The sequence below is a fragment of the Artibeus jamaicensis genome, unplaced genomic scaffold (genome assembly GCF_021234435.1).
Source record: "Artibeus jamaicensis isolate MK-2021 breed Jamaican fruit bat unplaced genomic scaffold, CSHL_Jam_final contig_391, whole genome shotgun sequence".
NCBI lineage: Eukaryota > Metazoa > Chordata > Mammalia > Chiroptera > Phyllostomidae > Artibeus > Artibeus jamaicensis.
In genome coordinates, this window is record NW_026521814.1 from 11148777 (window position 1) to 11292955 (window position 144179).

A 144179-nucleotide genomic window follows, 5' to 3' on the forward strand; every position below is an offset into this window, starting at 1 on the left:
TTTTACAATTTTATTTTGGAACTTGCCTTTTATTTTCCTGGATTCATTTAGGTTTCTGTTAGTGAAGCAGAGAAGAGAGAAAGGGAACCATTTCAAATCCTATCTTTTCTATTTTCACTCATACCCAGGGTCCCCACCCGCGTCCCTGGGGGGCCCAGCCCCGGCCCAAACATTTTGGACTCTGGAGGTGTGGAGCAGGACTCCTGCTCCGTTCGGAGGAAGCAGCACCACGGGCTCGAATCGCACTGCATTTCCTTTAGAAGGACTGGAGGCTTCAAGCTGGCATGGCTTTCTTTCAGGTTCTCTCTTCTGAGTCTGTTTTGTTTGACTATCGTCCTTTCTGACACTTTGAAAAGAAGGGCTAAACAGATAAAAGATAATGTCATTACTCCCGCATTTTTCCACGTGGCTGATAACAAGAAATACCCCTTCTCCTCAGCACGTGCCTAACAATGTGATTAATATGAAAAAAAATTGTGCCCAAACCCCTCTCTTTTCCAGTTCCCTTCTCTTTTTTCCTTTCCTTCCTTCCTTTTTTCTTTCTTTCTTCTTTTTTTTTTTTTTTAATACTGCCCTTTTCAAAACAAGGGGCAACGCAACACAGCTCCCGTGCCCCGGCGACCCGGTGGTGCCGCGTCACTATGGCAATCGCTGCCCAGGGCAGGAATGCAGAGCAGCCGTAATTGTGCAACGCCTTATTGCTGGTGCATGTCAATCAGAACCTATGAATTGAGAAAAATTTGCTCTGTTCATTCTGTTAAATGATGTATCCAATTAAACCTGTTAGAATTCATGATCTTCAGTCAAGGTTAAATGAAAGTAGTTACTCCTGTCAGCTAGGTGATTAAATGCTGCCTACATCAGGCACATTTATGTGCAAAATTAAAATTTTGGTATAAAGCATGAATCTTTATGCATGCCAGTTAATTATCTTGCGGTTCCTCCACTTATTAAATGCCCACTGCATTTCTTCTTAATCATCAGCTTCCTTTCAAAACTTATTTCATACTTCACATTACCCCAGATTTCAGTGTTTAAATGAAATGCCTTACCAATGAAAACTTCCTCTTTTTGAGGGCTTGACTCTACTCTGCTACTGAAAATAATCATTATTAAAATTCTCTCATGATGTACAAGTATTTCCACCAGCCAGGTTGACTCACGCCACGGCCTGCTGCAAGGGATCCCTGCCAGGCTCCACGGGGGCCGCGTGCTCGCCTGGGGGGGCGCAGCTTCCGGCGCCTCCCCGACCACCGCGGGCGGCACCGGCGCGCACGGCCTCCGCGACGGCACGGTGCTATTTCTTTTCCCTCTCTGATCCGTTCTAAGTGGATACAAAACGAGGACCAGTGTAACAATGAAAAGATGTACTACTATACAAAATTTACCGCTAGTTTTAAGTACTACTATTTTGATACTACTATTTTTAAGTACCTTAAACATTAGCTTGGGGGGGGAGGAGGAAACACTGAAAAGTAAAACAAAGAGCTAACAACTGCAGGTCTCAGGCATACGCAAATGTTGCCTCTTCTGTTAGGCTTTAAAATGGGTGAAAAATACAAGTGACTTGATTGCATAGTCCCCGTGGTTCCCATTATGGACGTGGTAGTACGCCCCCAAAACACTCCATCAAATACTCCTCTCGGGTGCACTGCACACTATAGAATCTATTTTTGGACCTTTGTTTATTTATTTTTACTAAGAAAAACTCAATGACAGTTGCCTAGGGTTAAAAATTTAACAGCAGCCCTGGCTGGTGTTGCTCAGTGGATTGAGTACCAGCCGGTGAACCAAAGAGTCAGGGGTTTGATAACCAGTCAGGGTACGTACGTGGGTTGTGGGCCAGGTCGCCAGTAGGGGGCGCATGAGAAGCAACCACACCTTGATGTGTTTCGCTCTCCTTTCCCCTCTCAAAGTAAATAAATAAACTCTTTTAAAAAATTAACAACAAACATTCCCTTACTGATGTTTATTTCTATACCACATTTATTTCTCTCCTTATCAGGCAGATGATACCCTAATATACTTTGAAACTTAAATATAAATTCCTACTATTTCATTGATTCACCAGAAAAAACACCAACAGGACCAGCGTCATTGCAACCAGTTTCCATTTTATTTTATTCCTGTGTCATGTTTTCTCATTTTGCAACCTCTTGTGACCACAAAGCATTCAAGAACCTCAAGGAAGTTAGTTACCTTTAAAGATGAAAGGTGTAAGTTCTCAATTTAGTCATTGCAATATTTAAATAAAATCACTTCCCATACTAGAAAGATATGAAATATTCTTTTTAAATGAACTTGAAAGGGACTGATTTCCATGAGAATGAAAATAGATTTATTAACAAATGAAACGGAAGGAATGTTTTTCACTGAATAATATTAATGAATTAACCAGTGGTTGGTGATGCTGAGCAACCACCCATGTGGGACTGAGTTAGGAACTCATTTTCACTGCAAATGTGCCCTCGGACACACCCCATGTCAATAACAGCATCTCGTTCTTTCCTGATTTTATAGCTCTTCATAATACATACCAATATTCAATGTCACTGAAAAAAACAAACAAACAAAAAAGAACTCTAATGTCAGTGGGCTAAAGAAATGGTGAAACTTGAATTTAAGTGACTATAGGTCCTTTCATTTGCTGCAAAGACCAGACTTGTACAGTGACGTGGTGGATGGGCCCAGATCTTGAGGGTGCAGAGCGAAGCCCTCTGTGTGGCAGAGGTGGTTCAAGGACCCTCCGTGCATTGTCACCTCAGGACCCTCTCGCGATCACAATGCTGGTCCCAGCCTTTAGGGAGGAGCATGTAGATGGCGACTTCCTATCCTGTGAATTCCCTGACTTTGGATCTTAACTGCATTGTCCTCACCTGCTCCTCAGTAGCTGCTGCTTGGACCTCTTCACCATCAAATCTACCCTTTGGGTCAGATGTTAGGCCTAGTCAGTGATAAGGCTGGATAGAGCAGTAGAGTTGGAGTCAGGTTTGAGCCAGGCAGGGGGTGCTGGAGGCATCACCTTATAAGGACTTTTAAAACATAATGGAAACGTAAGGAGATGGAGAAGATCGCATCGAGGGTACATTTCAGGGTACATTGCACAGGGAAGCAATCTGTTGCTATACGGGGGGGGGGGGGAAGTTTTGGAGGGATCCCTGTGCAAGGGGCATGTCTGAGGAACAGTGGATGGAAACCAAAATGCCACCTGAGGAGAGGATAATCAAGTAAATTCAGGCTTTGGTTTTATTCCGGGGAAGCTGTCCCCATGCCCTCTTATGTTCTTCACCTGTTCAGCGTTCACCGCTTTTTCCCCTCAAAATGAATGCTGAAAATTCTTTAAAGGACACTGAGTTAAAGTGGTCCCAGATGATTACCCATGGCACCCCAGGTCTCACTGCGGCTCGGAGGAGGCTGCCGGGTGGGCCTCTAGTAAGGAAGGCTGTAAGTGGAGCTCTCCCGCTTCTCTCTGGAGGACTAAGAGGCTGGCGAGCTCACGCTTAGCCCTGCCCGAGGAGAACAGAGCGCGGCCATGGAGCAATCAGCAGGTGAAGAGTGGAGTAAGCACATATCCATTTAAGTTAATTCTTGTAAACGGGCCTCTTTTTGTGTGACCAGGTGTGTGTTTTATGGGTTGGATGTCAGAAAAGCAGCATCTTTTCTGGGATCCTTTTCTTTCTTTCTTTTTTTCTTTTCTTTTCTTTCTTTCCTTCCTTTAAAAAAATCATTTAGAAACAGGAACAATTTTCTGTTCAAATGGTCGCTGCCCCTAAGTGGCTTAAAAACTCCCAGTGGGAAGGACAACAGTCCTCTCAGAGGCAGAGTGGCCTCTGTCTGTGAGAAATATTCACCTACGGGGATGCTTTTCTGGCTTGCTTTATCGCTAGCTTTGCAACTTGGAGATGTAACGTAGCTTGAAATCAACCGTGTGTTTAGCCCTGCTTTGTCAGCCCACCTAGCGACAAATTGGGCTGTTTTGTAGCCCCACTGCTTTCCCAGGTCACACAATACCATGGCAAGTAGAAGGACTGGGTCTGATTTAATCAAAGGCTTTTGGTCGTACAAAGCTCAGAGCCTCGTTCTGACAGGGACGCCTCTTCTTGGACAGGGAAAGAAGGGCTTTGGTGTGTGGCAGACACACACTGGTCAGACGCTACACGCAGAGAGAAAGACTCACCCAGATCTGTCTGGGCAGACCACCATCGCTGCAGAAGGCTCACATGGAGAAGGTGGGAAACCAGAGGGAGGACCACCGATTCCTTTCAGGGAGCCAGTGTCCAGAGGTTGTGGTGGGCTGCATGCAAGGTCTCGTGCGGCTGCCATCAGTCTAGTTAACGTCTAGGCAGGGGTGGATTAAACAAGAACAGGTGGCATCGCACCTCAGGGCTGGTTCACAGGTTGGCAGAGACGGGCTGACTCACCACTTTGCATCCTGTGTCAGAGGGGGACGATTTCAGTCATCCTCTGCTGGCGGAGAGATGTATGGTTGTTGCCTTGCTGGTCTCCTGCGCAGAGGTTGGAAGGTGATTCAGACAATAGGTGCCTCTCCTACTTAAAACAGAGATAAAAAATATTTTCTACTTTCCAGTGTCCCAGGGTCTAAATAGAAATGGTCCAAGTTTCCTTGGGAGGAAACTGGAGAAGGAAAAGCAAAGTCTACATAAAACAAAGCAGGCCTTGTTTAACCGACAGCTTGCGACTTTCTCGGGTGGTCTCTGAGTGATTTCAGGAGCCCCTGGTAACCTGTGAGGACATGCACGTGTGGGGGGCACACGGCTTTGTGGGCAGATAACACGTGTTTCATCTTCCTTCCTGCGTGCGAGCATTCTCAGTGCTCTCGAGTTCACTGCGTTCAGAGGCACCAGGCATGTGGAGACACAGAGAACGAGCTCCGTGTGAGTTTGGCGTGAAAGATTTTATATCATAGACGTATTCATTAAAACATCTCCTGTCATTTAAAATGTTGACAGTATGACAGTCGCTAGGCCCAAATCTGCATTAAAACAGAACAAATACAGAAGGTTGCTTGAGTTTCCTTTGGTATTTTTTAAAAGGACTTTCAGCCAATTTGGCCAGGCAATTGTCCCTCCCCGACAGTGTAAGAGAGCACCAATGTTTTAACCCACTTTGCACGGTTCTGTATGTTCGAATTCAATCAGCTTTTCCTTTGGAAAACTGTTTGGAAAATAAATAGAGAAAAGAAGAAAAGCTTAGAGAAATGGAAGAATATCAATACAGTAGCTAATAAACACCAGAAAGGACTGAGGATCATCTTTAGGGCTATTAAATAGGTGTTTATAGGAGATAGAAGGCATTCAACTAGTGAGGCAGATGTACGCGCTTCCCCATATAGTACCGAGACAAGAGTACCGTGGAATAGCATTTTCCCCTTTCCCACATCTCCTCACACCCAAGGTCATGGGTGGGCTGGATCAAAACCTTAGCTGTGAAGACCTAAGCCGCGGTGTGCGTGTGAAACAGGATCTCTGCTGGAGAACACTCGGTTTAGGAGAAGCAGCTCCTCTTACAGCCTCCACGTACCCAAAAGAAAGATTTTCCGATCTGTGTGGTGAGAGAAAAAAAAAGTTTGAGAATATCAAGAGAAGTTAGCGACTGTTCCTCGCTAAGGGGTTTCTGTACGGCGCCTTCTGCCAATTGTGTACGCGCACACGTGTGCCTGCGTGCGTGCGTGCTTGTGATAGACACCCCCCCCCCAAAAAAAAAAATTAGGGATCTGCAATTTCCTGCTCTCTGGTCCCCCAGGGGGCAGCACAGAGCCGCCCGTGGAATCACCGCAGACGGCTGTTACGCTTCTAGTCCTGTGAAATGTGTAGACTCCTAAGGCACTTGCAGGCCTTGAGAGGACACAACAGCAGTGAAATGGTTTCCTCCGAGCCCGCCCTCACCCCCCTGCAGCCTGGGCATGATGACAAGAGCTGGCTGACCTGGGGCTGCCCTATGGCTGGTACAGGGGAGGTAGCCGCAGATAAGGAATGCGTGCAGGAGAGCTGGAGGCCAGGGAGGAATGTTGCCACGCTGCTAAGTGCTGGCATGGAGACAAGAAGATAAGTGAGAACCACTCAGGGTACCTGTGTTTCTGAAGATGCCCAGGTGGACAGATGAAGGCCGAGGACGAGAGGCCTCCCCTAGATGCCATGATGCTACCTACTCCTGAGAACATAGATGACATGCATCCCCCCGGGAGAAAGAGAGATGCTAAATGGACCAAATTTACCTTGAATCAATTAGGCAAACTCTCACTTCATTATAAATTGGAAAACGTTCTCCATTAGAAGGCAGAATGAAGGCTTAATATTTTTTAAAAAGATTATTTATTGATTGATTTTTTTAGAGAGGTGACAGGAGGGAGAGAAACATCGATGTGAGAGAGAAACAGCCATTGTTTGCCTTTCACAGACGCCCAGACTGGGGACTGAACCGGCAACTCAGGCACGTGCCCTGACTGGTAATCAAATGGGCCACTGTGGAATGACGCCCCACCAACTGACCCACACCACTCAGGGCAAGGCTTAAATTTTTATTGCAATAGAAACTTCGTTCCATTATAGAAAAGTAGAGAATTAGTTTTTGAAAACTGAGTTGTGGGTTAAGAGCATACCTATTTCAATATCAAATAACTATATTCTGAGAAAAACACAAATGGCCAACTGAATTTTCAACTTTGATATTCGGAGTGGAGGAGACACAGCCAAATGCTTGAATTTCATCTGAAAATCTTTGAAATACATGATTACTCAGCCTTAAAACTGTAATTTGTATAAGACCGGAATTTATCTTTCATTGTTCTTTGAATCCTAAATGTAAAATATTCATTTAAAAAATATTTACTAAACACTTACTGTGCACAGGTATTTGTCCAGATATGAGGAGGATAAACTCATTTAAAGTGACTTTCCTGACCTCAAAGAGCTAAAAGTTCATTGTTTTACAAATAGTATATGGATATTATGCTCAAGACATTTGTGTAATTAGAGTACTATTAAAGCAAAATGATGACAAGTGATTGTTAAGTATAACAAAATTCAGAACCTTAGTTCAGAACCTTTGTGCTTATTTAACGCACTGTCACTGACTGGTGAGGTTCATGGGAAATTATGAAGACACGAGAAAGCACAGCAGGGCCGAGGGCACAAGCTCTGGAGTCAGGCAGTCGGGGCCCGGACCTCTGTGCCATCACTCAGTGGCTGTGTGGTTTTGAGCCAGTTACTTAACCTCTCTGGCTTTCCATTTCCTCAGCTGTAAATAGGAATAAAAATAGTATCTACCTCAAAACCTGTCAGTGGGAATTGTTATGAAGTGAAAATGAGTTACCATATATATAGCCCATTTTGTAGGGTCTAGTAGAGAGAATACTAGTTATTAGGTATGGATGTATGTATGCTTTTCTGCAATACATAGCAATGCAAGTATTTTTAAAACGCTCTTCCCCCCCTGAAATCTACAAACAATTCTATTCAGTAGATGCTGAGGTACAGAATATAAGAACATCTCCGTTTAAGTTTTAAAATTTAATTTAGTAAGTGAATTATATAAGTCTTATATATTAAAAAGTAAGATGGACCAAACGGCCCCTTTAATGTTGTTTTCGCACCGGCTAAATCCACTCTGAAGTCTCGTAGTGTGGAAACTGACACAAACATCCAGAAACATACGTGTCTAAAATACTTGAAAGATGAAGTGCCAGATTTGGTTAAATGTGTCTTTTTGAACTGGCTGTGTGATAAGAGGGAGGCAGTTGATAAAGGACAAGAGAAATGCTAAATATGCATTGTGACAAACAGTGAAAAATTAAGGATTGTAACTAACATTAATTACATTCTAGTAAGATGAATAGGCCACTCATCATTAATGAGAACATACACCTTTGTCTAAGTTTCACCTCCACCTGTGATGAATGTGATAACGGGGGTAAAATACATCACAGCAACATTTGAATTAACAGCGCACTAATAGATTGACATATGAGTGTGAATAAAGCATTTAATCATATAAACTATACCACACCTTAGAGCAATTTTATCAGTATTGCCTACATCACATCCAAGTAAGTGTAGAAAACATTAGAATCTTATTTTAGGGTCTTATTTTAAATGCTATATTTAGGATACCGTCCACATGTTATAATGCTTTAGAAATAAAGAGTTGACTTATTACATTCCAGTGAACATAACTAAAGGGAATAGAGATTCTTCAGTCTATCTCTGATGAGGTAAAAGGTATTCAAACAGTGTATGCATTTCTCAAGCTGCAGTGTTGTGTTTAATTTTTAACATTTGACTCCTAGTTCATGTGCTGTTGATGAAAATGTTATCAATTTCATACCAAATATGACATACACTGAGGTAAGGTCAGGTTTCTGTTTTGGGGAGAGTTCTAAGGAAAAGTCAAATATACCCTCTTGTTGATAGCTGATATCATTTCCATAGTGGTAGAAGAGGACCTCATAGATAAGGCAGTGCCATGTTATTTTGATAAATGTTGGATCCCTAATATCTTATGTAATATTATTTGAAGCCTTGCCCACTGTGTTAAGTGTTCTTGGAGAAGAGCAATTATGTATCACAACAGTGGGGATAACAAGCATATGTTTAGAATCTAAATCCATTCCTGTTAGAGAAAATGTATATGGGGTACAATATTTTCTAGCAATCCCAAAATTATGTACAAGCCACTCTAGCCTTTGAGCTTATTTAAAAGTTGGGAGTTAAAACATGTTGATTGTGCCCTGGCTGGTATAGCTCAGTGGATTGAGCACAGGCCTGTGAACCAGAGGATCGTGGTTCAATTCCCAGTCAGGGCACATGCCTGGGTTGCAGGCCAGTTCCCTGCAGGCCAGTTCCCAGCAGGGGATTCACTAGAGGCAACCATACATTGATGTTTCTCTCCCTCTCTCCTTCCCCTCTAAAGATAAATAAATAAAATCTTTAAAAAAATAAAAAAAGAGTTTATTAAAAAAAACATGTTGATTGTATAATAGCTAGAATCCTTTTGAAAGATACTCTAAATCATCAATTATTTATTCAGTCATTGAGTTCCTAATAGGTGCCAGGTGCCATGGTAATGCTCAGATGGGTCTGTGGACAATAAGGACAAGGTTCTGGCCCTCAGAGGCTAGTTGTGGGGAGACAGAAGTACCAGCAAGCATGGTGAGGACCTGAACTACTGATGTCAGCTGTGTGGATCCCAGCTCTGAGGTACCACTTGTGGCCTTGTAGGTGGGAATTGCTTGCGGCATAGAATAATCACTAATGAGGAGCTAGGAGAATCTCTTGGCAAAAAGTTCCAGTTAAAAAAATAAATAAGTCATGTGCTTGCTTTGGCAGAAAATATACTAAAATAAATAAGTCAGAGGGATGTAATGTAAAGCAAAGGGAATATAGTCAATAATAGTGCAATAATTCTGTGGTGACAGATGGTAACTAGACTTATTGTAGGGATCATTTCATAATGTATATAAATATTGAATCACTATAATGCACACCCGAACCTAATAAGATACTGTATGTTAATTATACCCTACTTTAAAAATATACATTACTTTAAAAAAATACACTGTAAAAAAAAGGAGATAATGTGAGTCTCTTATTAAGTTTATCTTCTTGTCAACTTCCACAGGTAAGAGGCTGAAAAAATAGACCAATATTAAAAGTGCTGTAGTTCTTGAAAATGTTTTGACCTATAGGAACACAACAGTGTAGCCAATGAAATAGAGCTTCATCCACCAGGGATTACAGGGGAGCCTCTCTGGATTGTGGAATGGATGGAGTGGAAAACCCGATATGATAATCGAGTGTATACAACTAATTACAATGAACATGTTGCAGTAACGGAGGAAACTATAAGATGCTATGGAGAGGGAAGAGGGAACAACAATAACAAAATACTGTCCTTAACATTTGTACATGTTTTCACAAAGGAGGTAATGTGAATTTCCTCTTGAAAAAAGAATGAATTTGAGAATTCTGGCCAAGATAGAGGCATAGGTAGACACGCTGTGCCTCCTCACACAACCAAAAGAAGGATAACAACAAATTTAAAAACAAAAAACAACAAGAACTGACAGAAAATCGAACTGTAAAGAAGACTTATAACCAAGGAGTTAAAAAAGAAACATTCATCCAGACCAGTAGGAGGGGCGGAGAGGGGCAGCTGGTGGACAAGGTGGTCCCACATTCAAGTCCAGATAATCTGAAAAGAACAACTGTGGAGTGAGGCAAACCATGCAACCCAGGGTTCCAATGTGGGAAAATAAAGCCTCAAAACCTCCGACTGTGAAAACCTGTGGGGATTGAGGCAGCAGGATAAACTCCCAGCCTCACAGGAGAGTTCGTTGGAGAGACCCACAGGGTCTTAGAACATACACAAGCCCACCTACCTGGGAATCAGCACCAGAAGAGGCCAATTTGATTGTGGGTAGCAGAGGAAGTGACTGAAAACCAGCAGAGAGCAGAGCAAGTGGCACTGTTCCCTCTCACACCCCTCCCCCATATACAGCATCACAACATAGCAAGGTGGGTTGCCCTGCCCTGGTAAACACCTAAGGCTTTACCCCTTTTATATAACAGGCATGCCAAGACAAAAAATATGGCCCAAATGAAAGAATAGATTAAAGCCCCAGAAAAAATACAACTAAGTGATAAAGAGATAGCCAACCTATCAGATGCACAGTTCAAAACACTGGTAATCAGGAAGATCACAGAATTGGTTGAGTATGGTCGCAAAATAGAGGAAAAAATGAAGGCTATGCTAAGTAAAATAAATGAAAATGTACAGGGAACCAACAGTGATGGGAAGGCAACCGGGACTCAAATCAATGGAGTGGACCAGAAGGAAGAAATAAATATTCAATCACAACCAAATGAAAAAACAAGAATTCAAAAAAACGAGGAGAGGCTAAGGAACCTCCAGGACAACTTTGAATGTTCCAACATCTGAATCCTAGGGATGTCAGAAGGAGAAGAGGAGGAGCAAGAAATTGAAAACTTATTTGAAGAGATAATGAAGGAAAACTTCCCCAATCTGGCAAAGGAAATAGACTTTCAGGAAGTCCAGGAAGCTCAGAGAGTTCCAAAGAAGTTGGACCCAGAGAGGAACACACCAAGGTACATCATAGTTGCATTACCCAAGATAAAAGATAAAGAGAAAATCTTAAAAGCAGCAAGAGAAAAGGAGACAGTTACCTACAAAGGAGTTCCCATAAGTCTATCAGCTGATTTCTCAAAAGATACTTTGTAGACAAGAAGGGGCTGGGAAGAATTTGAAGTCATGAATGGCAAAGACCCACATCCAAGATTACTCTATCTAGCAACGCTATCATTTAGAATGGAAAGGAGGATAAAGTGCTTCCTAGATAAGGCCAAATTAAAGGAGTTCATTATCACCCAACCCTTATTATAGGAAATGTTAAAGGGACTTATCTAAGAAAAAGAAGATCAAAAGTATGAATAATAAAATGACAACAAACTCATAGCTATTAACAACAGAACTTAAAACACACACACACACACACACACACACACACACACACACACACACACCCCAAACTAAGCAAACAACCAGAACACGAACAGAATCACGAGATGGAGATCACATGGAGGTTTATCAGTGGGGGGGGGGGTAGAGAGGGCTGGGAAATGGGACAGGGAGAGAGGGGGGAAATGTACAGAGTATAAGTAGTATAAATGGTAGGTAGAAAATGGATGGGGGAGGGTAAGAATAGTATAGGAAATGTAGGAGCCAAAGAACTTATATATACAACCCATGAGCATGAACTAAAGAGGGGGAATGAGGATGGGAGGAGGTGTGCAGGGTGGAGGGGAATAAAAGGGAGAAATGGAAGAACTTTAATAGCATAATCAATAAAACATTTTCAAAAAAAGAAAAATTGAATTTTTCAGATAGAGGGGAAGAAGAGAAAAATTTCTAGCCATGGAAGACAAGGCACAAGGCCAAGGCCTGGGTCATTTAGGGAAGGACACAGAGTAGATATGGCTGGAGTATAGGCTATATGAGGGTGGAGGTGACAAAGAAGACTGTCTGCAAAATTTGACCAGGGCTGTCCAACCCACGACCCAGGGGCCACATGTGGCCCAGGATGGGTATGAATGCAGCCCAACATAAAATCATTAATTTATTTAAAACCTCCTTTTTGCTCATCGGGTTTTGTTAGTATTTGTGTATGTAATGTGTGGCCCAAGACAACTTTTTTTTTTCTGGGGTGGCTCAGAGATGCCAAAAGTTTGATCATACATTTTTTGAGAGAGAGAATAATATTCATTTTCATACCTGCAGAAAGACATTTGAGGAGAAATAAAGCAGATTAATTTACTTGGTTATTGCATAGTGCCTTCTTTTTTTCAGTAATGATGGAACATTTTCAACAAATGGTTCAGATTTGGAGTAAATGTTAGGAAATCTATTAGCACATTTACTATTGCATAAATGTGTGCTCTCTCCAGGGGCATACACTGTGCTTGTGCATCCTAGGAGAGCCAACAAGTAGAGTCAGGCAAAGGAAAGCCTTGTGAAAGCTGTGGCGGTGCAAGCCCAGGTGGTCTTAGTCCTGCTGGGGCCACTTACAAAGCCTGAAGGTGGATGGCTGGTGGGGCAAACTTTCTGGAGGAGGAAGTACTTAAGCCAACCTAACAAAAATGAATAGACGTTACATAGGTGAAAGGAGAGAGTTAAAACAGTAAGTCCCTTGAAGTCCTAATCATCTTTCTACTCTCCACCCCACCAAACCCAGCACCATGCTTATGGTGGGCAATGGTAACCTACTAGTTGCAGTTACTTTGTAGCATTAAACCTGCTCTAAAACTTAGTGATAATAAAACAGTCATTTTATTATTCTCATGGATTTGGTGGATCAAAAATATGATACAGAGGGAATGGCTTCATTATATTCCAAATACCTGTGGCTTCTCTGATATATGAGAAGAAGGCTGGGGGTGACCCAATGGCCAGGGTTGCAATTATCTGCATGTGTCTTCACACACATGGCTGGTGGGTGCTGATGGCTATGAATGAGGCTTTCACTGGACTGTCAGCCAGAACATCTACATATTGACTAGTTGCTGGAATCACCAGGAGGTGTCCACTCACATGTTTGTTGATTGGTACTGGCTTTAGACAGAGCCTCGGTTGGGCTGTCAGCCAGGATACCTACCCATGGTCTTTCTGCCTGGTCCCTCCATGTGAGCTAATTTGGGTTTCTTCACAAATGGCAGCTGGGATGCCAGAGAAAATCCCCCAAGATAACAAGGCAGAAGTGCTTGCATTTTAATGACCCAGCTTCTGAAGTCACAGAGCATCTGTTTACAGTCTCTGTTGTCCAGAATTCACAAAGCTTTGCTCAGGTTCTTGGAGAAGGGACACAGATGCTCCACTTAGTGGGAGAAGTGTCACAGCAGTATGGGAGATATTGCTGTGTCTACTTTTGGAAAACACAATCTACCACTCAGCAAGTATCTTTTGAATGAATGAATAACTTTAAAAAAAATTAAGTGTTTGGAACTAATGCAGATAATGAAAGACTAACTTAGGTTTTTAAAAGATGAGGTTTCTGAGACCACAGTTATCACTTTTTAAAAAGTTGCCTCACTGTGACTAAAACATATCCACCATGTTAACTACTTAGACCAGCACTTCCCAGAGTCTGCCATAATGGAACAATTTCATGGAGGAAAGTATCATAATCAAATAAAATATATGAAATTCTATTATCAGTTACTGTGTAACAATATTAATGGCTTAAAGCGGCACCCATTTCACTCCTCATGATTCTGTGGGTCAGAAATTTGGGCAGGGCTCAGCAGGGATGGCTCATCTCTGCTCTACGTGCTGCCAGCTGTGGGGCTGGGATCCCAGATTGCCTCCCACTCATGTTTTTTCAATTTTTATCATAGTTTATCTTATCTTTTTTAAATTTAAACTACATTTACAGCCTTATTTAAAATCAGTGCTCCAAAGAGTACAGAAATGGCATTTATTTAAATCTTACTTCAGAGAATTGAAGCATTTGTCAGAGCATCAGAAGCAACACATCACAAGTGCCAGAGTTAGCTGTGTAATGCCAGGCAAAGCTGAAACAGTCATCTGGATTCTGGTTCTTGCTGCATTCTGCATGAACCGTGTACTCAGCACTCTGGGGAGTGTGCATGTGCTGGTCATGCACTTGCACACCTGTGTGTGTGTGTGTGTGTGCACATACGTGCCCCAGTCCATACTTGTGAGGCTTTGTTAGAATGATATTCCCCCAGTCCTGATGTTCTCTTCCTGTTTTCATCCCCCAACTCAGGGGATGAAAAACCTCATATTTCTGTGCCCCTTTACCTCTTCTCTCCCTGGAGAGGTGGGATGACTTATTTGATCAGTAAATTTGGGAAGAATAAGTGGGCCTGCTAGTATGACAACCCTTTCTTACTTTTGGGAGCTACCCGTCCTCTGAGCACATGAGTTCTGCTGGCTGTAAGCCCATGTTCACAGATACCCTTTTCAGTGCTTCTTATGGCCAGGGGTATAAGACTACTAAATCCAGGGTTCAACTTTAACAATTCCATTTTCCTACAAGGCCCAATGCCATGTCCTCCAATAGATTTCCACTTGCCCCTAGATACTATTTTGAACTTCATTTTTAAAAGATTTTATTTATTTATTTTTAGACTGAGAGGAAGGGAGAGAGAAAGAGAGGGAAACATCAACGTGTGGTTGCCTCTCATGTGTCCCCCCACTGGGGGGTCCCTGACTGGGAATTGAACCAATGACCCTTTGATTCATAGGCTGGCACTCAATCGACTAAGCCACACCACCCAGGGCCATTTTGGTTCTTTTGTTTCACTTCTCAAATTGTTTGACCTGGGCTGGGAAGGAGGTTAGTAGTTATTGAGGGGACCACCATATAGATTGAGTGGGGTGTCTAGGCTCAAAGTCTCTGATTTTGGGCAAGTTACCTAACTTTTCTGGGCCTCTGTTTCCTCATCTGTAAAATTAAAATAATAGTAGTATCTACTTTTAGGTTATTTTGAGTATTAAATGAAAAAGCATATATAATACTATAAAGCCGTCAATAAAATTAGCTATTATGTATTCATTTATTCATTCACTCCACAAATTTTATTGTATGTAAATTTCTCTGGCTGTTGTGGATAAGAAGACAGGGTGGGTGCTTTGTGTCACTTAGAGCTTAGTAGGGAAAACAGGCAATGACCAAATTAATAAACACATACACAAGATAATTTTAGAGAATGATAGATGTTGGGAAGTAAATACATCAGGGGTTGGGGATGGTTGTGAAGAAGGGGTGCTTTAGCTCGGTGATCAGAAAGGACCTTCTGTGGTTCGCATGGCAAGTGGCCGTATAGCAGGTTGTGTAGGGGCAAAGGATAATGGCAGAGGCCGTCATGAGTGCAAAGGCCCTGAAACAAGACTGGACTGTTATACAAAGACCATGAAACAAGATTGGGCTTAGTCAAAACAAGTACAACCATAAGCCCATATTTGCAAATAGACACTCTTTTGCCTTCCTCATGGAATTAAATACTCTGACTAGTTTCAAAATAGCCATTGTGGTTTTGTGCATAAAAATTTTGAGTTAATCTTTGGATTGTTCGGATGGTGTTCTTTGCCAGGCATAAGAATGATTTTAGGGGTATGGACCATAATCCCTTATCCAGATAAACAAGGCATTGGAGGTCATTATCTATGTAGAAAAAGGAAGAGTGGGGGTTTAATGAAACTTTCAGAGCTCTTGCAAAGGCCATGAATGGTAACCTAGTATGACAGGGTGTGACTTGGGGGATCCGACCTTGACAATGTGGTGCCATATTCACTTGGGTCAGTGCTCAAGTCTACAAAGAATTAAAGTTCAGGCTCTACAAGGAAAGGGGGCCTGAGCCCACCTCCCCACATGTACTTGGAGTTGGATAACTAAAGGCTTTCTCAGGTTTCATCAGTCCTGCTGGGTGTTCACAGCAGATTTATTACTAATGGGTCTGCCTCTTTCTTTGATTCTAGCTAGTGGGTTGTTGGAGACACAAACTCCCTTGCTGTGGTAACACCCCCCACTCCTCCTAGTAGGAGTGAGACCATTGTTTTGCCTATTTATCAATCACACTGGCAGCTACTTCTTCAAAGAACATTTTAAGAGCATATGGAGAAGTGAAAATCTACTAACTGAACAATCCCAGTTCTTTAACAAGAGGTCTGATGAAAGACATCTGCTTCAAAATATCCAAATAAGAAAAATGACACGTAACCAGAGGGTGTGTACTGACAAGGCCACGGGTCTGGGTATTAGCACCTTGGTTCCAGCTTTGCCACCTGTGAGCTGAACAAGTAAAGGAGAAAAACAAACTTTTGTTGAACATCTACTATATGACAGATTTTGTGCTAGTCACTTTATATAAACACTTACATTAAATCTTTACAACACCTTATAAAGTTAATGAATTCCCTCCTTTTTTCAGATGATGAAATTGAGGCTCAATGAAATCAAGTGTTCACACAGTTGGTAACGGGAGCCCTGACTGAAGCCTAGGGCTGCCTGGCATTCACGACTGGGCTCTTCCTGGGATAACATGATACTCTGAGATATGTGTATGTGCTACAGATTTCAGAATTCAACCCTTTTTCCCTACACTCTGACCCCATCCTAGTTAAAGCCACATCCTGTTTTACCTGGGTTATGTAAAATAGTAATTATTGGGTTATTTACTGCAACAGATTGCTTCCAACTGTTCATGCTGTTCGCGTCCGAGCTGTCTGCAATCCAGTCTCGACACCACAGCAGAATGATCCTATTAAAAACAAATCAGATCCTGTCAGTCCTCTGTTCAGAACTTTTCAGTGGCTCCCATCTTGCTCAAAGTGAAAGCCAGAGTTCTTACTATAACACACAATAACCTGCATGGTCTGGCCACTGTCCCCTCTGCCCTGGTCCCCCTTCCTGTGACCACCCTGACCCTGTCTCCTCCCGCTCCCACCCTTTAACTCTTTTCTGGCCACAATTGTTTCCTTGTTGTTCCTTGATCACTCCAGATACTCTCCCATTTCAAAGTCTGAGACCTTCCATAGCTAACATACCCAGAATTTCAATCCCCTCAATTCAACACTTTATATCCCATGTTCTTAATTTATTTTTCTCCTTATTTCTTATCATTATGAAACATGCTATGTATTTAGCTTATTTTTTGTTTTTTCCTCTATAGTGGAACATGGGAGATAAGATGATGACTTAGATCATGGTGGGAGCAGTGAGGATGATAAGAAGTGACTGGATTCAAGATAAACTTTGGAAGTCATGCCACAGGACTTGCAATGGGATGACTGTGGGATTGAGAGAAAGAGAGAAATCCAAGATGATGAAATCACTAAGAGAGAAATATTCTGGAGCAAACAGGTGCCCAGAGTTTTGGTTTAGAAATTTATATAGGAATAGATGAAGCAGGGGAAAAAATAATTGTTTTAAGAGCCAAGTCCAAGAGAAGGAGAACAATATGGGATCCAGGACACAAGTTTACCAAGGCTTGTGACTACAGAAAGAGGTGAGCTTATGGAATGAAAGTGGGAAGCTGAAATGGTTTGCATCTGATTGTGTCTATATTTCTCCATAAAATGTATGTCAAGGTTTTCAGCTAAGAGTTGGGTGGGGAGGTGATGTTGGAGATTTGAGGACTGAAAAGAAAGTACATAATAGTCATCTTGGGAGTAGGCCCAGGAATGTAACAGGAAAGTTTGGTTGTGATGGCACTGAGTGTTCACCGAATGGTATTGGTCATTAATTTGGAATGGATTCTGACATCAGCGTTGTGTGATTTTCACCAGCAACTTTCCACTGCTTGGGTACTGGGGGATAGTGAGCAGTTGAGTGTAAGAAGACTTGGGGTTTCACCAGGAGAGTACAGTGAAGATGAGGCAAGGTAGTGAAGAATGTTTTAGTTAAAGGTACTTTGTTAGTTCGGGATGGTTAAAATGAGATGGGCCATGAAGCCTAGAGTGGGTAGTGAAAGCAGAGAGGACTTGAGGACTTGGAGGACAGAGAACATGAGGCTGGGCCAGTGGATTGGCAGTCTCAAAGAAGCATGCTGGAAGGACAGACATGATGATCAGGGAGTACTTTTTGACAGAGTTTTCAGAGGTATTTATATCTTATTATATGTCAGGCACTGTCTTGGCACAGGGAATGTCATCAAGAATGAAACAATAACCCATGACACTTATAATCTATTACTAAAAAAAACCTTACAATAAGCAAGCAGACAATTTACACAATGTGCCAGATGGATAAAGGCTATGGATAAAAATAAAGCAGGGAAGGAGAATAGGTTGTACTAAAGGGGGTCATTGCAGTGTAAAGTGGGTTGGTTATGGGAGGCTCCATTATGAAGGTGACGATTGAGCAGAAGATGAGAGGAAGGAAAGGAACCGACCGACCTGCAGGTATCTCAGGGGAGTGCTGTCCGGGCAGGATGATAGCAGATGGGAGAACTCTGAAGTGGTAACCTGCCTGGTGATTAAGAGGAGCAGAAAGGAGGTCAAGAGCTAGTTAGGGTGAAGTTGCCTAGGGGAGAGTTGTGGGAGAAGAGGTCAGAGTGATAATGCTGGTGGGAATCAGACCACATGGAACCTTGTGCCAGATTATGAAGGGTTTGTAGGTCATTGCAAAGAGCTGGGTTTTATCTTGAGTAAGATGGAAGCCACTGGAGGCTTTAGAGCAGAGATGAGACATATCTTTAAAGGGATTACCATGACTGGTGTGTTGTGAGAGGACCAAATGGAAACAAGGACAGAGGGAGGGGACAAGGCCAGAAGAAAGGAGAATAGCTGTAATAATCCAGGTGAAAGATAATAGTGGCTTGGACCTGGGTGGTAGCACTGCAGATGGTGGAGTGGTCCACAGCTGGATATATTATAAAGTAGACAAAACACCTTTGCCTGTGGACTAGATATGGAATAGTGAACAGAGACCAGGAAAACTCTAAGAATTTTGTTCTAAGCAACTGAAAGATTGGAATGAATATTTACTTGGGTAGAGGAAACTGAGGGAGAATTAAATTTGGTTGAAGGTCAAATTTTGGTTTTGACCATGTCTGGGATGAGATTCCTCTTAGACTTGTGAGCAGATTTGTAGAATAAGAATTTGGGTATATAAGACTAGAATTCAGAAATTTAATTTATCCTGAAGATAAAAATTTGGAAGTCATCCTATGCCAAGAGACTATATGAGACCTTCAGGGATTGTATGTGGATAGAGAAGAGGAGGCTGAATTAGCCAAGGGGCATTCCAATGTTTAGAGGTCAAGGAGTTGAGAAGCAACCAGCAAAGATGATTAAGAAGTGTCCAGGAATATAGAAGGGATATAAAGAGAGTGTGATGCCTAGAAGCCAATGGTTGTAGTTTTGGCAATGACAAGGTCTAGGGTATGGCCATGTGACTAGGTGACTTAGGTGAAGTGGAGAAAAAGATCACTGCAGCTAAGAAGGGCAAGGAGCTGGGTATCCAGATGCTGGATTACTCAACAGTTGATGATAGGAATTTTGGTGGAGACAGAGGCAGTGATCCACATGTTGACATTACCTGTGACTCCACTGACCAGGTGGCCGGCCAGGAGATGGCTTAATGAAATGATTAAGAGGTGGTAAACGATGATTTGCTTGAAAAAAAAGCTGGGATTTTTGAGTGAGGAAGGACAGACATCCAAGAAGTTGAGAAGGAGGGACAGATGAATATTTAACTCTCCCTTGGCTTTGAGGTGCTTGGGGAATAGGAGAGACACAGTCTTCAGTTGAGAGGGCTGCTGGAAGTAGCATCCTCAGGGGACAGCCTGGCTGCCCTTAGAAGGAAGAGACATTTAGAAGGAGGCAAGTATGCTGATGACAGTTTCTAAGGGCACACTGGAAGGGTCTGGGAGGATAGGAGGGTTGAGATTTGGGGTTAGATTAGGTAATACCTGTGTGGTGAGGGATGATCTGCTGGTGACCAAGGTTAGGATGCCTATCGTGGAGGAGAGTGGCAGGGGTGATGGCGCATGTGAAGCATTTGGGATTGATGCAGAGTAGCACAGGGTAAGATATCCAGCCTGAGGCTGGTCACAAGCAGATGGGTAGGGTGGTGGAGAGTACGAGTCTCTCTACAATAGCTAATTATGATAACGCCGTACTCATCGCAGTGGAGGGAAATTTATCAGCGACTAGGCCGAAAACTGAGGGTAGTTTACCTGCAACCAGGCCAAATAATGATGAATTACTTTTCATCCCAACCCACTGGTTATTTTAATAAGTGTTGACAAACAAATGCTAACCTTTTATTGATGAAAAGAAGATATATTGGAGAAGTCTGGATGGGGAAGAGGCTAGTCTTCTATGGAGTTCCGGGAATGGCCAGATCATTCTTTTATCTGGGGATGCAAGAGCTGGCGGAGAGTGGGGTGAACAAATCAAGGCCCAGGGAATCACAGCCATAAACCCAACCTGGGAATGCCTTGAGGGCTCTAAATTCACCTTTTATGGAATGTGTTGATCTAAAGGTAGCAAGTGATGTTCCTGTGTCCTTTATTTATGATTAATTTTTAAGAATATTAAAATCACTGTGATTCATACTAAAACCTAGATACACAAGTATCCACATACAAAACCATGCCAAAATGGGTCCAACTAACCAACTACATAGCCCTTATTTTAAAGGTGTGAAGAGAAATCCAAAGATCTTACTGGCTTATATGGAGCCCCCAATAGAGATAGCAGACTGGTATAAATATGGCCTTTACGACCTCAAATTCACTCTTTTGTATCATACAAGAAAATAGAAAGCAGTACAGTGTAGGAGTTACAGTTCTGAACGATGAGCTCTCTGTGTAGATTTGAATACTGATAGAGTGAGTGACGTTGGGCAAATTATCTAATCTTTATGACTAGTCTATCTAATGTGGTATTAGCAACAGCAAAAGAATGTTGCTTTGAGGATGGACTAAGATGATGCATTATCTCGGGGGCAGCCACTAAGATTAATTGTAAGGAACATTTTATAATTACTTTCTTGGATCTTCAAATAGAGCAAATGACTTAATAACCTGGAGTGCGTCAATTTAAGAAATGAGTGTTTTTCCCACTGACTATGGATCTCTTGGGGACAAGTATCATCTTTGTATCCCCACTGCTAGGACAGAGCTTGGCACACAATAGGTACTCAGTAAATGTTTCTTGTAGTGGAGTCTTTCTTCTTAAGCATAGATACAATTTTCCACATTCACTTTCCGATAAGTTCCCAAACGAGTTAGGGAGGGACCCTATGGCAAATGAAGCATACCTTTCACAAATTCCATTCATACAAGGAAATAATCTTAGACATATATATTCAATGAATTAGTATTTAATCTAACATCTGAGCCCAAATGCAAGCGAGTGCTTCAATGTGAACGAAACATTTCATTGTGCTGACATCTGTGTTGTTGAGAACATAAGTACATATGATGTGGCTCCTATAGGAAGAGCAAAGTTAAATGGTAAGGTTTTGGCTGCCCTAATAAGATGGGGAATGGGGAGTTGGGGCGGGGAGGTGCTCATTACTTGAACGGTAATAGCATTTCTATTCAGCATCACGGGGCATTTATTTCAGCTCAGTTTTTACTCTGGAAGTTCTTCTAGACAAAATGCAGAACACACGCATTCAGAGAGAATTCTTGGAAAGAGGAAAAGTCTAATCCCATAGCAATGGGAAAAGAAGTCCTTTCTAGAGCAGTAACTGACAGCGATGCCTGGCAAGACCACGCTATGGCTGAATGTTTCTATCTTCCGAAAACATGTATGTTGAAAACGAATCTCTGATGCAATAGTATCTGGAGGTGGGCCTTTTGGGAGGTGACTAGGTCATGAGAGTGGAACCCTCATGAATGAGATTATTGCCATTATAAAAGAGGTCCAGAGAGCTCCCTCACCCCTTCTGCCATATGGGAACATAGTGAAAAAAAAAAAAACAGCCATCTATGAATTAGGAAGCGGGCCTTCAACATGCATCAGATCTGCTGGTGACTTAATCTTGGACTTCCCCAGCCTCTAGAACTATGAGAAATAAATGTCTGTTGGTTATAAGCCACCCAGTCTGTAGTCTTCTATTATAGCATCCCTAAAGGACTAACAGAAAGTATTAGAGCACATCTTATGCTTAAGTACAGTTGATTAATAGACTTTCCCTTACCTGGACTTGAAGCTGTTGCAGTCAGAGACTGAGAATTTCCTTCAAATCTTAATAAGGGCCATGGGGCGGAAATCTTGAAGGCTGAGAGCAGCACAGGACGCATAGAGCACTTCAAGGGATGCTGATTCGATAGAGGCCTCAGCACAGGACCAGACAAGAATACTGCACAGATGCTGGGAACCTTCTTTTGTCCCTGGCAATGAGGAACTGGGAACAATGATCAGAATCCCACCATTGAACCTGCTGTGTACATTTGAGCTCATAAATTAATTATTTATAATTTTAATTTAAATGTTATATCAGTCATTCCCCAAAGAGTCCTATTCTTTTATTTTTTTCCTTAGAACTTACAGTTAAAGAACTTCATGACAACAAAGAGGAGAACACCCTTATGCTTAGGAGATGGACGATGAGATATAGAGGTGAAATGTCAGAATCTTTGGGGGTCACTTTCAAGTCATACACACACAGAGAAAGCAAATATGATCACTGTCTTTTGAACTATAACTCTCTTCTTCAGTGTTTTTTATTGGTTTAAAAACTTCATACCAAAAAGTTGGGGGAAAACTGCACTTGATATTAGTATAGATATCTGGACTCAGTATACCTCACTTGCCAACTCTCATGAAGATTTGGTTGCCCACAGTGAATGAGCCAAATTGGCAACAACCCTTAGAGAACATCACCCCACAAAGGCTCACTCCTGTTGGATCTATTCATCATTCATTCAACAAGTATTTGTTGAGTGTCTCCTATATACGGGACACAATTCTAATTCCTGGCAAGATGGCAGGGGGAAGATATGGTTCTTTTCTCCTATGCACATATGTGAACTACTTTTTAACAAAAATACCTTTCATAGAAAATAAATTTTTTGAAATGCATAGATTTATTTTTAAGAATGTCTGCCTTTCTTAAAAAAAAAAGCAGTTTCTTTAAATGTCCTTATTAAGTCTATATATTCCAAGAAAGATGACTTGAGTTTCTCTGGAAGAGCATTTGTAAAACATGCTTTACTTCTCCCTATGGCTTTCTGCTTCTTACAATTTAGAGTTTTTCCCCAGGGAGACAGAAAGACCAAACATTCTGGTCCCATAGGTATCAGAGGCAGAAAAATAGAAAAGAGTCTTTAGTTTAGTCTAGTTTAAATGAGAAGGTGCACAGAGGTTAGGCTTGGTCATTACTTTAACCAGAATAATGGGATAACCTGAGAGTAAGTAACAACCTATTTACACTGCCTATCAAACTTAGAAAAAAACGACCCCATGCAGTCCATGCCGAGGGTTTCCAGCACACTCATGGCATCCCAGGCAGGCTCTTCTGGGCTAAATCATCTTCGGATGCTGGGGCTGTTTAGTCCTTTACAACCGAAGAGCAGACACCCAGAAAGCTCTACCCCTGCCTGTTTTTAGCCTGGGGTAATGTCACCATCAAAGACAAACAATGCTCTTTCAAAAGACGTCTTTAGTTTGTCAGATTTTGCATCCCAAAGAACCTTTTAAAGGTGCCTCCTACCCTCCACACTGCCATTTACATACTGTTCTTGTAGTGGTGCGGAAGGACGTCTGCATCTGACCATGAGCTGGAGAGTTTCTGATAGAAGAAGGTAGGAAACAATGATTGCTATGGTGGGTTCATATATTTTGTTTGCAAAATAACGGGTTTTAGGTTAAATTGAGGCAGGTGTGCAAATGTTCTGGTGAAGTCCCCCGCCACCTCCCTCCCCAACATCAAACCATAAAGAGTCTGATGACGGTTGTCACCAGCATCAGTAATTGTAACAAGGGCCTGGAATAACAATCACATGAAAGACAAGCATTTTGATAGCATTAATCAGAGCCGGCTTCCTCCTGCAGATCATGCCAAAGCTCTTGGATGGCTGCCTGTTCCCATTGTTTTCTGTCTGGTGTTTTGGATGCAGATCCTCTTTCGCTTCTCCAATGCGGCTGTAATGAAATTGGGGAATTAACTCAGAACAGAGTTGTTCTAGTTTGGATGTGAAGGTGAACATAAATGGAGAAAGTTCAAATTATTAAGAAGAACAAACAGCCCTTGTTACTAAACATTAGCTGGCAAATGCAATAGCCACGGACAATGGGCAGCGATCACGGATGATTTCCCTTACTGGCCAAAACGACACATGGTCACAGGCTGCAAGGCCTGTGTACAATGTCTGCAGGAAGAGCTTTAGGCTTTTTCATTTCCAGCAGCCAAGCCAACGTATTCATGCACAAGACTTTGAATAATACTCTGCCATCACTAATAAGAAGAGGCTAGGGGAAACCTATGTGCTTGGATTTCTTTAATGATTATGCTGAACGGAACAGGTTTATGCAACATTTTTAGAGATGCTGAAGGTCTGAGCCAGTCTTGTTGCTTCGCTTTATTGCTGGAGAGGCCTCTTTTGGAAGTGCAGTCAGTGCAGGCCCATTTATTTGTTTTAGGCCCCACTCAGACGAGTTACGGCCAAGGGCGTGGATAGGAAATTTGAACACTTTGAGACTGGAATTTCATAAAATCTTAAGTTGCTTTAAATATGGCTTCCATTCCCGGAAGTGTTGCTTCCTCTGCGGCCATGTGAAGGGGATAGTGAGGAGCGTCAGGAATCCAAGAAGCAAGAACAAAGCCTTTACCCCACCCTCGCCATCAAGTGCATTACATATAAAAGGTGTATTATCATATACCTTTCCACGGGAGTGAAGCCACTGACGGGAAAAGCCCATATACCTTAAGCACATGCATGCACATTTATTTACCCACACAAAGCCAAAATAAAGGGTTGAAAAATGAGAGATTCAACCAACTGGCTGATTTGTCTAAATGCTGTCAAACAACCATTTTGATTAATATTTTTTTCACTGAATTGACTGATATTTTTTAGGGACTAGAATGGATTGCAACATGGTGTTGACATCTCATATATGGAATTGCTACTGTTCCTTGGAAAATTAATTGGTCAGTTTCTGCCATAATGGATAACAACCTATGCTAGAGATATCTCAACATAAACAAATTATTATCCTTTATTGCATAAGCTGACTAATTAATTTTCCAGTCCTAGAAACTATTAGTAAGTAGTGGTAAATAAAAATGGGTTTGAATTTCAACTGTTTGAGTTTCTTATGCTTTTTATTTCATAATGAGGGACCCATTTTCTCTGAGAGCTAATAAATAATTGCCTGTAAGACAGAGTATAAATTGGACCCTTCCTCATGACTTGGCTTGCTGTTCTTTTCTGCAGACATGCAAGCCAGTCTTTAGATATCTCTCTCTCTCTCTCACACACACACACACACACACACACAGGATAGACTTTGGAAAAGATAATTAAGTTATTATTAAAAAATGCTGCCCTCAAATTATATTTACCTGGATTTGAAAAAGACAAAAAAAGTATAGAGAAAAACTAAAGATGAGGAAGAAATGGTTAATGGGGTTCATAATCCATAATGATTATAATATGAGATCTTGTCTTTCTAAGAAATGGTAGGCTAAAATAATTAACTTGGCTCATATATTAATATTAATGTTTTCTCTTAGTGGCCCCCTCACCTCAGGGTCCCCGCGGCTCATCCTGTCAGGGTCTCTCCTATTGTCCTATTTGGGCAATCAGGACCTCGATGTCTTTGTTTCCCTGATGAGGTTCTGTTTTCTGAATGGCACGTTTAGACTTCAAATCTTCCACCTGAATTATTACAAGAGAGATTTGGTAATTAAGTTCTAACAAGATTTAAATGATATTAAAAACAGTCAGTTAAAAGGAAACATAGCCTTGGGCTTTGTTGTAAATTTGTATAATTATTTTTAGCCCTCTAGAGGATGCATAATTATGTTTCTGTATTTATAAAAATACTGCCTCTGAGGCACCAAAATGAATTTTACAGTATGCTGATTTGCATATTAATGTTACTCTTTGTATGTCAAAATTTCTTTGGCTGGAAAAAGATTTTCTAGGAAATTTTCAAAGTAACCATGAAGAGAATAAAGTCTTTTGATCTTTAAGTCTGGCAAAACCACTGCCCAAGGAGAATGTTTGATAGTCCAAGAAAAGAAAAGAACAACTTAAGAAAGAAGACACATAACACTAAATCTCAAGTTTAATTTGACCTTCACTTGGAAAGGGGTACTGAGGCATAGCCAGGAATAATAATACCCAATAACATTTATTGAATACATACTATTTGCCAAGTGAGATCTAGTCACTTTGCACACTACATGCGGCAATCTTATGAGGGATCTTCATTTAATTTCCACATTTCCAAAAGATGGGGAAACTGAGGTACAGAGAGATTAAGTTATGACTCACAGACACACAGCTGGCATTTTCACCTGGGTGGTTTGGTGCTAGGGCTTTAACCATTTCATGGTATTGTCTTCTGGACAGAAGCATAAGAAAGCATACGGACCTCTCTATGTTGTCACGGAGAAACCACTTTGCTCCTTGTGTGAAACACACACAAGGCTGTCTTTGCCTCCTGTGCACTGGGTCAACATGTAGTGTCGGAAACACCACACAGCTCAGCTGTGTGCTCACTTTTCCTGCATGCATTTTCTGTTCTGTTTTCCAAACAAGTTCTCTCTCTCTCTGCACCAGAGTTTAGGTTCCTCCAGAGCAGGAACTGTGCTCATTGTTTCCTTCTCTGCTTTTTTCTTGCACTTTGGACTTATAGAGTGACTACTCATTAAAATGAAATCAGGGAGTGAGTCTGTCTTAGTCTGTTTGGGCTGCTAGAGTAAACATACCATTGATTAGCTGGCTTAAGCAACAAACATTTCTTTCTCACAGTTCTGGAGCTGGGGAGTCCAAGACCGGCCGACTCTGTGTCTGGTGAGAGCTCTCCCACTGGTTCATAAATGGCCATGTTCTTCATGTGACCTCACGAGGCAGAAGGGGTGAGGCAGCGTTCTGGGGTCTCTTCTATAAGGGCACTAACTCTATTCCTTGAGGGCGCAACCCTCGTGACCTATTCACCTCTCAAATTTCCCACCTCCCTGTGTCACCGCATTGCAGATTAGATTTCAGCATGAGTTGTGGGAAGGACACAGACGTTTAGTCTGTGGAAAGTCTGAGGAAACACCTGAGGTCTTTCTTCTATGACAGATCAGTGTCTTTTTAAATTGTGGTAATATGTACATAACATACTTTACCATTTTGGTTGTATTTAAGTGCGCTTGTCAGGATCTTTCAGTACATTCACATTGCTGTATCACCACCAACCATCTCTGGGACTTTTCCACGCTCCCAACTGAACTCCATACCCCTGAAATCACTCCCCACTCCCCCCTACTCCAGCTCTCGGCAACTATTATTCTATTTTCTGTCTCTATGAGCCTGACTACTCTTGGTACCTCACATAAGTGAAAGCTTAGTTTTAAATTAAAGGCAATTTTTTACTTGAGACCAAATCTGCAGTATTTTCCTGCAGGAGACCTATGCTACTGTTCTTTTATATTGTGCTCAGAGGGTGAACAGGAAGTGGCCGGAGGGAGGAATGCTCCGAAGGGTCTGGGAGGTGTGGGTAGGGCACGGCCTACTTGGCAGGGAGAAGGCCCCTTAGGTCTGGGGTAGGTCTGGGTTACAGGGCAGACTGCATAGCACATGGGAGCAGTGGTGAGCCCTGTGGCACTTCTGGAGATTCTTCTTGGGAACGATTATTAGTGGTTCGGGGCTCCATGACTTGAGTATCCTCTAGAATTGACATGCCTGGAGAGAGGTATGTTTTAGCATTGGGTACAGAAAAGGGCCAGGTTCACCGAACATGGACCTTGGGCCATGGTTTATACATGGAATAAGGTGACTCTGACTGACATTTTATCAAACAATTAAAAAATTATTTGAAGACAAAAATATAGAAAGGAACTGGGATAAACGTGATGATTCTCACAGGCACTAGGCTGTAGAGTGTTTTCTAGAATCCATTAACCTAGATTTTGGGAAAGATATATAAGTTGAGTAGGGCCAAGAAGAAAAATGTTAGCCCCAGCTAGTGTAGCTTAGTGGATTGAGCGTGGGCCTGTGAAGCAAAGGGTGGCCAGTTCAGTTCCCAGTCAGGTCCCCAGCTGGGGGCATGTGAGGGGCAACCACACATTGATGTTTCTATCCCTCTCTTTCTCTTTCCCTTCCCCTACCTCTAAAAAATAAATAAATAAAATCTTTTTATAAAAGAGAAAAATGTTATCTATAGTACTTTCTATCTTCTTATAGAATCATTTGCTTTTTAATTGGAGGTTATTAACATTTTATAGATGCAAGAAAATGTGTTTTATAATGAGAAAATCATAAGCAGTAGAGTATTTTGGGCAGGCGTTCCTCCTATAACTATACTCAGCCATCTACTTCCAAGGTTGTGCTAGGCCGTAGGAAGGCCTTTGCTTAAACCCCAAATTTGTCACATATTCATTATCTCTATGACCTTAGGAAAGTTACTTGATCACTCTGAGTCTCAGTAATGTGCTCTATAAAAAACAGGATTGATAACATTTACTTCAGGGTAGTGAGAATTATATGAATGTGTCAAGTAATGTCTAAAATTGCTACTTCATAGATGTTGCATCTCTTTCTCATTGTCCTAGAGCCCATGTAAAGCTTCGTTGTGAAGAGCTGTGCCTATTGTAAACTGATTTCTTTTTTTAAAAAAAATTTATTTATTTTTTTTGAATTGATTATGCTGTTACAGTTGTTCTATTCCCCCCTTCATTCCCCTCCACCCTGCCCCCCCAACCCCACCATTACCCCCCTTTAGTTTATGTCCATGTGTCTCAAGTCCTTTAGGTTCTATATTTCCCATACTATTCTTGCCCCCCCCATCTATTTTCTATCTACTGTCTATGTTACTTGTTTTCTGTACCTTCTCCCCCCTTGTCCTCCTCCCACTCCCCTGTTGCTAACCCTCCTTGAGATCTTCATTTCTATGTTTCCACTCCTGATCTAGCTGTCCTTTTAGTTTGCTTTCGTTTTAGGTGTGGTTGTTAATAACTGTGAGTTTGTTGTCCTTTCACTGTTCATGTTTCTTTAACTTCTTTTTCTTAGATAAGTCCCTTTAACATTTCATATAATAAGGGCTTGGTGATGATGAACTCCTTGAATTTGATCTTATCTGAGAAGCACCTTATCTGTCCTTCCATTCTAAATGAAAGTTTTGCTGGGTAGAGCAATCTTGGTTGTAGGTCTTTAGATTTCATGACTTGGAATATTTCTTTCCAGCCCCTTCTTGCCTGTAAGGTCTCTTTTGAGAAATCTGCTGACAGCCTGATGGGGACTCCTTTGTAGGTGATTGTCCCCTTACCTCTTGCTGCTTCCAGGATTCTTTCCTTCATTTTAATTTTGGCTAATGTTATTATGATATGCCTTGGTGTGTTTCTTCTTGAGTCCAACTTTTTTGGTACTCTCTGGGCTTCTTGGATTTCTTGGAAGTCTATTTCCTTTGCCAGATTGGGGAAATTTTCTTTTATTATTTGTTCAAATAGTTTTTCCACTGGTGGTTGTGTCTTTCCCCCTTCTGGTACCCCTATAATTCGGATGTTGGAGCGTTTATAGATGTCCTGGAGGTTCCTAAGCTTCTCCTCATTTTTCTGAATTCTTATTTCTTCAATCCTTTCTGTTTGATGATTTTTTTCTCTTCCTTCTGGTCCACTCCATTGATTTGAGTCCCAGTTTTTTTTTTCATCTCTATGGTTTTCCTGTGGAATTCCATTCATTTCCCTTAATTTAGCCTTCATATGTTTCTCTAATTTGTGGCTATAGTCCACCAGATCTGTGAGGAAGCTGATGACCAGTGTTTTAAACTGTGTGTCTGAGAGATTTGCTATTTCTTCGTCACTTAGATTTATCTCTGGGGCTTTGAGGTCTCCCTGCGACATTTTTGGTCTGTTCTGGCCCTTTATGTGGGAGGAGCGGCGCCTTGGATTCCCAGGTCGCTGGGTTGTGACGCTGTATGTGGGGGCGTGGTCAGAGCGGGGAAATGGCGCCGCCACCGGTCCAAGCGCTCACTCCCCTCACCCGTGTGCAACCAGGCAACCACAGTCAACTCGCTGCCACCGCCTCCCCACTGACTCCTCCGTAGTCCCTCACCCGGTGGGCCGCTCGGTCGCTCACTAGGTCCAATCCTGGGTTTGGAACCTGTGCGACTGGATTCGCGCGTCTGGATTCCGCGCCCAGGTCGATCGAGCCCTCCTTTGTAACTCCTCACCCGACGCCGGGTTCGCCCCTTACCGGTCGGGCCAAAGAATTTGTCGTTAGCGGACTTCCGAAAAGTTCAGTTTTCCGTGTTCTGGTTGTGTTTTCTGATGCTAATATTTAATTGTCCCTAAACTTGGTTGTGTGAGGAGGCACGGCACATCCACCTTAAACCTCCATCTTGGCGGAAGTCCTGTAAACTGATTTCTTAACCTGGTTCCAACTGCGTTTTCACCACACAACATCTTATTTGGACAGGAGAAAATAGAAGTCTCAGATTAGACAGAATGGCTTGGTTTTGGTTTAATTATACTTCCCCCAAGTGTGGATTCCTGAGGATGTACTGCTAGTGTGGCCAACCATCCAGTGTGCCCAACACGGGGAGTTTTCTAGACAAGAGAATGAAGTACTGAAGCTGAGAAAGTTTCAGGCAAACTGGAATTAATTGATCACCTGGCCTATAAATCTATATCAAAGATTTATAAATACCCCTGAACTCTGTGCTTCTTTTCTTATTGGGGAGGTAAAAAGTGATTAGCATGTACATATAAACAAAGGAGACCTTATTCCAACTAGCCAGCCAGGGAGAATGGACCTGCTGAGTGCACATTTTGACTCCACTGAGATGCATGAAATTTTATCTTGGGCAAGAAAATTTTGTTTTAACTATGGAAATCATCATCATCATTATCATCATTATTTTTTGTTACTATAGAGAGTAGCAAAGAATGAAGGATTTCCAAACTGAACTTTACTGTAGCACTTGGCTAGCTTTTCTCTGTATGTAAAATGAACATTTGGTTGTTAAATGAGCAAGATTCTAATCATTAGGGAAATCAAAACTACAGTGAGACACCACCTCACACCAGTTAGGATGGCTACTATAGAAAATAAGTTTTGGTGAGGATGCGGAGAAATTGAAACCCTTGTGCACTGTGTGGGACTGTAAAATGGCACAGCCACCACAGAAAACAGAAAGGCAGTTCCTCAAAGAATTAAAGGTAGGATGACCATCTGATACAGCAATTCCACCTCTGAGCATATACTGAAAAGTACTAAAGGCAGAGTCTTGCGCACCCACACTCACAGCGGCATTGTTCACATTAGCTAAGACGTGGAAGCAACCCAAGTGTCCTTCGACAGAACAGTGGGCAAGCAAAATGTGGTCTGTGTACACATATGCAGTGGAATATTATTCAGCCTTGGACAGGAAGGGCATTCTGACATATGCCATAGCATGGATGAGCCTTGAGGACGTTACAGGAGAGATAAGTCAGCCACAAAAGAGACAAACACTGCATAATTCTACTTATATTAGATACCTGGAGTAGTTTAAATCATAGAGACTAAAAGTAGAATGGTGATTTCCAGGGCTACAGAAGGGGAAATGGAAAGTTATCTTTTAATGGGCATAGAACTTCAGTTTTACAAGACGAAAAGAGTTACGGAGATGGATGGTATATAAATGTATTTAATACCACTGGACTGTACACTTAAAAATGGTTAAGATGGTAAAGTTTATGTATTTTGCTACAATAAAAAAAGGAGAAAATTATATAGGATTGTTATATTACCCAAAAGATTCCATTGCCTGTGCTGACTCCTCTTACTCTAGACAGTCACTTCTCTTTGTTCACGGAGGTTTCTCATTTTGCAGATGGAGAGATTTGGGTACAAAAGGGTCCCTTCTGTGCCACTGGAGTCACAGCCAGGAAAATGGTTTCACTAGTTTGATGGCTTCTTAAAGATGCCGGAGCAACTGAGGAATTGCTTATAAACACTTGGCCTCTCTATAAATGAGAAAACTATCTGAGAGTCAAGGGTTTAGAGTTTTTTATAGCTCATTTTTAAATCTTTCCATTTTCTGGGTCAGCTCCCTCTTCAGTCAGACTGGTACTGGTAAGGCTGAATAAATGGGAGAGCATGGATGAGGGCCAGCTATGCTTTCCTAAGAACCTCACATCAGTGATTCAGGTAACTTTATTGTGTTTTTGTGCACCAAGGCAATGCTGATGCTAATGCAAGTGTTCGCTTGATGAACATAAAGGGAACTGGAAGCCAGCAATTTCAGCAAATTCTCAGCAGTCAATATTTAAACAATTCCTCTTTAAACATACCCAAGTGGGGGCTCCAGTGTTGGTCCAGTGGCTTATAGCATTTGCTGACTTGAAAGATTTATGTAAAGACAATTTAGATCATCAGCAATACGTATTAAGATACACAAAATGCTTTTGAGGATGGCTTTGATTTTTCAGAAAATACATTATGAAGAAATTGACGTCCCAGGTTTGATCAATAACAGGAATACATGTGAAGCCTTCTGCACTTTCTTATTAAAACTGCTGAACTGGTCTGGGAAACCAATCTGTTTCAAACCACTCAGTGTTAGAAAAGAATTTCCCAGCCCCAAGTAGGTCTCTGTCAAGCTGGCATGATGGTCCATGTGCTCCAGGACTATCTCTATCCTGGACAGTGCCATTTTGCATTAATAGACTGTGGGTGTCCTAGGCTTGAGTGATGCATTGCTCTGATGTGTCAGAACAACAGCTGGCTCAGTTTCTCTATGCTGGGAGCCCAGCAACAGCTGACTGCTATGATGGATTACGTGCATGGTGCAGCCTATCGCCGTAATACATCAAGACAAAGCACTGATATGAAGGTGAATTAGTCAAAAGACAGAGTTCCTGCAAGCTCCAAACCCAAGAAAAGGATTTCTGTTTAATTATAGAAATAAAAGACAACGTAACCAGCAGGAGGCTTAAGGGTTGTCAAATGCGGGGCTGTTCCTACAATAGAATTCACACGAAGTGAGCAGCATTACCAGATGAGGTTTGGTGGCTGCTCTGATATCTCAGGGTGTGATTCACATCCGCCCTCAGTACCTACCCCCCCAGAGCAGCTGGACCACAGTTGGGACAAATTTTTCCATGTGCCTTTTTTGGTAGAGATTTTCAAAATCCAGCCCTACTCTACTTTAAACAAGCAGATTCCCTCTGTCCTGAGTCCAAGTATTCTTTCCATCCCTCTCTTTCCTTGGACCTGTTTGCTTCAAGACCACACAGAACAGAGTAAAATTATAAAATGATAAGGTCTGTGCCACTCTGCCTCACAAGAGGTGGTTCAGCCTGTTGACATTCATTCATTCAATTATTCATTCAAGAAGTATTGATTGAACATTGAACTTAAGATGTGTCAACTGCATGTAATTAAAGAAGAACTTCAGTGGTTAAAAAGTAGGGGCCTTTATTAGCTCACATGAGATGCCCAGAAGAGGCAGTTTCTGGGGTGGAATGATGCAGTGACTCAGTGACACCATCAAAGATCCAGCTTCTTGTCATCTTTACATTCTGCCATCTGGGTTCTGTCTTTAGGCCATTGCCTTCGTGGTTGCAAGATGGATGCTGTAGTTGCAGCCATCGCATGTAGACGCAATCACTGATCCGAGGAAGAAACAGAAGGGGCGTTCTCCCACATTCTTAAGAGCGAGGAAAGCTTTTTTCAGAAGCCAACATCCAATTTCCCTTCAAGTCTCACTGGCCAGAACTGTATCCTTTCCATGTCCAAACCATCACTGGTAGGGAGAATGAGACCACCATGAAAGGCAGGCTACAGTCTGTTCCCCCTGAAGGACATGGCTGCTTAGCAGAGGGTAAATAAAATTGAGGTTTGGGAATGAGGGGGTGGTCATTTGCTATTTGGAGGGCAATTTATGGTATTAGCTACAGGCTCCTTGCCCTAAAGAGCAGGTGAAACCTGCCTTAAGATTCTTAAGAGCCTCCAGAGGGCAGCTTGTGGTAGACAGAGTGATGCACCACCCAGATCCTCTTTCAGGAATAAAACCCCTTTTCTGGACAGCCCCAACTGTCAGCTCTCTGCAGAAGAAAACTACCTTGTTCAAGGCCATGCTCTTTCCAGGGTCAGCCTGCATGCAGTGACTGATTGACACAGGGTAGGAAGGCCTGGCTCCCTGGTTCTACTTGGGACAGTTCTAAAGTGTCATCCCAGCTTCAGGGCTCCTGGTGACTAAGGACTTGCCAGCATCACAGCTTAATGTCTGCTGCCCAGTCCTGCTTGCTCCCATCCAAAGGTGGTGTGATTCCAAGATCTTGCTTGCTGATCTCCATGTCAGAGTCTGCTTTCTGGGAAATCTGTGGCACAGGGTTCTGACCTTACATCCCTGCAGACTCTGCAACATGGAGTGACCCAGAGCTGTAGCTGTTTGTTTTCCCTGCTAGACACTCAGTAATTGGAACATGTGAAGTAGGTAGCCAAGTCCTGGAACCACTGAAGATTCTAATCTAATAAGAAGACTCTCTCTAACCCCCAGTAATAACCATTTTTAATTTACTTTCACTTTATGAGGAGGTATAAAATCTGACAACTCATTTGAGCTTAGACATTGGTCAGAATTACAGCTGTGTTTCTCCTGTTATTATGAGCAGAAGTGGATCAACAAATAGATTATTGACAGTGTGGGATCATGAGAGTGCTCTTGTCCTTGCTGCTCAAAGCAGGGTCCCTGGACCTGCAGCACTGGTGTCACCAGGAGTTGGTTAGAAATTAACATCCAGGCCATGCCCAGGACCCCCTGAGTCAGAACCTGCGTTTGAATGGGTGAGGCACAGGCAACACTTTCCTTCTACAGCTAAGTCAACATGCTTCCCCCACTTGCCCTGAATTTTTGTTAGGGTGGTTATTACTCTTGGATTTGGATAATTTAAAAATATTACAAATGCTTTCAGAGGTTAACATATACATTTACAAACACTGTACATGGAGTTAGTTTGTGTTATTACAAGTTACATAAGCTCATGCAAAACATTTGTGAAAGCCCTATGTTTTGTCAGACTTTTCTTCATGGTCAGAAATGTCCAAAGCCACTTGACCTGATGAAGAAGGAAGGGGCTAGACAAGAGGCCAGAGGGCAGAAGGGTGACATGGGAGGTTCCAAAGTCAAACTGCACATTTCCCTCAAGGACAGCAAAGCATTTGATGCTTATCATTGGTTAAACCTGCAGGTGTGAACTCCTACCACAAGCACTTCTTGGCTGATGTGGGTGTCCAGCTTTCTGTTTGACCATCAACACATTTTGAAGGAAGCAGACCCTGAACCAAGGACTCACTGACTCATTTCAGGGAAGGCATTGAAGGGTTTCCAGCATGGAAAACAGGTAGAGTGACTTTAATTAAGCTTTGCAAGGGATAGTCCCACACAGAAGCAGAACGATCGTGGGGCTGCCACCTGCTATTGGGATGACATGCTGGCCTCTGGAATGGAGCCACCCTCCTGCCCCACAGGGATGATGCAGAGGAGTGCTAACGCAGCAGGTCCAAGGTAACGCCCTGGAATGCTTGCCAGATTCAAGTGCTGGAGGGCTCCAGGTGCCACTTCTAGGCACCTCAGCAGCGGTCAGTGAAAAAGTGGCCAATGATAGGTACAAGAAATCTCCTGCCAACTGAAGGTGCCGTAGGGCATGTGCCACTGTGAAGAGCCAATGCATTTCTGGGCTCCTCACTTTTTGGGGTCATTGAGTCTTGAGAGTCTTGATTCTTGGATGTTTTTGTTCTGTACCCTCCAATGAATGGTAACGCCAATGCTGAGAGTAAGTCACTTTGTCTTAATTTTCTCACCTATAAAATGGGGATAATGAATTTCAGCCTAAAAGGATCCCAAGAGGTAAAATATTAGAAAATGATTGAAAAATTATAAGGTCTTTTTTTTTTTTAGTAGTAGTAAGGAAGTTAGTAGGAGGGGCAGCAAGGAAAGAGAGTTATTGTTGGTAAGCTGGGGAAGTAGTAACTTTGATCTCTAACAGAGGGACCACAAGCGTTGTGGTATCTGAAGAATATTAGTGCTAAGTCAGGAGCCGAGGCTCCTTCTATCTTACTGTGCCACCATTCACAGCATGTTACCTTCACCAGCATGTCCAGGTGGCCTACTTTCACATCTAGCCAACGGGAAGAGGAAAGGAAGGACGTGCTTGCTCTTTTTAAGGGCACAGTCTATAAATTGCACTCACCAATTGCACTCACATCTCATTGGCCAGGACTAACTCACACGTCCATCTTTACCTGCAAGAGAGGATAAGAAATGTCATCTTTTTTCTCTAGGTGGTCATGAAACCATCAAAAATTAGAGGTTCTATTATGTTGAGAGAGAAAGGGAAGAGTGATATTGGGGGACGAAGAGCAGCTGCTGCCACACCCGGTACACTGCAAAATAATGAGACCATATGAGAAACCACCACAGAGAGAAGAAAAGCACCTCCTCCTCCACATTCCTCTCTTTCAATAGCCCCTAACTTAGAGCTATTGTCACCAAATCTGGGTGACAGGCCTCTCTTTCATTTTGAGTCCAAATAAATTCCTTGGCAGAATCCATTTCTTCCTGTATTTAGAGTGATAGAAAAGCCCTGCTCCTCAAACACAATGTTAACATCAAAGTAAGATTATTTCTAAATGCTAGAGTGAAAAAACCCTAGGAGACAGGACAAGACGCTCTTAGAAACAAATTGGTAGTCAATGAGGTCGGTTGAGAACTGGAAAGCAATGGCCACTCCTTCTTCTTCTAATTGCTCTCAGGAGGAGAAAAAATGGAAATGAGAAGGGTGAGGAAAGGAGCTGGGTGAGAACTGGGGGAGAAGAGAGGATAGTCAGTTGATTGTGTATCTGCTCTTTTCCCTGAGGATTCTCGGTGGTTGAGGGATTAACTCTGATGGTCATCTTGGCCTTTTTCTTTTATTGCCATTTAATCCCATACAATGCCTGTTTTAAATCTTTTTGTTTGACAGACCCCTTTGAGAATCTGAGGAAAACAATAGCTCTCTTCCCAGGGAGAAAATTACATATGGATAAAATTTAGATTCCATTTTTCTATCCTCAAGAACCTCAGGGCTCAGAGGCTGATTCCTAGACCAAGAGAATCGGCTTCACCTGAGGACTGAGAAAGGCAGGCTCTGGGGTCCCAAACCAAGTCTTATACATCAGAATCTGCATTTTAACAACATCCCCTGTGATTTACATGCACATTCAAGTTTGAGAAGCACTGCTCTGGAAGTCAGTGAAACCCAACTCTATCACGACTGGTTGGATGTGGCTACATCGGTTAGGCTATAGGTTCAGCTGCAAATTTAAAAAAAAAAACCCTACCAAAAGTTGCTTAAACAGAATAGGAGGCTTCTTTTTCTCATGCAACCTAAAATCTAGTAATAAGTCCATTCAGAGATGGTGTAGTTTGCCTCGCTCTCCATCTATATTTCCACTCAGCCATCTTTAGTATGTGGCTCTCGTCCTCATGGCCGTCAGATGGGCCCTAGACCTCCTTTACATTCTAAGCCAAGGGCAAAAGATGGCCATAATAGGAGCTATACACCAAATACTAAAGATTTTACAGATCTGTAAGATGTTCCTGTGTATTGTGCCATTGAGTCAATTCCAACTCCTGATGACCCTGCGAATGAGTGACATCCATCGTGTCCTGCCCTCAACAACCCCACTCAGCTCCTGTTCACTCACTCCATGGCTTCTTTAACGGAGCCAGTCGGTGTCGTACTTGCTCTTCCTCTTTTCCTGCTTCCTTCCATTTCCCAGCACCATCATCCTTTCCTGAGAACCCTGCCTTCTCATGACGCGCCTTAAGTAGGGCAGCTTCCACCGATGTTTCAGGCTTACTGTGCTATGGGACACATTTGCTCATTTTCCTGGTGGCCCAGGGTATCTGCAGGGCTCTCGTCCAATACCGTATTTCAGATAATATGATTTTTTTCTATCAGTCTTTTTCACTGCTCAGCTTTCACATCCGCACACAGTAATTGGGAATACAAGGGTTTTTCCATACTCCCTGCAAAAACGCTCTGATGCGGACTACATAGAATGCAAAGCTACAAGATTTTGATTCATCTTTTAGATATAGTTCAGCTTTTAGATAATTTATAGATGTGTTGGAAAAAGAGACAGCCAATATTTAGTCCCCATCAGTAACAGATTTAAAGAACCTATAACAAATATTTACCAAGATATCTTTTCAAATCTAAGTTGTCAGCACCAAGTTTGTGTAGCCCATATAAGTTTACAGTATCGATGCTTATTTCAGTGGTGTGTGGACAGCTGGATAACAGTTTTTGAGAACTATACTATTTTGCTTTTATAAAAACCACTTCTTGTATTGGCTTCATGTATTCATTCCCACAAGTCAGTATATGCTTGTCAGGATTATTAATACTCACATGAAGTTACACTCCTCACCACAGTTTTGGGAAGCAGCCCCTCTGACAACGAGGGCTGCCATCTTATATGCTGTTCAGACTTTCGGGCCTGATCAGTCCTGTTTCCAAGACGTCTGTGGTGTTATTGACATGTTAATTATTACAGCAAATGACAAAATGTGCAAAATGGTACCCCCCTTCTTAATGACATAAATAAGTGAAGCAATTAATTTTACACAATAAAAACAAGCAATACAATAACTTACAAATTTGGAGTTTCTTCATTATTACATCAAATTGCAAAATGGAAACATGTAATTTCAAAAGGCTCATAAGTAAAAATGGAAACACAGCTGATGCCGCGTCAGCTTGTGGGCTGCAAAATAACGTGGGGCTTGCACAGTGCGGAGCAGTCGACATCTTTTAGATACATCGGGCCACGTATGGTTCAGAAACTATAAATCTTCCTAGAACTGAGCCATCCCAATGATCCAAGCCATTTGCACATTGTAATAAAAAAACAAAACAACAATTTTCCCCACTTATTTTCCTTCATGTATTAGTTTGGAATTCCAGCGGCCACTTTGCTTAGGATCCTCATCTCCATTTACCTGAAGTTGCAGGAGCTGGAAGCCTATGATTGATCTTGTAACTTCAATATCTGCAGAAAGATAAGGAGGAAAGCAAATTTTCTGGGAGAGCTGACAGCAGTCTTTAAGATGAAATGTGTATACACCAAGCCTGACACCCTATATTGCCCCCCTATCTTTGAAACCGACAGTTACAGGGCTGACATTGGGTTCTGTGTGTTTGTTTTGGCGAGTGAGAAAGTAACACATATTTCTTTGACATCCTGTGCAATTTTGCAAGTATTCAGGGCACACTCCCTCCTTTGCATGGAGAATGTATTTGCACAGTTGTCAGAATGATGGACAGTGGAGCGAGTGACAAGATGGAGCGCTGATCTTTGCTTGTTATTGCATACAATAGCCTGGTAGGAATCGTGTGATGTGTTGGTGAGACAAACTGTGTCCCATTCTGGAACATATTAAGTTTGTCTCCAGGACACACATGACTTCGCTAGGGTGTGGAACCTCATTCATAATAGATGCTAATCTTTTCAGGGCTGACTGATTACAGCACTTCCTGCCCTTCACGGAATTAGAGCTGGGTTTTATCAAAGGACTCAAACTGCCTGCTAATTAGACTAATTCCCTTCATCATGAATTATTTATTTCCATTGGTAACCGATCACTGTGACATTAATGGGTTCTGCTCAACTTGGTTTCATACTAATACACGCTAGGAGTTAAATGTTTAAAAATTCCTGATACTTCACTCCAGGTCAAGTGTATCTTTGGCTAATATTTGACAAATTTGATGAAGCTCGATGGTTATGTTTTAGTTACAATAAAATGAGACAAAGTTTCAGATATGGCTTAGAATGTAAAACAAACCTATTTCTCTCTCTGCTCTGGTGTCTCTTGACTTAGGCAGAATAGGTCATCTTACTGTCTGTTGCTCATGCTGTCTGTGTTGTGTAGTATCTGTCAAGGTCAAACCATCATGTCAAAATGCTGGCGATCCTCTTTAGGATAATAGTATTTCAAAGTTGAGCTAGACAGAATGTCAGTTAGTAAAGCTGACATGATGCTTAATTCAGTTATTGACATCTGCTGATGAAAGCCGGAGGGCAGTGTCTTGTTTAGCCATTTGTAAAACACAGACTGCACTTTTGAAAAACAAAATTTACAGATCTAGCCCAATGGTGCACTATGCGTTAACCCTTGAAGTTGTACAGACGGGGTGCCTCAAAGTGCAGTCCGGGCTCTACCTGTGTCCTGGAAGTGTTCGTGAAAGTGCAGATTCCTGGGCCACACGCAAGGCCTGTTAGAGAATCTCTGAGAATGGGATCCCAGAGTTCGCCTTGCTACCAAGCACCACAAGGGATTCTTAAGCAGTGTGAAGATCTGTTATCCTGGAAAAACTTTATAAATCAATATTTTATCAGAAATATCGAATCATCTCATCCACTATAGAGGGAACACGGCCATTCAAGGTTGGTACTGGCTTCTGGAACTGGCTTCCACAGCAGCAGTCTCATCACCACGCACAAAATGAACATCAGCAGTTAGGTCTGTGAGTGAGGGAAGCAGACGCCACACCTTCACTTCAGGATACATGTGAAGAAGGTGTGAAAGGAAGGGCATCAGCAGCCCCCATTCGACAGGGCAGTGTGTGTTAGGTGGGCAGTCTTGCCACAGGGGGCACCCACAAAGGCACGTAATTGTGCCAGGTAGTGTGGCTATGAACTACTGAATTTTGGAAAGTGGTAAAAGAGAAAGTAAAAGGGCAGCCGTACAATGAGTGGCAACTGCAGATGAGGTGACATACACTGCACAAAGGCACTGTGCAGTCCCCAGTGCAGAGAGGCAGAACCACAAGTCAGCTCTGTTACAAGCATCTCCAGTTCCAAACCCAAGGATGGTTTTCACGGGTCCCGCATACCAAAGACACGTGGTCTCACATCCCATGTATCTGTGTGAGCAGAAAGCAATGTTTTCAACAATGTCAGGGTTACATATAAGAAATAATATATTATGCACATTCGTTAACCCCCGGTAAATTCTATCACACTTGTAATTTGAAGCATAAGTAATCTCTCCTTTCAGATTTTCTTTAACAAGTGGTACTATTGTATAACAGGAGCATTTTAATCCTCACATATGAGATCTATGCAACTGAGGAAGTGAGACGAAGTGGATTTGACCTTGAGCTGCACAGCGCACTGTTGTCGGGAGTGCAGTCACGCCATAAACAGGCATTTCTGACGTGCTTGCTAGGGTCTAGGGCCTTGTATTTGACGAAACTAGCCTTACGGAAACATGCATGGAGAGATTGTGGATTCACAAAGAGTTTACAGATATTTCCTGAATTATTTATGTGTGCAAGTGGCTCATTCTACCTAAAACCACAGGTGATATTTTTCTACTCAAGAAAAAAACTTCTTAAGTTTCCCAAAATATATTCTAAGGAAGACTAAGGTATAAAGATATTAATAAATACTCTTCAGGAAGAGTGCAGGATCAAATAAATGTGGGAAATGTAAACTTAACCACTTCTGAAAGTTTCTTCTGTTTCTTTCCAGATGGAGGAACCAGGACTAGATCTACTGTCCCAGCAAATCCCTGAAACGGCTCTTCTTTGATGTGGGACAGAGGCAGTGCAAGGCTGTGATTCCTGAAAGGTGAGAATCAAATACGATGGACCCCACCTGCACTCACTCTGGTTTCCACTTGGAGGCAATCTGCAGACTACAGCGCAGGGAAGGGAACCCCATGCAGAGCACATGGGCTTGCTGAATGGAGGAAAAGGAGGTCGGGGATGCTGTGGAGGTTGGAAGTTGCAGGTCATCGTTCCAAAGAAAAGGGCACTACGTAGAAAGAGAGCTACCTGAACCTTCACAGAGGACCCCTTGAGTCTTTGCTGATACGAGGTTATGCCATCGTGGTGTAAAATGCCACGAGGCAAGGGAAAATATAAGCAGGAACATGTAAATCCACAAAGGCAGGGATGTGTTTAACCTCCAAGCAGCCTGAGTGGAGCATCCTCATTTGTCACTGTCAGTGAAGGTCACAGGGGGCCATGCCTTAATAATATGGCCGAACATCCCCTGGGGTAAAACTACACTTGATATGTGATAGAAAAACTAAGGAAACTGGTCTAGAAAGGATCAAACTAAAAAGCAAGTAATTGCTTGCCAAAACAAAGCCTGGTGCTCTTTAAAAGAAAAAAATCCAGACATTCCACCACATAATATTCATAATGTCCATAATCCAACTTTCAAAATCACCAGACATGCCACAAAGCAGGAGATGTAAGCTATAACCAGAAGAAAAATCAGTCAATAGATAACAGGCTAGTTTGTCAAGTAGAATTCTCAAAAATGATGTTAAAACGGCTATTATACAGATGTTCAAGCAGTTAAGAAAAGTATGGATATAATGAGAAGAAAAATAAAAGGTAAAAAGAACCAAATGAAACTTCTAGAAATTTAAAAATATAATGTATGAGCAGAAAATTTTAGTGGAATTAACAGAAGATTAGGCACTGAAGGAAAAGAAATCAGTGAACTTGAAGACACAGGAAGAGAATCTATACAAAATGAAATATAGAGAGAAAAATCACCAAAAAGCAAACAACAGAGCAGCAGTGACTTATAGGATAATACGAAGCAGTTTACCATACATGTCATTAGAGTCCTAAAAGAAGAGAGAAAAGAAGGGAATAACTATTTATTTGAATAAGTAATTCCTTAAAACTCTAATTTGTTTAAAATTACGCACTCTTAGGTAAAAGAAGCTCCCACACTGGCTCTCTGTTTGTCTCAAGAAAGCCTGGAAGTTTTGTGGATAAACTTTATGTGCAGTGGTGTTCAAATGAACCCCTGGCTGCCTAAGACTTCCCTCACTTCTTATTGCAAGGAATTCTCATAAGCATCAAGTTCCCATGGGCTTTCTTTCCACCAGCAGAGGGATAGAGCACAGGCATGAAATAAACACTCCTTTTGGGGACATCAGGACCCAGTGAATCAGGACAAACTACTGGAAGCCAGACCATGGGCACAGGAGATGTCTCAAGTCATTTGCTGTTCTTCTAGTGCTTTTTACTAACTTTCATGGAATTCAGTTTTGTTTTGTTTTGTTTTGTTTTGTTTTTCAGAGAACTCAGGACGTCTTGTGAAAGCAGTTGCTATATTTCAGCCCTTCTGCATACACAGGAATAGAAGGAAAGTAAGAGGAGTTTGGGGAATCCTGGGGGAAAAAGACATGGATTAGTGTAGTAGGGCAAGGACAGCTGAAAGTTAAATAATTTGGGATGCAGCCGTGGCATGGAAGTAAGAGTAGCTTCAGAAGTAGCCAGACCAACTCTGCCTCTTACTTTCTGTGAGATACTTGGCAATTTTCTTATATTTCTGAGCATTGATTTCCTTATTTATAAACCAGGGATAAAAATATAAACTTGTGCGCATATCATACACACAATGGACACTGCATATACACATGTTATAATTTCCTCTTGTTTACTTAATGAAATAATATATGTACAATGCCTAGGACACAGTAAGCGCACAATAAACAGGGCTGGCATCATTGTTTCCAAAGCCATAGGAACAGTTTAAAATAATGAATCCCTTATCTGTGAGCATAGAGTGCCTACTATAGAAGGTTGGGGTAGGGGGCTCTTTAAAAGCTTCCAGTTAGGGTAGAGGTAAGGAGGAAAATAACTTATATTACAGAGCTCTCTTTAAGAAAAACTGCAAGATACTTCATTGTTTTCACAGGCAAGCTAATTACACCTGAATCTTCTCTGAGTGGCATAAGAAACTTCTTTTAAGTGTTCTTTTTGTTCAGTGGTTCTAACAGAAAGCCCATTTTCTTTTAAAAGCAGTTGTTCCTCTACTCCTATGCAATGGTGTCCCCTGAAGATAAACGCATCATTTAGAACTCTCTATACATTCTGTTGCCTGAACATGTTTTCTAAATATAGTAGCCAGATGATTACTTAATTTAGCTGGAAATGGCAGATTGTTGACAAAGAATCCCTGCTGAGTTCCAATGCCTTGAAATGCAGCTTTTTTAAAAAAGCAAATCATATCTGAAGACATGACTAACAATGCCATTTGCTTCATATAGTGACATAATATTTAGCTCTGTCACTGGAGTGTAATTGCCTTATTTTTACACTGTTAGTACTGTATTGATAAATACAGATTACCTGGAACCAGTCAGTCCTGCTGCAGGAGACAAAGCAATCGCAAAGAGTGAAGCTTTTAGTTTTCCAACACTCAGTTACTTAAATGATTATTATTTAGTTCACATATAGCACCCATTCATATAGCATCATTTCACTGACCCCCAACTTAATATGAGATAAAGAAGCAGAAGCAATTGGTTTCATACAACCAGAGATGTGAAGGGACATGTGTTGGGAACCACCTTGCCTGATTTCAGGATCTGTAACCCCCTTGGCTAAGGCTAAGTGAGTGACCTTCAGACCATAAGCCACTAAAGAGACAAAGCTTATCTCCCTGGAAGGGGCGCAGCCTCTGTCCCCGTTTACTTCACTCTGCCTGACCCCCAGTGCTTGATTTGTTAGCCAATGATGGGTAAGATTCCTCAAGGGAGGGTTGACCTAAGACAGACACAATCACGGGGCCCCCAGAGAAGGACTTGGGGACTACAGAAAAGGGGTGATGGACTCTCACCCCTCGGCTTTGACATAGCCTGAGTCCTCATTCTATCTGCAAGAAGTCTCCTAATCTCCTGGTTGCCTTACTTCCCCTACCTGACTTAAGCCTGAAACAGTGCTGGTGGTTGGTACGGCCCAGTGCTGGAAAGGGGGGTTCCCTAGGGCAATCAGGCCTAAGAAAAAATATGTAAAATCCTGCAAAACCTGCCTTGTTTAGAATGTTCTCAATTAAATGATAAAGGTCCAAGCAGGAAGTTTGTTCTCCAAATTTTTATGGCCCTTTATCTATCTGACCCTGACTCAAAATAGGCCCTCAGAGTTCTTTGTATGTTATCTATTGTTTGATCCTTATTGCCTGATAATGATTAATGAACTTTACCTGTATTCCCCTGCAAAATAAACCCAATAAAAGCCCATCGAGGAAGGGGCTCTTGGCCATTCTCCTTTGAGAGATCAGCCACCTTTTCTTCCCAAGCAGATCATGTCTTGGTAGACTTATTCTCATCCACGGTGGAGGGGGCACTCTGCGGGCAAAGGTCCCTCACAGACATGCAAATATAACTCTTGTTGCTCTTTTGCTACATGGTCATAGTGTGTGGAGGGAGTTGTAGGCATTAGAATTCTTGTGCCCCTGCCTTCTCTTATCTCCAGGAAAAGTACGTGCTGCCGTTTATCTCCTTCCTCTTGGATTAGCCATTGTTTTTGACAAGTTTGTGCACCTCATGCCTCAAGACTATGGGAATATAGTAGAGAGGAGAGAGCCCAACTTCAACTGTTCAAACAAAAAGGGAATTTATTGGCTACTTGGACTGACTGATTAGTCCAGGTGCCCAAACAATCAAATCCATCTGTGTTTCTCTCCACCTCTCAGGTGTGCTCTCCTTGTAGGTGGTTCTTCCCCATGGAAACAAGATGCCCATGGGTAGCAACCTTACAGCTTGAGGTCCTGACATTTAAATAGACATTGTAAATGGCCTGATTGGACCATGTCAGATAATCATACAACTATGTGTCCTGACCAGAGAGCATTTGATTTGCCTCTTAGAACTATATTTGCTAAAAAGTGCTGTGAGGTTATACCACCAGCTATGTTGACATGTTTTCCAAAATTTGTTCCTGGAGGCTCTCTGTAGCACAGTGTCCCTTCCATAAATTACTGTTAGAGAAAATGTTCTCAGGAAAACTGTTCTTTCCTGTGCAACTAGTTTTACTTGTTTCTTTCTTTAAAAAAAAAATCTGTTGGACTTTGTGAATCTGTTAGAGGCACGTTTCCTTCTTTGCTTTGGCTAATTTAAGAAGTCAGGGGCAAATTTGTGGTCTATAGATAGCAACTGCGTAGATACTATGAGACCATTTTATATGCTTTATATTTATTTTATTTTCTCATCTTTACTTTTATATTGCTTGATTTTTGTCTAATTGTTTAATCCTACTATTCCTATGTATTTTTTAAGCCACCTCATTTTTGGAGGTAAGGTATAAATAGGTAAATTTATTATTGAACCCTGTAGCCAACACCCATTTAAAAGATTTAAAAATATCTCATATTGCAGACGGCCCTGTAGAAATATTTTCTTGGATCCTTCCATGGTTCTTCTTACAGAAGCCTTAGTGGTAAGGCTAAGGAACTCTGTATCATGAATTGTTCTATTCAGCTGATCCATAAATACTCACTCAATGTCTCTAGGAAGCAGAAGAGCAAATGCAAGGAGATGAGTGGTAATGTAAAAAGTTGTCCTACTTCTGGCCAAACCCTCGTGTGATCAAGACTTTTCTTTGGCAGTAATCAGAATTCATTGTTAGGCCCAGTGGTCCTAGAGAAGCTAAGGTTCCTGGGTTGACCCCCTGCCCCTTTAGATGGTTGGGGCATTGTTCAGTAGATACCAAGGGATCTTGGAGATTGCATATTTACCTAAAGCTAAAATCCCAACCAAAAATCTTGTGCATAGGTTCCTGGAAGTGTTTTAAGGTCCCCAGTAATTAGGGCCATTTAGAGGTGGCCCCAACACTTCAGTCTTACTACTGGAGACAAAATCAAGGGTTTTGCATGAAAAGTTGCTAAACATCAATGGGATGACACTACTTTTGTGTTGGTCACTTTAATAGTTAGCTTTTAGTTGTATATAAGAGAAACCTAACTCAAATTGTCTTGAATAATCAAAAAGAATTTATTGGCAGAAAGACCCAGAGGTATGGAGAGCTTTATGCAAGCGAGAAGCTCAAGATGTCACCAGTGTCATCCAGCCAATTTTCTTCTCTCTGCTCTGCCTTGCACCGCATTGGCTTCTTTTCCAGGTTGGTTCTCCTCATTGCTGCAGAATGCTTGGCAGCAACAACTGGAGTTAGATGGCTTTTAATTCTTATCTATTGGAGAAAGCATCAGCTTTCTCTTTCCTATCAGAGCTTCCTTCCGTTTAGGCCAAGTTGTGTCAATCATAGGAGAAAAGTAATTAAAGCCAATCAGTCTCAGCTGGAGAAGGGTCAGGGACACCCAAATCATATAAGTAGGAATTTGGGAGTTGCATACCTGTCTCAGTATGAGGAAGGAAAAAAAGGAAGAAGTGAATGCTTGGAGAGTGGGGGGTAGTGAGGAAAAGCAAAGCTCACTAGCATTATTAAAGTGTTTTTTTTTTAATTTTACTTATTTATGTTTAGAGGGGAAGGAGAGAGGGAGAGAAATATCAATGTATGGTTGCCTCTCGTGTGTCCCCTGCTGGGAACTGGCCTGCAACCCAGGCATGTGCCCTGACTGGGAATTGAATCGCAGTTGTTTGGTTTGCAGGCCCACACTCAATCCACTGAGCTATACCAGCCAGGGTTCATTGCTAAAGTCTTAGAGTAACACTTTAGTTTGTTCAAGGATCCACAATGACCCCTCTAGTGCCTGCCTACAGAAAGTTGCAGTGCCTCCTACTGGAACAATTAACTGCATCATTGCTATTTTGAGCTTCCTGTATGACATTATGTCAGAAGAAAACCAATAGTTTAGGGGAGGTCTAAACAGATATATTAAGGGGAAAGGAAAACAGATCTGTCTCATTCATACAAAGTATATTCATCTTCTCAGTGAACAGCCACACTTAGTCTAGAGTATCTCTGGTAACCAGGTGGGAACCCAGCTAAGACTGAGAAGTGGAGGAGAGCTGTCACCTAGTGTTGAGTTCAGACCAGTGGAAGAAATGCATGAAAGACCCTAAAAACAGCAATGAACATGCTGCCTGGCAGGGCCTACCGAAGAGCTTTGGTTCGGGTGATAAAATTCAAGGACGCTCCACCAGCTTATGACTCAGTAGGTTCGAGACAGCTTCTTAGACTTGGCTTTAAGCTGCAGGTACCCTACAGGCTGGAAGTGTCTGTTGATGCAAACAATACAGCAAATTGTAAGAGAGTCTGTAAAATAAACCCTGTCTCCCTCCATCTCCACCTGATCACAAAGATCCTGACTGACCTCCACTTTGTCCCAGGTACACAGCCTGGCTTTTTAATCTAAGGATTAAGAAATCCTGAGATTTTGCAAAATCATTTTTACCGAATCTCTCTTTTTAGGGTCTTTCTTGTTTATTAAAGGCTTTGCAAATTACATCTCAGCCTCTTTCTTTGACTAATAGTTTGCATGAATAATAAAATCTTCCAGGAGTAAACAAGCTTGTATTTTTGCCAGTTATAAACTTTATTGCTATTATAAGATCGATATTTTGCAATCAGAACTCTTGACAGATCTTACTGATGGCAGGGGGGGCTGCCAACAAAGTACCACAACCTTTTCTCCTTCCTGGTGTGATTTTCTTTTTATACAAATATTAGTGTGATTTTAGATATGTGATAATCACTCTTCATCATATCTCAGGACTTAGGCAAGCAGTGGTGCATATATGATATGCTAACCAGTACCTATACTCACAGATGAAAGGTCCTCCCAACACAGACCACAGACTTGGCTGAAATACGGCCATCTCAGCAGGATAAAGGATTTGATTCAAAGAAGCTTAGAACCAGGTAACCTCTGGCTATTCCGACACTTGGCCTTTCTTTCTGACCCTCAGCATCATCTAGATTAGAAACTCCCAGTACTACCAATATCTGTTTCCTAATTTGCCTTAGGCTGACTCTCTTGTAAATCTTTGATCTGTTTTCTAGTGCAGGCGTTCTCGAATAGGTCTGAGCATCAGAATTACCTGGTTTGTTTTTGGTGGTTTAAAAATAACTAATTTTAAAACATGTAAATTAAAATTTCAAACAATACAGAATAAAATGAAAAGATAGGTTTCCTTTCTTACCTGGCCTTATCTCCTACTCATTTTTTAATAAAGATTTTAATTTATTTATCTTTAGAGGGGAAGGGAATAAGAGAGAAGAAACATCAATGTGTGGTTGCCTTTCATGCGACCCCTGCTGGGAACTGGCCCGCAGGGAACCAGCCTGCAACCCAGGCATGTGCCCTGACTGGGAAGCGAACCTCGATTGTTTGGTTTGCAGGCCCGTGCTCAATCCACTGAACTCCAGGGCTCCTACTCATTTTTTAAATCATTCCTGTTTTATATTGTTTTTCTCGTGATGACCTCCACAATATTCAATATTCAGTGACATGCTTATACATTTTATTCATGGCGTTCTTCAGAATATTTAACAATTTACAGGGCATATCCACTAACCCATCAGAACTCCTACCTGTCCGTGAGGCTGGAACCCTTCCCGGGAAGCCCCTGCTACACCAATCATTAACTTTTATTTGCAGGATTATGAGGAGACATGAAAGGATATATTAATGTCCTGTGGCTGCCATAACAAATTACATGAACTCGATGGCTTAACACAACAGAAATGTATTGTTTCACAGTTCTGGAGGCCCGAAGTCCGAGGCCGTGGCATCTGCAAGGCCTCACCCCTCCAAAAGCTCTAGAGGAGGACCCTCCTTTGCCCTTTTTACCTTTTGGGGGTTGCAGGCCCTTCTAGGCTTGTGGCTGCATAACTCCACTCTCTGCTGCTGTCTTTATGTGGCCCCCTCTGTGTCTGACACTTGTCACTGGATTTAGGCCCCCTCTGCATAATCCAGGATGATATCATCTCAAGATCCTACATTTAATTATATCTGCAAATACCACTTCCCCCATAAGGGCACAGGTTCTGGGGGTTAGCACGCAGCTGATCTTTTAGGGCCACTATTCAACCCACTCTAGGGGGAAGAGAAGGTTGTGAGTATGGCTGTTTAACAGTAAACACTGAAACATTTTAATATTTCAACACATTTGTCTATATTGTCTAAACATAAATCTTGCCATTATTTCTCGATTTATTCATTTTAAATGGTATCTATTGATCTGTGACAGATTTTCAGGCCCATACAGATCTACTGAATCACCTGCATTTGAAATTCTCCCCGATGAAGCCATCTCATTGACCACGGGAACTACAGTTTTACAGTTGTGATTCTCAAGTCTGGGGCAGAAGGACCATAATCTCCCAAACTTCTCCTTCAGCACCCCGGGGACTCTTGGGCTGGTGCATGGTGGCTCCTGGTGACATGCATTAGTTCTCTGCAGACGACCCCATTGTTGGAGTTGGGGGCTTGAAGGTGCTGAGAGGCCAAAATGGTTCCAGTGAGAAACAGATGCATGTTCCAGGTCCCCTCCCAGACTCCCGTCTGTCCTCACCTCTCTCCCACTTCCCGTCCATTGTTCCATTCTGAGTGCTGGCCCTGCTAACTTCAGGTCCACATCAGACACAGGGACAACAGACTTAAGTAACTGCTTAACATGCTCCAGGGATCCAGCCAGGTCTAATCCCTAAAAGAATCCCGATACCACTCATAGTGGTTCTACTTCTCTGATCAATCCTACTAAAAAAACATTCGGATGTTCTTTTATTATTCTGTTCTTTTAAGGAAATTCATTTTGAAGAGTTAACTTCCCTGCCAAATCTAAACTAAAACCAGAGGTATGTGAATTAAATAGGCATTGTTATCTTATCTTGCAAGGACTGCTTGTCACATACCATGATCACCTTGGTGTCATCATAACCTCTCCAGTCTCTTGGCTCTTCCTGTCCATCCCGATGTCTAGACCCTGAACCACTTTTCACTCTCTGTTCTTTCTGGCTTTCACTCCTCTCCCCATTCAGGCCAGTGCCCAGCTCTAGGCATGGCCAGCTGTCAGCAACCTGTGCTCCCACTTCCTTCACAAACTTCTTGACGGGGCAGCTAGCACCAACTGTCTCAGCTTTCTCTTTTCTGACATCCTTTTGGCCCACAATCATCTCTGCACTGTGGAATGTCACAGAGATTTCCTAAGCCTAAAGCCCTAGGTCTCTGCTTCACAGCTAATCCTCCCTGACTTATTCATAGAACGTACCAGGGTTGCCCTGCCTCTACTAAAAACTGCTTGTTTTCCTTCTTTTTGTGGTGCTGTCACCTTCTCTCATGTCTGGAACTGTTCCTGCTCTGAATCATTCACAGGTTTTCTTGTCACTGCAGGCTCTCAGGACACCGTCCCAAGGGCGGGAGCCTTGTGGCGTGGTTATCTGGGGGCTCCCCTGCTGGTTTGCTTACAACTTAAAACAGGTTCTTGCCTTACTTTGTAATCTCTCATAGTTCTTAAATAATATTTTTATTGGATTTTTTTAATCTTTAAAAATGTCTATTAATTTATTATTTTCAGCTTCCCACCTCCCCATTTTCTCCACCTCCAAAATACATTTCTGGTTTGACTGTAAGCCATTGGGGGGCGCAGCATATACTGTACATTACTGTACAGCAATTTGCTTTACAATTAGATTTTTGGGAACATAGCTATTCTTTTTATGGCAGTACGGAAGGCAAACTTAATATGAATTAGTTTAAAACTGATACTAATGCCTAGTTGTTCTGCATTAGACTCTATTCTTTATTTTCTCAACCAACTGCCTGTCAACTCTGTCTATGCTGGAAATCTTAGTCATTCTTCTAGATTTAGCTCCAACAAAGTCCCACCGTGTCATGGACTCTTTCCTAAATGCCTTGTAGTTAAACATCCTCTCTAGTCTACTTCAAAATGTATGCAGGTATTCAATTTTTTCTTTTTGATAACACTATCATATTATAACTTTTCACACTTATCTTCTAATACTTGGCAAGTTGCTTGAGGTCAAAAGTTCATTGCCATCACCCCCTTTTGCAGGACCCCCTAACTTTCTATAGCTAGCTCTATACTTTGCATGTCTTAGGTCTCTGATAAGTGTTTTGAAATTTAAATCAAGTGGGCAGGTTTTGAAAGATACGCTTGAGATTGAACCATAATGTGAGGTGTGGAGCAACTAATTCTAGACACAATCCCAAAGCTACCTGCGGAAGGTGTGGTGAACAAGACCATTTTGGGGTGGAATCTATGACATCTCTTCTCCCCCTTGAGGCTCAAATCTCAAGAACGAATCTCATGAGGATCTATAGGAATGAGCAAACAGGAGGAAATCCCTAAGAATTTCAGCGTGAGATCTAAATTGAGTGTCTAGATGAAATTTTGGCTATTTGTTGATATCTCAGTGTTTCTAGAGCCTAGAGGGGACAGAAAATCTGGTGACAAATTTTCAAAAAGACATTTAGATTCTGTTTATAACCCTAGATTATTACCTTGGAAGTTATCATTCACCCTTTCTTTTTCAGCCAGGTCATCACTGAGTTTGGGACATAAACATAATTAGAGAAAGAAAGAATTTATTAACAGCTCTTCAAGGACTTTTGCTCCCGTTCTGATAAAAAGATTTTCCTTCTTATTTGAAACAGAGAAGATCATCCATCTTTCCTTAAAGTATAAACATTTTTTAAAGACCCTCAGGCTGAAGGTCAGTTGGGAGTAGCAGATAGAGACAGCAAGGCAGCCCAGATAAGAGTTTCCAAAGCTGTCCATCACTTGAATAAAAGCCGAGCAGCAGGTATTGATCCTAATCTAGAAGGTGGGTTGAAAGGAGGAGGTAATACCACAACATCACGGTTGCTCAGAAATATGAGAGGGGAGACTGTGATGAAGTGGCAGAGACACAGGCAACAGCAACCATCATGGACCAGGTAGAAACGATGATCCATGCTTGCGAGACAAGCTAGGCATGACCTGGAGAGCTCTGTGGGTGCCTTTGTATTGCCCAGATAAGGGAACTAAACATGGAACCCAGTAGGCTTGGATTTCCGGACAAAGGAGACAAGACTGATCTTTAACCAGGGTGAGTCAGATAAGAGGATTACTCTCTAGGGCTGAGAAAGTGATGGCATGAACTGCAGCCTCCTCCTAAGGTGCAGGTGCTTGTTCTCCAGGCCATTCCCCTCTCGTCCCTCCTCCCCCAGCACCTTTTTGCTCCTGAATCTTTTCTCCTACTTGCTCACTGGATCTTAGAGTTTTCACCAGCTCCACTATACTTCTCAGTTTACATACTTGGCTTGTTTTCATGGTTTCCTGGACTCCCCAAACCTGTGCACTAACTAAATTTCAGTATACAAACTCACATATGGAAAAAAAAAAAGCAAGTTTCTTGATTTTTCTATAACTGAATTTCTGTTTTACATTACTATTCTACTAAACTGACAGAACTGCAATCTCAGAAATTCATTTCCAGTCTAGGGGGTTCTCCTACCTAGGAGAAACATCTCTGCAAAACAATCGGACAGCCTAACCTCACCAGGCAGCACCTGGCCCTGAGGGCTGCCGCAAAACTTCCCCGCTAAGGGCCAACTATCCTGGATGTTCCCAGTGCTTCCACTCCCTCCAACTTCGCCCCTCAACACAGACAGGGCAAATCACTTCTGGTCCCATGCTGTCTGGGGTAGGAGATGGGCAGGGTGACCACTCTCCTTCAATACTTAAATGCAGTGACTAAAACTTTGATCTTTCTGTGTTTTCTTCAGTACATAGATTATTGAAGTATAACAACCAAGAAGAATCTCCTAGAATTGCCTCTTCAGCCCTGTCAGTGGCACTAAGCCCCGGACAAGGCTCAGATAAAGGGATGTGCCAAAGGGGAAGGGAAATGCATGGGCGGTGTGAGTGGGACGTGCAGAAATGCATTGGTTAAGGGTTCCAAAATGATATCCTGTAGCCTACAATGCTGGGACCCACCCCATGGGTCTTTTTGTCTCCTGTCATATTGTGGTTCACATATTTTATTGTTATTAGGGACAAGTTGCCTTCTTTTGTCTTCTTTTTCTTTACCCTCCCTGAGAAAAGCCACCCACTGTCCATCCCTCCAATCAAAAGCTGCTCTTCCTCCAGAAACACTTCAATTATTGTAGTAATCTTTATAGTGACCATAATCTTTGGTCACTATACTAAAGATTACTACACTATTTACTACACAGTATAAAGTTACTACACTATTGTAGTAATCTTTATAGTGACCATATATTTACATATCTTATAGCAATAGATGTTGATATCTACAGATAAAAATCTAGCAAATAAATCTCACGTCTTTTTAAAAAAATTTATTTAGTTATTTTTTCAAAGAGAGGGTAAGGGAAGGAGAAAGAGAGGGAGAGAAACATCAAAGTGTGGATGCCCCTGCCACACCCCCAATTGGGGACCTGGCCCACAACCCAGACATATACCCTAGCTGGCAATCGAACTAGTGACACTTGGGTTCCCAGGCCCATGCTCAATCCACTGAGCTACACCAGCCAGGGCTAAATCTCACATTTTATGTATCATTTCTACCAGACACTATGATGTTTCACATAAGGTATTACTCTGAAAACTCGGAGCTTGCCTACTTTAAGTCACACATTTTTTAACAAAGTGAACTATTTTTAGATTTTTATTCTTACAAAGCATTTTTGTTGTGGCAAAATATACATAGCATAATATTTGCCATTTTAACCATTTTCAGTATACGATTCAGTGGCATTCAGTACATTCACATTGTCGTACAGCCATCACCTCTTCCCGTCTCCAGAACTTTTCATCACTCTGAGCTGAAATTGTGTACCCAGTTATTACTCAATGACTCCCCATTTCCCCCTCCCTCAGCCCCTGGTAACCACTACTGTACTTTCTGTCCCTATGGATTTAATTATTCTATGTACCTTGTAAAGTGGAATCATAGAATACTTTTCCTGTTGTGTCTGCCTTATTCCACTTAGTATGTTTTCAAGGTTCATCCATGTTGTAGCATTTTTTCACAATTTTATTTCTCTTTAAGGCCGTATAATATTCCATTATACCCATGTACCAAAAATTTTGCTTATCCATTCATCTGCCTGTGGATATTTGGGTTTTTTCCTTCTTTTGACTATTGTGAATGATGCTACTATGAACATGGTGTACATCTGTTTGAGTCCATGATTTCAATTATTTTCAGTGTACACCTGGAAGTGGAATTGCTGGATTATATAATAATTTTATGTTTAATTTTTTAGAAACTGCCACACTATTTTCCATAGTGGCTGTACCATTTTGCATTCTAACCAGTAATGTGAAGGGTTCCAATTTCTCCATGTCCTTGCAAATACTTATTTCCTATTAAAAAAAATAACAACCATTCTAATGGATATAAAAATGGTATCTCCTTGTGGTTTTGATTTGCATTTCTCTAATGATTAGTCATGTTAAGCATATTTTTATATGCTTATTGTCCATTTGTATATCTTCTTTGGAGGAATGTTTATTCAAGTCCTTTGCTCATTTATGAATTAGGTTGTTTATTTTGTTGTTGTTGAGTTGTAGAAGTTTATTATACACTCTGGATATGAATCTCCTATCAGATCTATGGTTTGCCAATATTAACTCCCATTCCATGAGTTGTCTTTTTCCTTTCCTACTAGTATCCTTTGATATGAAAAAGTTTTTAATTTTGATAAAGACCAGTTTATCTACTTCACCAACCTTTTTTTTATTTTTATTTTTTTAATTGATTATGCTGTTACAGTTGTTCTATTCCCCCCTTCATTCCCCTCTACCCTACCCCCCATCCCCACCATTACCCCCCTTTAGTTTATGACCATGTGTCTCAAGTCCTTTAGATTCTATATTTCCCATGCTATTCTTGCCCCCCCATCTATTTTCTATCTACTGTCTATGCTACTTATTTTCTGTACCTTCTCCCCCCTTCTCCTCCTCCCACTCCCCTGTTGCTAACCCTCCTTGAGATCTTCATTTCTATGTTTCCACTCCTGATCTAGCTGTCCTTTTAGTTTCTTTCGTTTTAGGTGTGGTTGTTAATAACTGTGAGTTTGTTGTCCTTTCACTGTTCATGTTTCTTTAACTTCTTTTTCTTAGATAAGTCCCTTTAACATTTCATATAATAAGGGCTTGGTGATGATGAACTCCTTGAATTTGATCTTATCTGAGAAGCACTTTATCTGTCCTTCCATTCTAAATGAAAGTTTTGCTGGATAGAGCAATCTTGGTTGTAGGTCTTTGGATTTCATGACTTGGAATACCTCTTTCCAGCCCCTTCTTGCCTGTAAGGTCTCTTTTGAGAAATCCGCTGACAGTCTGATGGGGACTCCTTTGTAGGTGACTGTCCCCTTAGCTCTTGCTGCTTCTAGGATTCTCTCCTTCATTTTAATCTTGGCTAATGTAATTCTGATGTGCCTTGGTGTGTTCCTTCTTGGGTCCAACTTCTTTGGTACTCTTTGAGCTTCCTGGATTTCCTGGAAGTCTATTTCCTTTGCCAGATTGGGGAAATTCTCCTTTATTATTTGTTCCAATAAGTTTTCCACTGGTGGCTGTGCCTTTCCCCCTTCTGGTACCCCTATAATTCGGATATTGGAGCGTTTAAAGATGTCCTGGAGGTTCCTAAGACTCTCCTCATTTCTTTGAATTCTTGCTTCCTGACTCTTTTCTGTTTGGCTATTATTTGCTTTCTTCTGGTCCACTCCATTGATTTGAGTCCCAGTTTCCTTTTCATCGCTATTGGTGTCTCGTGCAATTCCATTCATTTCAATTAGTTTCGCCTTCATATGTTTCTCTAATTTGTGGCTATAATCAACCAGTTCTGTGAGGATCCTGATGACCAGTGTTTTAAACTGTGCATCTGAGAGTTTTGCTATTTCTTCATCGCTTAGGTCTATGGGCTCAGGGATTTTGAGAACTTGCGACATTTTTGGTCTGTTCTGGCCCTTTAAGTGTGAGAAGCAGCCCCTTGGACTCCCAGGTCGCTGGGTTGTGATGCTGTATGTGGGGGCGTGGTCAGAGCGGGGAAATGGCGGTGCCCTCTACTGCCGCTTGCCGCGGGGGATGCTGGGCCCCGGTTGAACCGCCCACTCCCTCGCCGGTCTGCTCGCGCACAAATGCGCGACCACAGTCAACACGCAGCCCTGCTGTCCCGCTGTCTCCCCCGCGGTCGCTGGCCTGGTTGCTCGCTCGGTCGCTCACTAGGTCCAACCCTGCACCTGGATTCCGTGCCCCTGGATTCCGCAAGCCTGAGTCCGTCTGACCAAGTTTTCCTGTGCAACCCCGCTCCACCAGCCGCTGGTTTCGCCCTTTACCGGTCAGGCTGAAGAATTTGTTGTTAACGGAGTTCCAAAAAGTTCAATTTTCCGTGTTCTGGCTGTGTTTTGTGTTGCTAATATTTAGTTGTCCCTAAACTTGGTTGTGTGGGAAGGCACGGCACATCCACCTATGCCTCCATCTTGTACTTCACCAACCTTTTGATGAAGACCATAGGTTGTTGCCTATGCTTTTGGGGTTATACCCAAGAAATTGTCACCAAATCAAATTTCATAAGATTTTCTCCTATGTTTTATTCTAAGAGTTTTGTAGTTTTTGATCCTATGTTTAGGTCCTTGATCTATTTTGAGTTAATTTTTATACATGCTATAAGGCAAGGTTCCAAATTCACTCTTTTCCATATTAATACTCAGTGTTTCCAGCACCATTTGTTGACGTACATTTTGAGATATTTACAATGAATATTACACAACATTTTACTTTCTTAGACAACATATGGAGGACAGAAAATGTTTTCTGAGGGATCTTTGTCACCATTAAGATGATTAATTCTCCTCCTGTGCTGCACTACAGCAACTCTCTCAGGGGCCCCTCGTGCTGGTGACCGCTCACTGAGGGGCGTTATTTGTTTCTTTCTAGGACCTCATTGTTTTCAGTGTTCCCCTTTGTCACCAAACTGTTCACTGTCGAGAACTTAGCTGTCAAGTCTCCCTCACAGCAGTGTGCCTTCCTCATTCATTTCTATAGACTAACAAACCTAATAGCCAACCTTAACAAGAATTGTACATAAACCTAAAGTCAGTATTCTCTGAGGAAGGACCCAGTGTAAGAATAGAGTAAAGGAAATGATCTCCAGTTAAAGGAGATCATTCAGTTAAAGGACTCTATGAGAGCTATTGACTTTGCTAAGAGATCACTGTCATTCTTGTTGAGGCCGTCATCTGTGTCTGATGTGTACATAATTAAGCATTACACACTGATATGCTAGTAAATATTTAAAACCAGCAGAAGGGAGAAGTCTTCTTTTATAGTGGCAGCTGATTTCCATGGTGTAAATACTCCCAGAGTGGTCAATTTCAAGCTCCAGCGTGACGTCACTGAACGTAGAGTTGGGAAGTGATGTGCAGTAGTGCATCATTATATAGTAATAGGGATACAATAGTCACAAATAACTTCAAAAGCATGGATAAAAGCAAAATTAGCTAAATAATTAGGAAGTGATACATTTTGAGTATTTATTACCTTTTTTATCATTGTTTTTCATCGTAAGTTTATAGTCTGATTTTTAATAAAAGTTGTATTTAGCAACTGGCTCACAAAATTCCTGAAAATTTAACAATTGGCTCTTGTGAGTTGGGACAAGCCGGATCCATCCTTTGGCATTACTCAACTACTTTACACCGAGGGTAATAATGTCTTAAAATTTTTTATCCCCAAGAATTTGCACAGACTGAAAATGTTAATGGAGATTTTAAAGGTTCAGATTAATTAATAAATGACTTGCACAACCAGCTGGAAAAAGGAATATTTGGGTGGTATGCTGCAGAATATTAGATAGCTAACATTTTCTGAGTTCTTATTTTGTGCCAGGCACTACGATAGGTTCTTTATTGTCATTATCTTGTTGAATCCTGATAAGAACTCCTGGGTAAGTGCCATTATTATCTCCATTCTATAGATGAGGAAATTGAGGTTTAGGGAGGTTCATGTGCTCAACAAGACATATTAGGTTCTGAACCCATCTGTGTGTGACATCATGCATTTAAGAATTATTTATTGAAATTCCACCATTTACTAGATGATGAGTGGTAAGGGGGACTGAGAGGAGAATAGCATGGCTGGGCAGAGAGTGAAGGGGACCATGACACAAGATGAAGCTAGAGATGCCTGAATGGCTACACCACAAAAAACCTTTTTAGCCACATTAAAGAGTTTGGTCTTCATTCAGGAGCACTTAAAGCCACCGAAAGATTTTAGTTGTGAGGTGTGAAATATGTCCAACTCTGTCTTTTGAAGGAAACTTCTCTTTGGGGAAGTGTACATAGGAGAGCAGAGGAAAGGCCATGGTGGTGATGCTGGCCCGAGATGATGAGAGGAAGGGTGTGCTGATTTCTTGCTTCTGCAGCTGGATGCACAGTGGTGCCATCCACCCTGTTGGAAAGCAGTGCCAGAGAAGCACGCTGAATTTTGATCAATGTTGCGGTTTCCATAAGATTTTAAAAAAGAGAAGTGAGAATTTGGGGACCTAAGCCATGCCATCAGTCTTGTTGTTGCAATAATTATGTCGTGAGTTGGATCAGATGAATTCAGAGATCTTTGGACCGTGGCATTTCATGATGTTATGCTACCTGACAGTTGAGGTAGACACAAAAGAGTCACCACATCTTTCTGCTTGTGTCTCTTTGTGCTATTTTTTTTCTTTTCCTGGACTTTGAGACTTATCTCCTGTGGTATTGTTCAGTTTTATTTTAGTTTTTGTTAAGCCTCACCAGAAGACATTTTTCCATTGCTTTTAGAGAGAGCAGAAGGGAGAAAAATATCCGTGTGAGAGAGAAGCACCAATTGGTTGCCTCTTGTACATGCCCAAGCTGGGGGTTAGTGGCTGCCCAGGGATCTTATCATCAAACTGGGGATCTCATGAGCCTGGATGACATCAAACCCACAACCATGCACCTTGATCAAAACTGAATCTGCAACCCTGTGGTTACAGGATAGCACTCCATCCAACTGAGCCACCCAGCCAGGGTGCATATGCTGACCATTCCAGATGAGCTGGCAAAAGTAAATCTTGACTGGCTTTCCAGCCTGTTGTAGCTTCTTCAGTAATGTGCTTGGGCTACACAGTGTGAGGATATCTTAGATTCCACAGAAAGGAAAAAAATATATAAAAACAAACATTTATTGAGGACCAGCTATAGGTCTGACACTGTGCTAGGATCCAGGATACAATGATAAATGAAACACTCTTGGCCTTAGGAGCCTCACGGTAATTGGGAGAGATGTAAACATGCAATTTCATTGTAATGAGGGTTCAGAGAGGTGAGGAAGCCCGTGTAAATGGCCAATCCTGCCATCCAGAAGGGCCCCTGGGTCAACTGTGTTACTTATCAAAGAATTTCAGATCAAGAGGAACGCAAGCAATGAAACCCAGAAACACAGAATGGCAGGAGCTGTATAAGGAACTCTAAGTATTTGGTCTAATTCAAGTATGAGACTGAGCATGAGAAAGACAAGGCTGAGGAAGCAGAGAGGGTCATGTAGAGCCAGGTACACCGTGACAAGGAGCTCAGTCTTGACCCCGTGGACCAATCCGTAATGTTGCATGTACAGCTGGATGCAGGCCCACTTAACATTGCTGTGGCAAAATGGGGTGGAGGAAAGGTGATGGTAAAAAAATATGGCATTTTTCTTTTGTTCCTCTTTTTTAAATTAACTTTTTCTTTTTTAAAAAATACATATAAATAGTTTTTTGAAATCTTACAACAAAAACTCTCACCACTTGCTCAGACTGTCCCTACTTCTGGCCTTATTTCCCAGAAACAAATATGTTCAACAATTTTAACTATTTCCTCCAGAATTTACTGCCATATTTCTAAATAATGTGCTTATACTGCAATGTATTTATTTATTTTCATGATGAGAGTGTAGCACTCTTGAGCCAGACTGCCTGTTTTAGAATCCTGACTTCGAATAAACTGACTTTGTGTGATCTTGGGCCAAGCACTTAACCTCTCTGTGTCTCAGTTTTCCATTTCATATCACAAGGGTAACTGTGTCAGAGGAATTAATCCTCAGAAAAGAACCTGACACGTGAAAATTTGCAAAGTAAATTAGTGACAGAAACTGTTCTTTTTTGACTTCCTGGAATGGTGGCTGGGGATCTAGACCTACGGCAGCACTGCCCACACCCCTCCTGTGTGCTGTTGCCCATGCACAGGTGCATCACGACTTTTGGTTAGATGAAGTCCCCATTTCTATTATTACGACTATATGCAGGTCATCACTGCTGAACCAAATATATACTACATTCATATTTCCTCTCTTTGTTTTAATTTTTTTGTTTTTAATAGAGTTAGTAGTTTCCTAATGCCCCTACAATTCTGATTTCTGCTCCAAGATGGACCAGTGTTCTGTAATGTGGGGCACATCACTTGTCCTGGGGCTTCTCCAGTATCAGGCCCCAGTCTCCTGATTCACACAAGCCTCTTTCTAGGCCTCTTTCATTTTACTAGGGCACATAGGTCAGAAACTTTCTAAAATAAAAGGAATAATAGATTAATCATTTCCGTCTCTACGCTTGAAAATGGTCTCTATGATATCTTTTATGGACCAAATATATGTGTCTTCCCACCAAATTCATAAGTTGAAGTCCCATCTCCCAATGAAGCTATATTTGCAGTAAAAAAGTAATTAATGTTGAACTTCCAGGCAAGATGGAGGTGCAGGTAAACACACTTTGCCTCTGTGCACAACTGCAAAAATTACAACTAGACTTCAAAACAAGTATCACCAGATTCACCAGAAAATTGAGCTGTGTGGAAGTCTAGCAACTAAGAGTTTAAAGAAGCCACAGTCATACAGACAAGTAAGAGGGGTGGAGACATGAAGACGCTCAGAGAAGCAGAGTGGCACGGAGAGGCAGTGGAACAGGTGGCCCCACATTCACATGTGGTAGATAAAAATTGGAAGGGTATCTCGGGAACTAGTGATCCCAGCCTCAGACCAGATCACACAGTGCAGGGTTCCAGTGCCAAAAAGGCAAGTCCCCATAACTTCTAGCTGTAAAAAACCAGTGTGGGTAGGGGCAGCAGAAGAAACTGTGGGATTCTCAAGAAACTCCTTTTAAAGGGCCCTCAGTGGACTTAGGACTCATTCAGACTCAGCCCCTTTGGGATTCAGCACCAGGGCAATGACTGGAAGGATACCAGTGGCCTACAGGGAAAAAGTGAAGTGCAAATGCCAGAAGACAGCTTCCTCCTGGGCAATGTCCAGAGGCCACATAGTGGCATTGTCCTCTCTTTGAGCCCTCCCACACACAGAGCCACAAAGTGCTGAAATGGGTTGCCTTGCCCAGGGTGAATACCTAAGGCTCCACTCTGTCCAACTTACAGGTGCCTTGTCTACAATAGGCCATGCTGCTAAGACGGAGTCAAAGCAGCCCTACCTCATCTACAGAAACAAACACAAACACAGGGTGGCTGCCAAATTGAAGAGACAAAGAAAGATGGCCCAAATGAAAGAACAGAAAAAACTCCAGGGAAAGGACTAAATGAAATGGAGATATGCAAACTATAAGATGCAGACTTCAAAACACTGGTTATCAGGATGTTCAAAGAAATCATTGGGTATGGCAATCACACAAAAAAGACCCAGGCAGAAATGAAGGTTGCATTAAGTGAAATTAAGAAAAATCTACAGAGAAGCAACAGTGGATGGGATGGAGCTGAGAATCATATCAATGATTTGGAACATAAGGAGGAAAAAAGCATTCAATTAGACAGCAAGAAGAAAAAAGAATTTTAAAAAATGAGGATAAAATAAGGCGCTTCTGGGACATCTCCAAATGTACCACTATCTGAATCACAGGGATGCCAGAAGAAGAAGAGGAAGAGCAAGAAATTGAAAACTTACTTGAAAATATAATGAAAGAAAACTTCCCTAACTAAAATGCCAAAGGTTAGTGATAAAGAATCTTAAAAGTAGCAAGAGAAAAGCAGAGAGTTACCTATAAAGGGGTTCCCAAAGGAGTGTCAGCTGATTCCTCAAAAGATGTTTTGCAGGCTAGAAGGGAATGGCAAGAAGTATTCAAAGTCATGAAAAGCAAGGACCTACATCCAAGATTACTCTCTCCAGCAAAGCTATCGTTTACAATGGAGGGGCAAATAAAGTGCTTCCCAGACAAGGTCAAACTAAAAGAGTTCATTATCACCAAGCCATTATTATATGAAATGCTAAAGGGACTTCCGCCAAGTTGGAGGCATAGGTGGATGTGCCGTGCCTTCTCACACAACCAAGTTTAGAGACAACTAAATATTAGCAACAGAAAACACAGCCAGAACACGGAAAATTGAACTTTTGGGAAGTCTGTTAACAACAAATTCTTCAGCCTGACCGGTAAGGGGCAAAACCAGCGGCTGGTGAGGCAGGGTTGCACAGGAAAACTCGGTCAGACAGACTCAGGCGCGCGGAATCCAGACGCGTGGAATCCAGGCGCAGGGTTGGACCTAGTGAGCGACCCAGCGAGCAACCAGGCAAGCGACCGCGGGGGAGACAGCGGGGCAGCAGGGCTGCGTGTTGACTGTGGTCACGCATTTGTGCGCAGGTGGACAGGCGAGGGAGTGGGCAGTTGGACCAGGGCCCGGCGGGTCCCCGCAGCTAGTGGCAGTGGAGGGCACCGCCATTTCCCTGCTCTGACCCCACCTCCACATATAGCGTCATAACCCAGCGACTCTGAGTGGCCCGGCCCAGGTGAACCACCTAAGGCGCTGCTCCTCATTCAGCTGTGAGAAACAGCAGAGGGTGCCGCCATTTCCCCGCTCTGACCACGCCCCCACATACAGCATCACAACCCAGCGACCTGGGAGTCCAAGGCCCCGCTTCTCACACTTAAAGGGTGCGAACAGACCAAAAATGGCTCAAGAAGATCTCAAAGCCCCAGAGCCTATAGATCTAAGCGATGAAGAAATAGCAAAACTCTCAGACGCACAGTTTAAAACACTGGTGATCAGGATCCTCACAGAACTGGTTGATTATAGCCACAAATTAGACAAATATATGAAGGCGAAAATTGAAATGAATGGAATTGCACAGGACACCAATAGCAATGAAAAGGAAACTGGGACTCAAATCAATGGAGTGGACCAGAAGAAAGCAAATAATGGCCAAACAGAAAAGAGTCAAGAAGCAAGAATTCAAAGAAATGAGGAGAGTCTTAGGAACCTCCAGGACATCTTTAAATGCTCCAACATCTGAATTATAGGGGTACCAGAAGGGGGAAAGGCACAGCCACCAGTGGAAAACTTATTGGAACAAATAATAAAGGAGAATTTCCCCAATCTGGCAAAGGAAATAGACTTCCAGGAAATCCAGGAAGCTCAGAGAGTACCAAAGAAGTTGGACCCAAGAAAGAACACTCCAAGGCACATCATAATTACATTAGCCAAGATTAAAATGAAGGAGAGAATCCTAGAAGCAGCAAGAGCTAAGGGGACAGTCACTTACAAAGGAGTCCCCATCAGACTGTCAGCAGATTTCTCAAAAGAGACCTTACAGGCAAGAAGGGGCTGGAAAGAGGTATTCCAAGTCATGAAATCCAAAGACCTACAACCAAGATTGCTCTATCCAGCAAAACTTTCATTTAGAATGGAAGGACAGATAAAGTGCTTCTCAGATAAGATCAAATTCAAGGAGTTCATCATCACCAAGCCCTTATTATATGAAATGTTAAAGGGACTTATCTAAGAAAAAGAAGTTAAAGAAACATGAACAGTGAAAGGACAGCAAACTCACAGTTACTAACAACCACACCTAAAAGGAAAGAAACTAAAAGGACAGCTAGATCAGGAGTGGAAACATAGAAATGAAGATCTCAAGGAGGGTTAGCAACAGGGGAGTGGGAGGAGGAGAAGGGGGGAGAAGGTACAGAAAATAAGTAGCATAGACAGTAGATAGAAAATAGATGGGGGGGCAAGAATAGCATGGGAAATATAGAATCTAAAGGACTTGAGACACATGGTCATAAACTAAAGGGGGGGTAATGGTGGGGATGGGGGGTAGGGTGGAGGGGAATGAAAGGGGGAATAGAACAACTGTAACAGCATAATCAATAAAAAAATTTTAAAAACCAACAATAACAACAACAATAACAATAACTGGTGAAGTTTCTTTTTCTTTTTGTATCCTCTTCTGTCCTGTTAATACTTTTTTACTCCTTTATTTCTATTTTAGGAAAGTTTGGGGAGGAGGAGGAGATAAATACATGTTATAATTCTGCAATATTTAACTTGAAACCTCTACTTTTTTCCATTTTAAGATATGGAATCTATATAAACAAAAAAGATGATAACCTATATAATAATTATTAATTATTAGAATGGAATAATTTCTTATTCATATGAATCAGTTATCTAAAAACAAACCAAAAAGAGAAATACAGGATTCTCCCCTTCAATCCTCCAATTATACCACTATAAAAGATGTTCTATTAATCAGACATTGTTATTATAATATATTTATAGATAGTGTCAACACGGAATAGATTCTAAGAAACAAATCCACCTTTAAACTTTGCTTTAAATTTTCTAAAGACGAGCTTTTTGGTATCTGATGTGGCAAATTCCCATGATCACTTTAGGCTATTGGGAGTTTATCTGAGACAAGTCATTTTGATCAGTGTGATGAATTCTAATCATACACATTTTCTCTGTTTGATACACTAGGTGCTTTCCACCTAGTGCCAGGGTTGAGCCGCACTTCTGTTGGCATGTGCAGTGAGATGCTCCTCTGGGGACTCTAGAAAGTGGTGAAGGAGCTGGGGTTGCTGTAAAAAGTGCATGGTTCCTATGATGCAATTCTGGATAAAAGCAAGAAATTAGCCATCACCCACACCAAAGGAGCCCGGCGACTCAGAGTGCACAGGGCCATCGGCCATCATTCTGATTGAAGTGGCGAGAAGAAGGTAAAAGAGCTCCTACTTGGTAGCTGAGTACCGGGAAAGTGAAATAGAGAGGAAAAAGCTTTCAGCGCCTCAAGAGCAGTTAACAAACTCTGAAAGGGAAGGAGAAGTGGGCAAAACTGCACTGCCTGAAAGTTTTACTGGGAGAAAAGAGCAAAGAGCTTTATACTCAGGATAAAAAATGGTGCTCTTGGTTTTTAGAAAAGAAAATAATGTGAGTAATAATGATGATGTAAAGACAATAAGGTAAGAACCAATTTCTATTAAAATTCACAAATTTTTCTAGAAAGCTGTATACAGCATTCAGTATTTTAATGAAATAGAGTTGGTATTGAAAAGGAACTATAGTTGTAAATATAGCCACCATGGTGGGGGGAAGCCCATTGTAACATTTCATAAGAAAAAATTGTGATCTTGAGGAGAAACACTAGGTATTTTCAGTGAGGAAGAAGTGGACAAGCTAACACTGTCTAACCGAGACTTGAGTAAGGCAATTCCAGAGCAAACTGCTGATCGGGTTTGATTGACAAAATTTGCCAAGAGCAAATTGAGCAAAAAGGCAGAAGGAGGAAAACATTTTCCTCCTCCAATCAACAGATAAATCCTCCAGGAATGAATCCTTATAATAACAGTGCCCTTGGTAAATTATTTTCATTAGTAAGGGGGAAAAGCTATCTGTTGATTTTTTTTAAAGGGCAATACTTAGTTATCAGGGGGCTCGAAAATTCATCTGTTTACTCCAGAGATATTGTGAATAAGAAGAGTAAGTTAGAGAATGAGGAAATTCTGTGAAACCAACTGGTTTAGTGATATTTTTATTATGTGGTTCGTATGAGAAAAATGTATCATTATAGTTTTAAGCCTACAGTAAAAACCATTTATTCTCCATTCTAATAACCCTCCCCATACCCTCAATTAATCAATACTTCTCTATTTCTGGAAAGCAATGCTAATTGAGGTTTGTTAAAAAGATCTTGAGGTACAGTAAGTTCTCAAAGTGAACCCCCAAAAGGGGTGAGTTGGGTTCTGTACAGTCTCAGAATTAGGAAGATGTTATGGCTGGCAGTCTTCACATCCCTGTTCCTGGAAAACAGTGCTGTTAGTTGAAACAATGTAAGTCAATTCTGACTTGACTTATAAACAGTGGTGTAACACGACCGTTCAAATATCCTGTGTTCCGGCTTTCCAAAAATGACTTCCAACACCATATTTAGTGAACTATAAATGATATGTGTAGACATGGAGAAGTTTTCTAAAGTATGTTCAGTGGCTCGATTAACAAGATTACAAGGTACCCAGTCACCTCATCACATCTCAGAGCATAGAACTCACTACTAAATGTGTACCTTCATGATTCCTGCTTATTTTTCTGGTAGCGTACCAGAAGACGAAAGAAGAGCCCCTTCAGGGCAACTAAAATGGAAGAGCTTCTTCAGGAGGGTCGTACTTTCCTTTAAAGGGACTTAGTGGAAGATAGGAGACCTTTTGGTGCCCTTTCAATAAGACAAATAAAGGTGTTTATTGTCCTTTCATTTTTCAGGATCTTTTCCCTTTCTTCTCTTCTTCCCTCCTCTCTTTCTTTCTGTCTTATTTTCTTTCTTTCTTTCTTTCTTTTTTTTTTAAGAATTGCCCTCAATGAGCGTGTTCCATTTATCTAATATTAAGTAAGAAATCACTCCAAAACGTAGTGACTTTAACAATAGAAAGGCAGTTGAGGTAACTGAGGTGGAACACTGGACATGGCTCATAATAAACTGATTCCCGTGTGCAAGTCTATTCACCTCTCTGAGGATTCGCCTCTCCAAAGCAGGGTCCTCGGAAGCCTCCCTAGGCTCTAAAGTGGTTTTGATGCTATAGCTGCCTCCATACTCCAAGCTTTTTGGTGATCAAATCGTTGAGCCCACTGATTTTTCAAAACAAGTCTCCTTCCTCCTTGAGTGCTACCGGGCAGTGAGAGACATGCCTCCCTCTTATGACCCAGTCCTAGGGGGTGGCTGATATTTTATCCTTTGATCTGCTACCACATGTGTACAAATTCCAAATGCCTCGAAAAATGGTCACGTGCAGAACTGTAACAGGACGCAGCCAAGCGGGGGCCCCAGAAAAGGATTTGAGATGGGGTTCAGAGCTCAGGGTGCCCAGGAAATATTAAGATATCCTCCCCCCTCCCCCCCAGGGGGAAGGAACAAATGGAGCCAGGGCCATTGAGAGCTGTTTTGCATAGCAACAGTTTTGCAGTTAACCTCTGGAATGATTATTTAACATATCTATAACCTTTAACTGGTTTCATAGATATGTTAAATAACTGTGGCCAAGTTTTGAGTGAGGGAGAAGGAACTGGCTTCTACCTAGGATGTAACTAGGGGGCAGGACCCTGAGTTACAGCACCTGCGTGAGAGCTTGGAATTGATTGGCTCCACGCCATGGGGCCATACCTGCCCAGACTAATGATGGCGGCCCAGTAAAGCTGGGAGGGTATGAGAGTCCTGGCAGGTGTAACTGATTGTAGGAGGAGTCAGAAATGGGGCCGCAAAGGAGGATGGGTGTGGAGATTTAAACCGAGACAGCCACGGTAGGAGAGAGCCACGCAGTTTCAGCAGAATTAAGATCCCCTCTTGCCGAGGTGAAGAGGAGAGAGAAACATGCATTTTTGGCCAGAGTGCAGATCCCTGCAGCTAGGTGAAAGGAAGAGCCACGCGGTTTCAGCAGAGTAAGGATCCCCTCTTGGCGAGGTAAAAGGGAGAGCCACGCGGTTTCAGCAGAGTGAAAGAGTACCACTCAGCTTTGCCAGAATGGGGACCCCTGCAGCCAGGTGAAGAAGAAAGCTACATGTGCTTTTGGTCAGAGTGTTGACCCCTGCAGCTTTGGTCAAGAGGCCCACGCAGCTTTGGGGTGCCCCCTTTGGCCGAATGGCCTGGAAAGCAGGAGAGACTTTGACGGGAACTGGGTACAAACAACTCTTGCCAGTGGACCATGAGAGGGTACCACATAACTTTGGATTAACTAGAGAGAGATCCTGCCTACATGGTGATACAGCTGATGGTACCAGCGGCCTGAAACACAGACATGTGTTCCTTTCCTGATTTACGGTACCCGGAGTTGGGACAGTGGGAGAAGCAAGAGCTATGTGGGTGTAGGTGTATACCCTAAAAGACTTTGATATTTTAGTGAAGGCATTAAGCCTAAATAGCATCAAATAAACATTTCGTTTCCTTTTCACAAATCTCTGGCATTGAGAGATGTCTTTCCAATTGGCAGCGGACAGAAGAGCCCAGTAAATATTAGTATTCCATCCTTGGGAGGGGCCCCTGTTCTGTAGCAGTTGTTGGCACCCCTAGGTGGGCCAAATATTGCCCTCCCCCTTGGACCTCTGTTCGGTAACAGAACTGCAGAATCTCACAGACGAAAGGGGACAGAGAGACCCATGATGCTGACTTTGATCCTAAATTCATAGACTAAAAAGTTCTAAGTTCTATATCTTTTCTTCAGGTCAAGGATTGCAATCATACCTTGAGCACTTTTTTCCTACTTTTAGCAGCTTTATCAAGTAAATATTAAATAAAATGTGAGGGTATAAAAATTTAAACAAATCTTATTCCACTTCTAATAAAAATTGTCCTTGAAAAGAACCTCTTTAGGATGTTAAATACCTATTCAGAGGAGGTTTCACTTATTCAAAATGTAAGCATCTGTCTTTTGAATTGCTTTCAGAACTTTTAAACAAATTACTTTTTTTTAACTTGTTTGTTCACTGGTGTCTCCTTTTTCCCTCCTTGGGAGCATCACCCTGTTAGTCCTCTCAGCCCCTCCCTGCCACTCTGGTTCTGCCACAGAAACCTACGGCTTTGTTGTGTCGGCAAAGGTCTGAGCGACTCAGGAACAGACTACTTTGGGGAAGTACGGCGGTGTTGACTAAGAATGAGGGCAAGGGGAGCGTTTCATTAAGCAAATAAAACACATGGTCTTGGGAGGGTTTATTTCAAAATGTGGATTTCTACTTTAAATATTGTAAACACTGGTGCAACTGACTTCTAGAAATGGGGAACATTTAATAAAGTGTTCATTCAGCAACAGTTCTAGGTGTTAGGTATATGTTAGTGAATGACATGGGGGGGTGTCTCTGCTCTTACTGAGGGAAGAAAGACAATAAACAAACCAAAAGAACACACTGAATGGAGTTAACTCATAAGGAAAGAATGAAAACTAGGTGTTGTCATAGGGGGCAACTGAGTGGTAACTTTGGGTTGGGTACAAGGGAAGCCTCACTGAGGACGGGAATGTGAGCTGAGAAGTGGCCCAGGTGCACATCCAAGGGCAGACATCCCAGTGGTGGGAGCAGCTGGTGCAAGGACTCTCAGACAAGAACAGATAGAATGACAAAGTGAAAGGAGCACAATGGGAGGGAGCAGAGAAGGGCAGACAGGCCGAATCAGTAAGGCATGCAAGTTAAAGTAAGGAGTGTGCAGTGACAGCCTGACATGTTCTGGCTTAAAGGTAAAGTCACAGGAACTTGGAAGCAGCAAAGGTGTCCTTCAATAGGTGAATGGACAAACCATTCACCATATATCCATACAATGGAATATTATCCACAAATAAAAAGGAATGAGCCATGAAGTCACAAAAACACACAAAGGAGAAATGTAGATGCATATTACTATGTGGAAGAAGCCAAGCTGAAAGACATTCTAGAAAAGGCAAAACTATGAAGGCAGTAAAAAGATCGGTGGTTGCCAGGGGTCTGGGGAGCTGGGGATGAATAAATGAAGCACAGGGAATTTTAGAGCAGTAAAATTATTCTGTATGATGCTGTAATGGTGGATACATGTCATTATACATTTATCAAAACCCACAGACTTTACAAGTAACTCGTAATATAAACTATGGGCTTTAGTTAATAATGCGTCATTACTGGTTATCAATGATAACGTACGAATACAAGATGTTAATAATAGAGGAAGGGGAGGGATAGTGATGAGAATTCTTCCTCTGGGGATTTTCTGTACTTTCCACACAATTCTGTAAACCTAAAAATTCCTTTTAATAAAAGTCTTAATTAAAAAAACTTCAAGTCACTGGAGCTGATATTAAAAACTGGACTGTTGAGAGGGAAGAGTGGCTGCAGGGAGGTCTGTCTGAAGGCTACTCCTGTGTCCAGATGAAACCTGTGTGGCCTGGTCTTTGGGGTGAAAAGAGAAGAGGGAGGGGGTGGGGGGAATGGACAGATTTAGAGCACGTTTTGGAAATCAATTAACAAACTTACTGATGGCCTGGATATGATAGCAGAAGAAAGACAGAACTTGGAGTGTAGGCAAGTGGGTGAATGGTCGTACAGTTTACTGAGATGGGGAAAGGTGAGAAATGCTTACTAAACATGCCCATGCAGATGTGGAGTGGGTGGGTGCTTAGATAAACAAATTTGGAATTCTGGAGTGAGGTCAGGAATGAAGATAGAGATGAAAGAACCATCAGAATCTGGAAGGTGTGCAATTGCACAGGAAAGATAAAATCAACTAGAAAGCAAGTGCCATCTGCTAAGCGATTCAACATTGGATAGATGAGGGCAGAAAGGAATTGACAGAAGCAGCTGAAAGGGAACATCAGGAGGTACAGGAATCCAGGGAAGTGTGGCAGCAAAAAGGCAAGAGAAGAATTGTTCACGCAGTAAAGAATTGTATCTAGATTCAGTTCTCCACAGGGTACAAATATGAATTTGCAATAGATGTAATACTTCAAATAGCAGACTGTCCACCTTTCCCCAGGTCAGTTCTGGCTCATCAATGGAGGGACTAAAATGCATCTTCTCTGTGAATGAAGGCCTCGCCCTTAGGTCCTCGCATCTACTTTTCCTCTTCAGGGAATCATACAAGCATATCACTTTAGACCAGGGGTTGGAAAAGTTCAGCCCACGGGCCAAATTGGCCTGCCATCTGTTGTCATACAGACCACAAGTTGAGATGGTTTTTAAAATTTTTTAATGGTTGAAAAAAATCATAGAAAATATATTTTGTGACATGTGAAAATTATAAAAATTCAAATTTCAATGCCAATAAATAAAGTTTTGTTAAAACAGCCATGCACATTTGATTGCTTATTTTCTGTGGCTGCATTACAATGGCAGAGTTGACTAGTTGTGACAGAGACTATGGTCTGCAAAAGTCTTTACTACTTGTCTCTTTACAGAAGAAGTTTCCTGACCACTGGTTTGAACACAAAATCTACATTACCAGGTGTGAGGAATGGCAGGATAGAAGCTTATCCATCCTCACTATGGATTCTATTGGACACAGCTTAACTTGAAGTCTTTTTTTTCTCACTACATGGCATACTCCCTTGGAGTACTCACAGACCCATTTCATTCAAACATGACTTCTGAATTTTTGCTTTGGCTGTGATGTCTCCCCTGAGTTTCTCCTTGTCCTCCAACTGCCTACTGAATTAATCACTTGATTAATCCTTAAGCTCACCATGTTAAAATGGAAAGAACTACCTTCTTTTGAATACTTATTTAAGTAGTATTATAAAGAAATATATTTGGTCCAGAGCTCCTATCACTCAGCTCCTATTCCCTGAGTGATAGGAACATCTTTTGTTATTTATAATGAGCCCCCTTAATCCTTATTGAGTTTATGCTAACAAGGTGAGTCATGGTGGGTCATGGGGTAGTTTGAGGAGAAGGGCTGGCCATATCAGAAAGCATATGATTAGAGATCTAGACCCTTCAGCACCACCCATCCCCCAGGGAACTGGAGGCTGAGTGGCTAATCATTAAACCAGTTACGTCCACACCATGAAACCCGCAAACACAGAAAAGCTGTGGGGAGCTTCCTGGTTGGTGAACATACTGATGTACCAGGGCAGCTATGCACCCCAACTTCATGGGGACAGAAGCTCCACTCTCAGGACCCTTCCAGACATACCCTATGCACCTATTCATTTAGCTATTGATTGTATCTCTTATGATACAGTCATCATTAGTTATATCACTTTCAGTGAGTTCAGAGAGTTGTTCTAATGAATTATTAAACATGAAAGGGAGTTGTGGAAAATTCTGAATGTATAGCAAGTTGGACAGAAGTGTGGGTCACCTACCCCATTCATTCTGGAATCTAGCTGGGTTCTACCCGAAGGACAATAGGATAGCTGATTCTGTAGTTTTTGGATCAGACACCTCAAATATTTGTTCTCAGCTACTTGGAATTCATGCTGATGAAAAATTAAATCGTGGAATTTTTGAGTTATTACTGATAAAAGTAAAATCTTTCACCTTCCACTTAAATGATACTTCGCGGAATTTCATCATTCTGAAACAAACAAGTATTTTGCAAATCCTCTATATCTAGGCTATTATTATTGTTGTTATTGTTATTATTATTGCTGTTATTATTGTTGTTATTATTATTTCAGGCTGAAATTTGATGATTGATCAAAGCTTGCAAAATCTGAGTTCAAGTTTCCAAATCTGACTGCACTCTACCTGAAATAAACCCTATCACAAGGCACCTTCTTTAAACTGTCAGAAAAGTGACTGGATTAAGTAACAGGAGGGGCCATTTTACTCAGAGGGAACTCAGGCAGGGACATGTATTCCTAGGATTCTATGTTAGAGTAATGCAAAATGGGGTGGGATTCCTTGCCATTCTTTATCAGAAGTGTTGCTCTACAAGATGGGGATAATTCTGTAATATCTCATCCACGTGGATTGTCTATTCCTTTAACATCCTAGGTAATTTAAGCACTACTTCTACTATTTTAAAAGAAATCATTCATTTTATCAGCAATACACAGGTGACTTGACCTTAAACTTGGGTAATTATAATAATTAAAGAGCTAATACCACATTCACAAGCATGTGCAGACCCTCTTTCACTGCCTATTGTCTAGAAGCCATTGTGCTGCATGTAGCTCCCTTTCTGTTCCCTGTTTTTTTGGAGTGCTTCCAAGATTCAGTCTGTTATTATTTAAACTCTCTCCAAATGTTGGTATGTTGGTATTTTTGTGCTCTGCCTTGTATGGCTTATAGATTTTTTTTCTTCTTGGTGAGATATTTTCCATATCCATTCACAACCATTATTCATTCCACATGCTGCAAATATAATGCCCACCTAATCAATCACCACTTCTGCATTTGAGAATAAAACCATCCTTTCTTTATTATATTAGGCAAATTAGTCAAATGAGTGTTTTCTGAAACTTGCTGTCTTTTTAGGGCCCTTGGCTCCCAGCCTGCCTTTCTCCACTGCTGCCTCCTCCCTTCCTGCTCCTCCTGTTTGCAAACAGTATCCATTTCCTTTTGCTGGTGTTCTGTGTGAATTCTGATCCTCCCAACTGGGTCGTCTGCTTTGATGGTCAGACATCCTTCCTTTAGAGCACTCCCTTTCCCATAAGGCCGTGTGGGTGGTACAGATGGCTTCAGCTTCCTCTCCCCAGTGACTGAGCAGCAAAGCGCCTTGGGATTGAACAGAGGGGACTCTCCTCTCTGTCAGGTTTTGCTTTTAGAAAGCACAGCAACCAAACCATCAATATTAATCACTGCAATTACAAAATGCTATTGTGGATGGTTTGCTTGAGATAAGGTAGTAAAAAAGAAAAGAAACGAAATGGAGGAGCTTACATATTTAATACTTCCCTTACCAGTTTTCCCCTAGTCCACATTTTTAAAAATTTCTCCACTTCTGTTTAATTTTAAGAGAGATTCTTTTGTTTTAAGAAATGAGGGCTCTTTTGTGCCCTCCCAACATTTTTGTCAATCAAGCCCCTTTAAGAGAGAGAAAATTGAACATAGTGAAGCATCTGCTGCCACATGAAGTCTCGCGGCCAAAGCCTGTTGTAGGGAACTCTAACAATTGTCCTGGCAAAGCAAATGGCTCTTAGAATCATGATTCTTTCTAATGTATGTGTTTATAAGCAATTAAACTCCAGTTTTAGGGAAGACTCACTAACAGCATACATTATTTTAATAGACATACAGTACTACTTTAAACCGTCTTCACCATCTGCTCGTCATGATTATAAATGCAAAAAGAACATATTTTACATTAGCATCAGAAACTAGTGTGATATTAGGGATTGAAATGCCCATATATGCTCTTTGTACAAAACCGAATGCATCTGTGCTATTTTCCTTCTCTTTCCGCAATGCAAATCAGAGGAAGAAGATGCTTGTTCCTTGTGGACTCTTTTCTGACATGGAAGATAACTTTCAGGATGGAAATTCATTAGGAGGAGATTTTGACTTACTATTCAGCCAAATATGCTTTTAAAACCATATGAGCTGATGTGTCTGGCTCTTGCTGGCCCTATTTGGCTATGTTAGCTTCTAGCCAATGAGGGAGAAAAACACAATACACCCAGGGCAGTAAATCTACTGTAATCTTCTTTAATGCCCATCAGAAATACAATGTATAATGTATAATGGAGTAAATGTTTCTTCTCTATAAATAAAATTGAAAAGAGGCATGGGATGCACATGTATTGGTGGAACACTTAAAATAGAGTTGAAAAAACATCTGAATAGGCATACACTCTGTTTTTCATCTGTATCTTTATGGTTGGGTGATATTTTTAGATAGAGAATAATACCAGCATAATGTTGGAGGGGGCAGGGATCAAACACTCAGTGTTTTCTTTTTCTTTTTCCTCAGCTGGGCTAGTCAAAGCCACCATGTAAACATATTCATCTCATACAAAATGGTGGGGATGAGTACACTAGATTCTCTAGTAAGGAGAATTTTTTGAGCTATACTGTAGAAATGCAGCCCAAAGAAAAAAGGACTCAGGGCAGGTTAAAAGAAGTTCAACAGTAGAGTCTACCTGAAAGAATTTGTCCTTCCTCAACAGCAAACTTGATTAATTATTTACTTGAAGAACTCAGTTCACACTGAATTTCCAGTTCGATAAATTTAAGAACAAAGGGCAATAACCATTTTCTCTGAGCTTATAATTGGTTTTCTGATTTTTTTCGTTTTACCCTCTGGCTATTAGACAGCACTGAATGATAAAAGCATGCATTCTAAGAGGAGAAACATTACATATGAGAGAAGATGAAGATGTCCATGCTCATTAGTAATGCGTGACTGTGGGCTCTGATCAACTCTGTGGAGTCAGGTAAACATCATGAGAGAAGATGGCCCCCAGGTAGGCAGGACCCAAACCCACGATGGTCATAGAAAAAGCTGCTAGAGCTAGAAAGCAATCACTGCTCTCCTTCCTCAATTCTAGATTAAAAACAACATTTAAAATATAGTACCGTATAAGAAAATGTATGGTTTCCCTTGGAGTATCCCACCTTATAATTCTGTTATAAACTGCATCCTGACTGTGGCTGCTCTCACTTTGTGTAAGGGTTGAACTTTTTGAATACCTGCCTCTTAAGTGTGTACAATGAGACAACCCATCTACAAGATCAACATCCCTGAAGTACCACATTCACTTTGTTATTTCTTGCTCAGAAACATTCAGTGGCAACCCTGGCCAAGTAGCTCAGTTGGTTAGAGCATCATCCTGTTATGCCAAGGGTTATGGGTTCAGTTCCCAGTCAGGGCATATATAAGAATCAACCAGTGAATGTATCAATAACTCGGACAACAAATTAATATTTCTCTCTGTCCCTCTAAAATAAATAAATAAATAAAATCTGTGGCATCCACAGCTGATATTTAAGGTCAATGTTAAAGCTTCTGTTCACAAGATCTTCCAGCTTTTTATTCTACCTCCAGGGCTTCTGTGGTCCACCCAACTTCTCAGGCCTCCAATGTCCCCCACGGGACCATGAGAGGATCTTTTGGATCTCCACACAGAGCCCGTGGGACTGTGGAAGACTCCATCTCAGACCCTCTCTGGCTAAACACAATGTATCACCATATTCCCCTGCAGCTGAGCTTGTTGGTTTACCCATGAGATGGTTTCTTCCCTAAATTTCAACAGAAGCAAGACCCATGCCTCTGTTCTGGTTTCTATCATTTTCCACTCTCTCAAGCCCAGGGCTAAAATTGGGAGACATAAGTGAGGTCCTTTCCATGGGCGTCACTGGTGCTTTAACCCTAGGCCTGTCTCCTCCAAGTGTCTCTCCCCTCTCCACAGCCCTCCCTTCTTATCCTTGAAAGGGCTTTTCTCCTTCCAGGATTTTAGCATTCCACTACAGCCAATTGTAAAACTCTATTCCTCTAACTTTGGGTCCTTGAAATCCACCAATCCTTTCTTCTTTAGCAAAGTTTGGCTCTCACAAATGAAAGCTTGGGCTTTCACTTTAGGATATGAAATAAGAAAAAAATATTGTCCTTCCTTCAGGGCTGGGTCCTGTCTTCCTCTAAAAAGATTACTTCAGCTCCAGTGGACCGAGAATTGTAAAGCAGCATGAATTTTGGGGAATAAATATTACCTGGGGCAGTTTAAAATATTTACTTCATATGCATTAAGATCCAGTCCAGATTCCATCTTTGTTCATCACACAGATTAGCAAATCAATGATTTTTACCACCTCTAAACAGTAGCCCTCTTACAGGGCCTAAAAGAGGCTTATCTGCAGCCATTTTTCTCCTCTCTCTCCAAGAAAAAGGAACCCTATTATCTTCCACCCCGCCTCCTGCTGTGCCTCTTCACATCAGTTTAGGAGTTACTCAGCAATAAGCACCAACTCCTTCCTGGCAGGCAGCCTCCTGGCTTCTTGCTGGGGGTGATTCTGCTGTCACCTGGTGATGAGTATGGGATGCAGGTGATGCTGAGCTAGAAACCTTACAGGTGGCCCAAGCCTTGCCTTTCACACTTTGCCCAATTTTGGGGGCTTGTAGATGGCTTACAGTTCAGGGCTACAGCAATGTCTCACTGTTGGCTAGGCTATGTACTTGATTTCTGGACACTGAGTAGAATTACTAAAAGGAAAAGATTTAATATTGAAGAAAACAGACCCCTAAGCAATGCAGTCGTCCAATGCCGCCAAATTTGAAATTTGGAAGAGTGATTGAATGGATACAGTACACTGGTCATAAATCCTTTCCCAGAGATTTTAGAGTGTTTAAGATGAACAGTCTAAGTAAAATATTCTTTGAAATATGCAAACTGTTATTTTAATTAAAAAAAATTAATTCCTGAACCTGGCCAAAAGAAATTGAGCAATACCAAAGATTATAAACCAAAGGCAAATGTCCTTTCTAGTTCCCCCTTCAGAGGCAATTACTGTTAACAGCTTCTTTTTATCCATGTAGACAATTCCTGTGCATATACAAGATACATTTATATAGGTGCATAATATGCATATATCCCCCCAAAAGTAAGCATACATTATACAGTTATAAACTTTGCTTTATTTACTTACAAATGAATCTTGCATATGTTTATATGTCACTTTGTACAGCTCTCACTCTTTTTAATGGGTGCTCACTCTTACGTCAGTTGAATGTTTGACCAATTCTCCATCGAAGAATATTCAGGTCAATTATATTCACAAGAATTTCTGTAATAAAATTTCTTAAGGAAGACTGATGCTGAGAAATCAAGACCTCGGGTTTGCTCAATTTCAGTTGGCTCAAACCATCACACACTTGAACTCTATAGGACCCTTGCTGGGGGGTGTCTTTGTCCCTTTTCTGTGCAGAAGAGAAAACACGGTGGAGGGTAATTTTCCTGGGCTTGTGAGGGACATAGAGGCACTCCAGGCTGACACGGAGACTTGTTTTATCTGTGTTTCAGTCCTTGTTTCATTTCATTTTAATGCCAGATCTCCTTTGACCCAGACGTTGTGCTTGTCCAGGCCTGCTGGGTCACCGTGACCTGCTGCTTGCCTCCGCCTAACTGAATTCTGTTCTGCTCGCTGCCCGAGGTTGTTCTCTCAATCCACTTTGTGTGCTTTATTTTTTATTTATTTTATTTTACTTTTTTTTTTTGTATCCACAAGGCTTACTTGACTTCTGGGAGCTGGCCACTCCAGCCTTTTGGAGACAGTTTCTTCTGCCTCTGGGACCCCACGACCATGGTTGGTCTGTGATGCTCAGGTGACTCCCTTGGGTCTTCCTTGTTGGTTCCCTCTGCTCTCCTCAGCCTGAGTGTTGGAAGGCCCCAAGGCTCTGAAATGAACCAGAGCTGCTTCTCTGTCCACACTCTGTCCCTAAATGATTGTGCCCATCCCCCTCCTAACGTGGTGGAGCAAGGAAAACACCAGGAAACACCCATGGCTCCTCTTTTTTCTCATACCCAGTATTATTAAGCCCCATCAACTCCCCCGCTGCTACACCAGTTAAAAACCACATTTGTCTTCATGAGCTGAACTAGGCTGAAAATAAGGAAAAGCAGCAAGGGAACAACTAGCTTAAGGAATAAGAACGTGGCTAGTATGGATAACATGGAAGCTGGTGTGTTTTAGGAGCTTTTGAAGGTTTAATCTGAACAAAATCCCGCTGGTAGCCTTTGCTTCCACTGGGAAGAAAGGGCATGGAAGCTTTGAAGTGACCACTCATGGTACCTCCAGTCTTTGCCTGTTGCCGCTCCCTGCAGTCCACCTGAAAAGGTGGAAGGCACAGGTCAAGAGGACTGTGGCAGGCCTAGAACTGCGCTAAGTGGTAGCTACCAGCACTAAGGGTTGCTGTGCCCGTGTCACGTGGCCGGTGCCCGTGGAGCTGTGCTATCGGTGTAAGGCACACACCACATTTAAAAGACGTGGGGGAACAAGAAAGGAAGTGAAATATCCCATTAATAATTTAGAGTAATTATATGTTGAAATAGTAAAATTTTAGCTATATTGGGTCAAATAAAACATCACTGATATCCAATCAAAGTTGGATATTAATAATTTCACCTGTTTTATTGTTTTTAATGTGGCTACTCGAACATTTTAGTGGTTTGCACTATACTTCTATTGGATAGCACTAGTCTAAAAAGTCTGATGCCCAGGGTTTTCAGAAACCTAACAGGCTCTTTACATATTAATGACACACTGTCCCCATGAACACTAATTCCTGAGAGGTTTCTATTATTCAAAAATGTCCAAGGAATTAAAAGTCATGAATTAGAATAGACTTCAGAGTCCAGAGCCCTCATGAGCCCTTTGTCCTCTTAGAATGAATTTAATGTCGAGAAATCACTCATTCACTGGTTTATCAGCAAATACCCACTGAGGGCTTACTATATGCCTGACGCAGCTAGATGGTGATGGATGCAGAGGTGAAAACAAGAATTTTATGACCTCAAGGAGTTTATTATACTGAAAGAATTGATCCATAAATGGACATCCCAAATAATTATTTTAATAAAAGGATGCACAAACTGTGGAAGGCCCATTCATTTGGAGCCATGCCTGATGCATAAAATTGATGACTAAGCTGAGGTTGACGAGAAAACATGCATATAAAGTAATGAAACATTGCTTTGTGTGGCTTCCAAACGAGATGGACGACAACGTGAGAAATGGCAGCATCGTGTTCATTTGAATAAGTGCTATCATTTAATTTGCCAAGGTGACCACTTTGAAAGGGACATTGTCTATTTTATCTGTCACGTATTAGCATGTTTGTAAAAAAAAAAATTCTATATCCTGCTCCCTGCATTTCTCAGTCCAGTATTCCCATTAACAATGAGGCTGGCTCTGGGTGGGTAGGAGGTGGGATCAGCTGTAGGACATAGAGCTTCCTGTGATGGGGGCCTCTTGTATGAGGTCCTTAGTGGGCTGGAAGGGGAACCAAGAATGGCTTTGTCTCTCTGCCTCTCATTCTTCTTAAAGAAGTAGGGGATAATTTCCAAGTGTCTTCTAATGTAGGCCATGCAACCTGTCCTGTGGGACAGTAGGGACATTTCTCTTAACAGAATGTGTGAAATTTAAGGGACTTTTACATGGACATCTATTGAGCACCTCATAATTGGTTCTATTTAAATGAAAATGTTGTGAAAAAGGAATTACTTCGGTGATTACGACAGACTCGGAAACATGTATGAGAGGGCTCAGACCAAATGGGGAAGAGCGAGCAGAACCAAGCTTCAGGGCCCTGAATTACACACTTGTCTGAGTGATGAACGGTGACACAAACATTTTCTCACGCCGGTAAATGGTGACAACATCGAACAGAGAGTGGCTGGTCAACTCCAGTGCAAACCATTAACCACATTAGAGAAAATAGCCCTGGAGAGGTATGCTCAATGGTTTTTAACTTCAAAAGATGTCATGAGAAGAGCCACAAATTATTATTGCTGACAATTTGTACAATTTGTCCCTGGTGAAATGTGTGTGTCCCTACACTGCACCATTTTACATAACAATATGAAATATTAAAAGGGAAAAACGTTTTGTGATAAACAGCAGTTTTGCTGATTGCGGCTGATTATGTTAAGCAGCTTGTACTGTGGGTGTCAGAGGAGACTTAATAGCTCCTATAACTAATCTCCACAGATGACCTCTCCCCTCCGCTGATGAAGCCTATTCAAAAACCTGCTGCCCTTTCTCATTTTCAGATCTTATATTTCTGAACTGTTTTGATCATGCATATATTTGCTGAAGTTATTGTGTACAGGATTTGTGTGTGTGTGTTTTAAAAAGTATATAATGCATGAAGAAAGATTCCTGCTGAGGCTGTCTTCTGCATTATTAAGAAGGAAACAGAACAAAACTATATGAACATGTTTCTAAACATGTATATATACAAAATTCTTATCAGATACCAAAATGTCATTATTTACTGCTGAAGACAGGTCCCCCTCTGTGAGAGAACCTGTGAAAGGAGGAGTGTGGTGTTGAAATTTTTTTATTTCAGCTCTGAAGGGCAAGGATGTCTTTCTGCGGAAGACTGTTGTCTTGGTCATTTTATCAGCCTCAAAAGGCTGGTACTTAGAAGCAAAGTGCTATTCAATCCTAAAGCAATTTCATTTTTTTTCTGATAAAAGTTTTTGATTTAGATGGGATTTCATCGAGAACATTTTGGAGTGGGGAGAACTCCACCGGCAGGTACAGATGTACACGTACGTAAGTGCATGTGTGTGACTGGCTCTGACTCGGTCCGCCCCTCCCCCATTCCCCCCAAACCCAGAGAAGTTCGCACAACCAGGAGGGGAAATGGGGGAGGGGGCGAACTCTGAGAGAGCAGAGGCAACCATCTACCCCAGATTATGTAAATATAGCCAATCTGGAAAAATAAAGACGAAAGAAGAAGGGAGAAAATCAACAATCCAAAAAGTAAAGGGTATGAATGCAATTTGGTGGGGGAAAGGGGTGGATCCGTACAAGACGGTCACCGAAAGGTGCAGCTTTCAAAGAGACACACACTGGCTGAAGCTGGCTGATAAATATTTCCTGTGGGATTTGAAGCAGGTTGCCACCAGCAAAACAAAAATCCCTAGGGGGCAGTACATAATTAACAATTTGAAGATGTGGCCGCCTCTCGTTGTCTCAAAGAGAGCCAGGGAGGAAGCCCACCCGAAAGCAAAAACCCGAGTTCCCATATTAATCTCATGATTCCCAAATAGGCGAATGTCAGTGTCTCCCCAGAGGCTGGGATGTCTCCTTCACTCTCAGCAAAGGGTTGCTTGGCTAATGGAGTCATTTTCCTACGATTTTCTATCGGCAGCACAGAACCTGTTCCTCTAGTCTGAGGGAAAGCACTCAGCATGTTTAGGAAAGCAAACGAACCTTTTTTTTCTGTCAACAAAGAAACAAAATTAGGACTGAGGGAAGAAAGCTGTTTAAACGGTGTGCCTGGCTGAGTGTTTAAAGACGTTTAAAACAGTGACTTTTGCTTAAAACAACTGACCTTTGACAAAATTGGACCCACAAATAAAAACAAAAGCTCAGGAGACATTAAGAGCACCTGGATAAAAAAGTTGTAAAGAGGCTTTGGCGTGGTTTTAGAACTTCTTTGACTTGTTTCAAGACAGGTTGGATTAGGGAGGGAGGCAGAGGTTAATTGCCAGAGTGAAGTATAGCCAAAGGAACACTAACGTTTTTATCTTGAGTGGCACTGGAATTCAGCCAGGAGAAGTCAGCACTGTTTTCCAAGAGGGTACACCCAAGCCAGCTCCAATTTGGTGTGTGTTCTGCTGCTGAAATTTAGAAGCAGCGTGGGCCACGGCTCAGAGCCTGGGTCTGGGGAGAGGAGACCTGGGCTACATTCCCAGCTCTGACACAAAAACCATGTGCTGCCTGGGAAGTTTCTGAGCTTCTCTGTGTCTGGATTCCTTCAATTGCACATTGAGTTCAGATCACTTGCCACCTGCCTACCTAATCAGAATATTGTGAGGGTTAATGAGATTGCGCTTGCAAAGTGATTGCCTCATCATATAACTCCAAAGTATTATTATTCATCATAAAGACACAGCTGCAATATTGTATATTGTTACATACCAGACACCATGCTTCTATTTTTAGCAACTTTGAAATGAGGGTGTCTTAGAATTATACAGTGGAAGGGACCTTGCCATGTTACCTGCGCCAGGCTCTGCTCTGGGGCAGGTGAATGACTAGCCACCCTAGACGGCTGGCTGTTTAGCTTCATCTTTATATCTAAATAGGAACTTCAGTTCTCCCTCTGGAGGAAATTCCAATGTTATCATCCTGATGATTAAGAATCATTGCTTCAGTCTATGGTGTGTGCCCCCAAATTTGGAAAGAAAGTTACCCTTTTGAACCTTCTTTTCCCTAGGTATTTAAGTAAGCCCTACAGGTTGCTTTCTGCTGCTCTATGCTTTTTGATGCAGAGATTAATGAATTATTCAGTCAAATTTTCCTAGTTTTCAGTGCTACCTGGTCTATAATTACTATTTTAATTTTCATCCCCACCTCCCAGACCCCATCTTTTTAAAGATGAGCACAACATTCGGTCAAATTGCTACTCAAAAGGAAGCTCTGTCTACCATAGTCTGATATACACAAAGGGTCCAGCAGAAGTAATGCCTGCTTGAGTGTGGTTGGTAGGGTATGTGAATGTCTCACATGAGATGGATAGCAGCTTGAACATTTCACCTAAAATGTCACATTGTGTGCTTGAGTGTGATGTTATTGTTACAGAATTACATGCTTATGACTTTGTAATAAAAGATTTTGTAGTAAAAAAGGGCATTATTTGTGCTGGACCTTGTTTATATATAACAATCTAGAGCTCAAAGGCTCTATCTGCATGTTATTACAGCTGGCTCACTTCCATATCTCCAATAAAAAACTATCAGTGCAACTAAGAAAACAATCCCGTTACAATGGCATCAAAAAAGTAAAATTCCTTAGAATAAATTTTACCAGGGATAAAAAAGACCTGTACTCAAGAAATTATAAGACACTGAAGAAAGAAATTTAAAAAGATACAAATAAATGGAAGGATAGTCCTGATGTCAAACTATACTGAAAGGTCATGGTCATAAAAACAGCATGGCACTGGCATAAAAACAGACACACAGATCCATGGAACAGAATAGAGAACCCAGGGAAAAAAACCCATGTATCTATGGTCAATTAATATTTGACAAAGTTGGCAAGAACATACAATGGAGTAAAGATAGTTTATTCAATAAATGTTGTTGGAAAAATTGGACAGACACATGCAAAAAAATGAAATTAGACCACCTTCTTATACCATACACATAAATAAACTCAAAATGGGTTAAAGACTTAATGGTACACTCAAAACCATAAAAATCATAGAAGAAAACAGGCAGTAAAATCTCAGACATTTCTCATAGTAATATTTTTTTCTGATATGTCTCCTCAAGCAAGGGAAACAAAAGAAAAAATAAACAAAGGGGATTACATCAAACTAAAAAGTTTCTGCATAGCCAAGAAAATCATAAACAAAATGAAGAGACAATACACTGGATGGGAGAACATATTCATCAATGATATATCTGATAAAGGGCTATTAGCCAAAATTTATAAGGAACTTACACAACTCAACACCAAAAAACTAAGCAATCCAATTAAAAATGAGCAAAGGACCTGAATAGACACTTTGCCAAAGAGGACATACAGATGGCCAATAGGCATATGAAAAGATGCTCAAAGTAACTACCACATTTTGCCATGTATAATGTGCACCCTTGTTTTGTACACATTATATACAGGATTATAATGCCCATGGTGTGTAATCATTATACCCATGTACAATGCACAGCTTATTTTTTTCTCTCAAAAATTTGGGTAAAAAAGCACACAGTATACATGACAAAATATGATAATCATCAGAGAAATGCAAATTAAAACCACAATGATATATAACCTCATACCTGTCAGAATGGCTATCATCAATAATTAACAAACAATAAGTGTTGGTGAGGATAGGGAGAAAAGGGAACTTGTGTGCACTGTTTGTGGGAATGCAGATTGGTGTTGCCACTGTGGAAAAACAGTGTGGAGTAACCTCAAAAAATTAAACATGGAACTGCCTTATGAGCCAGCAATTCCACCTCTGTGACTTTATCTGAAGAAACCTGAAATACTGATTCAAAAGACGCACCCTATGTTCACTGCAGAATTATTTACAATAGCCAAGATTTGGAAGATGAGTGGATAAAAAAGTCATGGGTTGATTTTTTTTTGATACATTTACACAAGGAATACTACTTGGCTGTGTAAAAGAGGGAAGTCTTACCTTTTTGTGACAGCATGGATGGACCTAGAGAGCATCATGCTAAGTGAAATAAGCCAGGCAGAAAAAGACAAATATGGACCTGGCTGGGGTGACTCAGTGGATTGAGCACCAGCCTGTGAACCAAAGGGTCGCTGGTTCAATTCTCAGTCAGGGCACATGCCTAGGTTGTGGCCCAATTCCCCAGTAGAGGGGGCGAGCAAGAGGCAACCACACATTGATGTTTATCTCCCTCTCTTCCTCCCTTCCTCTCTCTAAAAATAAATAAATAGAATCTTTAAAAAAAGAAAAAGACAAATATGACTTCATTTATATATGAAATCTAAAAAATAAACATTCAAAAGAGAAACAGTTTCATAGATAGAGAAATCAGACTGACAGCTGTTAGAGGGAGGGGATTTGGGGGACTGGGTGAAATAGGTGAAAGGATTGAACAATAATAACAAAAAAACCTCATAGAGCCCTGGATAGTGTAGCTCTGTTGGTTGGGCATCATCCCACAAATCAAAAGGTTACTGGTTCATTTCTGTGTAGGTCACGCTCGTGGGTTGCAGGTTCAGCCCCTGGTGGGGTCACGTGCAAGAAGCAAAGGCAAGTGATTGATGTCTCTCTCTCACACTGATGTTTCTCTCCTTCTCTTTCTCCCTTCCTTCCCCTCTCTCTAGAATCAATTAAAAAAGAAAAAAAGAGAAAGAAATCTCATAGACACAGACAAAGCATGGTGATTACCAGAGGGAAAGAGGGATTGAGGGAGGTAGAAGAGGGTAAAGAGGGCTAAATGGTGACAGAAGGAGACTTGACTTTGGCTCATGAACACACAATATAATATAGAGAGGATGTATTCTATAAATGTATACCTGGAACCTGTATAATTTTATCAAACAATGTAACCCCAAGAAATTCAATAAAAATTAAATAAAATAAAAAATGTTATCCATTCACTTATTTTTTAAAGTTATTTTTGATGTTTCTTCCTTTTTCTAAGGACCTTGAAATTGATCACCTTGTTATGCTTCTTCAAAGGACCCAGCAATATGAGGATGATAATAACTTGCATTTGTGCAATGCTTTACATTTATAAAATGCATTTAATCTCATGAAAACTGGAGGTAAGTAAGGTAGGTATTATTACAGGTGAAGAAAATACGGCTTGGGCATTATAAAAAGCTCACCCAAGTTCACACTTCTAGTTAGTGGTAGAATTTAAAAGGAAACTCAGGATCTGGCACTCTTTCATTGATATTTGAACTTTCAATTAATAATTCCCAAGTCCTAGGTTCTAGCTCTTCTGTGGGCTTCATGTGGATTAGCCTGCAGTACCTACAAGCCGAGCCACAAGATCACACTTCAACCTCCACAGTGTCCATCCTTTCCCTTGGGTTAAAGCTTCTCCATGCTTAAGTTTTGCTTGAAGACTTGAGTCTGATGAATACTGCTAGGTGTCCCATCCCTGATGTTCTTAGTCACTATCCAGTCTCTCTCTAAGGCTGAAGAGGAGGGAGGTGGCACTGGACAGAGAACTCTGCGCATTGGGCTAAGGACCTTGAACTCTAGTTTAGGTGTCTGGTATCACTGAGGGTTTGCATCCCAGGCTCATTGTCTCTTAGTTTTATAACTGCTGTGTTCCCAAAGGAAGGTCTACAAATATTTCTTCTTTGTTTGCACATTCCTCACATTTTCCATTCCAATATTTCAGTATGAAGTACAGTTGCTAGCTCTGTTCCTTCTTTACAATCTCTACAAATGTTTGAAGAATTTAACTTGCAAACGCCAAATCTGAGTCAGAGACTGGTTTGAGTTATTTACTGATTTCTTGGAGCTGGGTCCTGTGAATGTGTCCTTGGCCTGCAGGCAGGGGCGCAGCAAAGGCTGTGGCAGCATGCCCAGGGACACCTCTGTCCCTGGGTACTGGTCTACGGGAGCTCGGAAAAGCTTGTCTTTGCAAATTTTAGGGCTGCATGTGGGAAGGAAGAGAGCAGACAGGCACTATCACTGCCTCCGTTGCCAACCCTCCATTCTTGGAAAACCCACCAGGGATCTGAAACAACCTTGTCCTGGTGCAGTAAACCACATTTCCTTTACAGCCAAGGAAAAGTAAACACATCTGTTCTTCACCTCTCCCTTCTTTTCCCTTCAAGTTTAGTCCAGAAAGAGAACTTTTTCTTCCTTGGCCAGAAGATTCTAATGTCACACCACTAGAGGGGCCACGAGTTCCTCAGTTTCAGGCTCTGTTGCCAAGGCTTCTCCACCCACATCCGGCATCAGTGTAAAGCAGGATGGGGTCAAAGGGGGATGGGTCTAAAATCACTGTCAGACTGTTTAATAACATTAATATTATATAATATGAACAGCAACAATGAGAATAATTGTAACCACTCACAGCAACCACTGATTGAGTGTTTACTCAGAACTAGGCCCAGTACTAAGCCTTTTACATGCATTATTTCATCAGGGAGAGATTACTTTTTTCCATGTCACAGATGAGGAAACTAGAGCTCAGGAAAGTTAAATAAGCACCCAAGAACCCAGAGTGAATATGTGAATGGATAAGTTTTGGTTCTCAGCATATTTAGAGACTTGGGGCCTCCAGCTGAAGCTGTAGCTGCCAAAGGATGAAAGTCACTTAGGGGAACCCAGAGAATGAAGCCATTCTGCCTACAGGCTGAGTCTAGTTAGGTCTCTTCCAGAACGGCAACTATGCTATGTCAATGGTTCTGGACAGTTGGTATTCCCAAGGTCACCCAAGAAAAGGTCAAAATTTTCTGAGCCTAAAGGTATCATTGTCTTGCTCTCAGGGCTGTCCAGGCCATAGATGTCTCAGAAACTAAATGACCGCAAGTACTCTCCCACATTAGCTGCAGCAATGCTCAGGAGACACAGCACTCCCACTCCACCCTCCCTACCAGAGATCTAGGGTTGATCGGGGGTGGGGGTAGGAGAGAAACAGTCAGGCCAGGTGAGGAATTACTTCTTAATCTCCTTTCCCTTCTTTTGTTTTGACCTCTGTCATCACCCTTAACTCTGGTGCAACAGGATGTCTGAGGAACCTGGTGTCCACCACCCTAGACCTCTTGGGAAAACTGGTGTACTTTGAACGGTTAGGACAGAAGCCATTAGAAATTGCTTCTGGTCACATAAACATTGCCGATGCATCAGTGCATAGCCAACAGGTGCACACTCCTTGGGCACATTTACGTGCAATTTGCATTCTGGTGACAAGTAGTTACAAGACCTACTTGAGGTGAGGTCTGCTCCCACACTCGTTGTGCTATTGTTGTAGTGACACTTGTGGGGGGAAATGCAACTCTAATTAACTTCAGATCAGAAACAAATGGGGCCAGCCCCTGAATCTGGCTCACTCCTTAACAAGCACTCAATTCAAAGTGCTCTCTTGCCCTGACTGGTGTGGCTCAGTAGGTTGGGCATCATCCCACAGACTGAAAGGTCATGGTTTCAATAACCTGTCTGGGCACATGCCTGGGCTGTGGGCCAGGTCCCCAGTTGGGGGTGTGCTAGAGGCAACCTATTGATGTGTCTCACATTGTTATTTTCCTCCCTCTCTTTCTCCCCAACTTCTTCTCTCTCTAAAAATAAATAGAATCTTGGGGGAAAAAAGTGCTCTCTTGCCACAGCTTTCCATGCAAACCCCTGCCTGGAATTACTGGTGAAAAAGGACAATAAGATCTGAGACCAACAACTATGAGGATCCAAGGAAAACCAGAGGTTTGCTCAGGAAGCAGATGATTCATCGCTGTAACATTGTCCATTTGCTCAGCTCGTGGAAGTCTTGTGGGCACTAATGGAGATTCTCAGCATGTGGATCAAGTGAGGGACACAATGAAAAGAAAATGCATACAGGACACAACCTGGTTCTCTGCTTTTTCAGCTCTTTGTACTTCAGATAGAATGTCTCTGCCTCCTTTCAGAGCTCTCTACTCTGGCAGGAGGTGTGCTAGGTCAAGGGGTTGGTTGCCTGCTGAACACACATTTTATGTCCTTTTGCAGATACAACTGCAGTAAGAGGAGACCTTTTGGTCATTAGGTTTATAATCCAAGTGAATCATAGTATTTATTAGACTTTTGGTTTATGTTGGCTTGGGGAAAGGCTTATCTTTATTTTGAGATTGGCACTTGAGTGGCTTTTGGTGGAATTACCCATTCTGCTTGTGTTCAGAATTCCTTTTAAAATCTACATTCAGGACCCTATATTCAGAACTCAGTGTGAAAAACTAGCCAACATACACCAGACACACACACCCCTCACTGAGTTTTCTTATGGAATAATAAGCTGCCCAAAGCCAAGTTGGTGGCAGTGTGCTGCTGGGAAACCAGGGAAATCAAAAATCACCACTCTAGCCCTGGCCAGGTGGCTCAGTTAGTTGGTGTGTCATCCTGTACACCAAAAGGTTGTGGGTTAAATCCATGGCCGGGGCACCTACAGGAGGCAACCAACTAATGTTTTTCTTTCACACTGATGTTTCTTTGTCTCTCTCTTTCACTCTTCTTCCCTTTCCATAATCTATACAGGGTCTGACAGAAGTAGGGCCTATTTGAGTGTGGTTGGTAGGGTAATAATACAGGTGTAATAATTTATATTTTAATTTGAACATTTTACCTAAAATGTCATATGGTGTGTTTGAGTATGATATTGTTATGTTACAGAATTACCCGCTTATGATTTTGTAATAAAAGAAATTGTGATAAAAAGGGGCATTATTTGTTCCAGACCCTATATATCCTTGGGTGAGGGTTAAAAAAAAAAGTCACCACTTGACCCAAAGTTTGGTGCACCAATGTGATTTGGTTATAGTTGGCACCAGATATTGTGATAATGGTCAAGAAGTTATCATAGCATTCTTACCCACACCTAATGAATAATACAACCTTTCTTTGGGCTATTTTGAAGAATCCCAACAAAATATAGCCCCCTTCCACACCAAGTAGGAGGACACTCCCATAAGAAGCTTAAAAATGAACTGATAAAACGGCTAGAGAAAATAAATTGTCATTCTTTTTATTCATTTGCAAATGTTAAATTCAGAGTGAGGGCTCTCCACAATGTGGTCTGTGCATCACCTGGGATTCTGCTGGGCCTCAAGGGTGAATCTGGAGAGCTTTGGATAATAGCTCCCTCATGGGATCCTGGGACATGTTAAAGTTTGAGAATGCTCTGGAGTAAGTAGTCACCTCACAGCCTAAACACTTATACTTCATAAAACTTGCCACCAGGTTGATACCATTTTCTTCCTGGCCTGAAATTTATAAACTTAGAGTCACTCATCTCAGTTAATTCATCAAGAATTTACTGAGCAATATGGATGTTCTCTCAGGGACACAGGATGAACAGAGCCCAGTCCTTGTCCTCTCTACTCATACTGAGTAAGAAGAACCAGACAAATGCACAAATAAATACAATGCAAGGCAGAAAATGGTGAGATCCTCCAAAGAGAGCTCTATCAAGTAACAGAGGTTCAGGGGAAAGAGTGGCTACATTTGGCAGGGAGGACTAGGAAAGCCATGGTTTTTGAGCTGGGTTGAGTGATGAGCAGAATTTCACATGTGGAGGTGTGGGGTGTGTTGTAGTTCTGGGCAGAAGGAATGAGATAAGGAAAGTTGTGATGGCATGATGTCTGGGGACCACGATTTAGTGAGTTTGAGCCAGAAAGCTGGTTTAGACAATTTCATTACTGAAATGTTGGCTAGTTGAATTTTTTAAAGTATATTTTATTGATTATGCTATTGTAGTTGTCCCAATTTTTCTCCCCTTTGTTCCCCTCTGCCTTGCACCCCCCCTTTTCACTGGCATTTGTGTACTTTTAGTTCATGTCCATGGATCATACATATAAGTTCCTGGGCTTCTCCATTTCCTGTACTATTCTTAACCTCCCCTGTCTATTTGCTTTTTTCTTTCTTTCTTTCTTTTTTAAATTTTATTTATTTATTTTAGAGACAGGGGAAGGGAAGGAGAGAAACACCAATGTGTGGTTGCTTCTTGTGTGTCCCCTTCTGGAGATATGGCTTGACCTGCAACCTAGGCATGTGCCCTGAACTGGGAATCAAACCAGTGACCTTTTGGTTCACAGGCCAGCACTCAATGAACTGAGCCACCCCAGCCAGGGCCCCCTGTCTATTTTCTACCTACCATTTATGCTTCTTATTCCTTGTACCTTTTCCCCCATTCTCTCCCCTACCCCTCCCTGCTGATAACCCTCCATGTGATCTCCATTTCTGTGATTCTGTTCTATTGTTTGCTTAGTTCATTTTTTTTTTTTTAGGTTCGGTTGTTGATAGTTGTGAGTTTGTTGTCATTTTACTGTTCTTATTTTTTATCTTCTTCATTTTCTTAGTTAAGTCCTTATAACATTTCATATAATAAGGGCTTGGTGATGATGAACTTCTTTACCTTCCCTGGGAAGCACTTTATCTGCTATTCCATTCTAAATGATAGCTTTGCTTAACTTTGCTAAGCTTGGATGTAGGTCCTGTCTTTCATGACTTCAAATACTTCTTTCTAGCCTTTCTTGCCTGTAAGTTTTCTTTTGAGAAATCAGCTGATAGTCTCATGGGAACTCCTTTGTAGGTAACTGTCTCCTTTTCTTTTGTTGTTTTTAAGACTGTCTTTTTGTCTTTAATCTTGGGTAACTTAATGATGATGTATCTTGGTGTGTGCTTCCTAGAGTCTAACTTGTTTGGAACTCTCTGAGCTTCCTAGACTTCCTAGAAGTCTATTTCCTTTGCCAGATTAGGGAAGTTCTCCTTTATTATTTTTTTCAAATAAGTTTTCAGTTTCTTGTTCTTCCTCTTCTCCTTCTGGCAGCCCTATAATTCCCATGTTGGAATGTTTAAAGTTGTCTTGGAGGTTCCTAAGTCTCTCCTCACTTTTATAAATTCTTGTTTTTTTTTCATTTGGTTCTGACTGAATGTTTATTTCTTCCTTCTGCTCCAAACCATTGGTTTGAGTCTTGGTTTCCATCCCATCACTGTTGGTTCCCTGTACATTATCTTTTATTTCACTTTTCATAGCCTTCACTTTTTCCTCTATTTTGCAACCATACTCAAGTATTTCTGTGAGCATCCTGATGACCAGTGTTTTGAAATCTGTATCTGATAGGTTGGCTATCTCTTTATCATTTAGTTGTATGTATTTTTTCTGGAGCTTTGATCTGTTCTTTCATTTGGGCCATATTTCTTCATCTCAGGGGGCCATATTTCTTTGTCTCAGTGGGCCTGTTATGTAGTAAGAAGTGGAGCCTTAGGTATTTGCCAGGGTGGGGCAATCCACTTGGCTTCATTGTGGCATGTGTGCAGGGCATGGATCAGAGAGAAAACAATGCTACTTGCCCAGCTCTCTGCCAGCTTCCAGTCACTACCCACTGCCCACCACCCACAAGCAAATTGAGCTCTTTTGGTGCTGATTCCCAGGTGGGTGGGTTCGTGTACATTCTAGGACCCTGTGGATCTCCCTAATGAACTTTCCTGTAAGACCGGGAGTTTCTCTTGCTGCTGTAGCCCCCATAGGTTTTTACTGACGGAGGTTTTGAGGCATTATTTCCCTGTGCTGGAACTCTGGGTTGCGCTCCCTGTCTCATCCCCTATTGTTCCTCCTGGTTTACCCGCATGCAAAAATGGAATCACTTACTGCTGCCTTGCCTGTCTGGTCCTCCAGCCACCTCTTTGCCATATGTCCTCTCTGCCCCAGCTGCCTGCCTCCCACCAGTCTTGGTGAATATTTCTTTTTTAATTCCTTGGTTGTCGGACTTCCATAGAGTTCTATTTTCTGGCAGTTCTGGTTGTTTTTTGTTTTTAAAGTTGTTGTTGTCCTTCTTTTGGTTGTACAAGGAGGCAAAGTATATGTACCTATGGCACCATCTTGGTGTACGGTATTTTTTTTAATGGAGATATAATTTTTTTAATGAAGATATAATTCACATGTCATAAAATTCATCCTTTTAAAACATGTAGTTCAATGGGTTTTAGTCTATTCACAAAGTTGTGAAACCATCAACCTTAGCTAATTTCAGAACATTTTAGTACCCCGACAAGAAACCCCATACCTATTAGCAGCCACTCCCCATTCTCTCCTTTACCAGCCCCTGGCAACTACTAATCTACTTTCTGTCTCTATGGATTGGGCTGATGAATTTGCACATAATTAAGTAGGGAGTAGTGAACTACTAATTATTTTAATTGAGGTAAAATTTGCATCTAGTGAAATGCTCAGATCTTAGATGTACAATTCGATGAGTTTTGACAAATACATATACTTATCTTACTAATTTCCAAAATACAGAATATTTTTAAGATTCTAGAAAGGTTTTTTTGGCCCCTCTAGCCAATCTCTGCTCCATAAGCAACCATTGTATGGATTTATATTACCATAAAATAGTTTTGTTTTTTTCTTAAACTTAATATAAATGAAAGAACTCAGTATGTGCTCCTTTGTGCTTGGCTCCTTTTGCTCCAAATAATATTTTGAGATTCGTTTCTGTTGTTGCACGTTTCAGTACTTCTTTCTTCCCTCTTCTTTTTTGGTTTTTGCTTTGCACCACATTTTATTTATTTGTGCTACTGTCAATGGGCATTTGAGTTTTTTCCCATTTATGAGCAATTGTAAACAAAGCAGCTGTAAACTTCTTCTTTTGGGGACACATGATTTCATTTGGGGGTTGGAGGAAGTTAAGTACCTGAAACTGGAATTGTGGGTCAGGGAACTATTGATCTTTTAGAGCAAGAATGTGTTCCTATCAGGACTAAACTTTAAGAAAATGAATGCAGCAGCTGTATGCAGGGAGAAGCAGGAATAAAAGTTGGGAAAATCAGAAGAGATGGCACCCTTTGGGATTGGAAGTCAGAATACATAGAACTTGGAAAATGAGTGAATGTGGGTGGACAGTTGAAACAGAAATTTTAATTATTTATTGGGTTTTCACTCTTTAAGGAGTTCTAAGATTCCAGGCAATCTGACTAGTAGAATGATGGGCTTATTCTTTTTTGCGAGAAATATAAAGGTTTTGGTTTTGGACAAGATGGACCACTGTTCCCCAAAAGTTATTTTCCAGCACCTCCCAGGGCACCTGGCTCAGAGTGTCAGTTGAATGAATGAACTGCAAACAATCACTTGATACTTGGAAGAACGAAAGGGCATTGGGGAGAGTGGGTGGGCTGAGGCAGAAGCTCACACACTAGAAATTAGCCCACTTACTGGACTGGTTGATTAGATTAGTTGCTTGTGTAATGAGGTGGAGAATTTTATTCATCAGAAATTCTCCTCTGGAATTGCTCCCAAGAAAATCAGTCAGAGCATGCCCTGTGATTCTCTCTCCCTCCCTCCACTCCCTAGAGAATCTCATGGAGCTCCCAGACATGTTTATTCAAAGAGCATATTTATGGGCATTAGAGAGCACAAGAAGGTAGTTGTATTAGAATTTAGAAAATGTGGGCTGATTTTTTTCAGTTACCATGCTGACTGTGAACAACTTTATCTTTTTTTTAGTTTCATTATCTGTAAAATGGGAGTAACATCTGTTTCATTTCCTTTATAAAAAAGTCAATTATAAAAGTCAAAAGAAATCATAGCACCAAAATACCTTGAAAAAGTTAGGCTCTCCAATGTCTGCCAAATAGCAAAACAACCAAAAAGTTCTCAGCTTGCCTTTCAAGGTTTCCTATGGCCCAATGATCCAAACTGCCTTTTAGTTTATTCTCCTAATAGTCTCTCCACAGACAACCCGCTGGACACCAGCTGTGGCCAGCACAAGTCCTCCTCTCATCCACAGCTGTGCTCAGTGTTTGCCTCTGTCTGGGTTGTCCCCTTTCCTACCCTGGTCTCATGAAGAGTTAGTGTGAGTAACTCACACGCACTCCTCCATGGAGTCTCTCCTTATGATATCCTCTTCTTCTGGTTTGGTGCCCAGGTTATGGCAGAAGTAACCTGTCCTTGAGATGTCAATAAAATGGACTTAAGGCTGTCCTGTGGGAACTACATTGTCCTCCCCTCCATTTGCAATTCCTGGGAAATTACAAACTCGTGAGCACCTCTGGTTCTAAGCTCCCACTCTCTTTAAAGTTTTAAACTCTGTACCTTACCTTCTATGACTCTTTATTCTTTCAGCAGATGTGGGTCTCATTTTTATAATTTCCACACAAACCACTCAGAGGAGGAGGCATTTGTATGCCAAATTTACTAGAGAGTTAAGACAATGAAGGGAGGTTTATATTTCCACAATATACATGCCACAATAGTAAATCTTATACAGTCCTACTCTTAAAAGTTCTTGGGTCACCCTGGCTGTTAGAATAGCTCATGGGTTAACTTTACTCCAAAGAAAAAGCCTCTGGCACTTGGCTTGCCCTCTCTTTCTCTTTCTTTCCCCCTCTCTTCTTTACTCTCCTTTCCTCACCCCCAAATTCCTCTAGCTAGTTCTTTGACACCTTCAAAACTTCAGCTTTAGAGTCTGACCTTCACCTTGGAATAGTTTATCATATATTCCTTTCTGAATATATTTTCCCCTTTAAGATATATTTGCCAACTTAAAACATATTCTTTTTTCCTGTTACACTGACTAAAGTTATTTATAATTATATCTTACAGCTCCTACTGGGTTATATGCTCTTTCATGGCAGTGTTTGTTTTTGACTTATATTTCTAAAAATTTTCCTGGAATTTATATTCAGTGCTTTGCATGTAGTAGATCCTCAGTGTTGAATGAATGAGTAAACGAGTGAAAGCTGGTATCTTCTATGTAACCCCAGAAAAGGCATAGTGGAAGGAATAAAAGCAACTTGTTTACATGATAGGGTATTAATATGTTTTGACCACTACCAGAAGGGACCAATATGGATACAAAGTGCCCTCCAGAGCCTATCTTGACCCTGATGAGCAAGTGAAAGCTGGGACCAGAGTCTATGCAGGCTTTGTTCAGTGGTTGGTCCCTGGGAAAGAGTGTGAGTGACTGACTCCTTCCAGAGAGGCTGCTCACCTGCAGTTGAATGGTTACAATTGATGACTATTACCATTGAGAACTAGAACTACTCCTATGACCCACAAGACTTGTCCTCTCCACTGGTAACCCTTCAGATCACATTTCCTCAGTGAAATCAGAGTTTTCACAAGGAGTACAAGTTCAGGACAGAATCACAAAAACCCTTATACCTACTGATTGGAAACATGAAACATGTATTTGATTATAAAAACTCTACCACTCATCTTTTAAAAATTGGAGAAAGAGAAAGAAGACTATGACTTGAGCATCATGAAAGAGGCTGTGCAACAAAGAATATGTTCTTGAAATTATCTTTGAACACTGCAGTTCCTTAGACCCTGAATGTGAACATGCCACTGTTTGTAGAGCTTTATAGTTTGCTAATGAGTTCATTCAAGAGACGAATGATCTTAATATATCTTCACAAGAAGCCTATAAATGAAGAATCATCACTATTCCCATTCTACAGGCCAGAGAATTAGGCTACACAGAGGCTGATTTTCCCAATGTCAAATACATAGGAAGTGGCAGAGTGGAAATCAAAAGCCCATCTTCCTGCTGTAAATGCTACTTGCTTTCCATCACACCATGCTGCCTTTCCTATACATTAGCTGTCAAGCCCACATGCTGCACATCAGAGATCTGGGACCTAAAAATCTACAAGGAGCACGTATAAATATCATTGGCCAAAGGGGTAATGCAATGGGCTTAGTTACTGATAATGTGGTTACATTCTCAAGACTAGCTGTTGAAGTCAATAAATCATTTTGCTCTCCTGTATCTCAGTTTTGACCAGTTACTTGCAATGACAAGACCTAAAGCGTTTAACACATGATCCAAGAGAACACAGGGTTTCAGACAGCTGGAAGAGAAAAGTGTATGCATTCTCTTCTCCTCCAGGAACTTCTTCCCTGGCTCACCTTGCTGGGAGGGATAGTAGAGCATAATGGTTAAAATGCTGCGTCTTGAAGTCTGGTTGCTGTAGGTATGTGTTGTGGCTCTTCCATTGACTTAGGGGAAGTTACTTAGCCTCTCTCAGCTTTAGTTTTCTTTTCCTTATCTGCAAAATGGGAATGTGTCAGTTAAGATTCTTTGGTTGCAAGCAACAGAAACGGACTCACTTATGCTGAGAAGAGTAATTTATCGAAATGATCTTAGTTTTCTCTCACAGAATCAAAGGGAAAATTGAACAATCAGACCTTGAAAAGAATAGAAACCTGGCAACTTCATAGATCTGAAGTGCAGAAGAAGTACTTATCAGCACTGTGACATCAAAATGATACCACCTTAACTGTTTCCCACCCAGCCATTGCTCAGGGCAAGCTTGATGGGCCTACTTAGAGACACGTGGATGCACCTGGACAAGGAGGAGGAGCGAGAACCCTGACTGATAGTCCACCAGAACCACATGGAAGAGGGAGGAGTAGGTACTCACATAAAAATGAGTGCTATTTTGAAAAAAAAAAAAGAGAAGAAAAGAAAGGAAAAACAGAGATTTACTATAGAAAAAAATAGTATTTCATTGGATTTTTTTTTAGAATTAAAACATGTAATAAATTGAAAGTACTGAGCATGATGTCTGATATGCAGTAAGTGCTTGGTAAATAACTATCGTTAGACTGGAACAGAAGTGAATTGAAGTGGAATATAAATAACCAAAGAGAAAAATAAATCAAAAGAGGAAAGGATTCAACAGTTGGCTTCACAGGGCAAAATAGGAACTGCCATCTCCCCCGATACCATGACCACCCCTAAAATACCATGAAATTGCTCATGAATGCCTTTACTTATTTGAACATTCTATTCTGTATAAAGAATGCTAAGTGAAGAGGCACCAGTAAATGGACACAACCAGATGATACTTCACTGACTACACTGAATAGCAGATACATAGACAAATCTACATAGAAAGCAAATGGCAATAAATGTGAAGTATAAATGATTCATTTTCAGAAAATACAGTCTTAACAATCTAAGAAATAGAATGAATATTTTATAATTATTATGATGGAATCATTTTAAAATTACAGTGAAATGGTTTTCACTTATTCCTCTGCAACATGAATGAAATGTATTGGCAATTAACAATTGCCACACTAACTGCAATGAACATTAATATTTATGTGTTACCTACCCAGTTCCTGACTGGTCCAGCTTTGGTCCCTAGATCCTCATTCCTCTGTTCTTACAGACATAAATGGGTGTTGCAAGTGAGTACCTGAAGGCACATTCTCAACTGCTGCAGTTTATCATCCTTACAGTTTATATCCTGAAAGCTTCATAACCGTGGCAAATCAGCCTTCACTCTGGGAATGGCCTTACACAGGTTGGAAGCCATAAACCTCTAGACGGTGCCAAATGTATCTGAACAATCACTCATGTTAATGATGAAAACGTGGCTCTATTATTTCTAAAATTACAAAGTATTGAAGTTATAATTTTGAACAAAACAGTGATATCTACCTACCTACCTACTTACCTACCTTCCTTCCTATCTGCCTATCAGATCAAAGGGGCCCAGCTGCAGAAATTTACACAGGGAAGTCCTCGTGTGATACCGGAGAATGTGGATCTCAAATCTTCATCTAAACCTGGCCATCTCTCTAGAATCTGGGAACAAAAGAGACTTAATGCATCCGTACTGCGGACCTTCTCTCTCAAAATGCCGGACCCTGCTACTATCGGAACTTGCCTTTTGGGTATCAGGTAATGCCTACAACATTTAAAATAATCCCAGACTTCAGAAGTGGTTTTTTTTTTGCATCTTTCTTCCCTCATGTTTTAGAAAAATGAAGTGAAAAAATGTTCAACTCTCTAGTTTTGTTTTTATTTTAAAAAATTCTTGAGTGCTTATGATGAATGAATTTTTTAAGATAAATGTTGTTCACCTGAAATGCTTTTCATAGGTGACATGATGTGATACCCTCTACATTAGCTAGTTGTGTCGTATTTGGGGGGAGGCAGGACCCAAATAAGTGGGTTTAAGGGAGCCAAAAACAAAAGAAAAATATGTTGATGTGTGATTTAAGTTGAAATGTATCTCTTTGGCACTTACATTTTAAAGTGGTGAGGATATGTAAGAGCTCATTTTTGTCTGCTGCTTTTTAACGAATTTGTACTTGAATCTTATCTGTGCTGGGGTCTACAGGGTGCTTGCTGCACAGGACACTCACGTGTGCACGGACGGCCTCCCTAGGGAGAATAGGCTTCCCACAGTGCCGAGCCCACCCCACCGCTCCAATGCATCTCTTCAAAATTCTGGTCAGCCTCTTCCAATCAGATACCAAAAAGTAATGAGGCATCATGGGCAAAGTGGTAGCAAATTAGTGGTTTATAGATCAATACATGCTCACCATTACCTAAAGATAGCAACACATGGGATAAACAAATAGTAAATCAAAGTCTTTAACCTTTTAACTACTTAAGATTTTGCATATATAGTTAATCTTTTCTTGTGAACCAATTTTTTATCTATGGGGAATAAATGTCTTAAAAACTCTCAGAATAAATAAGTATATAAAGTTTCTTCTATCTTTCTCTTTATTTTAAAAAAGAAAGTATTGAAGGGCTCAATATTCCCTCTGAAGAGTCATGTAATTTTCTATTTATTCATTGGGTCCTGCTCCCCAATATTTTCAGTGACAATGCCACGTATCATGTGGCCGATTCATAGGGAGAAAGTATGTCCCCTTTATCACCCACAATTTTTACATTTGATTACATCTTTAGCAAAAGGCAGCTCTGAATATATGCGCTATTTCACTACTGTTATGTAGTGATTGGTTATGCTAAAATAAAGTTTATACTGGAATAACATGAAACAGAAGTGGGGAGGGAGAGGAGAATTTGGGATACCCCGCCGTTGTTTCCCAAACCTGAGTCATGCTTAGATGGGCACAAAGTAAGTTTGAGGCGATCATCAAAATGAAAACGAGATTTAAAATTTCTTCTAAAATTTTGAGACCCTATAAACTTCAGTTTGGTCAATAATGATTGAAACTATTCCAAGAGGATAGACTGATTCTTGTCATTACCTTTATTTTTTTCCCCCTAGAAGTGTCAGAGTAAACATGGGAAATCAATCCAACTTAAAGTATGCTTATTGTCTTGTTTCAATACACATGATACAGTATTGTCTCTGTATTTAAGGGCTAATACAAGGTTTCCTTGGAAAACGACCCCACTTTGAAGATCTGATTAAATAGCTGACTCTGCAGTCAGTGTCTGGGTTTGAGTTGTGGCTCCACCACTCACTGGCTCTATGCTGCGGTCAGTTTCTCAGGTGCCTTCTCTGTTAGCTGGGTAGGTCGCACCTGCCCCGCAGGGCGACTGGGAGGGTTAAATGAGACGGTCAGGTCAAGCTCCAAAAGGAATGTTTGTCGGGGAGTAAGCACTCAGTGATGCGGACTATTACCAGCTATGACTTCTTGTCTTCTGAGGAAATGTTGAATTCTGCACACAGAAAACATTTTTTTCATCGAGGAAAAAGAGTTGGCAAGTGCTCATCACCTGGAGGTTTCCCCATGGTGATCCTGTCGCGTGCTGGGAGCCACTCTGTATTCCCAGCCCTGAGACTGTCTTCCAGCTCCCCCCGCATCTAATCAGGACAGCCCTCCAGAGGTGAAAACTGTGTCAGATTTCTTTGCAGACAGTTTCCCAAAACAAGAAAATACGGCAATGGTTTTTGAAATACGTGGCAAGTCTCGCTTCTCACTCTGGGCAGGGTTTCCACTTAACTGTAAACTGAAATTTTCTCTCTCAATAGCACGCTTTGCAGCTGCCATTTTCTGGCTCCCTGTGGGTCCACATCCCATCCAGACGTGAAACCACTGGGCCAATTTCTGGCCTGGGAGGGCTGTTCTAGTGCGTGAGGGTACTGTTCTTTTAAGGGCGGCTGCCACTTGAGTGCAAGTTCATTGTTTGAAACCCCAGCTGCACTTCATTAGGTTAATGACTGCAGACCAAGAGGAAGGCTGCCTGCCAAAGGTGACTCAGTGGAGAGTGAGATGCTGTTCCAAGAGAATGCAGCCTCACAAAGGGCTGCTTAACCTGAACCCTGCCTTTCAAAGGCCCAGGAGGGGAATTTTAGTTTCAAGTACTATGGTTGTTTTCACAGGCCCATAAAGGGGATCTTTGTCAGGATCTAATCATTACCATAACATTTGAGTGGCCCCATAATTCCATTCCATTCCACAGATAACCAGTGGTGTCAGCTACGCACGACGCACTGAGCTGGGTCTTGAGCGAATTCAGAGAAATAGGACGTGGTTCGAGCCCTCTAGTAGCTTACAATTTAGTAAGAAGAGAAGTCGAATCACTGATTATTCAAAAATTCTTTGGCTTTCCCTTCTGTGCCTGGGCGTGGGCTAGACTAGCGAAAGCAGGTGGGTTGAGTCTCTCTGCTCTCAAAGAATGAAAGTAAAACATGGTAGTGATTTCTTTCATCATTTTAAACTTTTTATTTCGAAATAACTTTAAAACTCTCTTTTCCTCCTTTCTCTTTCTTACCTGAATCAATTGAAAGTGGAAAATTCCCAAATATTTCCTGGATTTTTGTATTTCCTAAATTTCTGTAGTTCCTAAAAGACAAAACATTCTCTTACCTCATCACAGACCACCCAACAAATCAGGACATTTATATTGATGTAATATTACTAGTTAATCTTAGAATCTTATTTAAATTTCACCAATTGTACCAATAATGGTCTTTATAGCAAAAAAAATCTCTCTGTGGTCAGTCTGTCACCCAACCCAGGAGAGCGGATCGCATTTGCTGTCACACCTTCATACACATCGCTCTAGTCTGATAGTCCAGGAACTCTCCCTCAGGTTTTTCTTGTCTCTTGTGACTGACACTTTTAAAGTGTGCTGGACTGTTATTTTATACAATGCCCCTTAATGTAAATTTGTCTGATCTTCGTGATTGGATTCAAGTTATACACTTTTGGCAGAAATGTCACCAAAGTGACACTGGATTCTTCTCAGTACATCATGGTAGGGAGGACATGATATCAATTGTCCTATCACTGGTCACGTTAACTCTGACCACTTGGGTAAGGTGGTGTTTGCTGGATTTGTCCACTGAAAAGTTACTTTTCCTCTGTAATTAATGAGTGTCGGTTGGGGTACTGCCTTGGAATCATGTTAAATTTTATTCCTCAACAAACTCGTAGCTTATCATCCTTGGATGATTCTTGCCTGAATGAAACATTACTATAATAGCTGTCAAATATTGATTTTCCTAATTTTATCATGGCTTCTACATTTATGAGTTGGCTTTCTACTGAGAGGAAGTGATTCATTCATTCATTCCTATCAGTGAGATCCATGGATTTCCATTTTACATAGTTGGTCAAAATCTACATCAATATTATTACATCAATATTACATCAATACTATTACATCAATATTTATTTTGCTGCACAAATTTTCCCGTATCTGGCTAGTGGGAACACCTTCCAGCTGGTTCCTATGTGACTTTTGACAGGTCCCCTTAAGTTTTTGAGATTTTCTTGTTTTCTGAAACCAAAAGATGTTCCAATCTCATCTTGTACTTTGCCTGCTTCAGTCAGTTCTGCACAGAGCCCTGATTCCTGTGGGTGGAGAATGGGATTTAGGAACCTGGGAACTGGGTATGCTCCTTGAATCTTAGCCCCTCAGTGGGCAGAGCTACGAAATGTGTTCTACTTGTGCATGTGTACATATAGATAACTGTATTTGTTGCTATTTCTAGGTAATGCTAAAAGCTATGAGTTCAGAGACTCAAGTGTCATGTACAAAAGAAATGAGGCTGAGAAGTAATGCAGCAGAACTAGCCTCCTCCTCCTCCTCCTGAATTAGGAGGCATGTGTGAGTGTGTGTGCGTGCACACTAGTGTTAGTCAAGGGATGGCACGACAGAGTGACCACTTATCTATCTAACATCATAGAACGACAGACACTTAACTTACTGCTTCCCCTCCCCTTCCCCTTTCCAGCAATATCCCCAGTGGCCCGGCTCACTGGAGAAATCATAGGTAGTTGCCCCAAGCAAAAAAAATATTATCTGATAAAAACAAGATTTTCAAAAATTTCTTAGAGAGGTTAAAATTGTACAAATAAACATATTGTTTGACGTAAACATGAATGTATATCATGTATGCTGGGGACTGACTCATTTTAACCAGATGTCCAGTGGGATTTTCCTTTTGTTCACTCTAAGGATGGAGGACTGCTCCTCTGTGGGACTTGCCGCCTCTTACAGAGAATGAGTAACACCATCCACAAAGAGAGATGTGTGGGGATTTCGGTCTTTGTATAGCAACAGGGGAAGAAGGGCTACTTCCTTCCTTACCCAGAGCCAAAAGCAGAAGGGGCCCAGTAGCATCTAAAAGAAGCAGAACAAAGGAGGCTGAGAATCTGTCCCTCCCCCGACTCCATACAATTCCATCCTGACTTAGAAAGGGAAAGGTCATGATTTTAAACCAAATTTGGGGTTGAAGTTCTATAAGAACAGGATGGGAAGAATACTGTTTTGTTATTAATAACTAAAAATGGCTAAAAATGCATGCAATTCAGCCAAGTAGTCAATAAGGAAACTACTACGCAAGAATAAAAGGGGTTGATGGACACAGTATAGTTGGTGTCAATTCTTATAAAATAAAATTATTTAATTTTTACATGCCAAAGAGGTGAGATTTCTCAATAAACTGTTCACACAGACATCTGTTGAAAATGATACTTCAGAATGCTGCTCTGGCTTGCACAATTCTGCAAAAGAGTTTCCAGAATGCATCTAATACAGATATCTGCTACGAGATGCGAAAACACGTTACTAACCAAGTGCCTCAGAAATGGAGAGGAGGGAGAGATGACTTCCACATGGAGACTCCCGTGGGCTCTCCTGACAATAGGGAAGTTGCCAGATTGAGCCCAGATGAACTGACAGCTTCCTCTTACTTTGATCGTTGTAGAAGGGAAATTCCTCAGCTTCCTCCCCCAAGTTCAACCCCGTTTTGAAATTACCCCTAAAAGACACTTCCTGCATTGAAGACTAAGACCTTACATTTACTGGCCTTAGTCTGCTAGTTCGAATGGAAGAGGGCAGAGGCTGACTCCCTTTGGCTCTGTTGTTATCATGCTGCCTGTGAACATTCACTGGATTCACCTGGGATAATATAAAGAATTAGAGCTACGTACGGGGTGCCTATTTTCATGTGCATACCTTTAACACACTTAAAAAGTTTTTGAAAGGAGATTAAGACTTAGAATTGGACAGATTTGAAATAGAATTCTAACTCTGCCATTGCCTGGGAAAAAAAACAGTTAATTTCTTTGAACCTTGGTGTCTTCACCCATGAACAAAGGCTGATAAAAGTCACGTAATAAAATCACTAGATGCTTATGTCAGATAATATCAAAGTGCTAGCAGTGCCTGCCACCCTTAGCACCTCAATAAATGGGTGGTCTTTCTAGTCCTCATAGTCAGCACCAGGCCCAATGGTGGGGACAAGAGAAGGTGTTCCATAATTATTTTCCAGCATGACTTCTAGCACTGTCTCAGGGCTGCCAGGCACAATAACCCATTCCAACTTGCTCAAGAGGAAAGGGGATTTATTGTAAGGACATGGGGAGATCTCACGGACCGGCCCTCCCACACCCAATGCTGGTATGTGACTGCCTTGAGATGATGCTTACTCCTGCTTGGTTCTATGTGACCGTGCCTTTCAGCTCCACAAAGTTAGCACATTCAGTGTTTCATTTCTCCCATTTTAGTTTTCTTAGCGAAGGACTCTTTTTGTTCAGATTTAGTCAGGATCCCTTGGCTGGCCCTATATTTTCTGGCCCAACCAGCTGTGGTCAGAGCTGCAAATACGGCCACCTGGGCCCACCTCCTCGGCTAGGCTGTGAGTGAGCGGACACTGCCTTAGCCCAGGGAGTGGCTCACCAGGGTAGAACACTCATCTCTGCTGAGCTCATGGTGATTGAGTGAGTTTCATTATTGGCTCTATAACCAAGGAGACATCTGACGGGATGAGTCTGCAGAGCGCATACTGACTACAAACACACACTATGTATACATTAAATAATCAACTAATTTTTTTTTTTACTTAAAAAACACTTTTGTATCATTTATTCCTTGCCAGGTACTGTCTCAAAAGTTCTACAAATATTAACTCATTCAATCTTACCACTGGCTGAAGAAAGGTCCAATGAACGACACTGGCATTTTATACATTTTATAAAAGGCCCAGAGAAGCACAGTGATTTGCCAGAGGATACACACAGCTAGCTGGCAGCTGAGCCAGGATTTGAACTCAGGCAGTCTGATGTGCAGAGTCCATGCTCCAGGCCACCATGTGGTGCCGCAGCTCTTACTAAGACAGCCAAGTGCCACTGTGCAAGGCTGCTTGCCTCTCAGATCACAGAGGCAGGGTATTTATTTAGGATCTAACGATGTGAGATTATTTCAACACGTGACCATCCCCTTTGGCACCTTCAGATACAACCCACTGTAGGCTGGTGCTCACCCACCACTTTTCTTTCGTCCTCGTCCGGGTCACGGTGGTTTGCAGGGGCTCTGCTGTGTACTGAACACCACCTCGAAAGGGTTACATGAGCTAATGGTTTGGTTTCACATTCATGTTTTTAAAACCTTTTCACCTCAGTAACATTTTCCATCTTCTACAACACTTTAAATTCCATTTCTATTACTTGAACATCAGGCACAATTATGCCATTTTGAGTTTCTTCTTTGCAATTAATGCAATCATATGACACATCACTAATGCCAACCAGGAATCTTTTCACAAAATAGTATAAATTATCATATTTCTATATACATTTGCAAATGTCTTATCAACATTCCAATCCTGTATACATTTTTATTTCAAAAAAACACTCCCTGTGTTGGATTTCTGGAACTGTTAGCTATCAGTCACACTAGCTCAGTTTATATGTCTGCCTGTCTCACAGAGTGAAGCTCTGATTGAAATTGGCAACTTAAATCAGGTTACATACGATTTCTTATCCAATCAAAGAAGCTCATTGAGCGGCCAAAGTTGTTCGTAGGACTGTAAGACCACTTTCTCTTATAGATGTACAGATATAGACCATCTGCATATGTAGGTATATAGGTGAGTAGTATTTGTAAGGCCACTTTCTCATATAGGCAATACTGCATATCCATATATAGATATGTACAATGAACAATTTTTATGTATAAATTCTGATACTTAGTGATGAGAATCTTGGGTTTTATTTACATAAAAATGGGTATATAATCATAAATTTGTTCCAGAGAATCAGTGTCGCTTTAACTTTGGTAGTCACAATCCCTGTACTCCAAATCCTGTGTGTAAATAAGGATAAGAACACCTCCCTATGTACAAGGTGACAGCAACGTATGGGCTCCCTCCTTCACCTTCAGCTCTGTCTCATATCCTCTCTTGATTTGGGTGGCCCCTCTTCCCTCTAAAGCGATACTCCTCAACGCTGGTCTTACACCTAGCTGGGTGACCCAGCAAACACTTATGGGTGGGGTAACCTGCTAAAAACCTGATTTGTAATTTACTACTTGACATTTTACAAGAAGAAACTACTAGAAAGTAGCTTCTGCTCAACTTTTGGTGTATAACTTATGAGGAGGAATGGAAGTATTTCCCACTGTCTGCCCTTCCCCTTCTCCAACTAAAAAACGTAAACAGGACTTTCTGTTTCTAACATCAAAGCCAGCTTGTGAGCTGGCTCCTATTCTATTAGTGTAGAAAGGAATAGCAGAACTTGGATTTACTCCAGAAAATAAGAAGGGGGAAAGGAGGAGGAGGAGGAAGGTAAAGAGAAAGGCTCTGGGTCTGCCGGCTTCCTAAGTCACATTGGATCATTTCTAGGCTTGGACATGGTCTAGGATGTGCTGGTGCTCACGGACCAGGAAAGGATTTCTGAGAGGGCATTGAGCAAGTCTCCTGGAGCACTGGTCGGACCAGTGGACCCAGCCCAGCACAGGAGCTCCAGGAATACTGTCCCAGTGTGTGGGTAGGATTCTTGCTGTCCCTATACTGCAGCATCTTTATGTATTCCCCTTTCAGTTACTGGAGTGTAGGTGTCTACATTTCATGATGCACCAGGATAATTTTCTAGTTGCACAATAGCATGTACCCCCAGCTTTGTGAATGTGTCACCTGTGCTGTTGGATAGGATCCCCAACTCAGAAGGGTCCCATGCTAGTTCAATGCTCTGCTGCTGCCACCTTGGAATTCTTAAGAGTTTTATCTTTGAACTTGTGTTTTGAACATGAAGTCTAATGGGACAATGGGTCATGCGTGTGAGCAGAGGAGACGACACTATATGCATGTCTATTATCCTTGATGCCCCATTCACACATACCATTCACAAAGTTCCATGAGCACAGAATTCCCATGAACCCACGATGCTAAGGAGTTCTGGGAGACTCAAACATAGTACCAGGTAAGAGTGTTATATCTATGACTGAGTAAACGGGGGTGCTGACATCAGAACTTGCTTCCAACACAGAAGGAAGGAAATGGTGTTCTAAGAAACACTATCATATTCTTTCTTATCCATGTTACTTCCCTGTGTTAGCCAATCACCTATGCTGAAAAAGATGACATGGAAGGACAGAGAAAGAGCAAAATACAATTCCTTTCCTTGAAGTCTTTCCTTACTCATCAATAAGTGGAAGATAGACAGTTTTGATATGTGTGTGTGTCAAGAAGGAAGCACAATAAAAAGAACCATGGTAGTTTTACCCAGCATTTCCATTGTTCTTGTAAGAACAAAGTATATACGCATGAATGAGCTAGGAAATACAAACTGTATCATTTCATTGATTCTACTGACAGGTTATATTTGAATTTAAAAGTGGGATTGCATGATATAAAAATGTACAGTAAAAATAAAAAAAACACAAGTCAAGAGAAAGAGACCATAAAGAAAAGAAAAAGCTTTATATTTTTAGTATCTTGACTCACACTTTCATTTTGAACTAGATTCCACGAATCATGAGTAAGTAGCATGCATTATCATTTTGCACAGGGACCTGCAAATTATGTACCCATCTCTTCCCCAGTTCCCCTCAATCGTGTTGGAAGGCCCATGAGTACCGGTGCTGGGGGACGGGCTGGCATGCCAGGGCACTGTGAGCTGGGGTCAGAAGAAAATAAACACAGACCCCAGTCAAAAGGGCAAGCCTGTCTGACCAAGAAAGAATTGAACAAGACGGGGATCTTGACAGAATGAATGGGTTAGAGACTTGGAGATCTTCACCCAATGTCAAAAATGAGCAGGGTGAGGGATTCAAAGACGTGTGAATGACAGTCAGAGAAAGACAAGTACAGTATAATTTCACTTATACGTGGAGCCTAATGAAAAAATAAACTAACACAGTAGAGACAGCCTCACAGATACAGAGAACAGACTGACAGCTGCCAGAGGAGATGGAGTTGGGGTCTGGGTGAGAAGGGTGAAGAAATTAAGCAAAGAAAAAAAAGACTCACGGATACAGACAGCAGGATGGTGATTGCCAGAGGGTAGAAGACGGTAAAGGGAAATAAGTGGTGATGGCAGAGACTTGACCTGGGGTGGTTAGCACACAATGCAACGTAGACATGATATTGTGGAACTGTGCACTTGAACCCTGTATAATTTTAGGGGTGAAAAACCTCTGACAGCGAAGCTGCTGTGCCTCCCTGGGTCAGAGCTGAATGGAAGGAAGTCAGCGCCACACCTGTGCTGGTGTGAAGGCTTGCTCAGGCCCAGGAGAATCAGCACATTTGAGAGCTGAGGTGGACTGTCCGCCCCCCACCCCCACCCCTCAGGACTATCTAGCTCAGCTCTTTGACGTTATATACAGCAAACCAAGACTTAGGTTTAATGTGAGAGGAAACCTGATCTCTACCTATTCCTAGCTTTCTTTCTAAGTAGTTGTGGAACCTTGGGCAAGCCCCCTACTTTTCCAAGCTTCTGTTTTCTTAACTTAATTGAGGGGATTAAATGACCAGTTCTCTAAGGAGACGGGTTCATTTCTAAAAGCCTAATATTTAAATGTGTCGCACTGAATATAAATGTTTATATTCATTTAAGTCTTACTCTAAATGGCACATTGTGCCACTGAAGTTAGACATAAACATCCACACCGCTGCTTTAATAAGGGCTTCTTTAAGATGAAAGGCATGACTGGTAGGACTGTGTGCTGAAAGTTCTGAAGCTGTGCTCTCTCCGGCCACAACCCGACTCGAACTGATGACATTTTGTCTATAATTTGTGAGGTTCTACAGGGACAAACAATGCAAAACTGTGAACCTGGTCTTCCAACTTAAATATATAAGCAATATTTTATACAATAAGTATTTATACTTACTATGATGCTTTCTTACCTCTTGGGAGACTAGAGACCATTAATTATAATTTCCACAGGAAGTGAGGTAATTATAGTGATTTTGGTCAAATATCAGCTGTATTAGGGATTCTGTTGGTGCCTATGGGAAACAAAATAATGAAATTTTTAGACCATTTTTCTGATGTGCTCTGGTGAGGGCGGAAAAACAGGTCTAGATTGAAAAATAATTTGTATAATCAGCTAATTAGTAATTATCCCATTTATAGTCAAAACGAGAAGGAAACAGCCTGGAGGTAGGAAGGATACCTCTGACTCAGAAGTTGAATTGGTCCTCCCACCCCCCACCCTGCCTGAGGCACTGGTCTTTGTTCCAGGACTGCAAAGAAAGCTTCAGACAAGCAGTATGTGCTTCCCCCAGCCTCACGCCTGAGCCGTGTTTGTCATAGTTCTTGGATTTGGCTTTGCCCTGGGGTCATAACTTGCTGAATGGAGATGCGCCCCATTTGTCTGGAAGCCACCCTGTCTCTTTCTTGTATATGCATAGCCCTGCCTTGACCCAGCTGTGGTTTCCATTGTGGTTGAGCAGATGTTACCCAGAGCTGACAGAATGACCAGTTTCAGAGTCCTTGCAAACTCTACTCACAGAAACGTATAAATATGAAGCTCTCCGCTTTTATTATCCTTTTCTAATGATTCTGCTCATTGGAAAAATAGACTGGCAGAATTTCAGTTTGTCCTACTTAAGCTTTTTCACATTCCCAAACATTTCTTTCTTTTAAAAAACAAAACAAAACAGGAGCTGGACCATCCACCAGAATTAGCATATTGAGCTTCACAATTAGAAGGGGACGCCAGAAAGAGAAAGACCGTGGTGCCCCTGACAAGGCCCTCGGGCAGGCTCCAGGGTCTGCAGGGCTTGATGGAGAGTCAGAGCTTTCTCCTGTCTATTTCCTGACCAAGACTCACTGTCAGCCCCCTGCAGCCTTTATTCTTGGTCTTGTCCACAAACTCTCTTTCACTCACCCCTGTTTCATATTGACATCTCTTCCTAACTCCATTTTTCAGTTATAAACTAAATTTTAGCCCCAGCCCTCATCACCAGTCTCCAAGCCTGGCCCATTACTAGTCTGGAATTCACTCACTACCTGCCTGCCTTATGGTATTCTAGTTGCTAGAACAGGAGAGAGTCCCCATTTTTCTCTCTGTTGATAACTTTTCCTTCTCAAATCTTGACTGGTGGTGTAGTGGTAGTAGGCAATATTGGAAGGAAAATACTGGGTGTTGGTTTCCTGGGCTGACTCTCCCTGGAGTGAACTTCTCAGATGAGACTTAGGAGCTGGAGGAATTGTCTTTTTTAACCCCATGAAGATTTCATAAATCTGCTATACTTCAGTTTTATTTATTGATCCTAATGAGTTTTAAATTGGCTTTTTCTATATGGGCATTAGCAAATGTCCTTGTCTGGAAAATGGAAATAATAGTAGCACTGACCTCAGAGGACTATTGTGAGTTTTAAATAAATTAATATGTAAAAAAGTGCTTAGTTCCATGCCCTGCATATAGTAATTACTTCATAAATATCAACTATCATCAACATTTTTATTACATACAGGGTGAACAGGAAAATGGAATAGAATTTCTGAAAAAGGTTTTTCAAGATAATGAGAAGTTTTGGGGAGATTAAGAAGAGGAAAATGACAAAGTAAAATGGAAGAAATAGATGTATTTCTATTTGCTTTTGAAAATTCACAAATAATTTCAAAGACTAAAATGATTTTAAGTAGTTTTCCTTCCTGGCCAAGCGTAGAGCGCTGTCTCATTCACTGAGCATCTCACTCTATGGAGATTATAATTACTATCAAGTTGGTATTAAATCAATCAAATGAGCCTGTCCTGAAAGCCGTACATTGCTTTTCAATGTCCTCATGGTCTAAATAAAAATAAAGAGCTTGCTAATTTATGGTAATCTAATATGTGCACAATGCTTCAGATATTCTACAAAACCCGTGCAGTCAAAACCCTAAAATTTCAAGCATTCTCAGACACAAGTTGCATCAGCCAGCTTGGGGCAGTGGCTCAAAAAGTGGAGGAGGGAGGGTAAGAGAAAGAAGAGAATGCTTTATAATAAAGGGCTATTATTTCCTTTGTCATATTTTGGTTTCTTTAAAATTGTCCAGTTGCATTTAAGTCCCTAAGAGCCACAAAAATTATGTCGAACAATAGCGGGGACTTGTGAAAAGATTCCTTGGATAGCATTTGAAAAACACGAGCAGCCCTTGAACCTTTTAGAGTCCAGTACATCTGACAGGCTTTGTGAGCCGCAGCCACCTGCAAGAGTTCTAAAATAGATGCTTTCATAAAACAGAAAATTCTCAGAATTGATGTGTTAATATCATTCTCTTAATTACTTGACATCTGACCTAAGGAGCAGGGACAAGATGATTCTGGCCAAAGGGAAAGGGAGAGACGGGATGTCATTCATATATTTTTGGCCATAAAAAAGAAAAAAAAAAGGACAGCTATTGAGGGGAAAAATAGCATGATATAGTTAGGCAGATTGTCTATCCAGCTGAAGTTCACTAAAAAATGACTTAATCCACCACTTCACTCTTCCCGAGTATGCCAGCTTCAATTTGGATTTTCAATAATATGAGGAATTTACTTACCACTTGGAGGTGGTGAGAGAATGGGGTGTGTGTGTGTGTGTGTGTGTGTGTGTGTGCTGTGGGGAGGGGGGTGGTTCAAAGAAAAATGTATATTATAGTGATTTTGTATATAGAGGTTTCTTTAAAGCATAAAACAGAACATATAGAAATAAATATTGGTTAAAAAACCACATAGAAGCCCTGGGAGGAAGAAAAACTACAAATAATGGAAACTTCATCAAAAGATACAAATTACAGGTCTGAAATTCAAGTCAGATCAGTAACTTCTACCAATCAAACCAAGGCTCACATCCCATCTGCTTCTTTCCCAGCCCGAGACAAGGTTTTATTTCCTATTTGTCTTCCTCTTTTTCACACTGTCAACACTGTGAAGCCATACAGCTGCGGGTAAAGCAGCTGTGTGATATTCTGCCTCCCACATCGTCAACCAAATTGTCTGCTCAGTGTTTCTTTATTACTGGTACTGATAGGATAAGAGCGCCAGGGGCTGAGGGCTGATTTATGTCAGTGAACTCTTTTTCAGGTACGTATCTCTTTAGGACCTCTCTTTTTGCTAATCTTTCTTTTTCCCTATATTCCTTCAGCCTTTTTTCCTCTGCCCTTTTGTTTAGGTATAAAATAATCATGTTAATGATACAGTTTTGATTCCTGATTACTTCCCTAATATGTAGCCATACATAGAACTATGCACTTAAAAATTCTCCTTCTTTTTTTGGGTGACTATATAGTACCACTGCAGGGAAGAATCATACTTCATTTAACCATTTTCATACTTAACCACAAACAACTGCATGGTGAATATCTATACATAAATCTTTATCTTCATTTCTTATTCTTTTTATAAGGATCCTGGAAAAGGCATTACTGGATAAAGTTTTGGATGCACAATCCCAAATTGCCTTCCTTTCGGGTCTCTAAGAGTAGGAAAGTCCAAGGCATTTGTAGTTCATCCCACACAAGAAAGAAGTGTTTCTTCCTCTCCTCGGTGTCTTGCCGCTGCTGTGCGAGGCTGCGGAGCAATGTTCGGGGATGCTGCCTGACATAAACACCCTCTGCAGTGCCAGTTACCAGGAAGGGCATCTGGTGCCCTCATCTAGAGATTCTGAGACCGTGGCTGTGGACCGGCCTCTGGGGGGCTCAGGGTCAGCATGGTTCGGAGGCTCCCTGAGGCGTGCTTCCAGCAGAGACAAGGGACAGGTGCTCCTTGACAGCTGAGGTACATAGAGTGGGAAGAGAAACAGCAAATGGAGTAAGACGCTAGGCTCGTGCCTCTGAGGTAGAAACTTTGAATGAACTGTTGCAAATGATGTCTGTTTCAGGGATCTATTGGGCTGGACCCAAGGAGATGCTGGGAGGGAAAAGAGGTGTGGTGAGGAGAGAGGTGATGTTGAAGGTGGGCATTCAAAAAGGGCAAGGCCAACGTGGGCATAATAGGTAGGGAAGGCTTCCCCTAAGGAGGTGAGCTGAGCTTGCCGACAGCTTGCCTCAGGATTATTCTCCAGTTGTTGCATGTTCACAGTCTTTGAAATTTCTTCAATGACACTGTGAATTCTTATTTTGGGCAAAAGTTTTGTGTGTGTGCGTGCACATATACACTTTACCCCAAAATCTCATATGTATAAATTGTATGGCTCCATTAGACAAGAAATTCATGAATCCATTAGTCCTATAAAACCTTAAAGCACTACAGCTGAGTCTAAAATGATCTTCAGCCATCACTATCCAACACAGACCTTCCAGCTCCTGAAGTAACCATTGCTATCAGCTTGGTTACTTATACATATACTTCCACACCTACCTCTGCACACTTACATTCATATACATCTGTATAAAATACATAGAATAGTTGTAAGTGTGAGCACATTTTATATAAATGATACCGTACTATATGCATTGTTTTACAACTTGCTGGGCAGGGGAGGGAAACAGCATTTTGGCTCATTGTAACAGAATTTACTTTTGAGTTTTCTGGATTTCAAATAAATTTTTAGCTGCACAATTAATATGAGAGTCCAGTCTCCTTCTAAATAGGAAAAAGAAATTATAGACATAGCTAAAATCTTCTTTGCCTGTCACCTCAAACTTGTGCCCCCCTTCTCCTTTCCAGAGGCCGTTCTGTCATGGTTTTGAAGGGCGTCCTTGGCAATGACTATCGTTTATAACTTCCCTGTGTCTCCATTACGTCCTCAACATATCACTGCAGTTGCTGCAGTCATAGAATCTTGGAACCAAAATAATATTTTATAGACTATCTGGGCCAGGCTCTTATGATATAAATGCAGAAATGGATCAAATGCCTCGTCTCAGATCACACTAATTACCTTGGCCTTGGCTTTTAATACCTTCAGCTAGTGTGCTTTACCAATCTGTGTTACTTTATATAACACTTTATATAAACATATAAATAATACTTTACCAACCTACATTACCTCTAGCAACTTCTGCTTAAATGGTTTAGATGGAAAGCATCCTTAGTAGTGACTTTATTCACAAAGAGTCTATGCATTTCTCCATTTTACTAAGCTCTAGGTTTTGGGAGGAAAGAATTAAAGAAGTAATGTCAAGCCACACTTCCTGTTACTTTAAGCAACTGAGAACACCAGGAAGAGTGTGGCCCTTCAGTTTGACTCCTGCTACTGCAGGTGAGAGGTGGCCTTAGCCTCAACTCTCTGCATCCCTCAGTCGGGCAAGATTTTCATTTTGAGGACAATTGTTTGAAGACCAGCTCCCACCTTCCAGCTTTCTAACAGCATCAGAGGCAGAAAGAGCACAGCTTGACTCTTGAATTTCTGGTTTAGTTCATTTCAGGGATAAGCAGAAAGGGGGAAAAAAGAAAAAAAGAAAAGAAAAAGCTCTTTGGCTCACAAGGTAAGATTCTTTGAAATGAAAGTTGTGCAGAGTAAATATGGAGCCCCACAATGCCATCTCCAGAGTCACATTTCAGGACACAAGGCCACTTCCACTCTGTGACAGACAGTTAAGAGATTTCATGTTCCTTAATTAAAACATACCTCAAGAGTCAGTGGGAGGCACCCGTGCAGCCCCTACCTGAAGATGCCGATTTACAGAAAAACTTCCAGCCGTGGGATTCATACAAGGGACACGCTGGCAATTGTGCGTTTCCTTTCAAACCGGCCTCTGTCTGTCATACCTATGTAGTTACAAAATCAAAAGAAATAATAAAGTTCAATTGTATATTCACAGTTTGATATTTCTATTGACAGGCCTTACACAAAAACACACACATTTCAGGAAACTCAGATTCTGTGTCCCTCTATGAAAGTCTCTGAAAGGCTCTCCTGGGTTGCAAATCCCCACCCAACAATCCCTCTAAATCTGAATCTATAAAGTGGCCATCAAGGTTCAAAGGTATCAAATTGGGCCTCCTCTCCCTAGGTTCTGTTTGTGATTTTAAAATATCACTCTGAAGGCAAGAGAAAAAGGAAACCACCCAGACCAAACCACAGCTGAGCTAACCCCCCAGCTCCTCTGCAGAGAAGAACAGTTAACCCAAGCCTCACCGCACCCGGAGGGGATGAAGCTGCCGTCCACACTGAGGCCTTGGGCAGACCGGGAACAACCCTCAGATGTGCCCCGTTGTCTGTTTTAACCCAGAAAGAGTCCAGACCAACTCTGAATAGTTCTCAAGTTTTAAAAACGTCAATATATTTCACTTCTATGGAAGTAGTCTTCAGGCCTACTCAATAAGCAACACGCAGGTGCCTCTAATTTTTAGAGAAGATTTTTCTTGGAAAATAGGAGTGTGTATGGCCAGATTCAAAACCAGCAAGTCTGTTCCTGTAATAGTGTGTGGGGCTAGGCTTACGCAAAAGCAGAGCACATCTGAATGCAAAAATTAAATGGAGGAATGGGAGGGAGGGGAACAGGTGCTCTTTTATAAAGGCTAAATTCCATATTTACCAAACTGATTTGCATGAGGCATATTTTCAATGAAAATATTGCTACTCATTTTGCTGCATTTGTGCAACAGAAACATAAGGATGGAGCAGAAGAGGAGTGCGGCTCTCAAGCTGTCTTCTTGTACCTACCCTTCAGCCAACAGTTAAGCGGCACATTTGGGAGATTAACTCTTAGAACTTCTGGCTTCCCACTGCCAAGAGAGCTAGGCCTGGGGGTACGTTTAACCCTGCGATTCAGCCCCTGAGTGTGCAGTTAGATGAGAATCTAGAAGGGGTAGTGAGAGGTCATTTACTCCATTAACTATCACCAAGTGAGAACACCTCAATTATCTCAAGAGAAGAATTCTATTCTGTTTTAAGTTAATTCCATGCCCCCTTCCAGTAATCCAAGCCAGCACTAATTCTTATTATCAAGAATGTCTTCCTCCTGTTTTAAATGTTTCGCGTATGCTTTACTTCCTCTTCATGTAAACCCAAAATGAAAAAGTGCTGTCCACTACATAGATGATCTTATTTACATGCTGAAAGCAACCCTATGGGATAGGTACTATTATATCCCATTTTACAGAGAAAGAAACTCGGGCAGAGAGCGGTGAAGAAACTGGCCCTGGGTCGCCCAGCTGATGTGTGGTAGACCCACGATTTAAACTCAGGCATCTGAACCTATATTCATCTCACCACCAGAAGATACTATGTGGCATTCTCAGATATGGTCAGTTGCAAATGAGATTACCAACAATGCACCAAGGAAGGCCCAGAGAAATTGAACCAGGCAAAAATGTATGAGGTAGAAATTGGATTAAGTCTATGTGAATATTTGGCTGGTGGAAAATGCTAGAGCAATGGCTGGTAGATTGCCCACACAAATATCCACAGATTCACTTACAGGTGGGCAGGTGGTGGAAGGTTTCCAATATGCTCGTCTCTTGGGTATTTACAGTTAGTGCCCCCAGAGTGGACACTGGCTGTAGTCCAGAGTGGGTTCCAACAGGGCAAATCCAGTGGACCTGTCTCTAGGGGACTCCCCGTGGGATGGCCGAGTTCCAGAGTCATGAATTTCTGTTTCTGTTTGAGAGCTTGCTCTGAAAAGGTCACAGAGAGCATCTTATAGAGAAGTGAAGCTCCCAGAATATGTCACTCTTTCTCTGTTGAAACCAAATTCAGAACCAGCCAAGGCCTCTTGTGGGTTTTTGGGTTTTCTTCTTTTAGCTAATGAGACGCTCCAGGCAGAGCCTTGAGTTTCAGGATAAGGTAGGGGCCATCCTGCTGATCGTCTCAGACCTCAAGGGAGAACAACCAAGGCTGTTTTTCTTCCTGGGCTGCGGCTAAAGTTAAAACACCTGGGGAGCTACCTGCACACCCTTGAGGAAGCTGACAGCTTCGGTGTTCGGTGTTAGCTCTCAAAGAGAGCTGTTATTCTTCACTACTCAGTGGGTTTGAAATAGCAGCCCTTCTTTCCCAATAACTATTGAATCACCTAGCTTACCCTACAATTTCCTTTGAATAGCTATGGAAACTCTGTATGGACTTGCATTTGTTGTCATAAATGGCTTGCTTGATCTAACATCTTGGCTACCTAACATTTCTGCTTATACAGGTACCCAAACTTAAAATGGGTGAAACAGACAATGGACAAAATCAGAGCTTTTAAAACCACCCCACATCAGCCTCTAATACTCCCCTTAAATGTCCCTGGACCCGCAGTACCTCACTTTCTGGGGTTTTCATACTGGATCTGGCTCTGCCTGAGGAAGACTACTAGGAAAATGCTCTCTGCATGGACATTAACAGTCTCAAGGAAGATTTAATCATTCCCTGGGGGGAAAAACCAGGGTCCTCAAACTGCCCACGATCTATGACAAACACAATTTTAACTCTGTAAAATTCCTTATTTTTAAAAAAGCAGGACTGTAAATATGTCAATACTCAGTCCTTCAGCCCCTGCAGACTCCCCCTGCTCACTCACAGCCCACCACAGAGAAACCCTGATTTCTGTGACCCACACGGTACAGGCTGTGATCTATTGTTACTGTTGCCATCTGGTCATTTTGCTTTTTCTTAGGGGAGGGCTGGTGGCTCCGTTGGTTGGAGCATTGTCTCAATACCAATGAATGAATGAATGAATGAATGAATGAATGAATAGAACCACAAATTGATGTCTCTCTCTCTCTCCCCCTTCCTCTCTCTCTGGAATCAATAATTAAATAAAATTTCTGAGTCTATTTCATCACATTTGAATTTTTTACAGACATTGCCAAACTTCCCTCCAAAACCTTTCTTTTAACTCACGTTCTCAGCAGCAATACACAGCACTCTTGCCTGTTACACTTCTCGATCTTTGCCAGTCTAAGAGGTGAAAAAAATCATCTCGTGGAGTTTGCATGTCTTTCATTATGAGTGAAGCTGAGCACTTTTTCAAGTGCTACACCATTTTCCTATTGGGTTGTTGGTCTTTTTCTCATTGAACAGAACAGTCTGTTTTTGAAACCAGAGAGCCCTTATGTGAGTGATTGGATCTGCCTCCTGGTTGATCTCATTTAAAGTCTCATTAGTCTGTGCAAAAAGGTTTTCACTACAGTAATTGTATTCAAAACGCTGAACAGTACGCATCTGACCACTGTACGAATCTGTTAGCACTCCTGCACCCTGGTCTGTCAAGCTGAGGAATGAGAGTTTACTGCATCATAGAAGCATTACCCCCTGCTTGTGTGAGGCAAGTAGTGAAATTTTTATGAGCTCTTCTTAACCCAAGTTATAAATAACACACAATTCTTGACTGGGCTAATCCCAGATTGATGTGACTTATTTGATAAATCAACACCATAAAGAAATTCTTGAGTCAGTGGCATGAGTGTTCAAGGAGAGAAGGGAGATTTCAACTCTGAGATACCAAGTTCAACTCCAACACTGAAGAAATAGGCACTTTGAGCCTTCTGAGAGTTGGTGGCCACTGGTCAAAGGCACAGATAAATCGCCACAAACAGGTTCCCTCTGCACCTAAGTTATCACAGCACAATGACCCCCTTGGAACCTCGTTGTTATTTGATCTGCCTTGGAAGAGGCCACTGGTAAAGATCTAGGTAAAGATCTTTTCTGATGGTCCTCACACTTTAATGCTGATCAGGATTATCTGGGAAGCTACACTTTTAAACAAATCTACAGGTGATTTCAAAGCAGGTGGTCAGAAGGCACACTGGGAAACTCAGCTCGCAAAAACCATGCTGGGTCACTAGATCAAAATGTCATGGGACATGCCCAGGAATCTTTATTTTCATAAACACTCTGGCTCATTCTCATGCACTCTGAGAAGAACTCCAGTGCTAAGGAGGTACGCCAACTCTTAGGGAGTTGGGAGGATTTTTTCCCAATACATTTAGAATTGTTGGTGTTTCAAAGAGTCTTTAAAGTTTTCTTCCCTGCAGCTACTCTTTGGGGGGTCAGCATTCGTTTTATCCCCACCCCACAAAATTATAAAATGAGTGACAGGAAACGCATCCTTAAGGGGAACCGGCTACAATGGGAAAAGAAGAGCACGGAGGGACTTTTCCCTGAATGGCCCTCTTTGATGCCTGGCCTTTCACTGGGGACACACAGCTTGAAACCTCATGCCAGCAGGTGTTCCCTGACACTCTCCCACATGCAGAGTCCCTGTTTTTCCCGAGCTGTGCTGTACCTGAAACAGGAGACTCCCTTTTGAGAATCTTCCACTAAGAAGAAGATCAGCTAACATTGAATTATGCCTGGCACAGTGGTAAGTGCTTTTACATATATAACTAGAATCCTAAGAGGTGGTATTGTTATTGTTCCCATGTTATAGGTGAGAAAACCGAGGTTGAGCAACTTGCCCCAAGTCACACAGCAGATAAGTGGAAAAAGGATTTGAACCTGGCAGTCTACCTCCAGAGTCCCTGCTCTTCAGGTCTCAGGGCGTGCTCCGAGCAGTTGTTGCTGGTCCTCACCAGGTGCGTTTAGAATGACTGCTCATACCGATCAGGCAGTGTGATCTAGCAAAAGAAGGAGAGTTCCGAAAACCAAAAGCTCTGGAATTCCTCTGACTCTGAAATCCTGTGTAAATCCATTTTTTTACTACCTTCTTACCACTATGTGTAAGAAGTGGTGGTGGTATTATTATGATATTTGTAAAACTGTTTGGCTTGTAAAGCTGTACTTGCATGTGCAAACACACTGCAGCGTAGTTGAAAACCGGGGACCCTCTCGAGGGCAGCAGAGACCCCTTCACACGAGTGGAGCTGCCACCAGGGCACTGCAGTGGGCCCGAGAGTGAGATGCCGGAGACTTGCTGCTGGTCTCACCTCTGCCAAGGTGTGTCACTCGGACACTTACACCACACCTCCGAAATTCATTTCCTCAATTGAAAAAATGAGAAAAACCAATCAAATCAGTCGTTCAATTTTTTAACTCAATAAATAATATCTAATGTAATCCCGTTGTTGAAAAAATCTGAACAATGTGGGTGAGGTGAAAGTTCTCGTTGTCCCGACTCAGTCCCACCGATCCCTTGAGTGGTTGGTCACTGCTGAAAAGAACGTGGGGCAATAGTCTCTTCGGCCAAACATGCCATTCTTTCACTAATATATGGATCCTTGTTATTTTATATAAATGATAGCAGATCGGCACTTCTCAGTTCACTTTGGGGGGCAGGGGAATTCTAAGAATATAATGAACCTCAAGTATCTCCTTCCCTCCCTGAAAATGTACACAGTCACAACATTTTGAATAGAAAGTCTTCAAGGATATTCATGGAGCCCCTTGAGCCTCATCCATGGGTCCCCTCATCTCTGCCTTCTGAGTTAAGAAGGCTGAACCAGAAGGTTCCAAGGGACCTCTGATTCAAAACTGATGTGCTATACAGTGAGGTTCAGGGCCATTCTGGGTTTCTAAGCTCTCCATGTCAACCTTTTCCCCCCTACTCCTTTCACACTAGAATGTTTGCTTTATTTAAATAAAATTGTGTTTTTTTTTATCAAAGTCTCCTATGTATAAAGTTTTTTAAAATTTTGTGAGCAAAGCTCGATAATGGAAAAAATAAATTCTACTCCAACTCTAAATCATGCTCCCCAGAAGCAAACTCTTCATCTTTAAGCTGTTTCTTCTGAGATTTTCCTCTATATTTCTGAATAATATAGTTATAGATGGTTTATTGAAGAGGCTCAACTGGATGATGTATAAACAGAAAATGTTTTTACTTTTCTCCAACCACAACCTTTGATTGTGCCCAACCTTAATGCCATCTCAGGCATATTCCCTACTTTTTAATTACAATTTAGACATAATTTTCAGGGATAAGTCTGTCTAGACCTACTTGTATACTTCAATCAAGTCTGGTTTAAACTTTCTTTCTTCTCCCAGTTCAGGCCTGGCCCACGGCTGAGAGGCAAGCAGGGTCTAAGGTGAGGAAAACGTGTTGGTCAGGGTTGAATATCCCTTCAGAACAGTAGCTCCTTTCTTTGCCTACAGCTTTCTGGCCCGAGGAGCCCAAAGTAACACAGTGGAAGTCATAATGCCTAGGTCCCTGGACCCCTACTCCCTGCCACCAGAGTGTTGGAGAACGGACCTGGCTGATGTTCATGAGAAGAGTCATACTGCCTACCTGGTTGAGAACCTCCTCCGTGATAGGTTCTTTCTGGTGAATACGAAGATATCATAGAACACCAAACACCCTTTCCCCAGTATTCCCTGCCTCTGATATTGTAGTCATTCACTGCTAGTTCCTGGCCACCAGCCCAGTCATTTGCCACTGACCGTGAGCCCCTTTATAACCTTCCTGTGTAAGAAGTATTTATACTTGAAGAATATCTGCTCACCTCTGTCTTTCAGAACCATCTATGAGTAAGGCTGCCGTGCAGCAGACGTCTGCTGACGGCCAGCACAGACGTATGATGCCAGCTCATCAGTAAACCTGGCCCGAGTTCTCTTCTCTCCCTTCATTCAGCCAAAGTGAGTTCCCAAGAGCACACAGAGGCCAGTTGAGGGCAGGGCAATGTATGTGATATGGGATTGTAGAGCCCATCCATGTAATTTACTCGAGCCTTTCAGAATCACCCAGGCTAGAGCCTGAGAGTACTGTTTCTGCTTTAGAATGGATGACTGCTATGTTTCATCTCTCGTGCCATCTCGTAAGCTCACTTAATTAATAACTTTTTTCAAAAGATTTTATTTATTTATTTTTAGAGGGTAAGAGAAGAAGAGAGGGAGAGAAATATCAGTGTGTGGTTGCCTCTCATACGTTCCCTGCTGGGAACTGGCCTGCAACCCAGGCATGTGCCCTGACTGGGAATCGAACCACAGTTGTTTGATTCGCAGGCCCATGTTCAATCCACTGAGCTACACCAGCCAGGGCTAATTATTAGTTTTATTAAATACCATAACATGGGACAAATACTCTTGCAGAAAATCTGTGCACTCACTGGTTGATTGTTGTATATGCAGGAGTCAAAGCACAACCTTGGAGTATCAGGAGGACACTCTAACCAACTGAGCTGCTCAGCCAGGCCCATTTTATTTTTAAAAGTAGATATTTTTACAAGTAAATTTCTGTCTGACCCACACCATAAAATTACATTGACCCACTGCTATGAAATTGGTACCAATACTCATAGAAGAAAAAAAAAACTTCCAACAGTAAAAGAAAGAACAGAGGGAGAAGATGAGGGGTGTGTGAAAGGTCCCTGGCTAAAATACAGCTTGTCTTCATTTTACAGCCCTAGAAAAGAACTGAAAATTTATTTCAGCTCCATTAAAAGATGGCAGGGTATCATGTAATTCGTGATTACTTATATTAGCACAATGTTCTAGTATTTTGCCAAATACAGTAAACTGCCCAAGGGCCTCTTTTTCAGAAGTTTGCTTTCATTTTTGGGATGCGTTCAAAAAAGCTGGACTCGGTCAGAAGCCTGCACAGGCTGAGCAGGGTTGCTGTCACAGCACCAAAGCACACATGACGCATCTTCTTTTACAGTGTGGCATTGACACTACTCCCAGAAGAAGTATGGTTTATATCTCTTCTCCTTGAACCTGGGCAGCCTTTTCATTTGGTCGTAACCAAGAGAACAAGGTGAGTATACGTCTGCACGATTTCTGAGGCTAGGTTGTAAAAGTCACGCAGTCTCTGCCTCATTCCTGAAACACTGACACTGGACCAGAGCAGCTGTGGAAGCTGTCTCACTGCCCCAAGGCCGCCATGCTGGAGGAAGCTCAGCTGGTCCACAGGGAGGCAGCACGTGAAAGACCACAAGAATAGAAAGAGAAATGCCCAGCCCTTGGGCGCTCCAGACACCACAGTTGGAAGTGAGTGACTCCAGCCTCTGTCTGACTGCTACTGTAGGAGAAAACTGCCTGGTCAAGCCCTTTCTGAATTCCTGGTGCACAGAAACCATGGGGTAATTTGTTACTCAGCAATAATGACCAGAACAGTTATGGAGTCATAGGATGGGATTTTTAGCTATTACTGAGTCATCCGATGTCCTAGAGAATTTGCCAGACCCCAAATCTATTTTGCCAATTCTAGAATGGACCCTCACTAAGCATACTTGACTTCTTCTGCTTCAAAGATCAAGTGCTTAGAATATTTCACATAGTTTGAGCTGCCTATAACAATGGCATTTTACTTGTGAATATAGATATAAGAACACGGGTTAAACTTCTACTAAATGATACATGTCTATGCAATTAGCAGAACTCAAATACCAATGTAAGTCACCTAGATTAGTTTTTAATCCTTTCTCTCACAAACACAGAAAATATGAATTATTTATTATATTTGCTTTAACTACTAGAAATGTAAAACTATTACATATACACCAATGTGAAGCTTGTTACAGTTTTAATTTTCCAATAACAATGAAAAATTTTTGACAGTGCACAGATTAGACACTGAATAAATTCTAGTAAGATTACATTATGTAGCTTTTGTAACTCAATGTGGTGGAATATTGCATTTTCCTGCCACTGAAAATAAAGTGAAGTGCAGTTATTATAATTATTACAATATTTTTACACACACTTTCAAGTATAAATGGCATACTATCAACATAAATCATCCAACTATGGTGTGGTTATGTTGAAATAATACAGCATGGACATAAATGCAGAGAAATGATATTGAGCTGCCTTGCCAGCTACAAGAGTTAAAATTCTACCAAGAAGATCAGAACTATAATAGAAAAACTGGGTAAATACGGTGGCAATAGTTTTAACCTGAGAAAAGCACCAGTTCCTTTGAAACTGAAACTGTGGATGTATGTTCCTACCTATGTCACCAGGTGCCTCCTCTCACTGCACAAAATAGTCACATCAGTAGCAGAAATGAGGCAGGATGTTAGCATAAATTGGAGATAAAATTTAAATCTGGCAAGGAGGTTAAAACTAAAATGAAGCCATGGTTTTGTTTGAAAGGCTCCAAGTAAGAGGCAAAATACAGTGGCCTGGTAACGTCTCATCATCTACAGCAGTGCCCAGGAAATCAGGAGGCACTGGTAGCTTACATATCAAATATACAGATTTTCCACATTTTTCAAAATGAGTAAGCTTTGTACCCTCAGCTGCAGTCCAGCTGTCTGACCTCACATGGGTGCCCCAGTGCAAGCAAGTGAAACACAGACAAGGAAAGCATGAAAATTGCTTCTTGTTGTGAAGGGGCTGGGGCAGGAAACTAGCACGACTTGTCTATTGAGCCCGAGACCATTGGCAGGGGCTCCGAGGCTGTTGTCCCAGTTTGCGACAGTGGGCAGCGATGAAAAGTCATGATGGGGGAGGAAAGGGGAGAGAAGAGACTGAAGAAAAAAGAAAAAGAAAAAAGAAAGGAGTAAAAACAGTCTGCAACTCTCTTGTCCTCACTGGTAAAGCAAACCATTGATAGCCATAAAGAACCCTGATGAGCCCTCCAGAATTTTTAGACTAGTCAGTCTCAAATCTATCAAAACAAACGCCAGTGCCCCTTATGATGAATCTCTTGTGATGCCTCTTTACTATCTTGAAATGAAATTCAACCTACCTGGAAACAGAATTTTTTACAGCCCATAAAATGACTGAAGCACAATAAAAGGCAAGTAATTGATAACGACATAAGACGTATGTATTTAAGTATACAGATGCTCAGGCCTGAATGCTCTGTCCTCCATATATGCAACCACCGAGGACATGAGAGCCGTAAACACAGACCTTGAGTGGTTGGTGAATGCTGTACCGGCACATGCAATACCGTGGGTTGTGCTGCTATTGGCAGTGTGATTTTCCAAAAGTAGGAGCAAATTTTAATTAAGTCCCAAATGAAACAGAGTGTAGCCTCCCCTTTTTTTGAATCTCCATTTTAGGTGACTTTTCCTGTTCGTTTCTGTGTATTAACTCAGTCTGTTTTGACTCCATGTCTTTGTGGAATGGTCTTCTGTGGGAAGGTACCTGTAGGACTCCGTGGTGTAGGTTCTTCGGTCCCCTGAACGGATGCTCTTGGAATGTCCTTTACGCCACTTTTGTGGCCTCTCTTACTGTAATTGGGTTTTGGTTGTTTTGGGGTTGATCTTTGGTGGGTTCTTCCTGCAGGTGGGCTGACGAGGAGTCATACAACCCACCCTACCTTGTATGCCATTGTATAGCTGCTGCTGGAACAAAACCCATACCCACAAAGATAACGCCCACCTACACCCGCACTATCAACAGCAAATGGGCAATGTTAACAAAGGTGTAAAGAGCTTCAGACTATTATAAGAAAGGAAAAATGAAAATGAGATGAATAACTGAAAGAAAAATGATTTTGAGAGGGTAGTGGGAGGAGAAATATAAGCGTAGAGAATAGAAACAAGGGGCAGGAAGAAAGAAAATAATATTTATGTCATAAATAAAAAAAGGGAGGGAAAAGGCAAATGGAGTAAGAAAAGGGAAGAGTATAGTATGAGGTTTAAATTTTTTTTAAAGATGAAAAAATAGGAGCCAAATTGAAAACGAAGATTTACCACAGCAATATCAATGACAAATTACCAAAGACTAATACAGGTGGAGAGAGAAAGAGCAGGAAAAAAGAAATAAAAGAACTTATGAGTTGTCTAAAGTACAGAAAAGTAATTTGGAGAGGACAGAGGGAGAAAAATAATGAGTGAGTAATGAAAACCCGACTGAGAGAGGGAAAAATGAATTTTAAAATGAAAAAAGAAAGTGCAGGAGGAAGGCAAAATGGAGTAGGAGAGGGAAGCAGTAAATTTGAGATCTGAAATATAAAAATAGTGAAGATCTAGAAATAAAATTGAAGAAGTGCAACAACAACCACCATAGCAACAACCAACGAGCAAAGATTAATAAAGGTGGAGAGAGAATAAGGGCATTTTAAGAAGAGGAAAAAGAATGTGAGATGACTAATGTCAAGAAAAATGGTGTTGAGAGGCTGGAACAGGGGGAATAGTAAGAGTGGAGAATAGAAACAAGTCATATCAAGTTTTAGAAAATTTAAAACAAAAATAAGGAGAGGAAGGAAGAAGGCAAAATGGAGTAAGAGAAGGGAGGAGTAAAGTATGAGATTTGTAATAAACTAAAATAAAGAAACTAATGAAATAATAACAACAAACTTGAAGAAAAAGAAATGGATGTCAAAAAGCTATGCAGGCAGAAAACAATGCAAATAATGAAGAAGGCCTCAGTGGAGTTTGCCTCTGTAGAGTCTATCATGTTGCACTGTCTTCTCTTTCTGGATCTGCCCCTGGTGACGTCAGATGGTGTCCTAGGCTGGCCTCACGCAGCCTGTTCAACAGCCTGTTCAACGACCAGTGATCCAGTCTGTGGATGTCTCCCTCAGGCTTGGCTGGTCCCCACTGTTCTGCCTTACCAGCTTTCCACCAGTACCAGGCCCAGGAGTGGCTCATCTAAAGTCCAAGAGCACTGCCAGTACCACCGCCACCTGCCTCCAGAGGGGATTATCTGGTGCAATTGGGAGAGTGGAATCCCAGGGGCCACTGTTCAGTCTTCAGGGAAGATGGTGGGAGTGTTTCCCCGCCCCCTTGCCACACATCTTGGTTTGTGCCAGATTATTTCCAATACGGTATGGTTTCTTGTGAATTAGCCGTCGATTTCCTGTGAGGGGCCGGTCTGTGTAAAAGGAGCAGCTCTTTCCTACTTGGCTCAGGTGGCAGCTCTAAGAGCTGAGGCTGGGCAGGACCCTGAACACCCCTTGTTGAGCCTGTCTACAATCTCTGCTCTGCTGGTTTCAGTGGATACGAGACCAAGGAACAACGTAGCTTAGAGCATCTGGTAGCAGTTCCGAAGGGGCCTTTTCAGAGATTTTCCTTCTTTTCCGTGTGTGCTCCTGAACCTGGCCTTTCACTGATCTGCAGATCCTATAACCCCACAGGTGGAGGTTGGGTATGCCTGCCCATGCGGGGACTTGCCCGGCCACAAGGAAACTCAGATGTTCAACTGTCCTGCTGTTTTTCATGGGAGACTTGGGCCCGAACTCTCCGCTCTGCACTGAGCCCTGGTCACCAGCCATGCTGGCTGGGGTCCCATAGTCCCTTCAGCATGACTCTACCACTCTGACCTCTTCGTGGGCAGAGCAGCTGTGCATGCACACACAGGCACCCAAGCACTTCTCTTTTAAAAGTTTCTAAGTGTCCCCCAAACTGCAGCACTGGGCCATGGGGGGCTCATTCTCCTCATGTTCCACCTCCCCAGAAAGCCTGCCGGTGCCTCTGACAATTTTACACTGAGTTTTTTCCGGGCTCTTTCAGGATGGCACCAGGAACTGCAGCCTCCTCAGTCAGACTCTGTCTTGCTTGCAGTTCCCATGGTATCTGGGAGGGGACAGCCCCTTCCCCAGGAAGTACTACAGCAGTCCCCGGACCCTGACTCCTGGCACTGGCAGGGTGCACAGCCTTGCCAGGGGTGGAGGGCACAGAGAGACACATCTGAGTACCAAGGTGTGGGTACTCTGGAGGTTTCTTCCTCAGGGGGATATTTTAAATTCCTCGCAATGGCTCCCACCCCATACCGGTGCAGCCAGAAGTGCCAGGCTGGGCAGCAGCAGTGACAGCTGCTCCACTGAGACAGCCAGGGATGCCTGCTCCCGAGCGCCCCACAGGCAGGCAGGCTCTCGCCCACTTACTCGCATATCCGTGCACTCGTCCTTGTACACGCCCACTCACACACACACTCTCACTCATGCTCAGCTGGGTTTTGGAATTGATCGCTCTGTGGTTTAGCTGCAAGAGCAGTCCAGGGCTGGGAGCGAGTGGAAGGAACCTCCAGCTACCCTGCAGCCATCTTGCGGCCTCTGGGTATAGCTTTTTTAATTGTATTTTTTTCCATTACTGTTTATGCTCCTTAAACCTCCCTCTCCACCCTGAAATCACCACACTGTTGTCCATGTCCACGAGCCCTTGCTCCTTTTTGCTTGATCCCTCTGCCCTCAAACCCCAGCCCCAGAATTGTCAGCCTGCTCTCTATGAGTCTGTCTCCATTTTGCTTGTTAGTTCACTTTGTTCATTAAATTTTACATATGAGTGAAATCATATGGTTTTTGTCTTACTCTGACTGGCTTATTTCATTCAATATAATACTCTCCATGGCAATACATGCTGTAGCAAAGGGTAAAATTTTATTCTTTTTTTATAGCCAAATAGTATTCCATTATGTGAATGTACCATAGTTGTTTTATCCACTCATCTACTGATGGACACTGGGGCTGCTTCCGTATCTTGGTGATTGTAAGTAATGCTGCAATGAATATAGGGGTGCTTATGTTCTTTCAAATTTGTGTTTTGGGTTTCTTTGCATAAATTCTGAGAAGTGGAATGGCCGGGTCATAAGGCAGTCCATTTTTAATTTGGGGGGTATCTCTATACTGCTTTTCAGAGAGGCTGCATTCCCACCAACATTGCAAAAGGGTCCCCCTTTCTCCACATCCTCACCAGAACTTGTTTATTGATTTATTGGTGATAGCCATTCTGATCAGGTATGAGGTGATATCTCATTGTGGTTTTAATGTGCATTTCTCTAATGATTAGTGACATTGAGCATCTCGTCATATGTCTATTGTCCATCTATGTCCTCTCTGGAGAAGTATATCTATTCAGATCCTTTGCCCATTTTAAAATTGGATTTTTTGGGTTTTTTGGTGTTGAGTTTTGTTAAGTTCTTTATAGATTTTAGATATCAGCCCCTTATCAGATGGGTATAAGTTTTTTTCTGAAGAGTGCATCTTCTAGTCTCAGGTGGTCACGAGTTCATTTTTCACTGGTGTGACTGTCCAGTGCGGGATATCTGAGAGTGTAGTAGGAGGTGTGACGAATTTTCACTGTACGGGGCTAAACACCCTGTGCCACCCTCTCACTCTCTCTGAATATCAGCTGTGTCCCCCATCTCTCCCATCATTTTAACAATTCATTTGTCCCCATGACTTTCCAAAACACTACTGATTTAGATGAATCAAAGCTCTGGCTTTTACTTAGATGGGATCACATTCTCCTTACCAAACTAAATCTATGTTTTCCTGGTTTTGGAGAAAGGAGTTCTGAAATTTCAGAGGAGGAATAGAAACTAAGTAGAATGGGGAGCCCCAAATTCAGAGACTTTGAGGCTGGGGTAAAAAAGGGGCTGAGGGACCCTGTGGAATGTCATGCAGGAATTTGCTGAGCTTGGGGTGGAATTTCCATCTCCACAGCCCTGTGAGTTGGGAAGGTAGAATGGAGAAGTCTCAGGCATATCTGAGTTTCTCTCCTTAATTTAATAGAGTCAAGAATGCGTGTAAAAAGCCATGCAAGATTGTGCTTCCTAAACCATCCAGGTCACCTTGGGACTGTGTGGCCATGGCAAGACTCAGATGATGTCATGGACAATCTTGTTTATAAGAATCCAATACCCTCTCTGTCCCCCAATTCCAGTCTGTTCTCCCTGTCTGATTCTGTCATGGTTGAGGTGTAGTGAGAAAGAAAGATCAGATGCCATGCCCTGGGCCACCTTTCCCTCAGAGCACTCTGCTCACGGCAGAGGAAGAGAAGATTTTTAGTGTGGCCTGTTTCACCAGGGAGTCAGGGTGGTTCCTCTCTGACACTGTTCTCATTTCTTCATCCTGTCAGGGAAATCTTTACTTCCTCATGAACAGTGTCAGATTCTCAGTAAAGGTAGAGTTTACAAAATAATAATACTAATCTTTTTTACATGCAAAGAACAAAAGGACAGGGTTCTTAGGTCAATGAGTCCAAAGGCATTCCAATGAGCTCCCCATGAACACTTCGCATAAGCTTTTCATTCCAGAGCTGGGCAGGACCCTGTCCAGAGCTTGAGGCCTGCCTGGCCTTCTCAGGGGCAAGCTCGGTGTCTTTTTCCGCCGAGCACAATTTGGTGATGGGGGCTGGCTGGCTGGCAAGTCCACACCAGTAGCAAATGAGTGGGATCAGTCACGGGACAAGTTCCTGGGCAGGTGACGGTGGGGGATGTGACCTGCTTGGCCACACTCCTAGCACCAAGGCAAAACCCTACTAACTCTTGTCTCCCCATATCCATTCTGGGCTATTCTGCATGAGTGAGTATTTGATTGCTTCTCCCTCATCTTTTCCTTTCTCTCCTGAGTTACCACCATTCCAACAGTGGGAATGCAGTGGTCCTCCATATCCCCCATGCAGGCCAGGTCTCCCAAGCATAATTTCCCTCCAGTTAAACCCAGGAACCTTTTACTTCTACTGAGCTTCCTTCTCTATTCAGTGACAATCATTTTGTGTCTCTCTGCAAAAATCTTCCCATTTGTTCTCTTCTTTTGGAGCATGGTAAAAAATGGGACCCATTACTAAGAACCCATCTCAGTTCTGTGAGGCTTCTGGCCACAGACCCATGATGCCTAAGATGATATTCAGCCTCTAATTGGGGCCCACTGATTCTATCGCTCTCCATTACTTTTCCTTTTGGGGGAGGCCTCTCTTGTGATGTTTGCATGGCCTTAGCCACCATTTCTGAGAAAACCTAAGGTTCTGGGGGCTTTTGGCCTCCACCAGGAGCTCCAACAAGTGATTTTTGGTGCCCAGAACGAGCTTAGCTTTTAGGCGCTGCTGTCTGGCCAGATGGAACAGAGAAGAGGATCTTTGATTAGACTGAGCATACCTGCCGACATCCTATGCTGCCCTGTCAGGAAAAACTTTTGGTATTTAAGTAAATTGTCTGTTTACAGATGCTGGCTTGCCCACCAATGTTTTTGCCCCATTTTCTGTCTGGATTTCTATCTCAAATACCAGGCTCAAACATCCTGCTACCCTCTATCACAGTGAAGTTGATTTCAAAAAGGTTTCCACAAATTCCTTCTCACTTTAGATGGTTTTCAAGGTTTACCTCAGCCTGTATTGGGTCTGCCTGTCTCATGCATCTAGAAGTTGCTACTCACTGGGAGCACGCGATGAGTTCTAAGGCAAGCGGTCTATAACTGAGACACACATGGGTACTGTCCCTCGCCCAGACACTCCTGGAGGACATCAGGCATAATCTCCGTGTCAGCTGAAGTCACCCTGTCCCTTTCCAATACAAGGATCAGTATAAACCCCATGCAGAAAGTACAAGGGCTTTTTTTTTTTTTTGAAATTTCTGAAAGTCCTAGAGGTTTGTAAATTCTCATACTCAGTTCTGTCTGTGTGCATAGACTAATGCTAAATTAATTCAATTTATGGCTTGCTCTATCACCACATAGGGGTTGCCCCTCCCAGGCATGAAACCCAGCTCCTTTCCTTGACACACACATGTGCACATGTTCATTTATTGATCCTTTCATTTACAAAATGTGCATGTCCTCCTATAAAGCTCCTTTATAAAGAGGTTTGCATTTTAGTGGAGGGAGATGTGCAATAACATGATAAACAAGTAAATGCATGGCCTGTCAGAGAGCGATTAGTGCTGTGGAGGCCGATGGAGCACTGCGTGGAAACGTCAGCTCCGCAAGGGCAGAGGATTTTCTGTGCCTTGTTGTTTGGTTCATTGACCTATTTCCAAGAGAATAGGCCTGGCATGTGGTGTTGAATAAATGTTTACTGGATGAATGAAAGGGTAAAGGGAGTAAGGCGGTGGTGTACTAGCAAATGCTTAGCAATTGGCTAGCTGGGTAAAAGGGTATGCATATGTACGTACATTATAAATTTTATATTTTATTTAAATATGTATTTTATAATATATATTGATTATATAACATATATTTTATATTTGCTAAAAATGTTACTATAGAAAGGATTTGTAGCACACAATTTACAAATAATAATAAGATATGTAATGCTTTTCATTATAAATTCCATATAACTTACTGATTCTCTGATTTTTGCTTAACTTATATTTTCATAGCTACCCTCTGCTTCCAATGAATAAGTTAATGTAGCTCTGACATGAACGTTGACTGATGATTTTGTTTACAATTAAGAGGAAGACAGAGTAAAATAATAAAGATATACATCAAAACTTCACTCCTTTTTCAATGATATGCGTGAATTGAAAAATATATTTTGAATGCTGGAAGAATATTTTTCCAATTTTTTGGTGCTTCCCACAGTGTAACAATAGTTCCAGACACACACTTTTAAGTTTACAAGGTGTTATTAAGGTTAAATCTAGGCAATAAATAAAACAACGAATAAACTCTACTTTGTATTTGCAGAGTCCTGTGGTGTAACTATTTCGACTACGGCTGATTTCAAGCCACCAACATGATGGCTACAAACCAGAGATGGAAAGAAACCCAGTGGCACATAGTTGTATAGTATTTTCACATACGGATTAGTGGTGCTCAGCAGCATGCTGGGCAATGTGCGGAGACCTTTTTGGTTGTCACCACTGAGAGAGGAGGTGCTACTGGCATCTCGCAGGTGGAGGCCAGGGATGCTACTAAACATCTGCCAAAGAGAATTATTTGACCCAAAAGGTCAACAATGCCAAGTATATCAGGAGAATAGGTAGTAGTAAAATATACCAAAATAACTAGGAAATGATGCATTTTAAGTATTTACTACCTTTGCCTTTAGTATAATTTCTTTATTAGTATAATTTAGAATATATAATTATGTAACTTCATTTTTAATAATTTCTAAAAATTTAGCAATCAGTTCTTACCCATACAAGCCAGTTCAGGATACAAATGGGCTAAGGTAAAGCGGGGAGGTAGTCTTTATTTCACACAGAGTGACCTTAGAAAGTGGCATTTGAACTCAGACCTGAAGCAAGTGAGGGGCGAGCTCTGTGGGCATCCAGGCAGGGGGAGCGGCATCTGCAAAGGCCTGCCATCAGAGAGGCGGCGCGCCACAGAACAGGCAGGAGGCTGGTGTGACTTGATCTGAGCGGGAGAGGAGAGAGTAGAAGAGATGGGCTCAGATGCAGGTCCAGGGAAGGTCCAGGGAAGGGTTTGGGAAGGTTGGGAAGGGTTTGAGCTGGGAAGCATCACGGGCCACTGTGTACACAGAGTTTCCTGAAAGGTGTTGGCTGAAGGAGGAACCACACAACAACGTGATGTGGAGTATCAGGTACCTCTGTTCTTGAAAAACCTCTTGGCCACTTGTTAACTGGATTTACCACAGGCTGCCTCACTACACAGAAGGCAGAAGGCAGAGCTAGGTAGGCACCTTGTACTGACTCCTCTTTCCCCCTCTCCTCCCACTTCTTCTTTAGACAGAGGGGAGGGAGGGAGGGAGAAAGTAAGGGAGAGAAACATTGAGTGGTTGACTCTTTTTTTTTTTTAATCAAGTTTCTTTTAAATTTATTTATCTTTGATTTTATTTATCTTTAGAGGGGAAGGGAAGGAGAGAGGGAGAGAAACATCAATGTATGGTTGCCTTTCATGCATCCCCTGCTGGGAACTGGCCTGCAGGGAACCGGCCTCCAACCCGGGTATGTGCCCTGACTGGGAAGGCCCGCGCTCAATCCACTGAGCTACACCAGCCAGGGCCAAGTGGTTGACTCTTGTGCGCCTCAACTGGGGCCTGGCCTGCAACCCAGGCCTGTGACCTGATCCGGAATTAAACCAGTGACCTTTCGGTTCATAGGCTGAAACTCAATCCACTGAGCCACACCAGTCAAGACAAGAGGATTTTAGTGTTCTCTTGTCCTGCCTTCAAATTCAAGTCTAGACCCACTGCAAGGCCTGGTTAAACAAAAGGGCCCTCCTCTCCATCCACAGCAGGGCCATAATGAGCATTCTCCTTCCTAGAGCACAGTCAGGTTTACAGCATACTTTCCCTCTCTCTTCCATTAACATACAAATGATTTACCAACAATTATGTCAGAGATCCCCCCCAAATAAATTATATTCCTTTTACTAAAAAGAGGCCTATACCAATGCAACTGTTTTACCACCTGACTTATAATAGGTAGTATTTTATCAAGGGATTGCTCTGTGTCCAGTGATAAGTGCTCACATATACCTGGTAGCCATAGTCCTGGGCAAATAATGTCATCAAGGGCATCTTCAATTAGCAAAAATAGTATCATCTCTATTTCTGGCTTTTACTGATACCCAGCATTAGCCCTTTCACCCCCCACAACAACCTCTGACGGCAGTATTATCTGTGTATTACAGATAAGGAAACTGAGATTTAAATAGATACAGAGACTTGTACCAGGCTTCACAGTCTAAAAGCAGAGCCGGGATTCAGAATCACGACTGTCCGACTCCAAAGGCAGCTCTTACCTGCCCTTCCCAACTTCCAGCCCACTTCCTGCTACAGCCCCACTGCACACTGTACTGACTGTTCCAGAACCTCTCTCCCCTCCCCTCAACCAACCCTGCCACACGGTACACAGGCCTTGCAATTAAGAATAAGAACATACATCCAATATTTTTCATCAATTATTATACTAGTAATTTAAAAAGGACTCACCTTTAATTATAAACACTAAAGCATTTTTAAAATCTTACACAGTATCTCCCATAAGTAGAGAATATTTTTGTAATTTTTCAAAACAAATCAGCAATTAGCCTTGTGTTGCCACATCATTGTTGGCTTGTGGACTTCAAAATCAGTTTTAATCAGAGTAGCCTGTGAGTGAGGCACCATCATCAATCTTTCATTTGAGGTCCACATGTTTCTTCCCTTGGCGACTCTTGATTTCCTCTTTTTGTAACAGCTGCCAAACATCCACTTTTCTGCTAGCTGGGAGGGAAGCACAAACCCCTTGAAGGTTTCTCTGTCATACTCAGAGAGTTATAATGTTAAGTTCAGTCATAGCACATTTTGCAGACAGGAAAGAGACACGGGAGAAAAACATCACTTCAAGCTAGTCTGCTTCTGATGCGCCAAACCATCTCTTTCATGCTCCAGTACCTTCCTCACTTTACAAATACCACTTGCCCTGCTGTTTGCCCATAGTGATGACATTTTTCTTTAGTTGTGCCATAAAGCTTGTACTTGGAAAGGAGAATCGTGGGAGCGTAGATACCAGTGAGCAAACACCAGCTGGGGACAGCAGGATCTTGAAACAAGTCTGCTACAGTTCTGAGGATCATGAAAGAAGTCTGATTAAAGTCATATTTTCAATTTATATGGCTTTCCCTTCCTTTTCTGAGAAACCATAAATTGTAGGATTTTGTAAGAAAATTATGTAGACAATGAAAAGTCAAGGAAAGAATAAAACAAAAAAAAGGGAAAAAACTAGTTTTATTAACAAATGAGCAAAGAAATGAGTAAAACAAAAAAATACACAAACTTTTGGGAGAGCAGTTTGATAAAATACAAAATTCATCAAAGGGGTATATAATTTTGATGCTGGATATCCACCTCTAGGAATTTTTCATATGGAAGTAATTAAGGAAGTCTGTGAATATTTAGCTTCAGAAATGTTAATCTTAACATTATTGGTAATGACAAAAATTAGATACAATATATTCAATAATAGATGATTAGTTCAGAAACCCCTGGTCTGTTCAAATGGTGGAATACTATGTGGCCATTTAGAATAACGCTGTGGAAGGTATGGATTGACCTGGAGAACATTATGCTAAGTAAAATAAGCCAGTCAGAGAAAGACAAATACCATGTGATTTCATTCACATGTGGAACATAATGTAAAAAGGGAACTAACAGGCAATATACAGACAGACTCACAGAGAGCAGAATGACAGCTAAGGTAGGGAGGGGAGGGGTGGGTACATTTAGCAAAAGTGAAAAAGGACTCATGGACATGGACAATAGTGTTGTGATAGTGGGTGGCAAGGTCAATAAAGGGGGACTACATAGTAATGGAAAAATACAATAAAAATGTGGTAAAATAATGCTGTGGAAGTTACTTATTGATGTTAAAATAAGTTTTTAAAATATTTTAGAGTGAAAAAATCAGGTTAAAAGATAATATGGGGGAAATTCTGCTTCTGGCCAAGAAGTAACAGGAACCAGATTTATCCTCCTTCCAAAAACAACCAAAAAATGAACAAACTATCACCTAGGTGATTTTTGAGACACTGTACATTAGTCAACCAAGGAAAGTGATTTCGCAGAAATGAAAAATAAGTTAGGTGAGCTCTACTACCATCCTAGCTTACTGCCTTCAGAGAGTTTCAGACCACAGGCAGAGACCAGTGAATTCCCTGGATTACAGAGATGGAGGAGAGACCACAAGGGAAATAAGGTGGCTAGAGTTTGCAGGAAAGAGGATCTGGAAGGAGAGAGCTTCACACACTGGAATATACAGAGGGTAGGTCTTGAGTTTTCAGCTAAGTACTCACTGGTACATGCATATGAAGAAAGTACTTGAGGCCATGGAAAGAAACACTCAAAAGAATTGAAGAGAACAGCCTACCACACAAACAGGGCCAGGAAGAGTGCCTGTTCCCAGTAGACAGACTAGAAGATCTCATAATTCATAGGGACTTGAGTAAAGTATACAAAATGGCTTTGCTTTAGTAATAAAAAGAAATTAGTTCTAGGCACACCACTACCCCAAGCCTGCCTGGTAACCTTTAAAAACAAGACCCCAGAGGGTCCAACTGTTGCAATTAAGCTAACTATGTCACAAAGTTCAATAAATCTATGGGAATACAAAATCACCCAGCATACAGCAAGTAAAATTTATCATGTCTGCCATACAGTCAAAATTACCAAGGATGGAAAGAAAATAAAACTCATAATGAGGAAAAAAATCAATCAAAACTAACCCAACATGAACACAGATGTTAGAACTGGTAGAAAAAGACACTAAAAGAGTTGTTATAACTGTGTTCTGTGTGTTCACAAAGTTAAATAGAGACATGAAAAATATAAAAAGATATCAGTCAAGATTTGGGGAATTAAATATACAATGTATAAAATTTAAAAAAATTTATCAGATAGGATTAATGGCAGGTTACACATTGCAGAAGAAAAGAATAGTGAACTTCAAGCAATAGAAACTATCAACTATAAAATAGTGAAAGTAAATTTTAAAAATGTGAACAGAGCATTGGTGAGCTGTGTAAAAACCCCATATACATGTGCATATACATGGAATTAAAAGCTCTAAAGGAGAGGAGAGACAAATAGATACAAAAAAAATCTTGCGAAAATAATTGCCAAAAATGTTTCAACTTTGATAAAAGCTATATACACAGGAATGCAAGAAACTCAACAAACCCAAGCCCTCAAAGAAACAAAAAGAAAACTATATCAAGGCACATCATAATCACATTGTTCAAAATCAGGGATAATAAGAAACTCTTAAAGGAAGCCAGAAAAAAAAATGTTACACACAGGGAATAAAGATAGAGATGACAGATGACTTCCTGTAGAAGCAATGAAAGCAAAAAAGGCAGTGGAGTAGGATCTTTGAAGTATTGAAAGAAAAAACTGTCCATTTATATTCTATATGCAGTGATAATAACTTTCAAAAATGAAACAAAATAAAATATTTTAGACATATAAAACCCTGAAAGATTTCATTACTAGCAGACTACATGATAAGAAATATTTTAAAAATTTTTTCCTTTAGGAAGAAGAAAAATGATTCCAGACGGAAATATAAATCTACAAAAAGCAATGAAAAGAGCCAGATGTGGTGAGTGGAATTTTTAGATATTTTTCTTAATACTTAAATCTTTTTAAAAAAATTTAAAAGATAATCGACTCTTTAAAAATAATAGCAATGTAGTTGGGGGATAGAATACATGTAACAGTAAAATGTATACTAACAATAGCACAAAAATCAGGAGAGGGAAATAGAAGTACATGATTGTACATGAAATAATTTAATATCACTTAAAGGTAGACTGTGATAAGTTAAAGGCGTATACTATAAACAGTAAAGCAAACACTAAAATTTAAAAAGTTATAGCTAATAAGCCAACGAGGTGATAAAATGTAATCATAAAATATCAATTAATCAACAAGAAGGATAAAAAATGGGGGAACAAAGAAAACATGAAACAAATAAAAGAAAAACAGCAAGATGACAAATTTAAACCAAACCTTATAAATAATCACATTAAATGCAAATGGTCTGAACTCCCAGTTAAAAGGCAGAGATTATCAGATTGTATTTAAAAAGCAAGACTCAGAGATGGAGGCACAGGTAAACAAGGCTTGCTTCCTCACACAACCACAGCAAAAATTACAACTAAACTGCAAAACTGTCACTCAGAATCATCAGAAAATTGAGCTGTATGGAAGTCCTACCACCTAAGAATCATAGAAGTCAAGTTCATTTAGATGGGTAGGAGGGGAAGAGATGAGGAGACTTGGAGATGCAGAATTGGTGGTCCCACACTTAAGTGTGGTAGATAAGAACAGGGAGCAGGATCTTGGAAGTGAGGAATCCAAGCCCCACACTGGACCCCCCAGCACAGGGTTCCAGTGCCAGGAAGATGAGGATAGAGTAAGGAGCCTCTGGGACAACTTCAAATGTACCAACATTTGAATCATAGGGGTACCAGAAAAGAGGGGTAAAAGTAAGAAATTGAAAACTTATTTGAAAATATAATAAAAGATAACTTCCCTAATTTAGTGAAGGAAATAAACATATGAGTCCAGGAAGCACAGAGAGTCCCAAACAAACTTGACCCAAACAGGACCACACTGAGACACATTACAATTAAAATGCCCAAAGTAACAATAAAAAGAGAATTTTAAAAGCAGCAAAAGAAAAGCAGAGAGTTACCGACAAAAGAGTTCATATAAGACTGTCAGCTGATTCTCAAAAGAAATTTTGCAGGCAAAAAGGGACTGGCAAGAAGTATTCAAAGTGATGAAAAGCAAGGACCTATATCCAAGATTACTCTATCCAGCAAAACTATAATTTAGAATGAAAGGGCAGATAAAGCGCTTCCCAGGCAAGGTTAAACTAAAGGAGTTCAGCATCACCAAGCCATTGTTATATAAAATGTTAAATGGGTTTATTTAAGAAAAAGCAGAAGATCAAAACTATGAACATTAAAATGACAATAACTTCAAAACTATCAATAATTGAATCTAAAAAACAAAGCAAACAAACAAGCAACACAGAAACAGAGTCACAGATATGGAAGTCATTTGGAGGGTTACCAGTTGGGAAGGGGAAGGGGGAGAATGAGAGAAAATGTGCAGAGATTAAGAAGCACAAATTGATAGGTACAGAACAGGCAGGGGATTTAAGAAAAATACAGGAATGGAGAAGACAAAGAACTTATATGCATGACCCATGGACATGAACTAAGGAAGGGACTGACAGAGGAAATAGTGGTACCATGTAGAGGGGGACAAAGGAGGAAAAATTGGGACAACTGTAATAGCATAGTCAATAAAATATATTTTCAAAAAGCCAGACTCAACTATATGCTGTCCTCAGAAAATGCATTTTAAATATAAAAATACAAGTGGGTTTAAAGTTAAAGAATGGAAAAAATATATCATGCTAACATCATTCAAATGAAAGCTGAAGTGGCTATATATGTAATATTAAACAATACAGATTTCAGAGCAAAGAATATTACCAGAAATAAAGGGAATTTCACTGTGATAAAAAATTTGTTAAAGAGATACAGTAATTCTAAATGTTTATGTCTTATTTACACATTTGTAAAATATATGAAGAAAAAACTAAAAGATCTTCAAGGAAAAATAGAAAAATCTGCAATTATAGTAGGAGAATTCAACTGCCTTCTCTCAACACTTAATAGAAGTAGACAGAAAATGAATACGGATATAGAATATTTGAACACTATAAACCAATTTGACCTAATTGACATTTAGAGAACATTGCACACAACAGCAACAGATATACATTATTTTCAAACATACATATATATATATGTAACATCAATAAAGACAGACAATATTCTGGGCTACAAAATAAGCCTTGCTTAGTAAATTTAAAGGGATATGAGTCACACAATTTTGTTTTCTGACTACAGTGAAATTAAAGTAGAAATCAATAATGAAAAGATTCCTGATAAAAATCTCCAAATATTTGGAAATTAATGACACACTTTTAAATAATCCATAGACAAAAGAAGCAATAAAAAATGATAAAATATTTTGGGTAAGTGAAAATGAAAATACAACACATAAGAATTTATAACATACTGCTAAAGTCGTAGTTGGGGGGGATTATAGAATTAAATGTTTATGTTAGAAAAAAAAAGGCCTCAAATCAATGACTTCAGCTTTTAGCTTAAGAGACTATAAAAAGAAAAGCAAATTGAACCCAAAATTAGGAGAAGAAAAAATAAAGGTTAGAGCAATAGAAAACAAAATCACCAGCAAAAAACAATGAAACCAAAATCTGGTTCTTTGAAAATATCAACAAAGTTGATAAACCTCTATAGCCAGATTGAGCAGGGGCAAAAGGGGTAAAGACACAAATTACCAAAGTCAGAGATTAGAGGGAAGACTTCACTATAGATCCTACTAAAAGGATAAAAAGGGAATATTGTGAATTACTTCATGCCAATAAATTTAACAATCTAGAAAAAATGGACAAATTCCTTAGAAGGTACAAAAACAACAAAGTTTACTCACAAAGAAATACATAACCTGAATCACCCTATATCTATTAAAGACACTAAGTCTGGAGATTAAAATGTTCTAACAGTGAAAACTCTAGGTCCAAATTGCATTACTGGTTAATTGTACTAAATACTTAAGGAAGAAATAGAGAATACCAAATTCTACACAGATTTCCAGATAGCTGAAAAGAAGGTACAACTTTCAAACATATCCTATGAGACTAGCATTACCCTGATTACCCAGCAATAACACAAAAACATTACAAGAAAATTACAGACAAATAGCCCTAATTAATATAAACACAAAAATTCTAAACAAAATTTTAGCGAGTCAAATATGGCAATACATAAACATGATAAATCATGACCAAGGCATGAAAACCAATGTAATTTACAGCATAAACAAACTATAGAATAAAAGCCATAATATCATCTCAATAATGTAGACAAAGCACTTGAAAAAATCTACCATCCAGTCATTCCTGAAAAAAACTCTCATCAAATGGGGAATAAAAGTGAACTTTTTTAACCTAAGGGCACCTGTGAAGAACCTGCAACTAATGTCACACGTAATGGTAAAAGACTGCCTGGTGTTCTCTTACCATCAGGAACAAGACAAGTGTACCTACCCTCACTACTTCTATTCAGTGCTTACTGGAGACTGTAACCAGTGCAGTGTGTCAAGACTAAGTAACAAAAGGTATCTGTGTGAGAAAGACAGAAGTTAAGATATCTTTGTTTAAATGGAATATTACTTGGCCATAAAAAAGAATTAAACCTCAGATCTGTGACAGTGTGGATGAACTAAGAGGGTATTATGCTAAATGAAATGTCAAAGACAAATACCATATGATTTCACTTATATGTAGAATCTAAAAAATAAAGACAAACAGAGAAAACAGAAACAATCTCATAGATGCGGAGAACAAACTGATGTTTGCCAGATGGGAGGGGGCCGGAGGGCTGGGTGAAAAGGTGACAAGATTAAGAAGTACAAATTGGCAGTTACAAAATAGTTATGAGGATGTACATCACAGGGAATACAGTCAATAATAGTGTAATAACTATGTACGGTGCCAGGTGGGTGCTTGAATTATTGGGGGATCACTCCATAAATTTTATAATTATGTAACCATTGTGCTCTATACCTGAAACTGATATAAAATAATATTGAATACCAACTGTAATTACAAAATAAAATTTAAAACATATAAATCTACAAGAACTGATAACTGAGTTTAGCATACCTGCAAGACACATGATGGATATATTTAAACATTAATATTTATATACTAACAAAGAACAATTAGACATTAAGATTAAAAAACCCACCATCTATGAAAGCTTAAAAGTAAATCCTACAAAAAATGCATCAAAGATCTGCATGCTAAAAACTGCAAAACACTGCTAAAAGAGATTTTTAAAAACCTAAATAAAGTCCAAATACCATGTTCATGGATCAGAAGACTGAATATTATTAAGATGTTAATTCTCTTCCAATTTGTGTAAAGATTTAAGTATTTTTGGTCAAAATCCCAGTGGATTTACTAAGAGGATTTGACAACCTGATTATAAAGTTCATATGGAATGAAATGCAAAGGACCTAGAATCATCAAAAACAGTTCTGAAAAAGAACAAGCTGGAGGTCTAACATTGCTGGGTTTCAAAATTTATTACAAAGATACAGTAATAAAGGCAGTGTAGTACTAATGTGAAGACAAATACAGCAGAGTAGAGATATAAATAAACAGACTAATACATATATGAACAATGGATTTTCTACAAATATGTAGAGAGAGAATAGTATTTTTAACAAATGATGGAACAGTTGAATGTCCATGAGAGAAAGAGAGAGGAAAGAGGAGGACAAAGAGAAGGACAAAGACAACAAGTTTAATGTTATACCTTGTACCACATAAAAAATTAATTTATACCAGATTATAGACCTAAAGACTTTAAACTATAAAAGTTCTAGAAAAAATATAGGAGAAAACACTTATGGCCTTGGGTGAGGCAAAGGTTTTTTATATATGACAACAACAGCATACAAAAATTAATAAACTGACTTGGCAAAATGAAAAACTTCTGCTCTACAAAAGACAGTGTTAAGGGAATGAAAAGATAAGCCATAGACTTGGAGAAAATAGTTGCAAGTTATATATCTGATAAATGACTCGCATCTGGAATATAACAAGAACCCTCAAAACTCAATAAGAATATAACACAATTTTTTAAAATGAGTAAAGAGGATATACAATGACAAATAAGCACACACACAAAAAGACATCATTAGTCATTAGGAAACACAAATTAAAAATGCAACCACATTCCATTACACATCTATTAGAACAGCAAAATTTAAAAAACTGATCATGTTAAATGCTGGCAAATGCATGGAGGAACCAAACCCTCATATCCTGCTGGGAGGAATAAAAAGTGGTAAAGCCACTTGGAAACAGTTTGGCAGTTTCTCAAAAAGTTAAACAGCCACCACAGGATGCAGTCATTTCATTCCTAGGTGTTTACCCAAGAGAAATAAAATGTGTATTCATACAAAGAGTTGTATTCAGGTAGGTGCTCATGGAAATGCTTTATTATGTTTATTTATAATAGCCAAAAGAAGAAATAAAGTAGATGTGCTCAACAGGTGAAAGGATAAGTGAAGTATAGCACAGCCATATGATAGAATTCTATTCAATAGAGAAAAGAAATAAACTATTGATTATGCTAGAGTTTGGGAGAATCTCAAGATAATTATGCTGAGTGAAATAAGCTAGATAAGAAAGAGTACATGATGGATGATATCATTATATAAAAACCTTGAAATTTTAATTATCCATGGTGACAGAAAGCTGACCTGAAATTGCCTGAAAATGGGATGGTGGGAGAGGCAGAATGGAGGGATTAC

The 144179-nt window shown here is 41.3% G+C and overlaps 1 long non-coding RNA gene across 1 annotated transcript; it reads right to left on the reverse strand.

The window, feature by feature from the left end:
• Positions 1 to 36401: 36401 nt before the first annotated feature.
• On the reverse strand, positions 36402 to 116292 carry LOC128627388 (uncharacterized). The gene is made up of 5 exons (XR_008391569.1): positions 115977 to 116292; positions 115499 to 115601; positions 109822 to 109923; positions 39202 to 39251; positions 36402 to 36458 (listed from the first exon to the last, which is right to left on the reverse strand). It is a non-coding gene; the product is annotated as an uncharacterized LOC128627388 (long non-coding RNA).
• Positions 116293 to 144179: the final 27887 nt, after the last annotated feature.